Here is a 139,996-nt window from a genome sequence, read left to right as displayed (position 1 = left end):
CTGGACAGATCTCCTCCTGCCTTCATGGGCTATGGGATGTCTAGCAAGAGGTTTATGGGCAGACCCCTCCACAGCGCTTAGTCTTCCTGGGCGGTTCTGGTGGGTGTGGCAGCCGGAGGCCCTCTCAGCTCCCGGGGCCTGACTCAGGCGTGCTGAGCCCGCGTGCTCCCGGGACTGGGGGCTTCTTCTGGGGGTCCAGCTCACCCTCTTTTCCTGTTGGAATCATGGGTGGCCCTGGCTGCTCCATCGCCTCTCAGAGTCCCAGTTTCCTCCCCTGTAAAATGAGGATGAATTCATGTCATTGTATCGGAAACGACGTACTCTACCACGCGCAGTAGGTGCTTAGGAAACATCAGTTCTTTCCTGTTTCCTTCAAGGGCTCTATCAGCGGCTTGTGCTCGGGCAGCTTGGCAGCACTCAGCCACAGAAGGCACCAGTGCCCTGAATGCCACCCAGATGGGGTGGGGCTCTGCCTTGGGAGGGGGCTCCAGGCCACTCCCAGCTGGGTCAGGGTCTGCACGTGTCAAGCTGGATGTACCGCAGCCGGCTCAGCTGCTTCTGCCTCCTCCTGCCGGTCTCCCCAACTTTTTTTTTTTTTTTTTTTTTGTACTGGGGATTGGCCTAGGGGCATCCTACCTAAAACCTGCATCCTCAGGCCTTTTATTTTAAAATATTGTCTTGCTAACTTGCTGAGGGTCTTGATAAGTTGCCGAGACTGTCCTGGAACCTGCAATCCTCCAGTCTCAGCCTCCCAAGTACTGAGATTGTGGATGTGCACCACCATGCCTGGGTCCCCTGCTCTTAGTGAGGAAAGGACTTAATGAAAGGTTCAATAAGGTCGCTTCCAGGGACATCATAAACGGCAAGACAGGAGCCAAGGGCATGTGCTCCTGCCCTGCCGCCAGTAGAAAGCCTTTCCCCCACAGCTCCTGGCTCTCCCAGGCCCTTCTCCAGGGATCAGCGAGCAGAGGATGAAGAGGGATCCCTGTTGGAAGGAGAGGACACAAGTCCCACAGGCTAGGGGAGACCGAATCCCTTAGCCGGTTCTAGGGGCTGCCCTTCTCTGGAGGCTAGACCTCGTACTGGGGGGGGTTTGGAGTGAACTCAGGGTTCACCCAAGACACCCTGTGTCTGAACATAGTAGCTGCCCCCTCAGCTCCTGCGAGGTGGAGACATCACGTCCTGGCTGGCTGTAAAGTTTCGATTGGGAGGGAGGGAGGAGAGGAAGGGCCTCTCCTACTGGCTCCCCCTCCCCTTTGGACTCCCCCCTCCCTTTCCAGGCCAGGATATAAGCCCCGCAGGGAAAGCTCGGAGCGGAGGAGGCCAGAGCCCGACCTGCAGCGGTCTACCCCTCAGACTGCCTGGTCTTCCACCTCCCGCCCACCTCGCTTTGGGAGCTGTCGCTGTGAGTGACTGGGAGCCCAGGAATGGTTGGTACCAAGTTATCTCGTGGGGAGACTGAGGCCGGGATGGAGGAAGCTGGGGCGGAGTAGCAGGAGCTGGACTGGGGAGAGCACAGAGGTGGGAAGGCGAAGCCCGGGAGCCCGCTTGCCAGCATAACTCTCCTCCTCCATCCTCCTCTTTGGGCAGCAGCGGGAGTGGGGAGGCAGACAGGGCTTAAAGTCCTCGGACAGACGAGGAAACTGAGGCCAGAGAGATGGGCGCGATGCCCGAGAGCACACAGCGGGCGGGTGACAGCGCCTGGGGCGGGCAGCAGCTCCAGACAGGCCACCGGAGCGTGGGCCGCAGGGTCGAGGCTCAGGACCACCCGCGTTCCGATGCCCCCTCCCAGATGGAGACGGTGCGCAGGCCGTGGCCCGCCCTGCTGCTGACCCTGCTCGCCTGCCTGGGCGCGCTGGTCGACGCCTACCCCGCCAAGCCCGAGGCGCCGGGAGAGGACGCCTCCCCGGAGGAGCTGAGCCGCTACTACGCCTCCCTGCGCCACTACCTCAACCTGGTCACCCGGCAGCGGTGAGCGCCCGGCCCCGGGCCTCGAACCCTCCACCCGCCCGGCCCGCGCCCCGGGCCTCGAACCCTCCACCCGCCCGGCCCGCGGGGTCCTGACCGCGCCCCGTGCCCGCCCGCAGGTATGGGAAACGCCACAGCCCAGAGGCGCTCGTCCCCAAGCTGCTGGTCGCCGACGACCAGGACCATCCCGTCGGGTCTCGGTAAAGGCGCCCGCCCTCGCCGCACACACGGGTCCCTGGAGGGCGGCGGCCCAAGGGACCCCGGCCCGGGCCGGGTCTTACGACTTCCCCACCTGCCTCCCCTCCCGCAGGCCAGGAGGCGCCTACGACTGGTGAAGACCCCAAGGCCTCCTGGGAGATATGCTAACGACGCCGACTTCATTTGCATACAAGATTCGGGGTGGGGCCCTCCGCCCACTTCCCGGCGCCCCCCGCCACCAGCTGCACTGGGGGACTGAGTGTGGTCCCCCCTGGTCCCCAAATAAAGAGCAAATGTCACAGAAACGGAACGTGTGCGTTTGTATTTTCTGTCCCTTCTTCGTGGCAGCCGCATCGAATGGGAGCCGAGCGGGTGGAAGAGCTAAGAAGTCGAGGGGGGAGAGAAGACCTCAGAGAGGAAGGCCTCCAGGGCCGGGCTGGCGGGGTGGGGCCCCTGTGCCCGGAGCCGAGCTGGACAGCGCGCAGAGGAGGGGCCTCTGGAAGGAGGTCCAGGGGCCTGCGGGGTGGACGGGAGCTCCTGAAGATGGGGTGGGAAGAAGAGTCTCTGGGGATGGAGGGGCAGAGGAGCTAGGAGGGGAGCTGGGGGCAGAAGCGCCCTGCTCAGCAGAAATGAAGACGGTCGGGGGTGCGGGCTAGGCACCCACACCCCAGCGTGGTTCCCAGGGCTGGGGAGGGGCTGAGTTTCCAGTGGGATCCAGGATGGGCCATCTGGGGGTGAAGTGGGCACACTGGCTGAAGAGGCAGGTGCATTCTGACCTAGGAGTAGGGATGGGAGTGTGGCGGCCATCCTTTACCTGGGAAACCGCCCCTCCCACCTTGGTCCAATGCACACTCTGTGCGTAAATCACACGTTGTGCCCCCTGGTGACAAGGCCACAGGGACTCCCTCCAACCCTCCCCCACCTCAGACACCACCAAAGCTGACTCCCAGACACCCTTCCTTGTCTTGGAGAAGACCTGCGGGGTGGCCCTGGTCTGTGCTTTCTTCCCTCTCTGACCACCTGGCTCTCATGGCTGCTGCTCCAGTCACTAGCGGACCTATCTGTGCCTCATGTCTTGTCTCCCTTCTAGGTCCCCCCCCCAGGAAGGGCTTGTGTCTCCCCCTCCTGCCTGTGGCCTCTCTCCTGGGCCTCTACTTCAGCAGGGCCAGCCTGACTCCGAGGCGGGAGGCTGGGGGTAAAGGGGAGAATCAGTCAAGGCCAACCTGTAGGTCAGAGAGGGTAAGAAGGCAGGAGGCGGGCCAGCGCAGCTTGAGGGTGGGTAGGGGGCTGCAGGACTGTCTGGTTAGGTCACCCCGTGAGGGGGCAGGAGACTCTAGAGCTGGCTCTGCCATAGGCGCAGGGGAGGCCTTGCTCTGACAGCCTGTGCAGGGAAGCCCAGCTGGCCTCCATCGTCTCCGGGGAGGGTGGGCTGAGGAGGCCAGTCTAGGCAGGGCCTGTGTGGGTCACAGGCGGCGTGGACGCGATGCTGGGGCCTTGCGCAGCCCCTCGCCTGTCCCGCACGGCTCTTTCATGCTCTTCAGCCTGTGGAGAGTGGTCACCTCCGAAGCACTCCTGCTTTTGGGGATGGAGTTAGCCTCTCTGGCTTCTCCACGGTATCACCATTATCTCACACCCATTTCCCATTCTGTTTACTACTTGTCTTCTCTCCTCTGAACCAGGATGTGGTGGTGGGCCAGGGTGTGTCTGTCTGTGTGTCCATGATCCTGTCTGTTGGTCTGCCTGGGAGAGCCAAGTTTGAAGCTCTTCTATTAGCCAAGTTAATAGAAGAAAGACCTGGTATGAATTATATCCATGGCCATAAACAGTTTCTGCCCAGGCAGCATGTCTGGTTGACATTAGTGACATGGGTTCGCCTCTTGTTCATTTTGAGAGGTGTTAAGCAGGCGATCTCCACTGCAGAGCAGACTCAACCAGCATTGGAGCCAGAAGGAATCTTAGATGTAATTTTACAGTATAATAATAACAACAACAGCAGCATTAGCCACTTTTATTTTTGGTGTTGGGGATTGAACCCAGGGGCCTTCTACTGTGAGCTGTATCTCCAGCCCTATTTTATTTTTTAATTAGGAACAGGGTCCTGTTAAGTAGCTGAGAGTCTTGCTAAATAGCTGAGGATGGCCTCAAACGAGATTCTCCTGTCTCAGCCTCCTAAGTACTAGGTTTATAGGCATGTGCCACGTTGCTGGGCTTAATGGCCATTTGTGTGTGTGTGTGTGTGTGTGTGTGTGTGTGTGTGTGTGTGTATGTGTGTGTGTGTGTTGTACTGGGGATGGAACCCAGGGTTATTCTACCTCCGAGGTATACCTCCAGCCCTATTTTGTGTGTGTGTGTGTGTGTGTGTGTGTGTGTGTGTGTGGTACTGGGTCTCCTGGAAACCCTTCTACTTCCGGGCTACACTCTCAGACCTATTTTATATTTTTATTTGGAAACAGGGTCTTTTAAGCCAGCTGAGGCTGGCTTTGAACCAGGGCGATCCTCCTGTCTCCGCCTTCCAAGCATGGGGATTACAAGCGTGCGCCACTATGCACGGCTTCCAGCCCTATTTTTTTTTTTTTTTTTTTTTGGTGGTGGTGGTACTGGGATTACTGGAAGCCCTTCTACCTCCGGGCTACACTCCCAGACCTATTTTTACATTTTTATTTGGAAATAGGGTCTCCTAAACCAGCGCGCGGGGCTGGCTTTGAACCTGCGCGAATCTCCTGTCTCTGCCTCCCAAGCGCAGGGATTACAAGCATGCTCTACCACGCCAGGCCCCAGACCTATTTTTTAATCTTAATTTTGAAACAAGGTCTCACTGAGTTGCAAAGGGCCTGCCTCACTAAGTAGCTGAGGCTGTGGATCCTCTGGTTTCAGCCTCCCAATTGCTGCAATTACAAGCGTGAGCCACCATGCCCGGCTTAATGGCCATCTTTTAAACAAAAGCACTGGACTGGCGTGGTGGCACATGCGTGTAATCCTAGCATTCCAGAGACTGAAACTGGAGGATTCGGGTTTGCAGACAGCCTCAGCTACTTAGTGAGGCCCTTTGCAACTCAGTGAGACCCTGTTTCAAATAAAGATTAAAAAATAGGGCTGGGGGTATAGCTCGGAGAAAGAAGCCCCTGGGTTCCATCCTTCAGTACCACAAAAAGAAAAGCACTTATAGCTGGGCAGGGTGGTACACTCCTGTAGTTCCAGATACTTGTGAGGCTGAGGTAGGAGGGTCATGAGTTTGAGGCCAGCCTGAGCAACATAAAACTCCTTAAAAAAAAATCACTTAAGCCGGGTGTGGTGGTGCACACTTGTAATCCCAGCATTTGGGAGGCTGAGACTGGAGGACAGCGGTTCGCTGACAGCCTCAGCTACTTAGTGAGGCCCTCTGCAACTTAGTGAGACCCTGTTTCAAAATAAAAAGAATAAAGAAATAGGGCAGGGGGTGTAGCTCGGAGGTTGAATGCCCCTGGGTTCCATCCCCACACCCGCAAAAAAAAAAAAAAAAAAAATCACTTACATTCTAGATACTGAGCTGTTTTATACACATCTTATTACTTAGATATTGATTTGACTTTTCGTGGTACTATGAATTGAACCCAGGGATTCAATCCCCAGCCCTATTTTTATAATTTATCTGTTTATTTTGCAGTACTGTGGTTTAAAGCCAGGGACATTCTACCTCTGAGCTGTACCCCCAGCCCTATTTTTAATTCTTTATTTTAAAATAGGGTCTCACTCAGTTGTGGAGGGACTAAGTCGCCAAGGCTGGCTGCGAACCTGGGATCCTCCTGTCTCAGCCTCCCAAGCGCTTTACTTGCCAGACCTGGCTTCACTAACGATTCTGAGAGTCAGAGTGGGGAAGGGCTTGTGGAAGCAGTTCTAGCTAGGCGGCTCCTGAGTGGTTACAGTCTCAGCTCTGAAGGTGCCCCTAGGCTGAGCTCAGGATGCTCACTCACGAGCTGGCGAGCTGGCGGCTGTTAGTTGATGGGACTGTTGGCAGGGCCCGTGGAGGCCTCAGCTTGCATTTCTCGGGGGTAGCTGAGCTCCTGTGGAAGCTGGCTCTCCCCAGTGAGTATTGCGTTAGTGGGCTTCTTTTCAGCAGCCCCCACTTATCTGTGAGGGACATGTTCTGAGACTCCCACTGGATACTTGAAGCCAGAGAGAGTACTGAGCCCTATGATGTATATACTATGTTTTCCCCAGTGTATACATACCTATGATATGTTTAATTTATGAATTAGGCACGCAGCAGTTTAGAAACAAAGGGGCGGAGCCTGGGGCAGTGGCCCGAGCCTGTAATTGAGCCTGTAATCCCAGTACACGGGAGGCAGAGACAGGAGGATCACACATTCAAGGCCAACTTCAGAAATTTTTTTTTTTTTTTGCGGTATTAAGGATGGAATACAGGGGCATTCTACCTCTGAGCTACACCCCCAGCCCTAATTTTTATTCTTTGTTTTGAAACAGGGTCTCACTGAGTTGCAGAGGGCCTCACTATGTAGCTGAGACTGTCTGTGAACCGCGATCCTTCTGACTCAGCCTCCCGAATGCTGGGATTACAAGTGTGGGCCACAACCCCTGGCTTTAACTTCAGAAATTTAGTGAGACCCTCAACAACTTAGTGAGAGACACTGTTTCAGAATAAAAAGTAATTTGGACTTGGTGGCACACACGCTTGTAATCCCAGTACTTGAGAGGCTGAGACAGGAGGATCAAATGTTCGCAGCCAGCCTCAGCTACTTAGCGAGGTCCTCTGCAACTTACTAAGACCCTATTTCAAAATAAAGAATAAAAGATAGGGCTGGAGGTGCAGCTTAGAGGTAGAATACCTCTGGATTCAATTCCCAGGACCACACACAAAAAAAAGAAACAAATGGGAGGTATGGGGAAGGAAGCAGACCATATAATATATGTGCAGTATGGCTGTATCCCTATCAATCTCTCTATCATGTATGGTTACAATGTATCAATAAAAGTCTTTAAAAAGTTTAGGAACAATAACTACTACTAATAAAATAGAAGAATTATAACAAGAACTTTAATATTAATTTAATATTTAACAATATTTCATATTAATTCTGTGATCAAATTAATGTGAATGTGGGCACTCTCTTTTTTGGTCCTAGGGATTGAACACAGGGGCACTCTGTGTCTGAGCTACCTTCCGTCCTATTTTATTCTTTATTCTGAAACAGGGCCTCACCAAGCTCCAGAGGGCCTCACTAAGTAGCTGAGGCTGGCCATGAACCTGTGATCCTCTTGTCTCAGCCTCCCAAGTGCTGGGACTGCAGGTGCGTGGCCCATGCCTGGCTTGAACGTGGTCTCTCAAATAGCTTGCTGTGCTGTGTTTATCCTTCTGTGATGATGTGGGATGACTCGATGCCCCTGGGATAACATGAGTGGGTGGATGACGTGGGCATCGTGACGCACCTTTTGGGCTGCTACGGAAGGGTTACGGAACGCACGCACTGTGATGCCTCCGAGGAAAACCAAGGTGGCTACCACGTGACGGATGCATGGACAGGCACGCAGCCCTGGCCCTCCCTGACGGCTCTCATCGGGCTCCTTGCAGAAGCTCCAGACCTGTCTCTGGCTCTGGCCTCAAGAACAGGTGCACTGTAAATGACAGCTACTTGGCAGCTCCCTGACAGCAGCAGGGATCGAGGTTAGACAGCCAGGGGAGAGGTGGTGGGGACACAGTGCTGGCTGAACTCACGCCTGGCGGCCACGTACATGGGGCCCCTCCCTTGGCTCCTTCCCCTGCCTTCATTCACTCCGCCACCCCAGGTGTTTCTCAGGTGTTCTCCTACTGTAATTTTCACAGCGCTCACCATCCCCAGTGCCGCCCAGGGGTTGTCCTCCCTGTGCAGAGGGCGTGAGGGAGGGCCAAGAGAGGGGCTTAGCATCCTCATTCGGTCTGTCTGCAGAGGAGTGTAGGGTAACTTCCCTAACAGGCTCTATGCAAGCTGGGTGTGGTGGTGCATGCCCGTAATCCTAGTACTTGAGAGGAGGAGTGCGGGTTCGAGGCCAGCCTCAACAACTAGCAAGACCCTCAACAACTTAGCAAGACTGTTTCAAAAAATTAAAAACAAGCCGGGCGTGGTGGCGCACGCTGGTAATCCCAGCATCTGGGAGGCTGAGACAGGAGGATCTGGGTTCGCCGACAGCCTGATCTATTTAGTGAGGCCCTTTGCACCTCAGTGAGACCCTGTTTCAGAATAAAGAATAAAAAATAGAGCTGGAGGTATAGCATGGAGGTAGGATGCCCCTGGGTTCCATCCCCAGTACGGCAAAAACAAAACACAACAAAACAAAAAACAATGGAAAAGGGTGTGTGTGGGGGTGACACTATCACTCTGTTCTGAACATGGCCAACCCTTTGGAATGCACACTATCTCCTCCTCTTGGATTGTCCCTGAGAGGACCTTGGAGTCTTTTTGCAAAAGAAAACAATAAAATCTGGGAGCTTGGTTGACATTGTGGAGGAACTGTCACTTTTTGGGCACTGACAAAGCTGGCTTACCTCTGCCACAGGACAGAACTATAAATGGGTGGCTCACCAGCCCCAGTTGCTCTGTCTGTCTGGTGCGGCTGGGTCCTCACTGGAGAGGCATTAGGAACCGGTCCCACCCGGCTCCGGGCCTGCGGGATCCCAGATCCTTCCAGCACGGGCTGGAGGCCGGGCGCCCCCTGGTGGCGCACTGCAACTAACACGGGCCACAGCCTGGGTCTCGCCACCAGTTGCCCATCCCTGTTTTTGGCTAGAGAAGTGTCCAGGCTTGTGGACATGGGGCCACCTCCATATCTGCCTCTCAGAGTGTGAGTTGTCTGGTAGGACATTATTGTTCTTGTTTTCAGACATCAGATTGGAGAGAAACAGGCAGAACCTTCAGTTATAGGGCTTCCTGTGTCCTCCCTGTCCTGATTTGATGGGTGTGACGAGCCCCATTTTACAGAAAGAAAAATAAAGCCTCAGAGAGGGAAAGAAATTCCCCTGCCTGGGCGGGGGGGGGGGGAGGGACACTGAGCAGGGACAGACTTCTTTGAGGGGGCGGGTCAGTGGTGGTGGGATCCTAAGGCAGAATTTGAGATCTAGAAGCCGGGCGTGGTGGCCCACACTTGTAATCCCAGCATTTGGGAGGCTGAGACAGGAGGATCCGGGCTCACGGCCAGCCTCAGCTACTTAGTGAGGCCCTTTGCAACTCAGTGAGACCCTGTTTCAAAAGAAAGAATAAAAAATAGGGCTGGGGTGGAGCTTGGAGGTAGAATGCCCCTGGGTTCCATCCATAGTACTGGAAAAGAAAAAAATGAGATCTAGAGCAAGTGTCTTCATCCCTGTGCCCCCGCCCCTGTTTCTTGGCCAAAGCAGGGAATGATAATCCCGCTTATAAGAGAGTTCAGTTTTGGAGTTAGACTTCATTACGAACCTTAGATCTCCCATGGACTCGCTGTGTGCTACGCGGGGCCAGGTGCTGAATGACCCTGAGTCTGTAAAGTGGGGGTCCTAAGGACTCAGTGAGGTAGCTGGGTTGGTGGCACTTGGGAACATTTGAGGCTTTGCAGGTGATGCTGGCATTCAGCACTTCCCCTGGGTGGAGCTCTGGGATGGGGGAGGAAACGGCTCCTGAATCGCCCCTCTTTTTCCCCTGAGCCCAAGCACATTAGTTCTTCATTGTGCACCCACGCTGGGTTCCCCTCCTTCCGTGTGGCCTGAGGCCCCTTCCTCCTCTGTTTCCTCCTTGTTCTACTTGCAGGCTGGAAAGGAAGACCTGAGTTTCTATCCCTGGAATCCTGGAGCTGCAGCCCAACTTTGTACCCTGAAGGAATCCGTTTGATGACTTGGGTTGACCTTCAGGAGGCCAGAAGGCCGTTCCAAGGCCTGAGACCAGAATCTTCTGGTAGCCTTGAAGTGTCCAGAACCACGTCCTACATGAGCCAAGGCTGCTCGGCGCCCAGAGGGAAGGGGTGTGAGAGACGGGCCACAGGAGACTCCCTGTGGTCCAGTTGCATCTGCTACGCTGCTAGTTGGCGCCAGAATCCTGTCTCCAACCCTGGTACTGGCGCTGCCGGTACCAGGGAGATGGTGTGTGTGCGTGCGTGCGTGCGTGCGTGTGTGTGTGTGTGTGTGTGTGTGTGTGTGTATTGGAGAGTGAGAGAGGTGGACAGGAGGCGGGGACTCTGGGGGGCGCTGAGGACTATAAAGGGGCGCGGCCGAGTGCAGGGGCACCCATCTGGCCTGAGGCAGGCGCTCGCCAGGTCCAGCATCTACTCGCTCAGGCCCCGGGGTAAGTGGACACTGAACTGAGGGGCTCCTTGGGGCGCCGGCCTGGGATGGAGGTTGGTGCTTTGCAGGGCTGGGGGCCTTGAGAGGTGGGTGCTCATGGCCCCATGCTCTGTCCCTTGTCCCCAGGCTTGGCTTTGAGAAGCGGGTCTGCAGACGGGGCTCTGTTCTAGCTCCATCTCCCTGCCCTGGCTTTTCAGATGGCTGCCACACACCGCTGCCTCGCCCTGCTGCTCCTGACCACCTGTGTGGCTCTGCTGCTGCAGCCGCTGCTGGGAGCCTGGGGAGCCCCAGTAGAGCCCATGTACCCGGGGGACAACGCTACGCCAGAGCAGATGGCCCAGTACGCGGCCGAGCTCCGCAGATACATCAACATGCTGACCAGGCCCAGGTGAGAGAGAGGGGGGGGGAGATAGAGAGATAGAGAGAGAGGGGGAAGAGAGAGAGAGGCACCAGCCCTCAACACCCTGGGCTCACTCCCCATTCCTGGCCGTCTCCAGCCCCGCCCCTCCCACACCTGCGCTTGGGAATCCGGAGCATCTCTGCCGGTGCACCTCGGCAGGGTGGTGTGGGGGGATTGGCGGCAGGTGAGCTGGCACCTGGCACTGTGGGGCTCCAGCTGCCGTTTCCCTCCCAGGTATGGGAAAAGAGACAAGCAGGACACGCTGGACTTCTTAAAATGGGACTCCCCCCACGCAGCTGACACCAGGTGGGTCTGATTCTTGCCCGTCTGCCAAGCTCCCTGGGACTGAAATGGGGGAGTGTGAGAGAAGGGGTGTGTGGGAGGTGGGGGAGAAAGAACAGGCCCCGACAGTCTTCCTGAGGGCGTGAGGTTGCCCCCACCCCCAGGTTCTACCCTCTCTCCACAGGGAGCTGAGCCCAGTGGATCTGTAAGGCCACCTCCTGCCTCCCATGACGGCATAGGCCGCGCCGGCTCCCCCAGCCCTGCATCTTCAGCTCTGGCTGACGCATGCTCCCTGCTCCCGCATCAGCTCAATAAAGCACATCAAAGTCACTGCCTCTCTCTGTGTCTCTGTGGACCTGATGGGGTAGACCAGGCCAAATGCACAGGAGGGGAGAAGAGGCAAGGGACAGTTAGAAGGATCCAGGACGTCTGTGGAGGCAGTGAGGCGCTCAGCCCGCCTCCTCACAGGGAGAGGCTGAGGTGCAGAGGAGGCAGGGACCCCGCAAGTGTAGAGGTCAACGCAGCGCCATGTTGGACTTAAGTTTTCCGTTGCACCCTCTAGACCTTCCTGCTGCCGACCTGGCTCCCTGGTGCCCACAGCAACCTTCCCCTACAGCTGGCCAGTGGGTGGAGGGCTCTTACTAAAGTGTCCTTGGGCTGGGCATGGTGGTACACACTTGTAATCCCAGTACTTGGGGAGCCGAGGCTGGAGGATCGCAGATTTGTGGCCAGACTCAGCTGCTTAGTGAGGCCCTCTGCGACTTAGTGAGACCCTGTTTCAAAATAAATAATAAAAGCCGGGCGTGGTGGGGCACGCTTGTAATCCCAGCATTTGGGAGGCTGAGACCTGGAGGATCGCGGTTCGCGGACAGCCTCAGCTACTTAGTGAGGCCCTCTGCAACTCAATGAGACCCGGTTTCAAAATAAAGAATAAAAAATAGGACAGGGGGTGTGGCTCGGAGGTCGAATGCCCCTGGGTTTCATCCCCATACTCACACACACACACAAAAAAGAAATAAAATCAGGCTGGGGGTGTGGGTGGGAGGTAGAATGCCCCTGGGTTCCATACCAGTAACACACACACACACACACACACACACACACACACACACACACACAAATAGAATTAAAGTGTTCTTGGTGTGGGGGCAGCAGCTCAGGGCTGAGGTGGTCTCTGGCTGTGTTGGGTGGCTGTCCTGAGGGGTAGTGAACTCCTGGGCACAGGGATGTATTTGAGCTGCTGCAGGAGAAGGATAGCAGGGAGAAGGCTAGCTTTGCCAAGGGTGCCAGCCACCTCAGGAGCCCCATCTGTGGATGGGTGTCCAGCTCTAGGCTGGGTGGGTGGTGGTGAGGACTAGACTCTTGCCCCAGAAGGAACCCCAGTGGTGTGTGCGCTGCCCTTCTCAGACATCTTTAATAGATGGGGATGGGGTGGGTGGTGTGTGTGTGTGTGTGTGTGTGTGTGTGTGTGTGTGTGTTGGTGTGGTGGGAGTGAGCTCCTCTCTTCCCAGGGCCAGGAGCTCTGTGGACCAAGAACCTTTCTGGTTCCGGAACGGCGTCTCCTGCTTCCCCCATGTGCTCGCTCTGCGGGGCTGGGGGCTGCCGGACGAGGGGTCCACGTCCCCAAGTGCAGCACCTCGCACTGATCCCACAGAACTGCTGCCATAGTCGTGTCCTGTCTGGTGCGCCCACATGACCTGGCAGTGGAAGCAGGCCCTAAAGGCGTCGGTAGGCTGCAGCCGCCGGGTGCAGGCGTGGCCCACGTTGCTTCTTACAGCCAAGGAGGGTTTGGATGGGGGTTGCTTTCAGCAGGAGAAGAGTTTGAGTTTGGGTGACAGAGCGTGACAGTGATGGGCTCTGAGTGGGGAGAGGTGCAGACACTTCCTAGAGGCAGGAACCGGACCCTGCTTGAACCGTACCTGACATTCAGTGACGGCTGAGTGCTGGGAGCGCCCCTGGCCCTGCCCAGGCCTCTGATGGACACAGCCATGCATCCCCCAGAAGAGTATGCCATTCTCACACCTGGGAGGGGGGCACAGGCCCTGGCGAGGCTCCTGCTCCTCCCCTGCTCACTTTGGGGCTGTGGGTGGAGGGGGCACGCTATGCTCTGCTCCGCAGGGCCAAAGCCAACTCTTCTTATTCTTGTGCCAACATCCACATCCCAGGCTGCCTTTTGAAGCTATTGGGTTCTGTGCAGAAAGGTGCCAGTGTGGGTCTGTAGCCTCAAGGCCCAGTTTCTCTCAGGCTGCCCCCTCGTGTGTGTGTGTGTGTTTGTGTGTGTGTGTGTGTGTGTGTGTGTGTGTGTGTTACTGGGGATTGAATCCAGGACATTCTATCTTTGAGCTACAGCCCCAGCCCTATTTTTTATCCTTTATTTGAAACAGGGTCTCACTAAGTTGCAGAGGGCCTCACTAAGTAGCTGAGGCTGGCTGCAAATCTGTGATCCTTCCTGTCTCAGACTCCCAAGTACTGGGATTCCAAGCATCCGCCACCACACTAGGCTCTCAGAGTCTCCCTTGGCGCCAGAGCCCTTCACCGGAGCAGGGGTGTATGTGAGCAAGACCGGGGAGGGTAGATGGGCACCAAGGTCCTCTCCCCCCAGGAACTACAGGGCTCCTCTCCGGTTGAAAGACAGCTCCTCCCTGCCCACAGAAGTCACGGAAGCCATTGAGGGTTCTCTTTATTGTTCCCGTTGGGGAGTGGAGGCACCTCTCCTAAAGGGGTGGACAGGCAGCGAGGGGAAGGTCAAGCGCTGGCTGGAGAAGGAAGTCCCTGGGCCGTGGCCTCTCCCTCCGCAGGAGCTCCCTCCGGCTTCCGCCGAGCTCCCCGCGGTTCCCAGGCTCCTAGATCGGTGCCAGCGGGGTCCAGGCTCCCCTACCTGGAGGCCCCGCTGGAAGCCGGTGGGAGGAGTTCCACGGGGCTCAGTACTGGGGCTTTCGTGGCCACGTTCGGTAGGGAGACTCTCATGGCTGTCGGCAGGGGGTGTTTCGTGGTGGTCGATGGAAGGAATTTCGTGGTGTCCAACGGAGGGGATTTCGTGGCGTTCGCGGGCTTATTTTGGGTTTGGGATTTCTTGAAGCTAGGAAACAAATCTTTGCAGAGATCACGGAGCCGCGAAGTGCGTGCGCCGGGTGCCAATCGCCTCCCCTCCACGACCCGCCCCTCCTCTGCCTGCCTACCTGCCAAATAACTTCAGAAACCAGTTGGGGACCCTGGGCTCCTGCGGGTGCAGCTCCGCGCCCAGGGCGCCCTCGGGCGGCAGCAGCAGGGACAGCAGGCACACGAGGGCCAGTGCGCACGCGCAGCGCAGAGCCGCGGTCTGGAGCGGGCGGGGCAGAGACCTGCGGTCAGCGCGGGCGGGGCCTCGGTGTGGCAGGAGCGAGCTCTGCTGGTGGGGAAGTCGGGATCCCGGGACACCCGGACCAAGACACACGCACAGGTGCCTAAGCGCCGCAAGGGACATCCTGGCGCCCTGGGTAAATGGTGCACACCCGGACACGCACAGTGATGCGTGCGAAGTACCGAGATAAGAACGCTTGTAAGCCGGGCGTGGTGGCGCACGCTTGTAATCCCAGCATTCGGGAGGCTGAGACCGGAGGATCAGGGGAGGCTGAGACCGGAGGATCGCAGTTCGTGGACAGCCTCAGCTACTTAGTGAGGCCCTCTGCAACTCAGCGAGACCCGGTTTCAAAATAAAGAATAAAAAACAAGGCAGGGGGTGTGGCTCGGAGGTCGAATGCCCTTGGGTTCCATCCCCAGACCCGCAAAAAACAAAACAAAACAACAACAAAAAAACACAACCCCCCCCCAAAAAAAAAAACCCGCTTGTAATCCCAGCATTTGGGAGGCAGAGACAGGAGAATTGTGGCTCGCGAACAACCTCAGCTAATTAGGCTCTCTGCAATGCAGTAAGACCCTGGTTCAAAATAAATAATAAAAGAAATAGGGCTGGGGGTGTAGCTCGGAAGTCGAATGCCCCTGGGCTCGATCCCCAGTACAAAACAAAACAAAACAAAACAAAACAAAAAAAGAACAAAAAACCCCCCACTTCCAGAGACTGCCACGGCACAGAGCCATCCCATACGCCCCCAAACTCCGAGCGTCCCCCTAGTCCAGTCTCCTCGCTGTCCCTAGCTGTTTTCTGCCTAAAACTGCTCCCCTCAGACATCAGCATGGCCAGCTCAGGTCTGCTCCTCCCGACATCAGCTCGAAACTCCCCCTTTAAATGACACCCCCATTGAAAAGCGCACCCCAAACCCTAACCTTGCTCTGATCTCCCCAATGTACTTTTCTCACTATTTTCTGCCCCTGCCATAGTTGTCCGAGTCCTTGCCCAGTCACGTCTCCTCCCTCAACGTAAGTGCCACTAACGCCGGGTCCTTGCCTGTTTTCTCTTTCCTAGAACAGTGCCTGGCATTTAACAGGTGCCCAGTGATATGCGCTAAATAAATGACCGTCCCACACCGGCCGTGGTGGCGCACGCTTGTAATCCCAGCCTTTGGGAGGCTGAGACAGGAGGATCACCGTTAGTTCCTGGACAGCCTCAGCTGAGGCCCTTTGCAACTCAGTGAGACTCTGTTTCAAAATAAAGAATAAAGCTGGGCGTGGTGGGAAGCTGAGATAGGATGATTGGAAGTCAGCCTCGGCTACTTAGTGAGGTTCTCAGGAACTTATTGAGACCCTGTTTCCAAATTAAATATAAAATAGGTCTGGGAGTATATCCTACAGGTAGAAAGCCTCTAGGTTCCATCCCCAGTACCACCAAATAATAACAACATGATAACAATATAATAAAAGAAAGAAAGAAAGAATAAAAATAGGGCTGGAGCTGGGCGTGGTGGCCCACGCTTGTAATCCCCGCGCTTGGGAGGCGGAGACAGGAGGATCGCGCAGGTTCGAAGCCAGCCGTGCTGGCGTAAGAGACCCTGTTTCAAAAATATAAAATAGGTCTGGGAGTGTAGCCCGGAGGAAGAAGGGCTTCCAGGAACCCCAGTACCACAAAAAAAAAAAAATAGGGCTGGAGTTGTAGCTCAGAGGTACAATGCCCCTGGGTTCCATCCCCAGTACCGAAAAAAAAAAAAATGTCCCATGCAGAAATGCCAGCCTGGGAATCTACCCCTCTCCCCACCCATGAACAGAGAATTTTGTGCCTGTGACACATACAATAATTCACAGAATATGATGACCATAAATATGGCACACCCCCAGAGCTCCTGAGCCCCTCAACCAGTCAGGAATTTCCTCATCCCACCATCCCAGCAGGGACAGGAAGTCCTGGCAGCTGTCCTGATTATCATAATGGCAGAGAAGACTGCCCAGCTGGGTTTGGGCAGGGGCTCTTGGTGCCAGCCTCCACCCGAAGCTCCTGGAGGACACGGCTGACAGGGACCCAGGACTCGTCAGCAGACATTACCATGGTGCTGGGCAGGTGCAGAGTAACGTGGCAAAGGGTCTCTGGCCAGGACGTCGGAGGCCCTTTATAGTCCTTGGGATCCAGCCTCCTTGTCCCTCGAGGGCTCCTCCTTCGCCTTGGCCTTCTGCTCTGGTGTGATGCATGACCTGGGAGTTGGGAACAGAGCGCGGGTGGGGGTGGAGGCACATGGGCTGCTAGCTGTCCTGACCAGGGCACAGTCCCTGCCAGGGGCACAAAGGGGTGGGTGGCAGAGGCGGGAGGCACATGGGAATAAGGTAATTTTTTTGCTCCACGTTCACATATTCTAGGGAGGAGCTGTCTCTGGGGTCCTGGGGGGCTATGTTTTTCCCAGAGGCTACTCTTGGAGTTTGGAGGAGGATGCTCTTCTCATGCAGCTATATCTGAGATGCTTACTTTCCCTGCAGGGCTTGAGGGGACCCAGAATCCCCTCCCTCTGGACTCTAGGGCTGCTGGCAGGAGTGTCTGTGGTCTTCACTTTGAGATCCGCTGCTCCCGGCTCAGCCTGGGGATTCCCTCAGCCTGCCCAGCATGCCGAAGCCTCTGCCCTGGCGGAGCTTTCTGGGGTGGTGTGTGTCTTGGTTGCTTGAATGATGAACTCAGGCCTTGGGCTACCTCGTGCCACAGAGTCCCAGCTGTGGCCCGTCATGGTCCCTCTTACCTGCTCAACATGTTTTTCTGGGGCAAGGTTGTGAAATGTGGGCCGATTGTTCATACCCACCCCACTTCCAGGAGGGGCACAGTAGAAAGATGAGGGTCTTCTGGTGGAAATTCTAACTTCACTATTTCCTGGCTGTGTGACCTTGATCAAGGAATCATACTTCCCCCTAGCCGCCCAGTCCTCATCTGCGGAATGGAGCTGATTACACCTTGACTGACATGAAGATGGGGTCTGACTACGTAGTTCAGCCCCTGGACAGCTCCCAGTACAAAGGAGGTGACTAACATGTGTGAAACCTCTGGGTTCATCATAGACACACCCTTTTCTCCCACCCGCACACTTCTCCCTTTTTAAAAATGTTTTCAGTACTGGGGGTTGAAGCTAGGGTCATTCTAGCTCTTTTATCTCCGAGCTACACTCCAGCCCTATTTTATTTTGAAACAGGGTCTCACTAAGTTGCTGAGTCTGGCCTCAAAGCTGTGATCTTCTTGTCTCAGCCTCCCAAGTTCTGGGATCACAGGCATCCTGCACTGCCCAGGAGTGGGAGGCTGAGATAGGAGGATGGAAAGTGTGTAGCCAGCCGTAGCTTGTGATATTGGGGATGGAACCCAGGGCCATTCTACCTCTGAGCTAGACCCCCAGACCAATTTTTATATTTTTATTTGGAAACAGGGTCTCTTAAGCCAGCAAGGCTGGCTTCCAACCTGCCTCCTGTCTCTGCCTCCCAAGTGCAGGACTTACAAGCGTGTGCCACCATGCTTGGCTTTTACTTTTAATTTTGAAACAGGGTCTCACTTAGTTGCTAAGGCTGTCCTCAAACCTGCAATCCTTCTGTCTTAGCCTCCCAAGTACTGGAATTACAAACATGTACCACCATGCCCAGTTTATTTATTTTTATGCTGAACATCGACCCCAGGAAATTCTACCTCTGAGCTATACTCCCAGCCCTATTATTTATTTATTTATTTATTTATCTATTTATTTATTTATTTAGTACTGAGGACAGAAGCCAGGGGGCATTCCACCTCCAAGCTACACCCCCAGCCCTATTTTTTATTCTTTATTTTGAAACAGGGCCTCACTGAGTTGCAAAGGGCCTCACTAAGTAACCGAGGCTGTCTGCAAAACATGATCCTCCTGTCTCAGCTTCCCAAATGCTGGGATTACAAGCGTGCACCACCAAGCCTGACTCCTATTTCATTTTTATTTTGAAACAGGATCTCACTAGGTTGGTGAGAGTCTTAATAGTTGTTGAGGCTGTCCTTGAACCTGTGATTCACCTGTCTCAGGCTCCCAAGTCCCGGATTACAAGCATGGGCCACCAGGCTTAGCTAAACTTTTTTTTTCTTTAAAACAAGGTCTATAGTTTTTAAAAAATAGGGTCTCATTAAGTAGTAAAGAGCCTCAGTAAGTTGCTGAGGCTGGCCACAAACCTGCTGTTTTCCTGTCTTGGCTTCCTAAGAACTGGGGTTACAAGCATGTGCCACCATGCCTGGCAAGATCCAGTTTCAAATTAAAAAATTAAATAGGGCTAGGAGTGTAGCTCAGAGGGAGAATTCCCCTAGGTTTAATCCCTACTACTACTAATAGTAATAATGATAATAATAATAATAATAATAATAATAATAAATTAACTAATGAATGAAAATAAAGAGGGTTGGGTATATAGGTTGGAGATAGAATGTTTCTGTATTAAACCCCCAGTACAAAAGGAAAGTTAAGCCGGGTGTGGTGGTGCACGCTGGTAATCCCTGCGCTTGGGAGGCAGAGACAGGAGGATCGCACAGGTTCGAAGCCAGCCGTGCTGATTTAAGAGACCCTGTTTCCAAATAAAAAAGTATAAAAATAGGTTTGGGAGTGTAGGTTTGGGAAGTAGAAGGGTTTCCAGGAACCCCAGTACCACCAAAAAAAGAAATAAAAAGAAAAAAAGAAAAAAAAAAGAAAGTTAAACAGCCGGGCGTGGTGGCACACGCTTGTAATCCCAGCATTCGGGAGGCTGAGACTGGAGGATCGTGGTTCCCGGACAGCCTCAGCTGCTTAGTGAGGCCCTCCGCAACTCAGTGAGACCCTGTTTCAAAATAAAGAATAAAAAAATAAGGCAGGAGATGTAGCTCAGAGTTCAAATGCCTCTGGGTTCCATCCCCAGACACCCCCCCCAAAAAAAAAGTAAAAAAAAAATAAAATAAAATAAAAGCAATCAGCCATGGAAGAGACAGGTATGGTAGAGTCCAGGAAAGTTCCCAATGTGGATATTCCAGTTGTCTTCATCCCGTGGAGTTCTGGACAGCGTGGCTTCTCCGGGGGTGGGAGGACAGCCCATTGCTGGTCCATTGCGTTAGATCACAGACTAACACTTGGCTGAGGGACTCTCTTCCCAGCCCTCTCTTTCCTTCCAGATCGGTGCCTCAGAAAGGGACATGGGCCTCACACCTGACCCAGTAGAAGTGGGAAAGAATGTCTGATGAAAACATTTTCTTGTGTGTATTAATATTCACATTGAAAACATCCCTTTGTAAGGCTCTCGGGATGGTCTCTCTTGAGTGACTCCTGCTATGGCGTCAGCCCTGCCTTGGCTGGGCATGGTCAGGGGCCAATCATCCAGTTCTCTGAGTTTCCACAACCTTAGCACCAAACAGAAGGCCTCTTTGCAGGGCGACCTCTTGTTTTCCCTCAGATCTGAGGGGCTGGTTCACTCCCCCCTCTCCTCTCAGGCCCTCATACTGTGAGTGCTGCCCCCCGTATCTATAGTTACCTTCTCAGGAAAGGGGCTTGGGGGTCCTCTCTGACTGCAGCTGCCTGGAATCCTCACCTGGTTGCACATTTCAGCAACCTGGCGCATTAGTCAGTTTTGTACTACTATAACAAAACGCCTAAGGCAATCGGCTTCTAAAGAGAAAAGGTTTATTGTAGTTGACACTTCCAGAGGTTCCAGTCTGGGATTGTGCAGTTCCAGTACTTTGTGCCTCTGGCAAGGACAGCACATCAAGGCAGGTGCAGGGGATGGAGCAAACGGCTTACTTCCTGAGCCAGTAAGTAAAGAGGCAAGACCAGGGTCTCTCAAGGGCACGCCTCCAATGACCCAAGGACTTTCTGCTAATCCCCACTTTCCAAAGGTTTCATCATGCCGGGCGGGCGTGGTGGCACACGCTTGTAATCCCAGCTTGTAATCACTTAGTGAGGCCCTTTGCAACACAGCGAGACCCTGTTTCAAAATACAGAATAAAAAATAGGGCTGGGTGTGTAGCTCAAAGATAGAATGCCCCTGGGTCCCATTCCAGTATCTAAAGAAAAAGAAAAAAAGAGTTCCACCATTTCCCAGTAGTGCCAGCCTGGGGAATAACACACGAGCCTTTGGGGGAATACTCAATCAAACCATAGCTCCTGGAGGGGTGTGTGTGTGTGTGTGTGTGTGTGTGTGTGTGTGATTCTACCTCTGAGCTACACCCCCATCCCTATTATATTTTTATTTCTTTATTTTTGTGGCACTGAGGATTGAACTCAGAGGCATTGTACCTCTGAGCTAAATCCCCAGCCTGATATTTATTTCTTATTTGGAAACAGGGCCTTGCTAAGTTGTCGAGGCTGGCTTTGAACCTGTGATTCCCCCTGTCTCAGCCTCCCAAGTACTGGAATTATAAGCATGTGCCACCACACCCAGCTTTTTTATTCTTTATTTTGAAACAGGGTCTCACTAAGTGAGAGCCTTACTAGGTTGCTGAGGCTGGCCACAAACCCGTGATCCTCCTGTCTCAGCCTCCCAAGTACTGGGATTACAGGTGTGCGCCACTATGCCTGGCTGCACCTGGAGGCCTCTACAAACCACCTTAGCGTGGCGCTGTCCCCAGAGACCCTGCACCAAGCATTATTAATCGAGCACCTATTTGAAGGAGGGAACTGCTCTGGATGCCAGAGTGACGAGTGCTGAATAAGATTTAGCTGCTGTCCTCAAAGAACTTCGCGGCCTAGAGGGAACAGATATTTATTGAATGGAGTAATTAATATTTCAAGAAGTGTTCACCGAGAGGGCCACTCTTGGAAATCCCGGTTGGAAAGGTTTTCATTTTCTTATGAGCAGAGTGGAGAGTTGTCTCCTTAGACACGGAGACTGATGAAATTGGAAGGGAAATTAGCAAACTAGTCCTTCTCCCCAACCTTCCATCTTACAGAGGAGAAAACCAAGGCCAAACAACCATGTTTTCTGTCCGGGAGGAGGCATCTCTGAATGCCAGAAGGCGATGTCGCCTTTGGGCATCCCTACCAGCTGCTGTCAAGAACTGCTAAACTGTGTTTGAGACCAGAATCTGATGCCAAATTAATAATTTAGGGAGAATTAGTAAATTTATCTTAATTAAATATAGGTAAATTCAAGATTAATGTGATGGATATCAACTAAGCACAAGCAAGAAAGCTTACAAATTGTTTCTAGGGGCTTATTTATTGAAATGCTGATGAATTTAATCTTAAATTAAGTCAAATTCAATTGTTTTGGGTGAATTAAAGAATAATTATTGGAAAATTAATCAAATCTGTTTTTTTTTCCTTTCCTTTTTTTTTATATATGGTATTGGGGATTAAACCCAGGGGCATTCTACCTCCAGGCTACACCCCCAGCCTTTCTAATTTTTATTATTTTATTTTGAAGCAGAGTCTCCCTGGGAGACGTGCTGATGCTGGCCTGAAACCTGTGGTCTTTCTGTCTCAGCCTCTTCAGTACTGGGATTACAGATGTGTGCCACCACGCTGGGCGTGAAATCTCTTTACTAATTAAATACTTACTAAGCCCAGCCTTGCCACCTGCCCGCTGTGTGAGCCTGGGCAAGTCACTCAACCCCTCTGCCCTTCAGCTTCCTGCTGAGTACACCATTCACAGTGGAGCCCGAGGCCAGTGTCACCCAGCCCCACCCTGAGCTGTCTGATGCATGATGCTTTCAGACTTGTGACGTGACTTCTCCATGCTTAGGCCTCATGTGCTGGGGCCTGTTGCCCAGGGCCCGCACACTGCCGGTCAGCCCCAGGCGGTAGCCATTGCTTGGTACTGTCCCACACCTCCACTAGTGGCTCTGGCCTGGCCGTCTTCCAGCGGCTTCCCACACAGGGCCACGCCGCAGGGCAGGCAGCTGGCAGTGGAGAAGCCAAGAGGGTTTTAGCCTCTGTGGCAGGTCAGAGAGGAGAGGTGCCTGGGTGGGCCCCAGGTGGTTAACCCCCAAACAGGAGGGTGGCAGAAGGGCCTCAGGGGCTGGGGGTGGCTGGAGCTGAGCAGTTGGTGCCAAGCAGGTCTGGGGCAAAGAGATGCAGGCGGGAGACAGAGAATGGCTTTGGGACTGGGGCTTCCTTGGGTCCTGGGAAGGGGGATGGCTAGGACGCAGCTTGGGGAACCCAGGTTCCTCCATCATGGCTCGCAGACTCTGCAGCCTCGCAGAGCCAGAGGTGATATGACCCCACCCACTGGACAGCAGGGAGAGCCCAGGTCAGGGGCAAGTGGGCGCGAGGGGCTGGCTCACCCAGTGCTCTCCTCTGTCCCTGGCCCTCTGGAAGTGCTGCCAGGGCAGAAAGGAAAGCAGCCTGTGCTGATGGTGGTGGTGCTGTGTGTGTGCGTGCACACGCGTGTGCAACCCTTTCCAGTTCAAGCGGGGACGCTCCTCTGTCCTTTTTTTCTTCTTTTTTTCTGTCTCCTAATAGCAACTCAAGTGTCTCACACTGTCGCCAAGGTGTCTAACCTAGTCAGCTTGCTACTTTGGTCTCTGCTCCTACTGTCCACAGCTCACCGCCCCCCGTTCCTGCTCTGCCAGGATCCACAGGGGCACCCTGAGGCAGGGCTTGGCTCGGCGGGGGTCTCTAGCTGTGAACTCTGCGTTATTGGGGTGGGTAGCAGGGTTCCCCTGTAGTCCCAGGGTTTGCACTGAATTACTTTTTTGGTACTAGAAATTGAATCTGAGTTACACCCCCAGTTCCTTTTTTTTTTATATTTTTTTAATGTTTTTTGTGGTGCCAGGGATTGGACCCAGGGGCATCCTACCTCTGAGCTACACCCCCAGCCTTATTTTTTTATTCTTTATTTTGAAACAGGGTCTCACTAAGTAGCTGAGGCTATCCACAAACCCGGATTCTCCTGTCTTAGCCTCCCAAGTTCTGTGATTACAAGCTTGCTCCACCATGCCCAGCTTATTTCTTACTTTTGAAACAGGGTCTTAGTAAACTTCTGAGAGTTCTGCTAAGTTTCTTTTCTTTTCTTTTTTTTCTTTTTTTGGTGGTACTGGGGTTCCTGGAAGCACTTCTACCTCCAGGCTACCCTCCCAGACCTATTTTACATTTTTTTATTTGGAAACAGGGTCTCTTAAGCCAGCCAGGCTGGCTCTGAACCAGCGCGATCCTCCTGTCTCCGCCTCCCAAGCACGGTGATTACAAGCGTGCACCACCACGCCCTGCGAGTTCTGCTAAGTTTCTGAGGCTAGCCTCGAACCTGTGATCCTCTGTCTCAGCTTCCTAAGCACTGGGATGACAGGCGTGCGCCACCGCGCCTGGCTTGCACTGACTTTTGTAAGTTTTTCCCCACTTTGGCAGGGGCCTACCTGCTTCTGTCCCCCTTCCACATGGCATGAACATCAAAGCCCTTGGCCCCTCAGGGGACACTGGAGGGAGAAGCTAGCGGCACCGATGCGGCTAGGCAAGGTGCCTTTAATGGGTGTGTGGGCAGTGGGAAGGGGACATGCTATCCGTATAGATACCTGGGTTCCACAAGCCCTGGGGTGGACCTCTGCCTTCCCCGGAGCACTAAGGTCAGTCAGAACACATCAGATGCCAGAGACAGGGACTGAACCCCTAGTACCCAGCAGGCATCTAGCCAGAGCCCGCCTGGACCTACTCCCAGAAGGGAACTGTATTTATGGAGAACCTTCTGTATGCCTGGCACCATGGTGGCTACTCTGACTGTGTTTTTCTCCAAAGTGGAGGCTTAGCCCTATTGTGTGGATGCAGAAGCTGAGGCGTGGCCAGGTTATATAACTGGCCCAGGACATACACTGGCTGGGCCTGCATTTCAGTACAGGATTGTCTGGTTCTAGAACTTCCCATCCTGATGGGGTGGTGGGCAGAGTAAAACCAGAAGGCAGGGCAAAATGTGAGTCCTGGGCCAGGGCCAGGACCCAAGGAGGGCAAGGAGGCTGCTTCTGAAAGAGGGTGGGGGTCTCTGCCCCCCAGCTAGGCCATCTGATGTGGGTACAGGGCAGGGTGGCGCATGTGGCTGGGGCTGGCGGTGGAGGAGGCTGCAGGCTCTCACTGGTGGTGGTGAGGTCCTCCAGGGAGGCCATGGTTTGGTCTTGGGGGAGGCAAAGCCACCACCTGGATGCCACATGGACACTGATATTAGGGAGGAGGACACAGTGTTTCCTTTAGAACAGACATTTCCAAGCCTGGCATGATGGTGCACACTTGTAATTCCAGTTCTTGAGAGGCTGATACAGGAGAATCTCGGGTTCACAGCCCTCGGCAACTTGAGGAGGCCCTCTGCAACTTTGTGAGACCCTGTTTCAAAATTAAAAATAAGCCGGGTGTGGTGGCGCATGCTTGTAATCTCCGCGCTTGGGAGGCTGAGACAGGAGGATTGCACAGGTTCGAAGCCAGCCTCAGCTACTTAGTGAGGCTCTCAGCAACTTAGTGAGACCCTGTTTCCAAATAAAATATAAAATAGGTCTGGGAGTATAGCCCGGAGGTAGAAAGCCCCTGGGTTCCACCCCTAGTACCACCAAAATTAAAAAAAATAAAATAAAATAGGGCTAGGAGTGTAGCTCAGAGGTAGAATGCCTCTGGGTTCAATCCCCAATACCACAAAAAACACAACAAAACCAAACACCAGTGGTTTCCAAGGTGGGCCGGTTGATGGATGGAAAAGGTGTCCAGAGCCAGGCTCTGGTGCGCTTCAGGAGTGAGGAGGGAGGAAGCTCCCAGGGAAGGTGTAGACAGACCACTGGGAATGGTTGTTGGCGGCCCCTGCTGGCCAAAAAAACGCAGCATCAGTCATCCCAAGGTTGCATTTGGTAGAAATTTAAACCAACGCTGGGCGTGGTGGCGCACGCTTGTAATCCCCGCGCTTGGGAGGCGGAGACAGGAGGATCGCGCAGGTTCCAAGCCAGCCGCGCTGGTGTAAGAGACCCTGTTTCAAAAATATAAAATAGGTCTGGGAGCGTAGCCCGGAGGTAGAAGGGCTTCCAGGAACCCCAGTACCACCAAAAAAAAAAAAAAAAAAAAAAAAAAAAAAAGAAATTTAAACCACCACTCCGTTTTTGTTTTGTTTTGTTTTGTTGGTGGTACTGGGGGTGGAATCCAGGGGCTTTCTACCTCCGGGCTATACTCCCAGACCTATTTTATACTTTTTAAATTTGGAAACAGGGTGTCACTAAGTTGCTGAGAGCCTCACTCAGTAGCCGAGTCTGGCTTCGAACCTGCGCGATCCTCTTGTCTCCGCCTCCCAAGCGCGGGGATTACAAGCGTGCGCCACCACGCCCGCCATCACTCGTTTTTGTTTTGTTTTGCTTTAGGCCTTCTGAGTGGGGTGCACCGATCCTGGAGGTACTGGGATATCAGGCGGATGCGTGGAGTGGGCGGAGCAAGCTCCTATTCCATCTCCCAGCCCTCCAAATACACTTAATATATTGTCCTCAGATAGAGGACACATCAGATATTAATCTGAGAATAACAGATATTGAACCAGGTGTACACGCTTGTAATCCCAGTAGTTAGGAGGCTGAGACAGGAGGAGCGCGGTTTGCGGACAGCTTCAGCTACTGAGTGAGGCCTTTTGCAAATTGGTGAGACCCTGTTTCAAAATAAAGAATAAAAAAATAGAGCTGGGGGTGTAGCTTGGAGGTAGAATGTCCCTGGGTGCCATCCCCAGCACTGCAAAAATAAATAAATAAATAAAATCGGGGTGGAGGTGTAGCTTGGAGTTAGAATGCCTCTGTGTTCAATCCCCGGTACCAAAATAAACAAAAACAAAAGAAAACAAAACAAACAATAGATACTACACTTGATATTAGCCAAAAGACCAAGAACCAATACTCGGTTTTATTTGGTCCTGTGCCCTAACTCCCAAAGCTCTGTGCTGAACACCCACCAAAGGAAAATGACTCTTAATTTTAGGGGAGCCGGAGACTCTATCTGCACCCTTGAGACCTCTGGGGCTGAGACAGAGAGGAAGGCAGAGCTAACAGGGACCCTGGAGATGAAGGGCTCTTGTCTTCCTGGGGTGGGCCAACCTCTCCCTGCTGCGGGTTGCAGTGTAGGCCCCTCACTCTACTTCCCTTCCCAGGCACCTCATTCCCCACCAGCGCAGCCTCAGAGCTTTGGGCCCTGCTTAGAACACTGGGCATATGGCGCTTTTGTTATGTTGTTTACGCCACTAGACGGTGTTGCTGCACGTAGGTGACACCCCCACACACCCCAGGAGGACAGGACCTTTATCTCCAGATCACAGAAACTGGCACCTCGTCTGGAACAAACAGGAGCACCCTATTCTGCTCAAAACGTTTCTACCCACTCTGTAAAAAGTGAAGCTACTGTAAGAATCAAACAATTGGTCAATTGTGAGGTCCTGAAGACATGGGCAGGACCGGCGTTCTCTGAGGCCCCAGTTAGAGAGAGACTGGTGAGCCGATTAATGTGGGAGGAGCCTGTAAGAATAATGAGAGGCTCCCACCTTCCCAGGTGGGCTAGAATCTGGGCTCCCACCTTTCCTGGGGATCCTGAATGGAGTAAGAGGTTTGTGGTGGATTGCTATTGGGTAATAGTTGCCTGATTGAAAAATGATTAATATTTTGGAGAAGCCGGGCGTGGTGGCGCATGCTTGTAATCCCAGCATTTGGGAGGCTGAGACCTGGAGGATCGCGGTTCGCGGACAGCCTCAGCTACTTAGTGAGGCCCTCTGCAACTCAGTGAGACCCGGTTTCAAAATAAAGAATAAAAAATAGGGCAGGGGGTGTAGCCCGGAGGTCAAATGCCCCTGGGTTCCATCCCCAGACCCACAAAAATAAATAAATAAATAAATAAATAAATAAATAAATATTTTGGAGAGATCCAAGGTTCTTCCCAACCAAATGTAAATAGATAAGTAATTACCTGACCAGAGATGGACAGGTGAGAGTGGAGGATAGCCTTTATAACAGGAAGTGGGCATCTTTTCCTGAGTTCAATTAGGATTCTCTGCCTTAAGTGCAGAGAAGCAATACAAGAAACCTCTTTGGGCAGACAGAAGTCTGCAATTCCAGCCACTGCCATGTGGGGTCGCTAACTAAATTTCTTCTCTCAGTAAATGCCAAAAAGCTAAACAATGCAGCTCTCAGAGGTTTAATCTGCTGCTGTGTCTTTTACCAATCCCGGTACCCAAGCCTTTATCCTTGAGGCTGAGGGGTAATTTAAATCTCCTGGAACTCCAGGACCAGTTCCCTGCTTCCAGGATGGATTCCCAAATTAAACCCACTTCTGAGATTTCCAAGGTGCAGCCCATTACTGATCACTTAGCTTAGGAAGGAAGACGGATGACCCACTGCATATTGCGAATTGCTGTTGGAGGGAGTAGTAGAAGGAACCGAGGTCCAGAAAGTATCACAGTTGGCCCCAAAAGCTGGGAGCTCAAAACAAAGGCTGGTCTTTAGGCGGGAGGCCTCCAGTATTCTGAGGCTGTTTATTATCTTTAACTAGCAGATCTGGGTGGAGCTGGGATTTGACAGGGGTGAAGGCGGGCTAGTGGGTTTAGCCTTCTATTTTCTTCTCCTTTTTGTTGCTGGAAATTGAAGCCAGGCATACTAAGCACGCTCTACCACTGGCCTGTAGACTCAGCCCCCCCCCCCTTCATTTACTTCTTGATTTTTCTCCCTTTATTTTGTAGACAGGACATGGACAAACTCCCCCATCCAGGAATAAAATTGAGTCTCCAACCTCTTTACAAAGACATTTTCAGCCACGCGTAGGGGCGCACACTTGTAATTCCAGTGCCTGGGAGGCTGAGACAGGAGGATCAGAGGTTTGCAGCCAGTGTCCGCTACTTAGTGAGGCTCTCTGCAACTTAGTGAGATCGTGTTTCAAAATAAAAAATAAAAAATCGGGCTGAGGGTGTAGCTCAGAGGTAGAATGGCCCTGGGTTCAATCTCCAGTATTGCAAAAAAAAAAAAAAAAAAAAAAAGAGATTTTCAATTCTCTCTCTCTCCCTCCCTCCCTCCCTCCCTCTCTCTCTCCAGTGTCTCGATAGGTTGCTGAGATTCTCGCTAAATTGCTGAGGCTGGTCTCAAACCCACGACACTCCTGTCTGTCTCCCAAGTACTGGGATCACAGGCATGTGCCACCATGCCCGGCTAGGCATGTCCATTCATTCTCTCTAAAAATTTCTTTGTGGTCCAGATCCCGTTATACATCGTCTGAGTCCTTAAAAGCTACTCCCGGACCCGAAGGTCTTCTGTTTTGCAAATTGTGAAGCAGATTCACCGGGGAAAGGCGAAGCGCCCCGGGAACTGGAACCCGGCCCCTTGGGGCTGTTTTTCACCATCGCTTTTTTAAGGGGTTCCAAGGGACGGGAGTAGGTACGGGTCCTCGGACTGGGAGTTGTGGGCTGTGTGGCGGCTCTTAACCACCACCTCCCTGCACCCCCCCCCCCCGGGCTGCTGGGAGACTCTCCCCCGAGTCCTCCGAGGCATCTGCACCCCCTCCGCCTCCCTCCTTCCCCTTTTTGTCTCCGCCCCCTCGCGCCGCGGAGGACTCGCCGCTTTAAGAGCCCGGCCAGCGATTGACAGGCAATAAGCGCGGAGCTCTGGGCTGCGCCGGAGCCGCCCGGAGCAAGGGGCTCCCCGGGGCGCAGGTAGGTGACCCCGGCCCTCAGACCGGCGCCCACCCTCGGACCTCTGCCTCGTTTTCGTTCTAGCAAGGCACTTGGGGCCCTCTGTTCGGGGTCCAAACTCCCGGGCCCCTTCCCGGGCCGGCGCCCTCCCTCTCCAGCCCCTGCCCCAGGCCCTCGGGCCGGCTTGCGGGAGCGAGAGCGACCCCCGCGGCCCCTAGACGCCGCCCCTTGCCCTTGCGGGGGGGGGTCCCGAGTGACGGCCGGCGCAGAGGCGGGTCGCCGTGCGCAGCCCAGGTGTCCGCGCTGCTCGGGGGTGCGCGGGTTGGGGGGACTTCGAATCCCCGCATTACGTAAGAACCGCGCTGTTAGCGCTTCCGGCAGGGGGGAGCTAGCCTGAGCTGGCGTGGGGTCCCCTGGGCACCCCGCTCCCCCAGGAGGCCAGCACCTCAGTCTTCCCTGGGAGGGGGTCCCGGGAAGGGGGTGCACCGCTTCTCCCGCCTCCCAGGCTGTGGGGGGCGTTTAGGGATCCGGGGCCAGGGTTAAGGCCTGGGGACTTGGGGGACGATCCGTCCCAGAAGCGGGGAGCCAGGACCAGAAAGTTAGGTCTGTTAAGGGGTGGCGAGGATGGGGGCTTGGGGGGGCAGTCATTCAGTGACCTCATCCCCTGGTCCCCCGCGGGCGCGCGAGCAAAGAGCTTTCTTTGATGGCTTGAAACACGCCCCCTCCTCCCAGGTCCTAGCGCCCAGCGGGTTAGGATTGGGCTCCCGGGGCGGGGGCGATCTGATCGTCCGTGCGGGCGCGCCGGCCCCATCTCTAGACCCCACCCTCTGTCCTCAGCTCTGTCCAGCTCTCCCTGCGACCTGTCGGTCTCCAAAGCGCCTTTGTCACACCTCCGCACGTCTTTGTAAGCGCGCTGACCGAGGCTGAAGGAACCCGCCCCCTTTCACAGCCGCCCACCTCACCTGCGGACCCTCGGGGGGCTGTGGGTAGCTCGGCGCAGGGGCGCGGGCATCTGGGGCCAGGCTCTTGGAAGCCCAAGTGCGGGTTCCCAGATGCCTGGGCCCGGGCCTTGGCACCGAACCAGGCCGGCTTGCCTGGCACTGCCCTTCTCCTGCGGGCACAGCCGGCCCCGCCCTCTCAGAGGCCGGCTGGGGTGGGGGCGGGGCAGGGCCCGCCGGCACCGTGGGAACCGACTCCCCAGGGAGAAATCCCAGGCAGGCTGGGCACGGCTCAGGCGCCGCCGGGCTCCCATGCAGGCTCCTCCCTGTGCCTTCCCACCTCCAGACCCTGCCAGAGAGGACTCCTGGAGTCCCGGCTCTGACCCTGCAGGTACTCTTATCAGGCAGAGCAGCACCAATCAGAAGGCTCCCCTGCTCTCTAGGGACAGGGACAGTAGGGTGGACACAGGGCGCTGCTGGTACGGTGGACCCTGGACATTTCCCCCAGCCTGGGTGCTGGCCTGAGAGGGTGACCTCTCCCTGAGAGCTTCATTCTCCCCTGTTCTCCGGGGTGGCTTCAGGAGGGAGGGGGGCCGGCCCCTTACCTGAGCTCAGGTGATCAGCTCAGCCAGGGAGAGGACTGGGGCAGAGAGGGTTTTCTTGAAAATCAGGTGGGAGTTCCTTTGAGAAGAATCCTTGTTGGGGAGGAGGTGAAGTTGCTGTGGCCCCCCCTACCCCCGCATTCAGTCCTAAAGTGGGCACTGCCAGCTGCTCCCCCCCCACTCCCCACCCCTGCTGTGAGCCACTGCCTTCTGTTGTCATGGCAACTGGGGAATTAGGGTTTTATCCAGCAGCACGCGGCCAGGAAGGCAAAGCAAGGGGAGCCAGCCTAGCTTGGGGGCCCTGGGATGGGCACTAGGGCTGTAGGGGCCTTGCCTGCCTCTGCCCTGAACCCCAGTTCTTCTGTCCCCGGCTCTGTGCTAAGAAGGGGTACGGGGAGAGAGGAGGCCGGAGAGGCCTTGGGGACTGGGGCATCCTTTCTGTCACCTATACCACGCAAAGCCTGGCTCCTAGAAGTGAACAGAATGAATGTGGTTCTTGCTTTCATGGAGTCTACGGTACGGGACACTCACCTTTCCTTTCCTGCTTTTGACTCAGATTCTGGGCTTTTACCCTTCACCCCCCAGCATACACACACTTCAAAAGAGACAGATGGTGCTCAGAAACATGACTTTTTAAAAAATGATACTGTAGCCGGGCGTGGCTGCACACGCCTGTCATCCCCATGCTTGGGAGGCTGAGACAGGAGGATCGCACAGGTTCAAAGCTGGCCTCAGCTACTTAGTGAGGCTCTCAGCAACTTAGTGAGACCCTGTTTCCAAATAAAGTATAAAAAAGGTCTGGGAGTATAGCCCGGAGGTAGAAGCCCCTGGGTTTCACCCCTAGTACCACCAAAAAAAAAAAAAAAATTGTAGATTGAACCCAGCCAGGGGCATTCTACCTTTGAGCTACACCCCCATCTCTATTTTATTTTATTTTTTTATTTTGAAACAGGGTCTAGCTATAAGGCTGGCCTCAAACTCGCAATTCTCCTGTCTCAGCCTCTAAAGTGCCAGGATTATGGGTGTGCACAACCACATCTGGCTAGAAACATGATTAAAAAAAGCTGGGTGTGGTGGCGCTGGCTTGTAATCCCAGCATTTGGGAGGCTGAAACAGGAGGATCACGGTTCAAGGACAGCCTTAGCTACTTAGTGAGACCCTTTGCAACTCAGTGAGACCCTGTTTCCAAATAAAGAATAAAAATATAGGGCTGGGGGTGTAGCTCGGAGGGCGAATGCCCCTGGGTTCCATCTCCAGACCTGGAAAAAAAAAAAAAAGGCCTGGGTTTTCAGTGTCACTTGGGTTGTGTTTGGTGTTGTGGTTCTGAGGCCAAACCCAGGGACTTGCACATATGAGGCAGGTGCTCTGCAAGGAAGCTACGTCCCTAGGAGCTACATCCCGAGCTCAGCTTTGTGACCTTGGGCAAGTCATCAGCGGCTCCGACCCTCCCCAGTTTCCTCCTCTGGAACGGGCAGGTGATCTGCTCTTCCTGCCTCTCTGTGCGCTTGGGATCACTGTCGGTATAACCCCTCGTTCCTGAGCAGTGCCCTCCCCTACATCACGGCTGCTCCTGCCGGGGACGCCCCTCCCTCCCCCTTGGGTCCTCGAGCCTTCTCATCCTCCTCTCTCCCTTCCAGGAGACACATTTCAGAGCCTCGCTGACCTCACCATGCCGGTCGCTGCCACCAACTCTGAGTCTGGTAAGAAGCGGGGAGGTGGTCAGCTTACTTCAGCCCTGGGGGCCCGGTGAGGACTTGGGAGTGGGGCAGCAGTCAGTCCCACAGCTGCCCCCAACTGGTGCTCCACCCCAGCCCCAGCCGTCCATTCAGCCCATCCCTGCTCTGAGGTCTCTGTGCTGGGCCAGGGGAAGAGGAATGAGACCTCCACCTGGCCTGGACGGGAGGCAGCGGCCTACCTGACCCACACTTGCAGGAGTCCCTGGAGGGTTGCCTGGGGGTAGAGGGGCTATGGCAGCACAAGGGGCCCAGGCAGCAGAGAGGCCTGTGGTGCGGCCCCCCAGGTCAGCAGGTGCTGAAGGGGGGTGGGGGCATTGGGGTGTGGAAGCTGTGAATGGAGAGTCAAGGACGGGCTCAGGATGTCTGGATGGGACGCTGTAGGGAGTTTTAGGGGAAAGAAGTGGGCCACTCAAAAAAGCGGGAAAGCCCGGATCCTTATGGAGCAGGCTCCTCCTTCCTCTCCTCCTCCTCCTCCTCCTCCTCCTCTTTCTTCTTCTCCTTCTCCTTCTTCTTTTCTTCTTCCGGTACTGGAGACCCAGGGGCATTCAACCTCTGAGCTACATCCCCAGCCCTACTTTTTATTCTTTCTTTTTTTTTTTTTTGTGGCACTGGGGATGGAACCCAGGGGCCTTCTACCCCTGGTCTACACTCCCAGACCTATTTTATATTTTATTTGGAAACAGGGTCTCACTAAGTTGCTGAGAGCCTCACTAAGTAGCTGAGGCTGGCTTCAAACCCACACGATCCTCCTGTCTCAGCCTCCCAAGTACTGGGATGATAAACGTGCACCACCATGACCAGCTTATTCTTTATTTTTGAAACAGGATCTCACTGAGTTGCAGAGGGCCTCACTAAGTAGCTGAGGCTGTCCTTGTGCCCCGATCCTCCTGTCTCAGCCTCCCAAATGCTGGGATGACAAGCATGCGCCACCACGCCCAGCGCCTTTCCTCTTCTGTAAAGGGCAATGTGAGTAGGTTCCTGTGAGTGACATCCACAGTTATGCCGCCACTGCGGCTGCTGAATTGTTTGCTATGGCATTTGCCTTGTGACTGCGTCAGCCACCTGCCTTGGGGGACCTGTTTTCCCTAAGATGAGGTAGAAGACAAGATCAGTGTTCTTAGTATTTATTGGTCCCTGATCTCTGAGGATCTCATGACCACAGTTCGGCCCTCATCATAGACAAGTGCTTTATACCCCACATTTACATTCTACTCCAGGGGCTCATGGATCCCTTTGAGTGCATTCTGGGACCAACCAGGTTTGGTTTCCTGTGCTGGAGGCTTCCTATGATCTGGCAGCTGCTGCCAACTGCTTTGGTTTGACTGACTTCCCGCTGCTTGGATGCCTCCAGTGCAACTCCTTCCTTGCCCTGTGTCCTGCTGCTCCCTCTGCGAGGCTCTGGTTAGGGCTCCATCCCTACCCTCTGATATGGAAGGCAGCAAGCAAGAACCTGCTCTGTGACGCCCTGTCCCCTAGCAAAGTCCCTTCTCCACGCAGGGGAGGGACTGTGCAATGCCCCAGCTCTCGTGGCCTTGGAGGGCTCAGCTCCTCTCCAGCCTGCTGGGCCCCCAGGGCCCCACTGTAAGCGGCTTAGGGGTTAATTAAACCCATCCCTGAGCCTGTGATTAATGGCCTCTCAATCTGAGGCTGCCCAGTAAGCCCATTAATAGTGCCCAACAGGGGTGTAGAGGAAGGAGGGAGCCCGGTGATTTGCTGGGCCACTTGATAGGGGTGTATGGGGTGGGGGGCAGGGGTAGAGCCCAGGGTCATGGCGCCTGCTTTCTCAAAGGACTCCTGAGCCCTCTGCTTCCCTGGGTGTGGTGCCACGGGCTGCTTCTGGCTTCCCATATCTAAAGAAAGAAGCACGAAGTGCTATTCTTCCTGGAGCCAAGTGTGATGGTGCACACCTGTAACCCCAGTACTTGGGAGGCTGAGACAGGAGGATTACAGGTTCTAGGGCAACCTCATTAACCTAGAAAGACTCTGTTTCAAACAAAACAAAACAAAACACAACCACAACAACCAAAAAAAGGCCAGGGGTATAGGTTGGAGGTAGAAAGCCCTTGGGTTCAATCCCTGGTAACACACACACACACACACACGATTCTGTTTCTTATCATCTAGTGGCCTTTGCACTTTCCAGGAGACTGAGAGCCAGCTGGCCCCACCTCTGAGGTCAGGGTCCTCCTCCTTGGCCAGCACCTTCCCGCCTTGGGCTCTGCAGAGCGGGGCTAGCAAGGTCCTTTTCCCAGCCTTTCCCATGGGTCGAATAGTCCTTGTCATTTCATTGTGAGGGAGAGAGTGTGAGTGGATTCCTCTTGCAGAGAGACTCCGTCTCTCCTTTGAATAAGGTGAAGACCCCCTTTCTTGAAGGCTGAGGAGCATCATGGGCAATGATGCCTGCTGAGAGTTTAGAGATCTAACCCCGACCTGCCCTGCCGCCTGCCCTCCCTTCCCCTTCCCCAGCCTCCCTCCTTTCTTTGAATGAAGGCAGTAATGTAGAGCTGCTCTCAGGTGGAACTGTCCCTTTAAATTTCTCTCACCCTGGGTTACGGTCCTGTGTGTAATCCTGCCTGCTGCCATGGCAACCAGGGGTGCAAAGCAACCTGGTGCCACTCCTCAGAGAATGGCTGACTTATGGCTACAGCAGTGCCCTGGTGGTGACCTCGTGGGTACAGGGTCTCAGAGGAAGGGGGCACTGGGCTCCAGGAACTGCCAAGCCCCTCTCTCCTGCCCACCCTTACTTCTGTTTCATGAATGTACCCTCACTACGCCCTCGCCCAATTCCAAGAGGCCTGACTGGCCTCTGGGTATCACCCCTCACCCAGGGGCAGAGCTAGCAGGAGATGGGGGAGAGGGTGCTGCTGAGGCGGGCTCAGAGGGATGAGCCTTCTCTGCCACCCGGGATGGATGGATGGATGGCCCCCCAGAGGCCCGAGGACAGCACTTGGGGTTGAGGTATTTATCTCAAGCCACAGTAGTGTCATCACTACCCTAGGGTTGTTGGAGAAGAAGGTCATTTTAAAGGAAACAGGACTTGGAGAGGGAACAGAGAGCAGAAGTCAGCGGGCCTCGGGGAGGAGGGGGCGCAGGACGAGTTACAGGGGGGACTTCCAGAAAAGAAGAGTGTAGAAATAAGATGGGGCCAAGACCCCGCTGCCCTTGGGTTTCCTGGCGCTGGCTGTGAGGGGAAGGTCTCTGCGCACCACAGCAGTCCGAAGGGGCATCGCACTTACCCCACCGTCTCCCCAAACCTTCTGCTAGCTCCGCCTCCCCACGTCCACTGGTACTTAAGGATGGGGATCAGGCCACGGGTAGGATGACTCCGCCACCACCACCGCCTCCTCCCATCAGTTACCGCCCCTTCCCCACCCGCAGTGCCCCGAGCTTTAGCCAATCAGCAAGACGGTAGGGACGGCGGAGCCTTGCTATTGGCTGATTCTGCAGCGCTCCCGAGTCCCGCCTTCACCAGCGCAGCTGGGGTCTGGCTGGGAAAGAGGCAGCCGGGGAAGGTAGGGAACCTCCGCCCACGTTGGCCGACCCGGGAAGCCTGGGCCGGGGGTCGCCATGGCCGGCAGCCCAGGCAGCGGGGCCTCCTTGGAGGGGATATCCCTGGGCTCCTCTGAGGAAGCGGAGCTCCGGAGGGAAGGTAGGGAGAGATGGAGCAGGGAGGCTGGGGATGAGGGGGAAGGTGGCCGCCAACCCATCCTCCCCTGGCAGGTATTGGGGCATCAAGAGGGGTGCCCTATGAGCGGGTACCCGGGAGCCTGAAGGGTCTGGGGTTCTGGCTCCCCGGGAGAGCTGGCCTGGGCAAGAGGGCACCACCTCCCCTGGCTTAGTCGCCACCCATAACTAGCAGGCGGGGGGAGTCTGAGCTTCGTTGAGGAGAGTGGATCCCTGGCCGAGTGGGACGCTTCCCTGCCTGGCTAATTTCACAGTCCACGGAGGGCCTTACCCGGCTCTGACTCAAACCACGCTCAGGCCTGGCAGGAGGGGTCTGGAGGGCAGGTTGGGGTGTCCCAGAAGACCCTGAACCATCTCTGCCAGCTCCGGTTTCAGTGCCCCCTCCGGGCACCCCCAGCCCTTCCTGGAGGAGGGGAGCATCGAGACAGCGTTGAGAGGTGCCAGGGACAGTCTCCCCCTCTCCTCCGGGACTTGGGGGCTGTGTTGCAGATGTAGGCGTGGGTGGCAGGGTGACAGCGTAATGATACCCTGTGCCCATCTCTGCCCCCAGTTGGGCACACTCTGCTTCTGCCTCCCTTCTCCTGGCACCTGCCACAGCCTGGAGCTCCCACCTCTGCCAATGGGTGAAGGAAGCCCCCACCTCAGACCTGGGTGGCCGTTGTGTGGCCCAGCCCCAGGTGTTCTCATGATCCTGGCTATGTCCCACCCAGGCTGGAGTTAGCTCATCACTGTGATGACTGGGTCTGACCTCTGCCCTTGGGTGTCCACAGCCATCCCAGGTCCCAGGGTACCTGTTGCCCCAGCTCCTGCCGATGTTCCAGGCCTCAGCATCCACACTGACTTTTCAGTGATCGCGGGTTGTCATCTGTCAGGGAAAGACTGAGGCCGTGGGGGACGGTGATGTGGGACCTGATTAGTGGTGTGGTGTGGACTGCATGCCACGTTGGCCTGGCTTCCTGGGGGGTTGCCTGCTTGTCACTGGGCCTGCACTCAGGGACAGGCTCCAGGCACTGTCTCGCTTATCTCCGAGCCTACCAGGTGCAGGTGGCTGAGTCCTGAGGCTTCAGCCCAGAGGTTGACTGAGGCAGGCACCTGTGGGCCCTCTGGGACCTGACACCAGCTTCCCTTTCTCTGTCTCACCTGAGTCTACTTCCTGCTTCCTGGAGCCTCCCACTGCCCAGGCTGGCTTTACCTCCTGGTGGAGAGAGCTGGCCGGGGAACTGCCCCCACCCCTAGGATCTCTGCCGCAGAAGGGAAGGGAGTGCTGGCCAGGGGCTCATTCCTGAGGGACGGGGTGGAGGGGGAGGTGTATGTGTGGATCTTCTGTGCCCAGCTTTGTGCAGTGAGTTCTGTAGCCAGTGAGGTTTATCCGAGGCGTGATTACTGTGCCCAGCTGGTACTTGAGTGTCTCACTGCCTGTCCCCTCCCCCAGCCATGCAGCAAGTCCTGGACAACCTGGGATCCCTCCCCAATGCCACGGGGGCTGCGGAGCTGGACCTGATCTTCCTTCGAGGCATTATGGAAAGTCCCATAGTCAGATCTCTGGCCAAGGTATAGTGCTTCCGAGAGGCGGGCACAAGAGGCCCCCCAGGGGGTTTGTGGAGGAGCATCATGCCCTGTGCTGACCCCGAGGCTGCAGGTGGGGGCTGCCCCCACCCTTGACTGGTGCGTATGTGACGGATGCTTGCTGACTGCCTGCCTGTGAAGCCCCTGTTGGGGTTTCAAGGTGGTTCAGATTGGGGATGTTGAGAGCCACCTGGGGCTGAGATGACAGGGTTCCAGGTAAACCAGTGGAACTTGGTTTTTGGTGTCAGGGTGGGGGAGGGGAGGAGGGAATTCTCCCTGTCCTGAGGAGGAAGAGGGGAGGGGAAGACAGTGCCAGTTGCTTGGGTGGAGGCAAGGCTTGGTGTTATGGGAAATCAGACCCAAGCTTTCTGGTTTCTCATTTGAGGTGTGAGTTATACGGATCTCTATTCCTCTCCTGGGAATTCGAGATCAGGGGCTGAGCAGGGGGTCCAGAAGGAAGTTTGACTTGTCATTGAAAGAGAGAGAAAATCCAATGGACAGGGACCTGGGCTGTCCATGGCAGATGCCCTTTTCCCAAGCTGGGGGTGACTCAGGCTGGAGACAGAGAGGAAGCAGAGAGTGGTTTGAGCCCAGGGTGTGTGCAGGGAGAGGCGAGAGGGGAGCTGGCAAGAATGGGTCCCAGCAACCCTGCTGGGGCCTGGGCTGGGAGGAGGCAGGAGGCTGGGAGAGAAGGAGGCTGAAGGGAAGAGGGCTGAGGTCAGAGAGAGGGCGATGGGAGGGAAGCGCTTCTTAGAAGGGTGGTGCTGGGGATGATAAAACAGTTGGGTGTGGCTGCAGGGGGCTGGGTGTTAAAGAGGTGTAGGAATGGCAGACTTGGGGGGATGGGCGTGTCTGCCTGATGTTGGGGTCTGAGGAGATGCAGGTGTTGGGGTGGGGAGAAGGCTGCAGGCTCCAGGGTTTTCGGTGAGTGGTGGCAAGGTGGTGGGAGGTCCACAGTGACAGTGGTGGTCGGGAGGAGGCAGATGGGGTGAGGCCGGCCTGGTGTGGGGTGAGGAGGAGGACCAGGTCCTACTGGGGGGAGGGAGCAGCTGCAGGGGTCGCTGTCTCCCTGGACATGGTGTGGTTGCATTGTTGTCTGTGGAATGGTTGAAATTCTGGGAGGTTGTTAAGAGCAGGTGATGGAAAGTCTGAGAAGAGCCAGGTGTGTCCCACCTGCCTGTAATCCCAGTTCTTGAGAGGCTGAGACAGGAGGATCGCAGGTTCGAAGCCAGCCTCAGAAACTTAGTGGGGCCCTCTGTAACTTAGTGAGATTCTGTTTCCAAATAAGAAGTAAAATCAGGCTGGGGATGTAGCTCAGAGGTAGAATGGCCCTGGATTCAATCCCCAGCGTCCCAAAAAGAAAAAAAAAGTCTGAGAATGTTAGTAGAAATTTAGGGAGCCAGGCATGGTGGCGCACGCTTGTAATTCTAGTACCTGGGAGGATGAGGCAGAAGGATCACAGATTTGAGGCCAGCCTCAGCAACTTAGTGAGGCTCTCAGCAATTTAGTGAGACTTTGTTTCCAAATAAAAAAAAAATAAAATAAAATAGGGCTGAGAGTGTACCCCGCCCATACACACAGAAATTTAGGGGAAGGCCTGGGGCGTGGTGGCTTGTAACCCCGTGCTTGGGAGGCGGAGACAGGAGGATCGCGCAGGTTCGAAGCCAGCCGCTCTGGCTTAAGAGACCCTGTTTCCAAATAAAAATATAAAAAACAGGTGTCTGGGAGTGTAGCCCAGCGGTAGAAGGGTTTTCAGGAACCCCAGTACCACCAAAATAAATAAATAAATAAATAAATAAAATAAAAAAAAAGAAATTTAGGGGAAGAAATAACTGGGCCATCCAGAGGAGACAGGAGAAGCAGAAGGGCAGGTTGTTTTCACTTAGTGATCCAATATTATACGCTTTTAGCAAAAATGAAAGCAAGATGTTACGCACATTTCAGACAGGAAAGCTGTAGGCTCTGTGAGGACAGAAATGTTTGTTTGGTCCACTACCGTGTCCCCAGAGCCTAAAAGAGCACCCAGAACTAGTGGGTGCTTAGTAAACATTTATTCAATGAATAAATACAAAAGAGTTAAGAAAATAACAGCCGGGCGTGGTGGCGCACGCCTGTAATCCCAGCATTCGGGAGGCTGAGACCGGAGGATCGCGGTTCGCGGACAGCCTCAGCCACTTAGTGAGGCCCTCTGCAACTCAGTGAGACCCGGTTTCAAAATAAAGAATAAAAATAGGGCAGGGGGTGTAGCTTGGAGGTCAGATGCCCCTGGGTTCCATCTCTAGACCTGCAAACAAACAAACAACCCCCCCCCCAAACATAGCAATCCCTTGAATACCTGTATTCAAACCCAGAGTTGCTTCAGGTCTTGCTATGAGGTGGTGGTGGTGGTGGTGGTGGTGGTGGTGATGGTGGTGGTGGTGGTGGTGATGGTGGTGGTGGGGTGATGGTGGTGGTGGTGGTGATGGTGGTGGTGGTGGTGGTGGTGGTGGTGGTGGTGGTGGTGTGTGTGTGTGTGTGTGTTAAATTATTTATTTTTGGTACTGAGGATTGGACCCAGGGGCATTCCACCTCAGCTATACCCTCAGCCCTTTTTTATTTTTTAATTTTAATTATTTATTTATTTTTTGGTGGTACTGGGGTTCCTGGAAGCCCCTCTTCTACCTCCGGGCTACACGCCCAGACCTATTTTTTATATTTTTAAAATTTGAAAACAGGGTCTTGTAAGCCAGCGCGGCTGGCTTCGAACCTGCGCGATCCTCCTGTCTCTGCCTCCCAAGTGCAGGGATTACAAGTGTGCGCCACCATGCCCGGCACCCTTTTTTAAATTTTAAAACAGGATCTTGCTAAATTGCGGAGGGTCTCATTAAGTTGCTGAGGCTAGCTAGCCTCGAACCTTCAATCCTCCTGTCTCAGCCTCCCAAGAACTGGAATTATAGGCATGTGCCACCATGCTCAGCTTGCTTATTTACTTATATTTTTGTGGTACTGGGAATGGAACCCAGGGGCATTTGACCTCCAAGCTACACCCCCTGCCCTATTTTTATTCTTCATTTTGAAACAGGGTCTTACTAAGTTGTGGAGAGCTTTACTAAGTAGCTGGGAGGTAGAATGCCCCTGGGTTCCATTCCCAGTACTGAAAAAAAAGGGGAAAAAAAGTAACCAATGTTACTCCTACTGTAAGCTCCCTTCTCTAGAAATGTTTTTGGGGCTTAAGCCCATCAGAATTTCCCAGGACATTCCTGGGATGGTTCCAGGTGCATAGAGCTCAATAGAAAGATGACATCATTCAACTCTGAGACCACAGTAAAGTCTAATAGGCGATGAGAATCCAGTGCCTTTTCCCCTTTATCTGGCTGGAAAATAAACAGGAAATGAGTCTCCATAAAGGCCTGAGCTCATTAAAAAAAAAAAGACAAAGACAAAGAGAAAGCAGCTGGCGTGGTGATGCACACCTGTCATCCCAGTATTGGGAGGCCGAGACAGAGATTGCAGGTTTGAGGACAGCCTCAGTAACTTAGCGAGGCCCTCGGCAATTTAGTGAGACCCTGTTTTTTTTTTTGTTTTTTTTTTTTTTTTGGTGGTACTGGGGGTGGAACCCAGAGGCTTTCTACCTCTGGGCTATACTCCCAGACCTTTTTTTATATTTTATTTGGAAACAGGGTCTCACTAAGTTGCTGAGAGCCTCACTAAGTAGCTGAGGCTGGCTTCGAACCTGTGTGATCCTGTCTCAGCCTCCCAAGCACTTTCTTACTAAATTGAACGATAATGTCACCATAGATAAATTTCTAGTCTAATAGAAAAAAAATATATACTTTGTTAGTAAAGATGAAAGGTCTAGCTGTAAAACCTTGGTTCTTCTGAAGAAATGGCCCAGAAGCCCTCAGGCCTGGAGTCAGGCTGGAGCTGTCTCTGGGCTCAGCTCTGGTCTCAGATCTGGCAGCCAGTGTAGGAGGGGCTGGGCTGGGGAGTTCTGCGGCCAGGGAAGGGCAGGGCCTGAGAGCACACCGCAGAGTCAGAGTGTTGGGGGGAAGTCAAGTCTGGGGTATCAGCTCAAGCCCAGGGCGTGGACTGCAGACAGCAGGCAGAAGTCCTGGCTGTGGCTGGCATCCGGGAACGCAGACATGGACGAGCAGCAGGTCTTCCAATAGCAGGCCACGGTCAGGAACCCAAGGCAGGTGACATTCAGAAATCCAAGACAATTGTTATCGGCAGAAAGACGCCTCCGGGCTCGCTGGAAGGCAGTGTATGGATAAATCCACTCGAGATAACACAAAAAAGAGCTCGGGGTTTGGAGTCAGACGGCTCCTGACCGGCTGTGTGACGTTAGTCTGTCTGTCAACCTCTCTGAGCTCCGGTTATTTCTTCTGAGAAGAGGGAAAAAGGACGCCTGTCTCTGGAGTCAGGATGGAGCTGGTGGAGATGGGGATGCGGAAGTGCTTCCTACCCCACTAGCGCTGATAGACTGTGGTCTTGGCCACTCAGGTTTCTCGGAGGGCTCCTGTTCTGTGGTGAGGCTGGGGCAGGAGCGCTGGGGAAGTGAGCCAGGGTCCTAAGAGAATAAGGGTCCCAGAGGCCACTAAGATGGAGACTCCGGCGAGGGGGCGGGTGAGCTGAGGCTGCAGCATCGGGGACCCCGCGTATCAGCTGTCGGTGCATCACAAAACACCCCACTGTGTAGCGGCCTAAAAGGACCATGATGTAGTTCCCATGGTTTCGGAGGCTGGCAGGGGGGTTTTTCTGGGCTGGGCTTGCTCCCTGGGGCTGGGTGCTCCAGGATGACCTCGCCCACATGCCTGGTGACCGGAAGGGGCAATGTCTGGGCGGCAGCCCCGGCCCCTTCCCATGATGGTTTCCCCAGTCTGCTGAAGTATTGCTTTTATTTGAGTGATCTCATGTTTAAAGTTTTCTCTGGGCTATACAATTTGGATGGCTGCATTCCTGTGTGTGTGGGTAAGACACCAGGGGCGGCCACAGGAAGAGGAGCGGACCCACCTTGGGAGGGCCATTGATCGCAGCTGGACAGTGAGCTGTTCGGGAGGCCCCGGTTTCCTGCAGGAAACCTCCCCCTCCTTCCATGGAACAGAAGCTGCTAAGGCCAAAATGAGCAGCCTCTCTGATGCTGAAGTCAGGACGCCTGGTTCCTGTTAACCAAGAGCTCTGCCCGGGACTGACACGGTGAGGTCCATGGTACCCGAGTGCCGCTGTTCTTCTGAAACTCAGTTTCTGGGGCTCCAAAACTGAGGCCCCAGATTCCAGCATGGTCCTGGGCACAGCGGTGGCAAAGCCCGGAAGCCTCCATCTCTCACTCTGGGACGCAGCGGCCTGCGCTGAACTCAGCGGCTGTGGATCTGTTTCTCCTGAGCAAGAGCACTCTGGCCAGCCACAGGTTGGTGTAGGTGACTCTTGGGCCACGTGGAGCCCTGTTCCCCTGGATTATTTAGAGAAGAGAAGGCAGAAAGAGACTAACCTTTATTAAGCACCTGTTGTATACAAAGTACAGTGTCCATGTCACTGAAACCTCACAGTATTCCTATGAGGTGTTATTAAAATGTGTCTTTCAGCTGGGCGCCGTGGCGCACATTTGTTATTCCAGTACTTGGGAGGCAGAGACAGGAGGATCGCAGGTTCAAGGACAGCTTCAGGAAGTAGTCAGCGACTCTCATCAACCTAGTGAGACCCTGTTTCAAAATAAAAATAAAATAGGGCTAGGAGTATAGCTCAGAGGTAGAATGCCCCTGGGTTCCATCCCCAGTACCACATAGGCACACACACAAAATGTCTCTTTCTTAGACAGTGGTGCACACTTGTAATCCCAGTAGTTGGGAGGCTGAGACGGGAGAATCTCAGGTTCAAGACCAGCCTCAGCAACTTAATGAGGCCCTTCGCAACTCAGCAAGACCCTATTTCAGAAAAAAAAGAATAAAGTTGAGTTGGGCATGGTGGGTTGTAATCCCAGCATTCGGGAGGCTGAGACAGGAGGATCGCGGTTCGCGGACAGCCTCAGCTACTTAGTGAGGCCCTCTGCAACTCAGTGAGACCCTGTTTCAAAATAAAGAATAAAAAATAGGGCAGGGGGTGTAGCTCAAAGGTAGAATGCCCCTGGGTTCCATCCCCAGTACCGCAAAAAAAAATATTATGGAAAATTTCAAAACGGTGTCCTGAATCCCATCATCCATCGCTCCACCTCAACAGCTGACAGCTCCTCAACTGCCCTGTTTCATCCACACCTCCACCCACTTCCCTCGCTCCGGAAGGATTTTGAAGCAAATCTAGACATAATATAATCTATAAGTATTTTGGTATCTATATAAAAATAAGGGTTCTTAAACCGGGCGTGGTGGTGCAAGCCTGTAATCCCAGTACTTGGGAGGCCAAGACAGGAGGATCAAGGTCAGCCTCAGCAAGTTGGTGAGCCCTCTGCAACGTAGGGAGACCCTGTTTCAAAGTAAAATATACAGGCTGGATGTGGTGGCGCACGCTTGTAATCCCAGCATTCGGGAGGCTGAGACAGGAGGATCGCAGTTCGCGGCCAGCCTCAGCTACTTAGTGAGGCCCTCCGCAACTCAGTGAGACCCTGTTTCAAAATAAAGAAAAGCCGGGCGTGGTGGCGCACGCTTGTAATCCCTCCGCTTGGGAGGTGGAGGCAGGAGGACTGCGCTGGTTCGAAGCCAGCCTTGCTGGCTTAAGAGACCCTGTTTCCCAATAAAATATAAAATAGGTCTGGGAGTGTAGCCCAGAGGTAAAAGAGTTCCATCCCCAGTAAACCAATAAATAAATAAATAAATAAATAAATAAATAAATAAAAAATAGGGAAGGGGATGTAGCTCAGAGGTCGAATGCCCCTGGGTTCCAGACCCAGACCCGCAAAAAAACAAAAACAAAAACAAATACAAAACCAATAGGGCTGGGGGTGTAGCTCAAAGATAGAATGCCCCTAGTTTCAATCCCTAGTAACACACACACACGCACACACACACATGTGCACACACATATACACACACAGAATTCTTTGAAAAATAATCATACTATCATTATCATACTTAAAATATTAAACAACAATTTTCTTATGGATTTTTTTGTGATACTAGGGATTGAACCCAGAGGGATTCCACCTCCAAGCTACACCCCCTGCCCTATTTTTCTTATTCTTTATTTTGAAACAGGGTCTCACTAAGTTACGGAGGGCCTCACTAAGTAGCTGAAGCTGGCTGCAAACCTGTGATCCTCTTGTCTCAGCCTCCCAAGTACTGGAATTATAAGCACATGCCACGGTGCCCGGCTTCTTATAGATTTTTAACAGATGGCAATGGGACATGTACACAGTTATTTTGAAAGTACTGCAGTGGATCCATATCTCATGCCGTATATCATAATCAGTTCCAAATGGATCTGAGGTCTCAGTGTGAAAACACATGTTCTAGGAGAAAACATAGATGGCGTGCGGGTAAAGCCCCATCCTTAATACTATGCCTCGAGATGCAGGTGCATGAAGCCAGGTGTGTGGCGCACACCTGCAATCCCAGTACTTGGGAGGGAGGCTGAGACAGGAGGATCACAGGTTCATGGCCAGCCTCTGCTACTTAGTGAGGCCTTTTTTCCAAATAAAAAACTAAAATAGGGCTAGGGGCGGTGCTTGGAGGTAGAATGCCTCTGGGTTAAATCTCCGGCACCAAGGAAAAAAAATTCAGATGCGTGAAAGATTAATAAATTCAACCATATGAAAAAATATTTTTTTTGGCATGGCAGAAACACTGTAAGCAGAGTCACAAGACAGATGACAAACTGAGTAGAAATAATTTGCTGGAACTATCACCAATAAAGGGCTAATCTCATTAGAGAGAGAACATTTAAAAGTGGGGGGAATAAACCAAATAGCAAAATTGGCAAAAGATGTGAACAGACAGTTCATAGAAAAAGATATCCAGATGGTCCCCAAACATACGAAGAGGTGCCTGGCTTCACTCAGAACCAGCAAAATGCAAATTAAGCCTCATGGATCATGGATCCAGGAGACTTGGATCATGTCTGATCCATGTGATTGGCAGGCATTCAAAGGATTGATTGACATCGCTGGTGAGCTCAGGGAACTCTCCCGAACAATGCCGGTGCCAGGGAAAATCGGCCCCAGCCCCATGGAGGGAGATTTGTCAATATCTAAGAAAACTGCGCTTGTATTTACAGTGCGACCCAGCAAGGCTTACAGGAATCCCGTGAAAGATCTCTGCAGATACAGAGCACCGTGCCATGGCGATGAAACGGGATTCTCCTCTTGTCGGGTTCTTGTCCAGTGGGTTTCAAGGATTAGTAAAGAGCTTAGAAATCGGAAAGTTTATTTTAAGTCAGGGAATAAAAGAAGACAAAGAGGGAAAGTGTCCCGGGAAAAGAGTAACTTCCTAAGCTATTGGGAGGTGGGCTTTTAAACCTTCCTGAGGCTTCCCATCTACTCTTTTATGATTGGTCAGAATTGGTTTGGAGGAACCAATGACTTTTGCACAATTTTTTTGTTTTTTGGCGGTACTGGGAGTGGTACCCAGGGGCATGCTACCTCCGAGCTATACCCTCAGGCCTATTTTTTATTTTTTTTATTTTGAAACAGGGTCTCTGAGTTGTAAAGGGCCTCAGTAGCTGAGGCTGCCCTCAAACTGCAATCCTCCTGTCTCAGCCTCCTGAATGCGGGGATTACAAGTGTGCGCCACCACGCCCAGCTTGACTTTTGCACAATTTTGATCCTTAATTTGAATTGCTATCTTTTTAATTTTTTTGCGGGTCTGGGGATGGAACCCAGGGGCATTCGACCTCCGAGATACACCCCTGCCCTATTTTTTATTCTTTATTTTGAGACAGGGTCTCATTAAGTTGCGGAGGGCCTCACGAGGAGCTGAGGTTGGCCGCGAACCGCGATCCTCTAGTCTCAGTCTCCCAAATGCTGGGATTACAAGCGTGCGCCACCACGCCCAGCTTGAATTGCTATCTTGTAGGCTGGCGGGCCCTGATTTCCTGGTGCCCACCAATCTCTCACACTCCTGCTCACCTCCCCCCCTCGCAGAAGGCCATGCAGATGGCCCTCTTTAATCCCTCCTGTTGCCAGGTCTGCTGCCTGCTTCAGTTATTCACTACAGCATTATTTGTAACAGCAAAATATCAGGAGCAACAAAAATACCCGTGGAGACTGGTTGAATAAATTTTGAAACTTAAGTCATAACCAAGTGTGCACACCTATAATCCCAGTACTTGGGAGGCTGAGACAGGAGGATCGCAGGTTTGTGGCCAGCCTCAGCAACTTGTGAGGCCCTCCACAACTTAGTGAAACCCTGTTTTAAAATAGAGAATAAAGTCGGGCATGGTAGCGCACGCGTGTAATCCCCGCGCTTGGGAGGCGGAGACAGGATCGTGCAGGTTCGAAGCCAGCTGCGCTGGTTTAAGAGACCCTGTTTCCAAATAAAAAAGTATAAAAATATGTCTGGGAGTGTAGCCTGGAGGTAGAAGGGTTTCCAGGAACCCCAGTACCACCAAAAAAAAAAAAAAAAAAAAAAAAAAAAAGAGAGAGAGAGAGAGAGAGAGAGAGAGAGAGAGAGAATAAAAATTAGGGCTGAGGATGTAGCTTAGAGGTAGAATGCCCCTAGGTTCAATTCCCAGTACTGCAAAAGAAAAACCTAAAACAAAGTAAAAAGGCTGGAGTTGTAGCTTTGAAGATAGAATACCCCTGGGTTCCATCTCCAATAATAATAATAATAATAATAATAATAATAATAATAATAGACAAATATCTCCAGGGAGTGGCATAGATTTCCAACTAGTAGTTAAGTTAAAAAAAAAAAGCCAGGCATGGTGTCACATGCCTATAATCCCAGTACTTGAGAGGCCAAGACAGGAGGATCACAAGATTGAGGTTAGCCTCAGCAAATTTAAGCAAGACTCTGTTTCAAAATAATAATAATAATAATAATAATAATAATAATAATAATAATGCCTGGGATTGTGGTTTGGAGGTAGAACATCCCTGGGCCCAATCCCTACCTCCACAAATATTTAAAATTAACAAAAATTTAGGCCAGGCATGCTGATGCACGCCTATAATCCTCATAGCTGGGAGGCTGAGACAGGAGAATTACAGGTTCAAGGACAGCTGTAGCAAGTAGTGAGATGCTTAAGAACCTAGCAAGACCCTGTTTCCAAATAAGAAATAAAATCGGGCTAGGGATGTAGCTCAAAGGTAGAATGCCTCTGGCTTCAAGCCCCAGTACCGCAGAAAATAAAAAATAAAATTAAAAAAACTTACTCTTGCTTGCATGTTTGTGTCCCCTCCAGAATTCCTGTTGAAATTTAATTCTCAATGCAGTAGTGTTAAGATGTAGGTATTAAGGGAATGGTTAAGTCATGAAGATGGAGCCTTCATGAACAGGATCAGCAGGCTTCAAAAAGGGTTGCAGAGAATTGACTAGACTCTTTGTCCTTCTGCCTTTTGAGGCAGCAAGATGGCCTTCACTAGAAACCAAGTGCCAGCAGCCTGGTCTTGGGCCTCCCAGCCTTTAGAAGTATAAGGAATAACTTTCTATTATTTGCCATGTGCGGTTGTGCACAACTATTATCCCAATACTTGAGAGGCTGAGACAGGAGGATTGCAGGTTTCTAGCCAGCCTTAGCAACTTAGCAAGACTCTGTTTTGAATTAAAAAATCAAAAGGGCTAGGGGTGAAATTTGGAGGTAGAATACACCTGGTTTTGATCCCCAATACCAAAACTTTTTTTTTCTATCACTTATAAATTACTCCATCTCATGTATTTTTTTGTTACAACGGCACATATGAACTGATACACTACTTAAGCTAACGTGTAAGCAAGGTAGAAACTGTAGTGCCTCAGTTATAGCAGTCACATTTCAGATGTTCTGCTACTCTTGGATTTTGGCTACTTGTTGGACAGCAGAGATATAGAACATCTCTATTAACTTAAGTTCTTTCAGATATTGATATTCTGAGGACAAAGAGCTGGAGATAAATCTTGATTTTTTTTTTTTTTTTTTTGGTGGTACTGGGGTGGAACCCAGGGGCTTTCTATCTTCGGGCTATACTCCCAGACCTATTTTATACTTTATTTGGAAACAGGGTCTCACCAAGTTGCTGAGAGCCTCACTAAGTAGCTGAGGCTGGCTTAGAACCTGTGTGATCCTCCTGTCTCAGCCTCCCAAGTGTTGGGATTACAAGCGTGTGCCACCACGCCTGGCTAAATCTTGATTTTTGACTTAGATTTTTTTTTTTTTTTTTTGCAGAACTGGGGATGGAACCCAGGGGCATTCTACCTCCAAGCTACACCCCCAGCCCTATTGTTTATTTATTTTGAAACAGGGTCTCACTAAGTTGCCAAGAGCCTTGCTAAGTAGCTGAGGCTGTCCATGAACCTGAATCCTCCTGTTTCAGCCTCCTCAGCTTCCCAAGTACTGGGATTACAAGCATGCACGGCTGAATTTATGACTTAGCAGATTTATGACAGGCAATTCTGAAACTTAATTTTGAAGGCTGGAACAAGGAAGTAAATAGATCGACATTATTGGGAAATAAGTTCTCACTGAAGGAGAAGGGAGATGTAGATACAGAATGGAAGGAAATGAGGAATGTCCTGTGGAGTTTGGTATTAATTAGAACTATCGGTACCAACTAATGTTTGTCAAGGAAATGACACCCTAGAAGCAGCAAGTGCTGGGTTCTAAATTCAGATCCCCTCCATAAGGGATCAGGGCTCCTGGAGGAACTGTTTCCAGGTCCATGTGGGTAAAGCGTAAGGAGAGCCTGTGCCAGAAGGGAAGAAGGTGCTCAGGAACTGATGGGGACAGTCAGTAGTGCACAGCCCAGCCTGGGTGGCCTGGGTGGGACAAGTCTGGGGTAAATTGAGCCAAGGAAGATGTGATGGTAATGGACCAGAGCACCCTGAGTGAAAGATAATGGACCAGAGCACCCTGAGTGAAAGAATGTGTAGTAGCCCGGTGTGGCGGCTCAGGCCTGTAATCCCAGCACTTGAAAGGCCGAGACAGGAGGATCTCTGGCTTGACCAGCCTCAGCAATTTAGCAAGAATAAAAAATAAAATAGGGCTGGGATGTGGCTTGGAGGTCGAATGCCCCTGAGTTCAACACACACACACACACACACACACACACACACACACACACACAGAGGGTGAGATTCTTGTTTAGAGCCTAGATTAGAAAACTAAAACGAGTTTGGTGGCGCACGCTTGTAATCCCCGCGCTTGGGAGGCAGAGATAGGAGGATCGCGCAGGTTTGAAGCCAGCCTTGCTGGCTTAAGAGACCCTGTTTCCAAATAAAATATAAAAAATAGGTCTGGCAGTGTAGACCAAACCTATTTTTTATATTTTATTTGGAAACAGGTTCCATCCCCAGTACCACCAAAAAACAACAAAACAACAACAACAAACAACAACTAAAACTAAAGGATATTTCTGGGACAATGATGAAGATTTGAATATGGACTCTATATTAGATAATATATCAGTGTATCAGTGTTCAGTTTCTTGTGTATGATAATGGTATTGTGGTTTATGGAGCAGAATGTTTTGCTCCAGGTCACACATGCTGAAGTCTTTGAAGTGATTCAGAGGAGGAGAAGAGTCCCTACATGTATCCCAGAAACGAGATCGCCTTCTTCCTAATCTCACACAGTGTTGCTGGCTGGTCTCGGGGGAAGCTTCCTTTGACCTCTTCAGAGCCCCTTGGTCGTGGAGCCAGAGTCAGCAGAGTCCTAAGCAGGTGCAAGGGCCTCTCCGGGCACCGCACACTGCCTTCTTGACCTTCCCTTTATGGGAGCAGGGGCTGAAGAGATCCAAGTTCAAGTCCTGGTGACCTTGGGAATCTTACTCCAACCCAGCCATCATGCTGCATGGAAGAAGTTGTTCTTGAACTCAAAGATCTGTAGGATTTGGGGGGGCTGGGGACAATTTGATGTCTTTTTATTTGGTTTGGTTCTAGGAATTGAACCCAGTGGCCTTCTACCTCTGAGCTCTGTCTCCAGTCCCCCTCCTTTTTAAATTTGAAACAAGATCTCCTTAAGTTGCTGAAGGTTTCGTTAAATGGCTGAGGCTAGCCCTGGAACCTGCAATCCTCTTTGTCTCCGTTGTGATCCTCCTGTCTCAGCCTCAGAAGTACTGGGATTACAGGTGTATGCCACCACACTGGGCCAATTTGATGATTTTTTTTCTGTATGGGGGTGGAACCCAGAGGCTTTCTACCTCCGGGCTATACTTCTGTACATATACATACATACATACATACATACATACATACATATGTGTGTGTGTGTGTGTGTATATATATAAAATTTGGAAACAGGGTCTCACTAAATTGCTGAAAGCCTAAGTAGCTGAGGCTGGCTTCGAACCTGTGCGATCCTTCTGTCTCAGCCTCCTAAGCACTGGGATTACAAGCATTCGCCATCACGCCATCCTATTTTTATTCTTTCTTTTGAAACAAGGTTTCAGTGAGTTGCAAAGGGCCTCACTAAGTAGCTGAAGCTGGCCATCTCAGCCTCCCAAATGCTGAGATTACAAGCATGCGTCACCATGCCAGGCCCGTTTGATGATTTTTGATGCCCTTCTTTGGCTGGGCTGGAATGCAAGTTTGTTCCTTGGGTGTTCCCTTCCTTTTGGAGAAGATAGGAGAAAGCGTGGTATGCGTGTGCACTGGTGTGCTTGTGTGTGAGTGAGGGGCTAAAGCTGAAACCTGGAGCAAAGAGTGGGTGGGGTCTAAAGTCAAGGATTTGGGGCTGGGAGCCCCGGAGAGGCCTGGGAGCTGGGGAAGGGGTGCTGCTTGGTACCCCAGGGCTCAGGAGACACAGCCAGCCTCTTCCGCCTTGTCCCCACCCCCAGGCCCACGAAAGGCTGGAGGAGACCAAGCTGGAGGCGGTGCGCGACAACAACCTGGAGCTGGTGCAGGAGATCCTGCGGGACCTGGCGCAGTTGGCGGAGCAGAGCAGCACGGCGGCAGAGCTGGCCCGCATCCTCCAGGAGCCCCACTTCCAGGTGCCTGGCCGCGTGGGGATACCAAGGCCTTCAACTGGGGCCCGCCCTGATGGGAGGGGGGCAGGGAATTGGAACCCGGGTGGGAAGGGTTCCCAGGGCACTGCCCCATCTCTCTCCTCTTCCCTCCGTCTGTCTAGTCCCTCCTGGAGACGCATGACTCAGTAGCTTCCAAGACCTATGAGACGCCACCCCCCAGCCCTGGTCTGGACCCCACGTTCAGCAACCAGCCTGTGCCACCGGATGCGGTGCGCATGGTGGGCATCCGCAAGACCGCAGGGGAGCATCTGGTGAGCGCGCGCGGCGGGGCGTGAGTCTGCGGGGGGGGGGGGGCATTGAGAGTAACCAGTGGAAGAGCCTGGTGCTGCGGCGCAGCCAGGAATCCCAGTACCGAGAGGCTGAGTCAGGAGGATCGCTGCTTCGGGGCCAGCCTCAGCAATTTAGCGAGACTCTTGGCAACTCTCTGTTTCAAAATTTAAAAGGGCTAGGGATAGCTTGGAGGTAGAATGCCTCTGGGTCTCATCTCCATTGCCCCCCCCCTCAAAAAAAGAAAAAAAAACAGAAAAAAGAAAAGAAAAAAAAAGAAAAAAGAAAAAAAAAGAAAGAAAAGAAAAAAGAAAGAAAAAAGGTCTTGGGGTATAGTGCAATGGAGAGTGCCCCTGGGTCCGATCCCCAGTATAGAAAGCGAAGGAGAGAATTGGGGCAGATAGAGGAGGGGTTTGCGAGGCGGGAGGTGGGGTAGAGACAGGAATGGTGGGCCCTTTGGGAGATTCTTAGAGGAGGTGGAATCACGTCACTTGAGCCCTCGGGCCCGCAGGGCGTGACGTTCCGCGTGGAGGGCGGCGAGCTGGTGATCGCACGCATTCTGCACGGGGGCATGGTGGCCCAGCAAGGCCTGCTGCATGTGGGCGACATCATCAAGGAGGTGAACGGGCAGCCGGTGGGCAGCGACCCCCGGGCACTGCAGGAGCTCCTGCGCAGCGCCAGCGGCAGCGTCATCCTGAAGATCCTGCCCAGCTACCAGGAGCCGCATCTGCCCCGCCAGGTGGGCCCTTCTGCCTAACCCCAACCCAGCAGAGCCCAAGGGGTGGCGGAGCCTCCCAGCCGTCGGGTTGTAGGCCTCTTGGACATCTTCCTCTCCAGCGGGTTTGCTTGAGGCAAAATAGGCAGTGGGCCTAGGGGCGGCCATTCACAGCCAATCCACGAATAATGCGTTTGCCTGCCTTACACGTGGGCACGCATGTGTGCATGTGCAGGGGACCTGCGCGTACCCACGACCTGTGACGCCTGAATATACAAGAAGGTGCCTGCGTCCTGCCCAGTGGTCTTTGCACGCATGTGTAGAGTGGGGTTGTTGAGTGTCTTGGACAGCCGTCTCTTGGTTGGTGGGTGGTGGAAGCCTGGCTGCTCTGCCCACCTTTCATATTAGCTCCTTACCTCTCTCTGCCAAGGGGAAGGGGTGGGATACTGGGTTAGGTGCCAGGTTAGGCCTCTACCCTGGTGATCCTGTGTCCCATACCTACTCCCAACAGAGACTTCCCCTGCCCTTTTTCTTGACTCTCTGCCAATTCTGGGGCCCAGGTATTTGTGAAATGCCATTTTGACTATGACCCCGCCCGAGACAGCCTCATCCCCTGCAAGGAAGCAGGCCTGCGCTTCAACGCTGGGGATTTGCTTCAGATTGTAAACCAGGACGATGCCAACTGGTGGCAGGTGAGCCCCCCGCGCTCCTGCGGTATCTCCAGGTATGGTGTGGCGGGGAGGTGAGGGCGCAGGGAGGGGTCCTCTCACTCAGGCAGATTTGCGGCTCACGTCCATTTCAGGCATGCCACGTAGAAGGGGGCAGTGCTGGGCTCATCCCTAGCCAGCTGCTGGAGGAGAAGAGGAAAGCCTTTGTCAAGCGGGACCTGGAGCTGACACCCACTTCTGGTAGGAGCCCCTCCCCCCACCCATGAGCCCATTCTGGGACCTGGCATGGCCTTGCCTGCCTTACTCACCGGTCTCCCTGTGGCCAGGGACCCTATGCGGCAGCCTTTCAGGAAAGAAAAAGAAGAGAATGATGTATCTGACCACCAAGAATGCAGGTGGGTATTAGCATCCCTCCTGGGCCTCCTCTAACCCAGCATTTCCACCCCGTCCCCACCAGTGACCTGTGGCTATGCCCTTCTGGCTTCAACGCTGCCCCCTTTGTCCCGAGGGTCTGCCCAGTTCCTCGTGGTCCCCTGGTCCCGAGCCCGTCCATCCTTGCCCTCCCTGAGAGCTCTGCCCGCCCTCACAGTGCAGTCTGATGACCGGTGCCTTCTCTCTCTGTCCAGAGTTTGACCGCCACGAGCTGCTCATTTACGAGGAGGTGGCGCGCATGCCCCCTTTCCGCCGGAAAACCTTGGTGCTGATTGGGGCTCAGGGTGTGGGCCGGCGCAGCCTGAAGAACAAGCTTATCATGTGGGATCCGGATCGCTATGGCACCACGGTGCCCTGTGAGTGGGGGCTCGGGGCTGCCCGGGTACCTGCTGGCTCCACTGAAGCTTCAGGGGCCTCGGTCCCGGGTGTGAGCTGTGGGGCGTGCGCCCTCTGTGGGTGGAAATGGGGAACTGCAGCCTGGGAGGACTGAGGAAGGAGTCTTGCCAACTAGTAGCCAGATCTGCAGGACTGGACTTCCCTTCTCTCCTGTTTCACTTGTTAAAAGCTTTTTTTTTTTTTTTTTTTTTTTTAAAGTGAGTCTCCAGCCCAGTGAAATACAGGGCATCTTAGTTCAGAACCAGTTGGCGTGTTGGTGGGAGGTGTTGACAGCTTCTGGCTCCTAGAGGCAGGAACTAGGGTGCTGACCACAGGTCGGCTCGGCCCGTGTGGTGGGCTTTGGGCTGCACGTTGCCCTTGCTGAGCCTGAGCCATCCATTCTTGAGCATTGGGCTGGACCAGGTCCTCCGCGAAGGTCCCCCCAGCGTGTCCGCCTCACGCCTGTGTGAGCGTGTGCGTGTGCCAGCGCTGAGGGTAGAGCAGGTGTGTGCCACGGCGCAGGGCTGGAGTGCAGCCTGAGAACCCAGGCCACATGCAGAGCGGGCACGTGTGTGTCTGAGGTGTGTGGCCTGCCTGTCACCCTTCAACCTTTCTCCTCCCAGACACATCCCGGAGGCCGAAGGACTCGGAGCGCGAAGGCCAGGGCTACAGCTTTGTGTCCCGTGGCGAGATGGAGGCCGACATCCGTGCTGGCCGCTACCTGGAGCACGGCGAGTACGAGGGCAACCTGTACGGGACGCGAATCGACTCCATCCAGGGCGTGGTGGCCGCCGGCAAGGTGTGCGTGCTGGACGTCAACCCCCAGGTACCGCCCAGCTGCTCCCCCCCACACGGCAGGCTCCCGAGCAGCCCCAAGTACCCCTCAACTACCGCTAGGGGCCCAGCCCACCCAGAACCCCTTCCTCTGCCTCTTAGACCCCCTCCCGACCCTCCCCCAGCTTCCCAAGCCCAGGCAGCTGCCAGCTCCCCGTTTATCATCCACCCCCGGGACTCAGGGCGCAGAACCCAAACCTCCCTTTCTTACCTAATCTCGAGCGCCCACTTCCAGGCACCCCAGCTGTCCTCCCTGTTGCTGGGACGTATGTGGGGACACGCGCCCCGCCCTCCTCCCCTCCCTCTGCAGGCCGTGAAGGTGCTGAGGACAGCCGAGTTCGTGCCCTACGTGGTGTTCATTGAGGCCCCCGACTACGAGACCCTGCGGGCCATGAACAGGGCCGCACTGGAGAGCGGGGTGTCCACCAAGCAGCTCACGGTGAGGGGCTCTGCGGTGCGATGGGAGGGCGCTGAGGCTGTGGGGTGGTGGGCGTCGGGCTTGAGCTGATGGAGAGGAGGTGGCGGGTCCTGGGGAAGGCGCCCACCTCCGTTGTCAGCGAGGGAGGGCTTTCGCCGCCTGCTCTGCGATGTGGAGAGGGACACGGCCTGGGGTGGAGGAGCTTCTGACTCCAGGCCCATAGCCTGGTCTACTCTGCAGAGTGAGGGCCAAAGGAGGTCCAGCGGGCCAGGGGGGATCTGTGGGGCAGAGGTGGGCCAGGTGGGCTCGGGGTTGGCAGAGGGAGGGAGAAAGCCAGAGGCGGAAGGCCGGCTGGAGGGATGAGCTATTATCTAGAGATGCTTCGCCCTCTCTGGAGTTGCAGGACTCTGGGTCACCTCCTCCCTGTGCCCTGGTTCAGCCTGGGTTGTGGGGCACTGAGCTTAGGGGTCCCTCTGCTGGCCATATCTGCTACTGTAGCTCTCAGGCCGCCTCTGAGTCACGTAGGGGGGAGGCTGCCCGGGCGGGGCTCTCTAGGGATGGTTCCTGACTCTGGGTAACAAATTGGGTTGAGCGGAGTCTCTGGGTCGCGGCTGGCCTCCACGTATTTAAGTCAGTTGTGGAGCTCCCTTCCCTAACCTTACCTAACCAGCTTCCTTGGGGTATGGCACGGGGCCTCCTTGCACACTTGTGGAGTACCCTAGTACTACCTCTCAAGCTGCATTGGTGGGGGGGCCTGGTCAGACTGGAGGGAGCACTGGCCTGGGGGTCGGGCAGACCTTATTCAGCCACAGACTAAATAGGGACCTCACTTTCCTCTGTTGTGAACAGTAGATGATTGATTCCACCCTGCAAAGGTGTAGCAAGATCACATGGGTCCCAGAGTGGTCAGCGCTGTGCTTGGCATCAACTAAAGCTTATTTCCAGCTCATCGTGGTGGTGTATGCCTGTAATCCCAGTTTGTGGGAGGCTGAGACAGGAGCATCACAGTTTTTTTGGTTTTTGCAGCACTGGGGATTGAACCCAGGGGTATTCTACCTCTGAGATCCACTCCCAGTCCCATTTTATTATTTTTAATTTTGAAATAGGGTCTCACTGAGTTGTAGAGGACCTCACTAACTAACTAGCTGAGGCTGGCTGTGAACCTGTGATCCTCCAGTCTCAGCCTCCCAAGTACTGGGATTACAATCGTGTGCCACCACACCCGGCTCAGGATCATAGGTTTGAGGCCCGTCTCAGCAACTTAGAGAGACCTTGTTTCAAAATAAAAATAAAGCCAAGTGTGGGGGTGCACGCTTGTAATCCCAGTATTTGGAAGGCCGAGACAGGAGGATCCAGGTTTGTGGCCAGCCTCAGCTACTTAATGAAATCCTCCACAACTTAGTGAGACCCTGTTTTCAAATAAAGAATTAAAACTAGGGCTGAGGATGTACCTTGGAGGCAGAATGCCCTTAGGTTCAATCCCTAGTACCAAAAAACAGAATAAAACAAAGCCCTGCCTGCCTGCCTGCCTTCCTCACACCCGCCTGCCCATCATGGTTGCAGGCGAGCCCCTTGGGGGGAACAGGCGGGGAGGGCTCCCACCCCCTGGCCATGGAGTCCACACCAGTGAGGTCGGGCTTTGGAGGGGCGGGCGGTGGACCCCGCCGCGATGGAGGGGAGGTGCGGGCTGCGGCAGCGCTGACCAGCAGGGGCGCCCTTGTGCCGGCAGGAGGCCGACCTCAGGCGCACGGTGGAGGAGAGCAGCCGCATCCAGCGAGGCTACGGGCACTACTTCGACCTCAGCCTGGTCAACAGTAACCTGGAGAGGACCTTCCGCGAGCTCCAGGCTGCCATGGAGAAGCTGCGGACGGAGCCCCAGTGGGTGCCTGTCAGCTGGGTGTACTGAGCCTCTTCCTCTGGACCTCATTCCCTGCCGGATTGTGACCCAGAACCCGAAACTACCCTCCCACCCCCATGACCCCCAGCCTCAACCCTGAGCCCCCAGCCCTCGGGCTTTTCCTAGATAACAGCTCCCATGGCCCTTGTCTAGTGTCAGCACAGAGACTTGCACTGCCAGGGAGGTGGGCTCGTGGGGTACCTCTGTGCCCAGGTGCTGCCCGCTCCCAATGTCCATGGCGACTATCCCACTCTAAGGGCCAAGCAGTGCCCGAGTGTGTCTGAGTCACCTCCATAGTGCTCACTCTGGAGAAGAGAAAAGCTGCCATGGGGCCAGTGACCGGCACACTGCCCCATCACCTCCCTCCAGCCAGCTCTTCTCTGTACAGACCACACTTGCCCGTTCCTGGGCTCCTCCCACTTCTCACCCCTACTCTTGGGAGCGGGTCTTGGGCAGTTCCCAGGTGGCCAGGAGAGTGCATGGACCACTGGCAGCCAGGCAGGCCTGGGCAGTGGTGCCAGTCTGGGCCACCCTGGAGGCTGGAGGAGCGAAAGCGTTAGCCCCTTGCCACAGCCGGGAGTCGCGCTCGGCTCCTCGGGGCAGGGCAGGGCTCCGGGAGTGGACGTCCCCGCCTCTCTATCATCCGCAGCTTCTCACTGCCGGAGTCTCTCCACAGACTTCTCCAACGTGCCCCTGGCGGGTCAGCCCTGCGCTCCAAAGGGCAAGGCTGGCAAGGGGCCAGCGAGGTCAGCTGGGCAAGTGGGGATAGGGACTGAGCCCTGCCATGTGGGGCCTTGCTCTCGGAACCAGAGGGCTGGAGCGCATCTTGGCCTGTGATGGGAACACCTGTGCTCCCGGTCCAAGGCCTTTTCCCATTTAGATATGCTCTCTGGCTGGGCCCAGGTGGCCTATTTGCATCAGGGCTGCGTGGATTGTGGAGCTGAGGAGGGGTGCAGAGGGGACCTGTGAGCCTGGGCTTGGGAAAGAACAGGTGCTCTAGCAGCTCCTGGCTCCACCTCCAGGGGGCGCCACTCTCCCGTCAAGCAGCCCGCGGTTCCGCATGCTGCTGTGTCCGGTATGTTTCCGGGTGTGTGTGTGTGTGTGTGTGTGTGTGTGTGTGTGTGTGTGTGTGTGTGTGTGTGTTGGTTTGGAGGGAGGGAAGACAAAGGGTGGTTTTTCTCTTGGAGGTTCTTCTTTGGGATCTCCTTGTTGGGGGTCCTCCATCAGCCCTCATTTCCTTTAAGATCCTTTTCCCAGACTCTGGAGATGTTTTTCTCCGCTCTCTTATTGTCCCAGTATCTTAAATACCACCCTCCAGTCCTTGGGGAGGGCGATTTGTGAAATAGGAGACTCCCTTTTATGAAAAGAATCCTGCCCTAGACATCTCCAGCGACTCATCCTGCATTCTCTCCTTTGTCCCCTCCTGTGAGGGCCCCCCAGGGCCCCCAGTTCTTCTCAATGTCTGATCGGTCTTCGCTGCAGTGCCAGCCAATGCTGGCCCCTCAACCACTGTGTGCCCATTTCCTAGGGAAGGGGAGGGAGAATAAACAGAATATTTATTACAAATGTTAGAAATATATTTATTATATTAGAAATCTCATTTGCATAGGCTACACAAGTGAGATGCCAAGTCAGGCCCGCTCCGGCCTCATCTGCATGGCTCTGCACACACTGTGCAGAGCCCTCGCTCTTTTCCCCTTTCCTCCTATCCTTTTCATCCTCAGTTTAGCGCTCTCAGCCTAAGGGGACCCGCAGTAGGAGGGAAACAGACCATTTTCCTGCAGACTTAAGGCTGCCAGCCCCCGCCTCCCGGGGGGGGGCTGGGAGGGGCGCCGTGGGGGAGGGCGTGCTGTGGGAGCTGCTGCTCCCCCTTGCCTAGGGAGCAGGTGGAGCCCAGACTCTGCCCTCCCTCTTCCTGAGGAGAAGGGCCCTGCTACCCCCATGGTCCCCACTCAATCTCAGCCCCGTTGCCCTTCCTGCCTCCCTCCCTTCCTCAACCATCTGGTTCTTGAGTTTTCCTCCCTGGTTTTTATTTCCTTTGATTAAATGTGAAAGCAAATGCTTCTGGGCTCTGTCTTTGTTTGGGGTTGGGTTGCTGGTTTGGGCGAAGCTGAGGGCGGGGAGTGCAGCCAGATGATCCAGGAGGAAGATGAGAGAATGTGTCCAGTGTTCTACGATGTCGTCCATTCCCCATCGCGCCCCTCCCCATTCCCCTTCCAAATGCTTGTGCCTAGGAATCTGTGACCGTTCGGCCAGCCAGAGGCATGTCCACGTGGCTCTGTACAGAACTCCAAGACCTTCAGCGGCTCCCCCTACCTCTCGGGTTCTCCTCCGTAAAGACGCCATGGACTCCCAGTATAATGCTAGGATCCGTCCCGGTGTTCAGGGGCCAGTGCCGGCTTGTCACTCAGATGCCACCAGTTAGGTGTGTGTGTGTCAAATCCAGCAGGCTTCGAGGGGTCAACATCTTCTTCCACCTGGAGTTTTTCAGGGGCCCCTTGGGCGTGCAAAGTGTAGAGCCAGCCCTCTGTGGGTTTCCCAAAGTGCTACGCACAGGGACATGTAGGGGTGACTCGGGGGCCACCTTAGAGCACCCACCTCACAGCACTGGTGAAGATTTAGCATTGTTTATTGAACACCCCTATTTGGAAGTGTTCCCTGACCCCTCACAGCGCAAAGAATGTCTTCCTGGTCCACTTCCCTTTGGTCCCTGTCCCCCGCCATGTTGCCGGGCCCTCTCCCTCCTCTCATTCATGGAACAAGACACTCGGTGCGTCCCTCTCGTACCTCGTAACTCTGCGCTTGTGTTTCTGTCCTTGGCTATACCTTAGACTCTTCTGAGCGGTTAAAATACAAACAATTGCCTGGGCCCCACTCCAGAACAATCAGATCAGAAATTCAGGAATGGCTATCATTGTAACAACCGCATCTCAGCAGCTTCACACCTTTATTATTTATTTCATTGTTTCCTTTATTATTTTATTTTATTCTGGTACTAGGGATACAATATAGAGGCATTCTTTTTCTTTTTCTTTTTTGTGGGTCTCCCCAGTCCTACTTTTTTTTTTTTTTGAAACAGGGTCTCACTAAATTGCAGAGGCCCTCACCTCACTTAAGTAGCTGAGGCTGGCTGTGAACCTGTGACCCTCCTGTCTCAGCCTCCCAAGTACTGGGATTACAGATGTGTGCCATCATGCCCAGCTTATTATTTATTTTTTGCTCACATCATGTCTCGTGAAGGTTAGATGGTGCTCCTAGCAATGATTCATTCAACCTTGTCTGTCTTGCAACATTCATCTTTAACAAGTGACTCCACAGGTGTCATCGAAGAAGATGAGAATGTAGAAGACTTCATGGATTTAATGGGCCAATTGTATCTGTCCACACCCATTGGCCATCACGCGGGCCCAGGTTGCTGCAAGGGATGCTGGGAAATGTAGTCTTTTGTGCTCAGGTAAAGGACACAGCTTTCAAAAGCTCCCTAAGTGGTTCAAATGTGTGACAAGTTTGTTGGACACTGTTAGTCCATTTGTGCCATACCCTTGCAGCGAAAGAAACTAGTTTTTAGCCTCTGGTGGTGTTCTGCTCCCAGGTGTCTTTGTTTTGTAAAAAGCATTTTCCCCTCTTGGTACAGTAGCAGGTGGTCAGTATGACAGAATGGATTCTCACCATATTATGGATGGGAATCTGCAGAGAGGTGGGGTTACTTTGTTCCTTGTCACACAGAAGGTTATTTTCAGAGCTCAAAGCAGACCTGAAGCCTCTTGACTCCCAGGAGGGCTGCCCCCCCCCCATTCCGCCTCCCCAAGATGGAGGGGGAGTGATTAGCGTCAGGGAGAGGGTGCCTGGTGAAGAAGGCACTTTGGGGGCAAGAACATGGCACAAGAAGGAGAGCCATAAGGGAGGGTGTGGGGTATGCTGTGCCCAGATTTAGCTCTTCCAGAGACCCACACTCTCTGGGAGGTTGAGGGCACTTGTGGTCCACAGCACCCTGGAGTCCCAGACACGCCCCCTCCACAAGGGCTGGGTTCAATGGTGACCACAAACCCCTGGGAGAGGCAGGTGCAGGCTGTGCGGGGGGCATGACCCTGCTTATTTCAATGATCTGTATATCTGCTCTAATTGCTGTTATCATCGTTTTAATTACTTATAGATATCTATGCTTATTTATTTATTTATTTATTTATTTATTTATTTATTGGGTCTGGGGATGGAACCCAGGGGCATTCGACCTCCGAGCTACACCCCCTGCCCTATTTTTTATTCTTTATTTTGAAGCAGGGTCTCACTGAGTTGCGGAGGGCCTCACTAAGTAGCTGAGGTTGCCTGTAAACCTCAGTCCTCTGGTCTCAGCCTCCCGAACGCTGGGATGACAAGCGTGCCCACCACGCCCGGCTTAGATATCTATGCTGTATGCTACCTGATTTCAGGACATATAAAGCTATAGTGACCAAGACAGTAGAGTGTTGGAATAAAGACACCTTTCAACAAATGGGGCTTGAACAGTTGGGTATCTGTTTACAAGAGAAAAGAAAGATCCAGGCACGGTGGCAAATGTCTGTAATCCCAACACGTGGAAGCTGAGATAGGAGGATCTCAGGTTCGAGGCCAGCCTCAGAAACTTAGTAAGACCCTGTTTCAAAATAAAAAAATAAGCTGGGCATGGTGGTGCAGGCTTGTAATCTCAGTACTTGGGAGGCTGAGACAGAAGGATCACAGGTTCACGGCCAGCCTTGACAATTTAGTGAGGCTCTCAGCAATTTAATGAGCCCCTGTTTCCAAATAAAAAATGAAATAGGACTGGGGGTGTAGCTCAAAAGTAAAATTTTCCTGAGTTCCATCCCCAGCACCACAATAAAATAAAATATATATAAAAAAACCCAAGCCAGGCGTGGTGGTATACACACCTGTAATCCTGGTAGTTAGGAGGCTGAGACAGGAGGATTGATCAGTTTTGAAGCCTACTTAGTAAGGCTCTCAGCAATGTAGTGAGACCCTGTTTCCAAATAAAATATAAAATACATCTGGGAGTATAGTTAGGAGTTAGCCCCTGGGTTCCATTTCTAGTACTACAAAGACAAACAAGTCAGGGTGGTGGCACACGTTTGTAATCCCGGTACTTGGGAGGCTGAGACAGGAGGATCGTGGTTCGCAGACAGCCTCAGCTACTTAGTGAGGCCCTCTGCAACTTAGTGAGACCCTTTTTCAGAAGAAAAAGGAAAAAATAGGACGAGGAGTGTATCTCAGAGGTAGAATGATCCTGGGTCCCATCCTTAGTACTGAAAAAAAAGAAGGAATAGAGGGTATAGACTTTATATTATAGAAGCAGAAAGAATGGTGGGTGGAAATGAATAATAATCCAAACAAAACTTATTTTATTTATTCACTTTTTGTGGTACTAGGGATCGAACCCAGGGGTTTTCTACGTCTGAGACACACCCCCAGCCCTCTTTCTTTCTTTCTTTCTTTCTTTCTTTCTTTCTTTCTTTCTTTTTTTTTGTGGTACTGGGATTCCTGGTAGCCCTTCTACCTCCGGGCTACACTCCCAGACCTATTTTATATATATATATATATATATATATATATATATATATATATATATATATATTTATTTATTTGGAGACAGGGTCTCTTAAGCCAGCGGGACTGGCTCCGAACCAGCACAATCCTCCTGTCTCCTCCTCCCAAGCGCGGGGATTACAAGCGTGCGCCACCACACCCGGCTTTATTTTTTATTTTGAAAAAAAGCGTTGCTTAAGTTGCTGAGGCTGGCTGTGAACCTGTGATCCTCCTTTCTTAGCCTCCCAAGTACTGGAATTACAGATGTGTGCCACCATGCCCAGTTTAAATAAAAAGTTTTAAAAGCCAGGAATGGCCAGGTGTGGTGGCACATGCTTGTAATCCCAGATCTTGGGAGGCTGAGACAGGAGAATCACACAGGTTTGAAGCCAGTCTCTGCTACTTAGTGAGACCCTGTTTCCAAATAAAATATAAAATAGGTCTGGGAGTGTAGCCTGGAGGTAGAAAACCTCTGAGTTCCACCCCCAGTACCCCCCCCCACAAAAGCCAGGAATGAAAATGAGAAAAGGGTCACTCATTTTCAGTCCACATAGTCCTGGCCCTCGTGGTCTATTCCAGATGTGTAGAGATGTTGCCTTCACACCAGGCTTGGGGCCCAGTACCACTCCCAGGTGCCAGCGCTGACCCCTGGTCACAACCTCAAAGTGCTGCAGGCAGCAGCAACTCCCTTCCCGCTGGGGAGATGCCTTCATTTCTCATCCCATCCCATATACATCTTAGCGGCTTTCTGCCTTCTCTGTTTCTTTTCTCCCTACTAGCCTGGTTTTTAACCACTTCCTCAATGAGTTTACAAAATCTCTTCTCCTCCTCCTCCTCCTCCTCCTCCTCCTCCTCCTCCTCCTCCTCCTCCTCCTCCTCCTCCTGTGGTACTGGGGATGGAACCCAGGGGCATTCTACCTCCAAGCTACACACCCAGCTCTATTTTTCATTCTTTATTTTGAAACAGGGGTTCACTAAGTTACAGAGGGCCTCACTAAATAGCTGAGGCTGGCCAGGAAACTGCGATCATCCTGTCTTAGCCTCCTAAGTAAGGGGATTGCAAGCATGTGCCACCATGCCTAGCTACAAATTTCTTATTCTTATTTTATTCTCCTCCTCCTCCTTCTCCTCCTCTTCCTCCCCTCTACCCCTCCTCCTCCCCATCCTCCCTCCTCCTCCTCCTCCTTCTTCTTCTTTTCTTCTGTACTAGCTGGTAGAACCCAGTAGCTTTTCTACTTCCAGACTATACTCCCAGACCTATTTTATACTTTATTTGGAAACAGGGCCTCACTAAGTTGCTGAGAGCCTCACTAAGTAGCTGAGGCTGGCTTCGAACCTGTGCGAACCTCCTGTCTCAGCCTCCCAAGCGCGGGGATTACAAGCGTGCGCCACCACGCCCGGCTACAAATCTCTTCTTAATGGACCTCAGTGGATTAGAATATCCAGTTCTTTGTCAAGTGTCAGGGAGGGAGGCTTCAAATCACCCATTTTTTCTATCAATACTCAATTAGGGTGTTATCACATTTCTTTTAAAGAAACAAATAAAAGGATAACATTCTTGTTATCATTGTTATACTCGATATCCCAGTGTAGCAAAACTAAACACATTATTTTTCTGGAGTTCACTTTTCAGCAAGTCTCCAAACTGGAATCTCTGTTCTCAGATGGGCTGGCAGTGACCTGTATTCTTTTGTGTAAGCAGATTGAGTAGAAGCTTGTGGTGTACAAAAGATAGCAGCTCCCCATCTTCTGGTGTGCAGATATAAAACAGAAGAGTGTCAGGAGTTACAGGAGGTGCAGGGCGGCAGCTGGCCCAGGAGGAGTCTCCTCCCCGCCTGCCTGTGAGGCCATGCTGCTGAGGCCCTGGGCACTGGGGCAGCATCTTTGTACTTGAGGTCTGATAAATCCACGTGGAATTCCATGGAGATGTTAATCCCAGGGTGCCTGGGAGAGAGCTCTGCCTCACTAAAAATGACAATTTACTTGGTTGGGACGTGGTCAAAGGGTGGGACAGGAATGGCTAAATGGCGTCTTCCTGGTCCCCAGGAAGCTCTGGCCACAGTAGGCCACAGGTCATGTTCTTTCCAGGGCAGCCCCAGCTGGGGCGCTTTCCAGGAGGGAGGGCTGCTTCGGATGAACTTTTGAGGTCTCTTTGAGGCCACCTGACACTTGCTGTTCCCAGCCTCCCCTATATCTGGGTGCACATAGTGGCTAGATCCCAGCAGGCCTCCCTCGGGGGACATCAGTGATGCACGGCTCTCCTTTTGGGGGGCTGAGCACCTGCTAGGGTGCCCTCAGGTAGGTCTCCTGCCTCACCTCCAGGGACAGGTGCAGGGGCCGCCAGGTCTTCCAGAAACGCTGATGGAAAGGACCTAGTGGGCATGGATGGTATTGCCACTTAGAAAGCTGGTTAGCAAAGGGTATCCACACCTGTAATCCCAGCTACTCAGGAGGCTGAGACAGGGGATCGGACGTTCGAGTCCAGTCTGAGCAATTTAGCAGGAGCCTGTCTGTGGACACCGTGAGGTCAGACTATGAGGTCTGGCGAGACTGAGAACAAAGAACTTCTGGAAAGGTGGAAAAATGCCTCTAACCATCCCCCTGCCCCTGGCCCCATAAATTTACCTGCCCTAGCCTGCTGTTAAGCCCACCAATCAGAGAAATATGCGACTGCTTCAGCCCCCCTCCCTCCTAATGCCCTATAAAAAGCCCTTGGTCTTTCAGGAAGGAGCTCCTGATTCATAGACTCTCTCTCAGTCAGTCCTTCCCAGGCATCACTCCGATTAAAGAGCCTGTTACTGTATGTAGAGCTGTGTCCTTTATCCCCGTATTTCCTAACATTGTCTCAAAACAACAACAAAAATTTCTTCTGTAGTGGTGATTGAATTCAGAGGCATTCTCTCTGAGCCTCACCCAGCCCTATTTTTTTTTTTTTAATAACAGGGTCTCACTAAGCTAAAGATAGTCTCACTGCTTGCTGAGTAATGACACTATCTTTAGCTTAGTCCTCAAACCTGCGATCCTTCTGTCTCAGCCTCCCAAGTACTGATATTAGAGGCATGTGCCACCACGCCCAGCTCCAAATTTTAAAAAGGTCTGGGAAAGCCGAGTGTGACGGCGCATGCCTGTAATCCCAGAATTTAAGAGACTAAGATAGGAGGATTATAGGTTTGAGGACAGCCTTACCAAGTAGTGAGACTAGACTCTTGTTAACCTAGTGAGACCCTGTTTCAAAAATAAAAAGCTGAAGCTGGAGCTGGGCATGGGGGTGCACTCTTATAATCCCAGCATTTGGGGGGCTGAGACAGGAGATTCGTGGACAGCCTCAGCTAGTGAGGCCCTTTGTAACTCAGACCCTGTCTCAAAATAAAGAATAAAAAATAGGTCTGGGGGTGTAGTTTGAAGGTAGAATGCCACTGGGGATTCCATCCCCAGTAAGAAAACAAACAACAACAACAACAAAAAGGAGCTGGGCATGGTGGCACAGTCTTGTAACCCAAGTACTTGGGAGGCTGAGACAGGAGCATTGCAGGTTTGTGGCCAGCCTCCGCTACTTAGTGAGGCCCCCCAAAACTTAGTGAGACCATGTTTAAAATTAAAAAGAATAAAAAATAGGGCTGGGGGTGTAGCTTGCAAGTAGAATGTCCCAGGTTCCATCCCCAGTACTGCAAAAATTAAATAAATAAATAAATAAACAAACAAACAAATAATATTATAAAAAGGCTGGGCATGGTGATATACACTTGTAATCCCAGTACTTGGGAGGGGGCTGGGAATATAGTTTGGAAGTTGAATGCCCCTGGGTTCAACCCCCAGTATCATAAATAAATAAATAAATAAATAAATAAATACATACATACATACATAGGGCTGGGGGTGTTGCACAGAGGTAGAATAACCCTGGGTTCAATCCCCAGTACCATAAATAAATAAATATATATTTTTTTGTTTTTTTAATTTTTGGTTTTTTGTTTGTTTGTTTTTGTGGTGGTACTGGGGTTCCTGGAAACCCTTCTACCTCTGGGCTACACTCCCAGACCTATTTTTTATATTTTTATTTGGAAACAGGGTCTCTTAAGCCAGCGAGGCTGGCTTCGAACCTGCGCGATCCTCCTGTCTCTGCCTCCCAAGCGCAGGGATTACAAGCGTGCGCCACCACGCCCAACTAAATAAATATATTTAAAAAATATATAATCCCAGTACTTGGGAGGCTGAGACAGGAGGATCGCACAGGTTCGAAGCCAGCCTCAGCTACTTAGTGAGGCTCTCAGCAACTTAGTGAGACCCTGTTTGCAAACAAAATATAAAACAGGTCTGGTAGTGTATCCTGGAGGTAGAAGGCCCTTGGGTTCCATCTCTAGTACCAAACACAAATAAAGAAATAAATAAATAAGCAAATAAACAAATAAATAAATATAAATAAATAAGAAGGTCTGGGAATATAGCTCAGTTATAGGAATGTTTGCCTGGCATGTAGAAGGCGCTGGGTTTGATCCCCAGCACCACACACAAAAAATTTTTAAAAATGAAAAGTAAGCCAGGTGTGGTGGTGCACGCTTGTAATCCCAGCATTCGGGAGGCTGAGACTGGAGGATCGCGGTTCGCGGACAGCCTCAGCTACTTAGTGAGGCCCTCTGCAACTCATTGAGACCTGGTTTCAAAATAAAGAATAAAAAATAGGCCTGGGGCTGTAGGTCGGAGATCAAATGCCCCTGGATTCCATCCCCAGTACCACAAAAAAACAACAACAAGAAAAACATTTTATCCTTCTGACTTGGCACTTTCACACATGCACATTTTTAAAGAGACCTTCAAATGCGGATAAAGCCCTGTGCTGACACTCGCCAGGTTGTTATTTGTCATAGTCAGAAGAGAAGCAAGCCAGTGTCTAGTGGTAATCTGTTCAGGAAATTGAGGCAGACTGATAGGTTAAAATGTTATCAGCTGACACTTTATTTACAAAATGTTTCTAAAACACAGAGAAGTGCTTATGGTGTAATAATTACATGGAAAGCAGGATGCAAAGTTGTATATACAAGACAATCTAAAAAAAACAGCAAATTATGTGGAGGGGAAAAAAAAAAGACTGTCCGGGAAATGGCAAGATTGTGGGTGTCTTTTTTTCTTTTTTTCTTTTTTATATTTCTCCCCCATCTTTCTAAGTTCTGTATACTAAGATGTATACTAAGCATCCCCATCTCGTTTTTTAAAAGAATATTCACCCTGTTGTACCCTCCCCGTCCCAGTGGCTTCTCCAGCAGCAGCAGGTCTCAGGATCAATCTTCAAATTTCTGCCCTGTTCTCTCCCTCCTGCCCCCTTTTTTTAAACAATGAAACAATGAATGACGTTATTATTTTTTGTGGTACTAGGAATTGAACCCAGAGGCATCTGACCTCTGAGTACATCCCCAGACCATTTTTTTAAAATTCGGAAACAAATTCTCACTAGGTTGCTGAGAGCCTCACTAAATTGCTGAGTCTGTCCTTGAACCTGTGATCCTCCTGTCTCAGCCTTCCAAGTACTACCATTACAAGTGTATGCCACCATGCCCGGCTCCCTCCTCCCTTTTGCATGCCCACCTGCACTCTGGTTTCCTGCTCCTCTCCCCAGCCACCAGAACCCATGAAATATTAACCCATTCTAGACAAGGAAGGTGGGAAGCTTTTCTTTCTTTCCTCCTCCTCCTCCTCCTCCTCCTCCTCCTCCTCCTCCTCCTCCTCCTCCTCCTCCTCCTTCTTTTGTGGTACTGGGGGTGGAACCCAGGGGCTTTTCTACCTCTGGGCTATACTCCCAGACATACATACATACATATATATATATATTTTTTTTTTTAATATACTTTATTTGGAAACAGGGCCTCACTAAGTTGCTGAGAGCCTCACTAAGCAGCTGAGACGATCCTCCTGTCTCAGCCACCCAAGCCCTGGGATCACAAGCGTGCGCCATCACACCCGGCTTGGTGTGAAACTTTTCTTGCATCCTTCCGGGGCAGGGATGCAGGGCTGGTGGGAGGGGAAGGGAAGGTGGACTTCCCTGCCAGCCCTGGGCTGACCGATTGATTCCAGTGGATACCTGACCTGGGTCTGGACTCATGAGGACCCCAGGAAAGCCCTCGCTGGGTCATGGCGCCAGCGGCCCCTCTAGGGAGCACGTAGAAGACCTCACACACCGGATGTAGACCCTCTAAGGCTGGAAGGAAGGGCCTGGAGGTCTGGCAGGCTCGCTGGTCCTCAGACTTAAGTATACGATTCACGGAGGGACTTGTTAGAAAGGCAGCATCCTGGGCCCACCCTGGGATGGTTTTGGTGGCTCTTGACAGGGCCCAGGACTCACATTTTAGCTGGTTCTCTAAAGGGCTGGGATGCAGGTGGGTCACAGCTATGAATTGAGAAACTCAGTTTCAGGCTTAACCCCAGCACACCCGAAGGAGAAGCTGAGGAGAAGTTGGGGTGTGGGGTGCGGGGTCCAGGGGATTTCTCGGAGCAGATGCAAACTCCAACCAGACCTGCTGTGCCTGTCTGGCTCTGCTGAACACTCATAGCTGTGCGCCCTGCCCAGGGATGAGAGTGTGCTAGGCAGGCCCCAGCCTTGCCCAGGGCTGATGGACCCTTCAGGGTCATGCTGGGGCAGGAGGAAGGGGCCTGGGGAGGACGGGCGGAGCTCTGGAAGTGGGGCAGATGAACTTTGAGGCTGGGGAGAGAGCTCAAGAGAGTTAGTGCAAATCCATCCATCCATACAGCACCATGGCTGATCTGGCCAGGGCTCTGCAGTCACACAGGAATGAACTCTGAGAAGCGCAGCTCCTCCTCAGATTCTGGGAGCGAAGGCCGGGGGATCACATCCTCCTCTGGGTCCTGGGAAGGGGCTTGAGGCTCCTCTGTAGTCTGTAAGACAGCAACGGAGGAGAAAGCCAGGGCGTGGGGAGCTGGCTGGGGCATGCGGGTGGCTCTGCGTGTACCTCGGCATTTCCTACAGTGCTGGCCTCTGTCCACGTGTAGGGGAGCAGGAACCAACAGTTCCCCACAGAGCCCCCAGGCCTTGATTCACCCCCCCCCCAGCATCCTCGTGGCCTCAGGCCAGGTTCCTCCAAGTGGGGAGAACCTGCCAGCCCAGCTCCCAACAAGTCATTCAGAAATTTTCTGAACAGAAAAAAAGAGAAAAAAAGTGAGGGCACCCTTGTAATCTCAGCATTTGGGAGGCTGAGACAGGAGGATGGGGAGGTTAGAGGACAGCCTGAGAGAGAGGGAGGGAGAGAGAGACAGAGAGACAGAGACAGGGGAAGAGAAACAAGAGCCCTGGCTTCCTGGTGAAATGGCTTGGGGTGACGGCAGGCATATGGAGCTGGGGAGAGGATGCCAAGCCCCTCCCTTCCCCCACCGCAGTGGAGTCAGGCCACAGCCCCGCTGCAGAACCTGGCGCAGGCACTGGATCTCCGTGTAGGGGCCGGCAGGGGGCGGCGGGCTGGCGAGAGGCCCGGTGGGCTCTGCGAGGTTCGTCACCGCTTCCGCAGGGACACCGTCGTTCCCTAGGGGCTGCGAGAGACTGCTCTGAACGGCCCGTTTTTGGCAGGCAGCGGGTCTTAGGAAGAAGAGGGGACAAAAGTGGGAAGGGGCGACGGAGGAGGGCGGAGCTCGAGGGAGGAGGGCGGAGCTCCAGGGAGGCCCTGCCTTGTCCTGCACCTCTGGGTGACCCTGGGTCAGCTAACTCTGGGAAGCGCAGTTTCCTTAACTGTAACGTAGAGGTAAGAATTTTTTTGCCTAGCTGGGACCAGTGATGCACTCCTGTAATCCTAGCAACTCAGGAGGCGGAACAAGATAATGGAAAGTTAGATACCAGTCTGGGCATTTTTTTTTTTTTTTTTTTTTTTTGGTATCCCTAGCCCCAATTTTATTTTTAATTTGGAAAAGGGGTCTCACTAAGTTGCTGAGAGCCTTGCTAAATTTCTGAGGCTGGCTTTGAACTTGCGATCTCCCTATCGCAGCCTCCCAAGTGCTGGGATTACAAGTGTGTGCCACTACGCCCAGCTCACCTGGGCAATTTTTAGAAAAATTATTTATTTTGCAGGCTGCCTTGAAACTTGTAATCTTCCTGTCTCAGCCTCTCAAGCACTGGGATTACAGGTGTGTGCCGCTGTGCCTGGCTCACTCTGAGCAATTAACAAGACCCTATTTCAAAATTAAAAAAATAAAATAGAAAAAATAGAAAGGGCTGGGGATGTAGCTGGGTGGTAGAGTGCCCTGGGTTCAATCTCCAGTACCAAGGTCGGGGGATTTTTTCCCTCAGAATGATAATAAATACGCGGATAGCATTTTACCACCCAACAAATGAGACCTTTGGCATGACTGGCTGCGTTCATTATGCAGTTCTTATTCTTTAAACCCCAGAACAGACAGGCTCAGTGGTCTTTATAAATGGTCCAGAGGAAGCAAAGCTGGACAAAGATCCAGGTAACAAATTCCCCAGGAAACTTTCCGTCTGCTGCCTCCCTCGTCCCTGGACCAAGGCTGGGTCTTTCTCTGGAGTTTCAGGACTGAGACTAGGGACCGGCCTCCATCCGTCCCACCACTTGAACTTCAGTGCTGAGGGGTGTGAAGCCTCCTTGCAGATCCCTGGTAGCTTTCCCAGTTCTGCCTCCTTTGGGCAAATAATTACTCTTTCTAAACCTCTATGTGGAGCTGGGTGTGGTGGCACACACTTGTAACCTCAGTACTCGGGAGGATGAGACAGGAGGATCTCAGGTTCAAACCCAGCCTCAGCAAATTAGCAAGGCTCTCAGCAACCTAGTTTCCAAATAAAGAATAAAACTGGGCTAGGGGTGTGGCTTGGAGGTAGAATGCCACTGGGTTCAATCTCCAGCACCAAACAACAACAACCAAACCTCTAATTTGTAAAATGGGGGAAGTCGGCCAGGCGCCACGGCACACACCTGTAATCCCAGTATTTGGGAGGCTGAGACAGGAGGATCGCAGGTTCATGGTCAGCCTCAGCAACCTAGTGAGGCCCTCTACAACTTAATGAGTTTCAAAATAAAAAAATAAATAGGGCTGAGGGTGTAGCTCAGAGGTAAAATGCCTCTGAGTTTAATCTGCAATAACACCCACCCCAAAAAAAGGTGGGGATCAAAACACCTGCCTCCTGTTGGAATTCACAGACATATATAAAGCCCCTGACACACAGTTCAACAAAAGATTAAATGGGTGGAAAGAGGGAGGCCAATCCCTCTAGCAATGTATCTTTGTGGGGGAAGATGCTGGTGTGACCTGATACTGCCCTCTGAATTTTTACACCCCATTAGGCTCCTTGCAGGACAAGTGTTCCCTTCCCTCTTTAGCCTGAATGTGGGCAGAGACCCCCATCTCTCTTTGTTTGTGTGTGTGGTACTGGGGATGGAACCCAGGAGCATTTTTCCTCTGAGATACACCCCCAGCTCTATTTTTTTATTCTTTATTTTTGAAACAGGGTCTCACTAAGTTGCAGAGGGCCTCACTAAGTAACTGAGGTTGGCCTTGAACCTGCGATCTCCCTGTCTCAGCTCCCAAATGCTGGGATTACAAGTATGCACCACCACGCCTGGTTACCCCCCATGTCTTTAATCCCACATCCAGTCTCTGCTGAAAATTACAAAGAAGCTAAAAGGAAAATAAAGCCTGCCGCCGGTCATGTTCACAGTCCTCGTGACCCCTCAGACCCTCTTGCATCCCTCTTAGACCAGGGGCCGCCTTCACAGCCCCTCTGCCCACCAGCCCTGGGCTCTTCCCTGGCCCACATCAGCCGAGGCCAGACAGGTGCCCCAGCCAGGAAGAAGTGCCAGGCAGCCCTGCCTGGTGGGAAGGGGTGGCTCCTGGGGCACAGAGGACAGCCCCTCTTGTCCTGGCCCCTCTGGACGTGCAGGCGGGAGGTGGAGCTCTGAGGTGGCCCTGGTGGCCTCCTCTGGCTCCATGACTTTTCCCTCACTCCCCTTGGCCACCTTTGGCCTCATCAAACTTCCTGAGATAAAGGCAGCTGCTTCCTCAGCCACGGAAGAGCCCGTTCCCACCCGCCCCGCCTGGGGAGCAGGCCTGAGTCTTTTGTCCTCTTTGGCGCCAGGAAAGAAGGGGACGGTATCCCCCCCCCCCTTTCCTGCCCCTGAGTGTCAGGGACTCACAGTAGAGGCACCTCAGTAAACAGCTGGAAGGGGGCCAGGGCCGAGGGCCACGCAGGTGGGACTTCTGTTTCCTAAAGCAGATTCTGCAGCCCCCCTCCCCCAGCAGTGCTGGCTTGGGAGACATAGTCCCTTCCTGCAGAGGCCGGGGAAGGGTCCTGAGCAGGGGCCTTAGGGCAGACCCCCTCTCCAGGAAGCTGAGTGCAGGACCCTCATTTCTTCTTCCCCTGCTCCCCAGAGCATCATCCTCAGCCGGGGGCCTGGGGTAGCCCTGCCACTCTGGTCTGGAAGAAACACCAGGATGTTCCACAGAGAGGAGAGACCGGAGCTGAGACACCTGGGTCCTGCCCTCCCTCCATTAGGGCCACCGCCTGCGCCCCGCCATTGCGCTCTCAGTCTGGGGCCTCACACTCTGGTGTGTTCTCAGCGTCCCTGGGCCCCAGCCTGGCAGATCCTTCGGGATGGGGCTGGGAGAGCGCATCTCTGACCCCTACCTGCTGCCAGGTGAGGGTGGTTTGCAGCGAACTTAGAGAAAGGGCGGACCAGGTGATATCAGAGGTTCCCTCTGGACCTGGCTCTGCTATCCTCTGATTCTAAAAGGGTGTGGGAAGAGGGCGCCAGGCCTGGGAGGTGCCCACGTGTGTCCTTGAGCCCCTGCCTGGCGCCTGGTGGGAAGTCAGGGTGGCAGTGGGCACTCTGCCTGAAGGATTCCTCCATGGTGGGGAGCAAGCCCTGCCCGTGGCTCAGTCACAGAGGTCCAGAGAGAAGACAGAGGCGGGTGGCAACTGGGCCTCCTGACCGGCAGCCCCCGGGAATCCCAGCCCGGGCTCGGGCCTGCTGCAGTCCTTACCAGGGTTGGGAGGTAGACTTTCTCATTCTTCTGTGTCTCCATGGCCAGCTGCACTGAAAGAGACCCGAGAACAGGACCTTGAAGCCGTGAGTATCCAGGAATAGCCCGCAGCCACCCCCAGAGTGACTGGCCCCTCGCCCCTGGGGTAGGGGCTTTCCTGAGGAAGCCAGCAGGCGGGTGGGGACAGGACGCCCCTTCCCACTCAGCACCTGGAGAATGAGCTGGACTCTAGATATAAGTAGGTGGAGATCATCTTGTGTGGCCAGAAAATGGCTGGGGAAATTAATCTGTGTGCCAAGACTATTGCTTCTCAAAGCTTAATGAGCGTGTAGAGCTGCTGCAGCTTGGATCTCGCAAAAAATCATATGTTGGAGGACTGGTTCCCAGGCTTGACGCTATGGGACGGGATGGGCACCTTTAAGAGGTGGGGCCTAAGCCAGTGCGGTGGCGCTCACCTGTAATCTCAGCGAGTCTGGAGGTTGAGACAGGAGGATGGCGAGTTTGAGGCCAGCGTTAGCAACTTAAGTGAGATTCTGTCTCAAAATAAAAAATAATAAGGGCTGGGGGTTGTAGCTCAATGGAAGAGTGCTGGCCTAGTGTGTCCAAGGGCCAGGATTTGATCACTAATTCCTTACCAAAAGGAAAAAGAGAGAGAGAGAAAGAGGCAGAGCCGCGTGGGAGGACCGACGTCACTCAGGGTGCCCTCGAAGGGGACTATGGGACCCTGACCTTTTCCTCACTTTGACTTCCTGGCCATAAGGTGCGTGGTTTTGCTCCTGTCATGATGCCTTCCCACACCTTTAAATGAACAGGGTTGACTGATTATGAACTGCAACCTCCCAAACCTCAAGCCCAAATAACCCTTTTCTCTTCATAACTTGATTATCTCAGCAGGTGTGGTAGCTCTCAGTACTTGGGAGGCGGAGACAGGAGGATCGCAACTTAGTGAGGCTCTCAGCAACTTAGTAAGACCCGGTTTCCAAATTAAAAAGAAAATAGGGCTGGGGGCAAAGCTCAGAAGCCAAGCTTGCAGCCCCCGCCGGCCAGTCCCCACAGAGCTTGGATGAGGACTTGTTGAGTCAGCTGGGAGGGAAGTGATTGATGAGCCTGGCCAGGCATCATCCTCCCAGACTCTGAACTGCTTCTTCCTAATGCCTTGTGGTCCTGGGAAGGGAGCGGCTGGGCTCCGGATGCCCATATCTCAGCGGACACACTCCGGCCCATGGGTTCCCCAGGGCACGTCTCAGGGAAGCCCCGGCTCTGTCAGTCCCCTGCCCTCTGCCCAGCAGCCCCAGCTTACCTTTCTTTCTCCACTGGAGCATGTGACTCCCAAAGGCGATCAGGCCCGTGGCCAGCAGAAGGGCCAAGAGCACCAGAACCGGGGCCAGTTGGCGGATCATCGGGATGGACATCCTGGGGGGAGATGGGAGGAGCCTGGTGGCTGTCCTGGTGGCTGGACACCATTGGTGTCCTCAAGGCACAGGCATGGGTGAAGAAAACCAAGCCCCAGCGTGGATTCCAGGTCACTGTGGCAAAGACTGGGACAGCACTGACTGCCATTGGCGTGCGGCAGACATTGAATTAGCTCAGACCCTACAGCCGGGCTGCCTGGGTTCGAACCCTGGCTCCACCAACTTTAGACGGGTGATCTTGGACAAGTGACTCAGCCTCCCAGGCGTCAGTTTCTTCCTCTATAAAATGACTGTCATGAGAATCAAACAGGTTGTAATGTGTAAAGTGCTCAGCACAGTGCCCGACACTTCGGGCAGAATGGCAGCTGGTGAATACCACCACCTCGTGCCACTAAGTAGAAGTGGCCTGATTTCACACTGGAGAAATTTATTATTATTTATTATTATTATTATTATTATTATTATTAATTATTATTTTGGTACTAGGAATTGAGCTCAGGGGTGTTCTGCCTCTGAGCTGCACCTCAGCCCTATTTTTTATTTATTTATTTTATTTTTGGTGGTGCTGGGATTCCTGGAAGCCCTTCTGCCTCCAGGTTACACTCCCAGACCTATTTTTTAAATATTTTTTTATTTGGAAACAGGGTCTCTTAAGCCAGAGTGGCTGGCTTCGAACCTGCGCGATCCTCCTGTCTCTGCCTCCCAACTATTTTATTTTTTATTTTGAAACTGTTGCCGAGGCTGGCCTCGAACCTGCAGATCTGCCTGTCTCAGCCTCCCAAGTAGTGGGATTACAGGCGTGGGCCGCCATGGCCTGCTGATGAAGGAGTGAAGCCACTTGCCAGGTCACGCAGCGGGGTGTGGGGACTCCTTGTTGGCCTGTGTCTGGGCTGGTAGCGCTGGCATTGGGCACGCTGCGTAACATGGCGTTTTCACTCTGAGTCCAGTGTGGTCCCTTGTCACCCAAGGAGGCTGGAGGGCACCAGGGATCACGGCGCCTCGTCATCCCATTAGTGTGCCCTGTCTGGGGCAGAAAGGCACCCCAGTCCTTGCTGCCAACCCCAGAAGGTACTTTTGGCCGAGTCTGAACCTGCTAGGTCAGGAACCATGCACAGTTACAATCCCAGAACCTATCCTGGAGGCTGGGATTCCGGCTGGGTAATGAAAAGGGGGGGTGCATGTGTTCATAGCACAGGGCTCAGTGTAAATGCAGACACAAAGGCTATTAAACTGGGGTGGCTGTCCCTGAGGCTGGGGTAGGGAGAGAGGAGGTGTCTGGGGTTGGGGGGACCCTTTGTCTCAGGCAGAGCCCCATGAAGGGGTGAGAGAGGGTTGAAATCTGCTATGCTGTGAAGGAGGAAGGAGTGTTAGGGTCATGGCTTAAAGGTGCCATTAGCTTTAGTGATGGCCTGGAGAACTTGGTCACCTGGACTTACCTGGGCTTGGAGCTGCGGCTGCTGGGATCAGGACTGGTGTCCTCTGCCAAGGTGGGGTCCAGCTGTATGGCTGGCCGGGAGCTCCCTGCATGAGGAGAGGTCGTTGTGTGAGGAGAGCTCCCTGCATTCGGAGAGGTTCCTGGGTGTGGGGTGGCTCCTGCATTCGGAGAGGTTCCTGGGTGTGGGGTGGCTCCTGCATTCGGAGAGGTTCCTGGGTGTGGGGTGGCTCCTGCACTTGGAGAGGCTCCTGGGTGTGGGGTGGTTCCTGTATTCGGAGAGGCTCCTGGGTGTGGGGTGGTTCCTGCACTTGGAGAGGCTCCTGGGTGTGGGGTGGTTCCTGTGGGCAGGTACAGGGCCATCTCTGGGAATGGAGAGGCCTCGGCCCCTGTCTTCCCCTGCTTGGCTGTGATGACTGTCAGACAGAGACCTCTCAAGAGAAGCAACAAGTCCAAAAGCAACACCTCAGCACCTTCCCTGACCCTTGAGTCCCAGTCTCCCTGGACTGACCCTTGACCCCTGAATTCTAACCTTCTCAGGCAAATTTATCAGAATATCTCAGCCAAGACACTCCAGCAAGCACACACAGGCCTAGAGGAGGCCGTCAGAGCAGGCAGAACAGACAGCAGGTATGTCTGTGCAGTTATCAGATTTCTACCTGTCGGCCAGGTGTGGTGGCGCACGCTTGTAATCCCAGCATTTGGGAGGCTAAGACAGGAAGATTGAGGTTTGCGGACAGCCTCAGCTACTTAGTGAGGCCCTTTGCAACTCAGTGAGACCCTATTTCAAAATAAAGAGTTAAAAACAGGGCTGGAGGTGTAGCTCGGAGGTAGAATGCCCTTCAGCACCAGCTTAAAAGTCAGTTCCTGCATTAGGAGGACCAAATCCCTTTTGCTTTGTGCACCTGAGCACCCAGCACAGGCCCCCACGGGGTTAATACTCGATTACACTGCTATTACTTCTTTACTGAGTCTCCCTATTAGGCGGGGTGGGGGGCAGGGAGCTTATGGCAAAATGCCTAGAAACGCCATGTGGAAGACCCCCTAGAGCTACCGCCCCCATGTCCATTAGCAGCTGCCCCAGGCCTTTCTGATTATGATCAGCCTGGCTTTTGGTTACAGTATGCTTGGATTTTTCTAAGTAGATGATAAAATCTTCTGTAAATGTGGAGTATTGGTCTTTTGCTTTACATATTTATAATTCTCTATCTTGTCACATTTTATTGCCTTGGTCCTCCTAGCAAGGATAAATGAAAGAACTGCTAGTGGGTACACTTGTCTTGATCGGACCTTTTTAGGAGTTCTTCTAAGTATTCTGTCATATGCCCTGGTGTGCCGGAGTGTCTCAGGAGAGCCGCCTGTGAACTTTCCAGGAATTTGGTGACCTGGCTGTTAAACCACTGGTAGCTAAAAACTGGCTTTTGAGTATTTCCACCACAGAAGTTGGCAAACATTGCAGATCAGTGTCCACAGCCTGCTTTTAAACATCTACCGGCACAGCACTGCCCTCTGTCTCTTTGTTTTCTTTCCTTCTTTCTTTCTTTCTTTCTTTCTTTCTTTCTTTCTTTCTTTCTTTCTTTTTTTTTTTTTTTGGTGGTATTGGGGATGGAACACAGGGGCCTTCTACCTCCGAGCTACACTCCCACACCTATTTTATATTTTATTTGGAAACAGGGTCTCTTAAGCCAGCTGAGGCTGGCTTCGAACCTGCGCGATCCTCCTGTCTCAGCCTCCCGAGCACGGGGATTACAAGCGTGCGCCACCATGCCCGGCTGTCTCTTTGTTTTCAATACTCCAATCACCAGAGAGACCAACGAGGTACGGCATTGGAGGATAACATAGTAATGCATATGTTGTACGCAGATAAGAAAATAGAAATGAGAACAAACATCAAACACAGGAGAGTCTCAAAAATAGGTAAAATTGATCACAACGAGGTAAAAATGAGGTCTGAATACTGATAAGAATTAGGAAAAATCAGAGATTTTTTTTTTATGGTATTGGAATCAACTCCGGGGGCATTCTATCTCCAAACTATACCCCTAGCCCTTTAAAAAAAAATTTTTTTTTTTTTTTTTTTTTTTTTTTTTGTGTGTGTGTGTGGTACTGAGGATGGAACCCAGAGGCTTTCTACCTCCAGGCTATACTCCCAGACCTATATTTTTTAAAATACTTTATTTGGAAATAGGGTCTCACTAAGTTGCTGAGAGCCTCACTAAGTAGCTGAGGCTGGCTTCCAACCTGTGTGATCCTCCTGTCTCCGCCTCCCAAGCGCGGGGATTACAAGCGTGCGCCACCACGCCCAGCTGCCCTTTTTAAATTTTTGAAACAGGCTTTCACTAAGTTGCTGAGGGTCTTGCTAAATTTCCGAGGCTGGTCTTGAATCTGTGATTCTACTGTTTCATCCTCCTAGGTACTGGGATTACAGGCGTGCACCACCATGCCTGGCTCCAGGTACTTCTCGCACTTGCCCCTGGACTTGCAGATCTAGGGAGGAGGAGGCTGGGGCAGGGAGATGAAGCCGCAAGCTGGTTTAGGAGACACCGTGGGCTGGATCTGGGGTGCAGCAATAGTGGCCCCTCTTCAGGAGACCCCAGGAATATGGGGGTCTTCCTTATTGCCTGGACGTCTACCTTGTTCCCAGTACATGGCATTCTTCTCCAGTGTATCTGGGCAGAGAGGAGAGGCTCCAAGCACAGAGCTCGACAGATCAGGGGACCCTCCTGCTGTGCCATCTACCAGTGGTGCCACTGTGGTCAGCAAGAGCGAAAGAAGAGCCAAGACTCACTTGGCATGGTCTATGCCCCAGACACAGCTCAGCACTGGACCCACGATCTCACTGAGTCCTGCAGATGCCTGGTGAGGTTGGTTCCAGGATCACCCCCTTCTGTTATGGGGAAACTGGATCCATTCCCGAGGAGCTCCAGGCCTCCCTCTTCCCCTGTGCGTCTCCTGTCCCCGAGGCAGGAAAGGAGAGGAGGCTGTTACCTGGAAAGACGATCAGAGACACCAGGAAAGACTCATCAGGGCCCAGCTTGTTGACCCCACACCAGTACTTCCCGGTGTCCTCCAGGGCGAGGGCCCTCAGGGTCACAGTGAACGACAGCTTCTGCGGGTTGTCACGGATGGACACTCTCTCCCTGGTGGCCTCCTGGCCGGCTCCTCCCGAAAAGAGGGTGCCCGAGCAGCGGGAGACCATGATCCCCGACTCCCGGCACCAGTATTTCCTGTGATTCCTCAGTTCTTCCCCATAGGTGCACTTCAGGGTCAGAGTGTCACCTTCAAAGCCGCTGACCTCCTTCGGGCCCTTTAGGGCTTCTGAACCTGAAAGCGCAGCAGGACGAAGGTGGGGATTCCCAGCTGTGAGTATCAGGGTCAAGATCAGAAATTTCTCTTTTACTAGGAGAAAGGCAGCTTTCCTCAGTCAGCCCTTTTGGGGTAGCCAAAAGTAACATCCAGTCCTCTCCCCACTCAGGGGAATCTTGGGGTAGGGCTATTTCTCTAAACCTGGCCTATTAGGGTACTGCAGAGGGCAACGTGCACTAGATTGAGACAGCGGGGAGTCTGAATCCCAGCCCTGCCACCTAGCAGCTGTGTGGCCTTGGAGAAGATGCCGGGCCTCTCTGGGTCTCTGAGTTTGCTCATCTTTAGATAATGATTATGTTCTGTTTCATTATATTTAAGAGGCTATTGTATGTAAGATATACCACAATTTTATGTACCACTAAGAGAAAACATTTCCAAGTGAAGCCAGGTGTGGTTGCCCGTGCCTGTAATCCCAGCTACTTGGGAGGTTGAGGCAGGAGGATCACAAATTCCAGAGACTCCATCTCAAAATAATAAAAAGGGCTGGGAGCTGGGCGTGGTGGTGCACGTTTGTAATCCCAGCATTTGGGAGGCTGAGACAGAAGGGTCGCAATTTGCAAACAGCCTCAGCTACTTAGGCCCTTTGCAACTCAGTGAGACCCAGTTTCAAAATAAAGAATAAAAAATAGGGCTGAGGGTGTTGCCCAGAGGTAGAATGCCCCTGGGTTCCATCCCCACTACTGCACAATAAGGGGGCCTGGGGATATAGCTCAGTGGTAGAACCTCCTTGGGTTCAATCTCCAGAACTGAAGAAGAAGAAGAAGAAGAAGAAGAAGAAGAAGAGGAGGAGGAGGAGGAGGAGGAGGAGGAGGAGGAGGAGGAGGAGGAAGAAGACAGCCAATGGAATAACTGATACCAGTTATAAAATACATCCTGACCGGGCGTGGTGGCGCACACTGTCATCCCAGTACTTGGGAGGCTGAGACAGGAGGATCTCGGGTTCAAAGCCAGTCTCAGCAATTTAGTGAGACCCTGTTTCTAAGTAAAAAAATAAAATAGGGCTGGGGGTATAGCTCATAGGTAGAATGCCCTGGGTTCAATCCCCAGCACTAACACACACACACACACACACACACACACACACACACACACACACAGATGCATCCTGACTTTAGGTTTTTTTTTTTTTTTGGTGGTACTGGGGTTCCTGGAAGCCCTTCTACATCCGGGCTACACTCCCAGACCTATTTTTTATACTTTTTTTTTGGAAACAGGGTCTCCTAAGCCAGCGGGCACGGCTGGCTTCGAACCTGCGCGATCCTCCTGTCTCTGCCTCCCAAGCGCGGGGATTACAAGCGTGCGCCACCACGCCTGGCCTGACTTTAGGTTTTAAAGGGTAACATGGCAATCCTTTATCTTTCAGAGTTGTTTGTTGGCAGCCATGCCACATGCCAGGGTGGAGATTCCACAAATGTTTTTCTGAGTTTAACAGGGCCACCAGCCAGGGGTGTCTTGTCTGTCCCCAGGCTGTGCACCGAGTGAGAAAATGGGGTTAGAGAAGCAAAGCTCCTCTCAGGCCGCTCAGCGTGCAGGGGCTAGGACCCATAGGTCAGCTGGGCGTGGTGGCGCACACTTGTAATCCTAGTACTTGGGAATCTGAGACAGGAGGATCACGGGTTCCAGGACAGTCTCAGCAAGTAGTGCAACTCATCAACCTAGCAAGAACCTGTTTCAAAATAAAAATAAAATAGGAGCCGGGTGTGGTGGTGCACACTTGTAATCCCAGCATTCGGGAGGCTGAGTCTGCAGGATCGCAGGATCGCAGTTCGTGGACTACCTCAGCTACTTAGTGAGGCCTTTCTGCAACTTAGTGAGACCCTGTGTCAAAATAAAGAATAATAAAAGCCAGGTGTGGTGGCCCACGCTTGTAATCCCCACACTTGGGAGGTGGAGACAGGAGGATTGCACAGATTCGAAACCAGCCGCGCTGGCTTAAGAGACCCTGTTTCCAAATAAAAATATAAAAAAAATGGGTGTCTGGGAGTGTAACTCAGAGGTAGAAGGGTTTCCAGGAACCCCAGTGCCACCAAAAAAAAAAAAAAAAAAAAAAAAAAAAAATAGGGCAGGGGGTGTAGCTCTGAGGTCAAATGCTCCTGAGTTCCATTCCCAGACCCACAAAAATAAAAAATAAAAAATAAAATAGGGCTAAGGATGTAGCTCAGAGGTAGAATGCCTTGCGTTCAATTCCAAGTCTCTCTCTCTCTCTCTCTCTCTCTCTCTCTCTCTCTCACACACACACACACACATCACACATCACACATCACACATCACACATCACACACAACACATGGGGGGGCACCTGATCCTGAGTTTTATTTTTATTTTTTTATTTTTTGGTGGTACTGGGGATGGAACCCAGGGGCTTTCTACCTCCGGGCTACACTCCCAGACCTATTTTATATTTTATTTGGAAACAGGGTCTCTTAAGCCAGATGAGGCTGGCTTTGAACCTGCGTGATCCTCCTGTCTCAGCCTCCCAAGTGCGGCGATTACAAGCTTGCACCACCTTGCCCAGCTTGATCCTGAGTTTTAGAAACAGCAAGCCCAGCTCCCCTCTGAGGGCTGAGGGGGCTAAGGTGAATTTTAGAACCATAAGGTGCCCAGGGGCATGGACAAAGTTTCCCTTCTCCATGCCCCTGGCATGGTTCTGGAGGTCCTCTCTCTGCAGACCCCAAGAGCAGGAAGCGGTGCCCTCTCCTCCGGCCCTTCCACCTCACCTGGGAGCAGCAGGCAGCCCCACAGCAGGACCAGAAGGCGCATGGTGGGCGCTGGACACCGCAGGAGCGGCTGCCGGCCACTGTGAGCTCCTCGGTTCGCTGGGCTTTAGCTTCCTGCAGTAGCGCCACACCAGGGCGAGGGAAGGAGGGCGGGGCAAGCGGTAGACCTAGGCCAACCCGCGGTTCACGCCCCCAGCCTGCAAACCGGGATCCCCGCTCCTTCCAGGGGCCTTAACCTGTGGTGGGGCGCCCCGCGGGGTGTGTGGGGAGAATTTCAGGGACTAACCACAGAATCCATGCATACAAAGGGATGTGGGCAGACCCAGCTTCCTGTCATTTACTGGGTGGGAAAAAATTATATATTGAGCCAGGCGTGATGGCACACGCTTGTAATTCCTGCGCTTGGGAGGCTGAGACAGGAGGATCACACAGGTTCAAAGCCAGCCTCAGCTACTTAGTGAGGCTCTCAGCAACTTAGTGAGACCCTGTTTCCAAATAAAATATAAAAAAGGTCTGGGAGTATAGCCCGGAGGTAGAAAGAAAGCCACTGGGTTCCACCCCCAGTACCACAAAAAAAAAAAAAAAATTATATATTGAAGATCACAAGCCTCTGACATTTTAGCTTTTCCTTCTCTTAGGATTGTAGCGTTAGCAGTATCTGTAACCATAATGTATGTAAATATCAGCCAGGCATGCTGATGCATACCTGTAATCCTAGTACTTGGGAGACTGAAACAGGAGGATCTGGGATCACAGCTTTGAGGTCAGCCTCAGAAATTTAGCAATAGTTAAAACTCAAACTTAGTGGGAAGACCCCTGGAGAAACCGGACCCAGTAAGACGCTGGTATCTGGGCGGGGGTCGCGCGCAGGGCACGCCAGATGGGGCCCGGGTCGCGGGACTCTGGGCCCCGGGCAGAACTGCGCATAGCACGCCAGACCCCTGGAGAAACCGGGCCCAGTAAGACGCTGGGATCTGGGCGGGGGTCGCGCGCGGCGCACACCAGGCGGGGCCCGGGTCGCGGGACTCTGGGCCCCGGGCAGAACTGCGCGTAGCACGCCAGACCCCTGGAGAAACCGGACCCAGTAAGACGCTGGGATCTGGGCAGGGGTCGCGCGCGGGGCACGCCAGATGGGGCCCGGGTCGCGGGACTCTGGGCCCCAGGCCGAACTGCGCATAGCACGCCAGACCCCTGGAGAAACCGGGCCCAGTAAGACGCTGGGATCTAGGCGGGGGTCGCGCGCGGCGCACACCAGGCGGGGCCCGGGTCGCGGGACTCTGGGCCCCGGGCAGAACTGCACGTAGCACGCCAGACCCCTGGAGAAACCGGACCCAGAACAGAAAAAGATAAAGAAAAATATCGGAGAGGAGGTAAGAAAGCCGTTATGGATGCCAGGACACTGGAGATGCAGACAAAACTTATCTAAATGCACTGGAACTTATGGAAAAATTCACCGTGAAAGAGGACTGCTATTTCTCTATATTGTTAAGAATCTCAGACATCACCTGTAAGGAGAGAGTTTAGCGGAGACCAAGGAGAAATGCGGAGTTGAAAGAGTTCTCCGCGATGGTGGTGGAGACTTATATTCAGGAGAAGCAGAAACCGGATCTTACCAACTTTTTTTTTTTGGAGAAATTGCACCAAATGTCGAATGCTACCATCACGCATGCTTAGGAACACTGGACAACATTCAGAGTGGAAAAAGAGCCTGGGAAGGATTTGAAACGGTGGAGGCAGTGGCAATGCCAGTGGCCAATACTCAGGGGAGGCAGAGATCTGATACATTACACCTGGAACCTTTGAAATAATAACCACAGAGACAGTGATCGGAACCTGCTGAGGGGTTAGGCGGGCGCAGGGGCCAGTGGCCGACATCGGAGCTTGCTGTGAGGCAAGGCCACTACTGAGGCCTCCGTGGTCGGGATTGGAACCTGCCGAGGGGTTAGACCGGTGCTGGGGCCTCGAGGCCAGGATAAGAGCCTGCCGAGGGGTTAGGCCGGTGCTGGGGCCAGCGAGGCCGGCATCGGAGCCTGCCGTGAGGCAAGGCCGGTACTGGGGCCTCCGAGGCCAAGACAAGAGCCTGCCGAGGGGTTAGGCCGGTACTGGGGCCAGCGAGGCCGGCATCGGAGCCTGCCATGAGGCATGACCAGTGCTGGGGCCTCCGAGGCCGGGATCGGAGCCTGCTGAGGGGTTAGGCCGGTGCTGGGGCCAGTGAGGCCGGCATCGGAGCCTTCCTTGAGGCAAGGCCGGTACTGGGGCCTCTGAGGCCAAGATAAGAGCCTGCCGAGGGGTTAGGCCGGTGCTGGGGCCAGCGAGGCCGGCATCAGAGCCTGCAATGAGGCATGACCAGTGCTAGGGCCTCCGAGGCCGGGATCGGAGCCTGCCGAGGGGTTAGGCCGGTGCTGGGGCCAGCGAGGCCGGCATCGGAGCCTGCCTTGAGGCAAGGCCGGTACTGGGGCCTCCGAGGCCAAGACAAGAGCCTGCCGAGGGGTTAGGCCGGTGCTGGGGCCAGCGAGGCCGGCATTGGAGCCTGCCATGAGGCATGACCAGTGCTGGGGCCTCCGAGGCCGGGATCGGAGCCTGCCGAGGGGTTAGGCCGGTGCTGGGGCCAGCGAGGCCGGCATCGGAGCCTGCCGTGAGGCAAGGCCGGTACTGGGGCCTCCGAGGCCAAGATAAGAGCCTGCCGAGGGGTTAGGCCGGTGCTGGGGCCAGCGAGGCCGGCATCGGAGCCTGCCATGAGGCATGACCAGTGCTAGGGCCTCCGAGGCCGGGATCGGAGCCTGCCGAGGGGTTAGGCCGGTGCTGGGGCCAGCGAGACCGGCATCGGAGCCTGCCATGAGGCATGACCAGTGCTGGGGCCGCCGAGGCCAGGATTGGAGCCTGCCGAGGGTTTAGGCCGGTACTGGGGCCAGCGAGGCCAGCATCGGAGCCTGCCATGAGGCATGACCAGTGCTGGGGCCGCCGAGGCCAGGATTGGAGCCTGCCGAGGGGTTAGGCTGGTGCTGGGGCCAGTGAGGCCGGCATCGGAGCCTGCCTTGAGGCAAGGCCGGTACTGGGTCCTCGAGGCCAAGATAAGAGCCTGCCGAGGGGTTAGGCCGGTGCTGGGGCCAGTGAGGCCGGCATCGGAGCCTTCCTTGAGGCAAGGCCGGTACTGGGGCCTCTGAGGCCAAGATAAGAGCCTGCCGAGGGGTTAGGCCGGTGCTGGGGCCAGCGAGGCCGGCATCAGAGCCTGCAATGAGGCATGACCAGTGCTAGGGCCTCCGAGGCCGGGATCGGAGCCTGCCGAGGGGTTAGGCCGGTGCTGGGGCCAGCGAGGCCGGCATCGGAGCCTGCCTTGAGGCAAGGCCGGTACTGGGGCCTCCGAGGCCAAGACAAGAGCCTGCCGAGGGGTTAGGCCGGTGCTGGGGCCAGCGAGGCCGGCATTGGAGCCTGCCATGAGGCATGACCAGTGCTGGGGCCTCCGAGGCCGGGATCGGAGCCTGCCGAGGGGTTAGGCCGGTGCTGGGGCCAGCGAGGCCGGCATCGGAGCCTGCCGTGAGGCAAGGCCGGTACTGGGGCCTCCGAGGCCAAGATAAGAGCCTGCCGAGGGGTTAGGCCGGTGCTGGGGCCAGCGAGGCCGGCATCGGAGCCTGCCATGAGGCATGACCAGTGCTAGGGCCTCCGAGGCCGGGATCGGAGCCTGCCGAGGGGTTAGGCCGGTGCTGGGGCCAGCGAGACCGGCATCGGAGCCTGCCATGAGGCATGACCAGTGCTGGGGCCGCCGAGGCCAGGATTGGAGCCTGCCGAGGGTTTAGGCCGGTACTGGGGCCAGCGAGGCCAGCATCGGAGCCTGCCATGAGGCATGACCAGTGCTGGGGCCGCCGAGGCCAGGATTGGAGCCTGCCGAGGGGTTAGGCTGGTGCTGGGGCCAGTGAGGCCGGCATCGGAGCCTGCCTTGAGGCAAGGCCGGTACTGGGTCCTCGAGGCCAAGATAAGAGCCTGCCGAGGGGTTAGGCCGGTGCTGGGGCCAGTGAGGCCGGCATCGGAGCCTGCCTTGAGGCAAGGCCGGTACTGGGGCCTCGAGGCCAGGATAAGAGCCTGCCGAGGGGTTAGGCCGGTGCTGGGGCCAGCGAGGCCGGCATCGGAGCCTGCAATGAGGCATGACCAGTGCTAGGGCCTCCGAGGCCGGGATCGGAGCCTGCCGAGGGGTTAGGCCGGTGCTGGGGCCAGCGAGGCCGGCATCGGAGCCTGCCTTGAGGCAAGGCCGGTACTGGGGCCTCCGAGGCCAAGACAAGAGCCTGCCGAGGGGTTAGGCCGGTGCTGGGGCCAGCGAGGCCGGCATCGGAGCCTGCCATGAGGCATGACCAGTGATGGGGCCTCTGAGGCCAGGATCGGAGCCTGCCGAGGGGTTAGGCCGGTGCTGGGGCCAGCGAGGCCGGCATCGGAGCCTGCCATGAGGCATGACCAGTGATGGGGCCTCCGAGGCCGGGATCGGAGCCTGCCGAGGGGTTAGGCCGGTGCTGGGGCCAGTGAGGCCGGCATCGGAGCCTGCTGTGAGGCAAGGCCGGTACTGGGGCCTTCAAGGCCAAGATAAGAGCCTGCCGAGGGGTTAGGCTGGTGCTGGGGCCAGCGAGGCTGGCATCGGAGCCTGCCGTGAGGCATGACCAGTGCTGGGGCTTCCAAGGCTGGGATCGGAGCCTGCCGAGGGGTTAGGCCGGTGCTGGGGCCAGCGAGGCCGGCACCAGAGCCTGCCATGAGGCAAGGCCGGTACTGGGGCCTCCGAGGCCAGGATTGGAGCCTGCCGAGGGGTGAGGCCGATGCTGGGGCCAGCGAGGCCGGCATTAGAGCCTGCCGTGAGGCAAGGCCGGTGCTGAGGCCTCCAAGACCGGGATTGGAGCCTGCCTTGAGGCAAGGCCGGTACTGGGGCCTCCGAGGCCAGGATAAGAGCCTGCCGAGGGTTTAGGCCGGTGCTGGGGCCAGTGAGGCCGGCATCGGAGCCTGCTGTGAGGCAAGGCCGTTACTGGGGCCTCCGAGGCCAGGATAACAACCTGACGAAGGTCTAGACCGGTGCTGGGGCCAGCAAGGCCGGCATCGGACCCTGTCGTGAGGAGAGGCCAGCATCAGAGCCTGCCGTGAGACATGGCCAGTGCTGGGGCCTCCTAACCCGGGAACGGAACCTGCCTAGGGGTTAGGCCGGTGCTGGGGCCAACGAGGCTGGCATTGGAGCCTGCCGTGAGGCTAGGCTGGTGCTGGGGCCTCCAAGGACGGGATTGGAATCCTGCCAAGGGGTTAGGCCGGTGCAGGGGCCAATGGCCAGCATCGGAGCCTGGCGTGAGGCAAGTTCATTCCTGCAGCCTCCTAGGCCGGGACCAAAGGCAGCTTAGGGGTTAGACCGGTGCAGGGGCCAGCGAGACCAGAACTGGGGCCTCCCATGAGGCAAGGCCGCAGCTTGAGCCAGCGAGGTATGGATCAGTCCACTGAGTAGCCAGGCCGCTACTGGGACCATCAAGAGTGGGATCGGTACTTGCAACACAGCATGCACAGAGAAATACCGCAGAAAATATAAATCAGACGCTTCTCTTAATCAGCAATAACTAGGAGGAAAAGGGCAACAGGAAGAGGTTGAGCTATAGAAAGGGCCCCATAGTGAAGCAACTAACGTGACCAATCAGAGGGGATGCAATACTGGAGGATGGAGCCTCTTTAAAACGCAGGAGGTACATAAACAAATGTATCAAAGTATATCACCAAAGAAGCATGGGATGGAGGGAGGGGGAGGGAATGGGATGGGGGCTGGAGGAGGGCTAATCGGATGATGTGTGCTTGTATATCCTCTCAAGTCTTGTACTCCAATGTTATTGATATATGACTACAATGCACCAATTTAAAAAATAAATTAAAAAAAAATAAAAAAAAATAAAATATATGAAAAAAAAAAACTTAGTGGGAACCTGTTTCAAAATAAAATATAAAGCCGGGTGTGGTGGTACACTCCTGTAATCCAAGTACTTGGGAGGCTGATACAGGAGGATCACAGGTTTGAGGACAGCCTCAGCAATTAACGAGATTCTAATCAACCTAGCATGACCCTGTTTAAAGAAAAATAGGGCTGGGGGTATAGCTCAGAGGCAGAATGCCCCTGGGTTCTACCCCCAATACCCCGCCACACACACACACACACACACACACACACACACACAGTCCGGCATGCTGGCACACCTGTAATCCCAGGCTGACAAGAGGATTCAGTTCTCAAAACCCGCTTGTGTTAAGAAGCTGTTTCAAAATAAAAATAATAAATAAGCCGGGCGTGGTGGCGCACGCCTCTAATCCCCGCGCTTGGGAGGCAGAGACAGGAGGATCGAGAAGGTTCGAAGCCAGCCGTGTAGGAGTCCCTGTTTCCAAATAAAAATGTAAAAATAGGTCTGGGAGTGTAGCCCGGAGGTAGAAGGGCTTCCAGGAACCCCAGTACCACCAAAAATAATAAATAAATAAATAAAAATAAAAATAATAAATAAATAAAATAGGGCTGAGAATGTAGCACAGAGGTAGAGTGACCCTGAGTTCAATCCCTAGTACCAAAAGGAATAATAAAAAAAAAGCATTCTTTTTTTTTTTTGGTGTGTGTGTGTGTGTGTGTGTGTGTGTGTGTGTGTGTGTGACTGGAGATTGAACCCAGGGCATTCTACCTTTGAGCTAAACCCCAAGCCCTTTTTTATTTATTATTTGGAAACAGGGTCTCGCCGGGTGTGGTGGCGCACGCTTGTAATCCCTGCGCTTGGGAGGCGGAGACAGGAGGATCGTGCTGGTTCGGAGCCAGCCTCGCTGGTTTAAGAGACCCTGTTTCCAAATTTAAAAAATATATAAAATAGGTCTGGGAGTGTAGCCCGGAGTTAGAAGGGCTTCCAGGAACCCCAGCACCACAACACCACCAAAAAAAAAAAAAAAAAAAAAAAAAAAAAAGAAGAAGAAGAAGAAAAGAAAGAAAGAAAGAAACAGGGTCTCACTAGGTTGATGAGTCTCACTACTTGCTGAGGCTATCTTCGAACCTGTGATCTTCCTGTCTCCACCTCCCAAGTACTGGGATTACAGGTGTGTGTCACCATGTCCAGCTCACACTTATTTTAATTCTTAGAATTATAAGTTTGTTTTTTTGGTGGTACTGGGAGTGGAACCAGGGGCTTTTCTACCTCCGGGCTATACTTCCAGACCTATTTTATATTTATTTGGAAACAGGGTCTCGCTAAGTTGCTGAGGCTAACTTCGATCCTGTGGGATTCTCCTGTCTCAGCCTCCCAAGTGCTGGGATGACAAGTGTGCGCCACCACGCCCAGCTGAATTATAAGTATTTGATAACCATTTCAGTATTTTTATTTTATTTTACGCATATGCATTTTATCTTATATATGTTAGTTCTACTAGTCTGGAGGAGGTCCATAAGTTTCGCCACACTGCCAAGTGGTCAACGGTAGGGGAGTATGGGTTTCCTGCGTCCAGTGCCCCTCCTTTTCCGTCGTCCTCGGCGGTGCAGTACCGTCCGTGTCCACAGGGAGGCAGTGCAGGCAGGGCTGACCGGAGCCAGGGCCCGGAGGTGCCAGGGCTGGTCAGCTCCAGGCGGGTGGCTGGGCTGCTCTGGCACTTGTGAAAGCTTTTAGTGGTTTTCCCACCGCAAATCTCAAACTTCTTGAAAGGAACTAAACAAACACGCACACTAGAGGGAGCCCTGAAACGTTGTTTTGCAAAATTGCTCAGTTCAGGGTTTTTTGTTTTCTTTTCTGATTGTAAAGCTCTATAGGGCATAAGCAAAAATTTACCCAGTAAAAAAATCTGAGAAAAGAAAAAGAGAAACGAAACAATGGAAGCGTTTCTTGTAATTTCCCTTCTGCCTTGGAACACTGTAGAATATGTTGGGGGTTGTGTTTTGATTTTGCAGTGACTGGTGGACACTGCTGCCATTTCATGTCCTGAAAACTGGTGGCACACACTTGTTATCCCAGGACTCGGGAGGCTGCGACAGGAGCACAGGTTTGAGGATGGCCTCAGCCAGTAGAGAGATTCTCATGAACCTAGCCAGACCCTGATTCAAAATAAAAACAAAAAATAGAAAAACAGGGCTGGGGGTGGGGGTGTAGCTTGTAGGTTCAATGCCCAGTACCACAAGAATATAAAAAGAAAAAGAAAACTGTTACATGACTTCAGTCTGGAGCTTGACTCTATTTTATGTGTACAGACTATGGAAGGTAATGGAGTTTTGCAGTAGAAAACAAACAAGTAAACAAAAAAACCCACCCAAATTAAACCAGGCATGGCGGCGCACACCTATATAATCCCGATACTTGGGAGGCAGAGACAGGAGGGTTGCAGGCTCAATGTCGGCCTCAGCAACTTAGTAAGCTCCTTAGTAATTAAGCAAGGCCCTTTTTCAGAATAAAAAATAAAATTAAAAAAGGGCTGGAGATGTAGCATGGAGGTAGAATGGCCCTGGGTTCCATCCCCAGTACCCCAAAATAAAAACAAAAATACCCACAAATTAAAACAACATTTCATTGTATATCTCTGCTCTTTTATTTACTTATTTGTTTAGTCCTTATACAGAATATTTTTTCTTTCTATCTTTCTTCTTTCTTTCTTTCTTTCTTTCTTTCATTCTTTCTTTCTATCTTTCTTTATTTCCAGTACTGGGGATGGAACCCAGGGACATTCTACCTTGAGGTACATCCCCAGTCTTATTTTATTTTTATTCTTTATATTTGAAACAAGGTCTCACTATGTTGCAAAGGGCCTCACTAAGTAGCTGAGGCTGTTTACAAACTGCGATCCTGATCCTCCTGTCACAGCCTCCCAAATGCCTGGATTACAATCATGCGCCACCACGCCCGACTGTACAGAATAATTTTTAATCTGTTTATCTTAAAGCCTATCTTATTTATCATGAGCAGGGCAAGCATCTGGAACTTCATTATGTTTTCTAGTATTATGAGGCCTGAGCATGGATGTTTTGAAATATGTGTTATTGGATAATAAACCTTTTCCCATTTATTTATTTATTTATTTATTTATTTTTGTGGTAGTTGGGGTGGACCCAGGGGCTTTTTTTTTTTTTAACTTCCAGGCTATACTCCCAGACCTACTTAATACTTTATTTGGAAACAGGGTCTCACTAAGTTGCTGAGAGCCTCACTAAGTAGCTGAGGCTGGCTTCGAACCTGTGCCATCCTCCTGTCTCAGCCTCCCAAGCGCTGGGATTATAAGTGTGCGCCACCACACCCGGCTATTTGTTTTTTATTTTTGTGATATTGGGGATTGAATCTAGAGGCATTCTACTTCCGAGCTACACCCCTCAGCCCGATTTTTTATTCTTTGTTTGGAAACAGCATCTCACTAAATTGTGGAGGCCTCCCCAAGTAGCTGAGGCTGGCCGTGAACCTGTGATCTTCCTGTCTCAGCCTCCCAAATACTAGGATTACAAGCATGCACCACCATGCCCGGCTACCCCCAGCCCTTATTTCTCATTTTGAAACAGGGTCTCACTAGGTTTCTGAGGCTGGCCTCCAACCTGCGATCAAGGTCAGCTAGCCTTAGTCATTTGTTACCCAGCGACACTCTGGGCAGAGGGTCCTTGTGCTGGGGCTGCCCCATGCGCTGTAAGACCATTAGCAGCTCCTCTGGTCTCTCCCCACTAGATGCCAGGAGTCCCTCCTTCCCCAGGTGTGACTATCAAAAATGTCTTCAGATTGCTGGGCGTGGTAATCCCAGCATTTGGGAGGTTGAGACTGGAGGATCACGGTTCACAGATAGCCTCAGCTACTTAGTGAGGACCTTCTCAACTCAGTGAGACCCTGTTTCAAACATAAAAAGACTTAAAAAAGGGGCTGGGGGTGTAGCTTGGAGGTAGAATGCCCTTGGGTTCCATCCCCAGTACTGCCAAAAAAAAAAAAAAGTCTTCAGACATTATCCAAAGTCCCCATGGGAGGAGAATTTCCAATGGGTTGAGAATTACTGGCCTGGCCAATGAGCACATCTATGGGACCAATAAGTGAGCTTTTGTATATATCACATTCATACAAGCATAGTAACAAAGTGTGGGTATTGGAGAGTGGGCTTCTTAATACCGAACCCCAGAATCAGGTAGACTTTTTGCAGTCCTAGGCAGTTCAGAAAACTCCAGCCCCAGCGCCCAAGGAGAGCTTGGAGCAGATGCAGATGGCTTGCTCTGTAGGGGGCTGCTGCTGTTGAAGAGGGAAGGGGGGGTAGGTGACACCTGCCTTGATTCTCCTTCATTAATCGGACCAGCTAAGGAGTGGAGAGAGACCAAGGGCCTAACACCAATGGGGCTCTATCCTATGGAAGGAAACACCAGGAGCGTCCTCAAAAAAGATGGGTGGGCCATGAGATGAGAGGTTTGGATTTCTGAGTCACTGCTTGGAAGAAGTCTGCCCCGACAGCTAGGGGTGGCACAGTGGAAGCGGCATGAGCAAGAGCCAGTGCTTCTGTGGCTAGCCCCATCGGCTTCCCAGCTGGCGGCTGCAAGCACGCCTGGACCAGGACATCTGTGGGTTTTGGTGGCGTGCACCACACTCGAGTCTCTCTACAGCCTTCCCAGCCAGGAGCAAGGCCAGGTTTTCAATACCTGAAAGCGATGTGGTATGTTGGACTGGATCTCAGAATAGAGAAAGGGTATTGGTGGTAAAATTAGAGAAATACTAATAAACCCTGGAATGTAGTCAAAAGTAAAACCAGTGGTAACTTCTCAGTTCTGACAAAGCTATCATGGTGTGGAAGATGCTAACAGTAGGGAAAACCATCTCAGAGCCTCAGTACTGTCTTTGCAACTTGTAGATAAATCTATTATTCCAAAAGTAAAGTTTTTTTTTTTTTTGACAAAGCAGCAAAGCTAGGCGTGGTGGCATATACCTGAAATCCCAGTACTTGGGAGGCGGAGACAGGAGGATTCTCAGTCAACTTCCTGTCACGTGGGGGCCTCAGGAAACAGGGAGCTTTGAGCTTGGATTGGAAGCGGTCCTGGCCTGGCAGTGCCCTCCCGTCCTTACCCTCAGGCCCCTGGGAGAGAGCGGCGGGAGATGTTCTCAGGCCTGAGCCTCAAGTTGTCTTCAGGAACAGTTTCTTTACTTCCTCAAATGCTCTTTGGTATACAACCAAAGAAAACCAAATATATGACGAAACCAGAGGCTATAGCAAAGTGCAGAGACGGTGGGCAACGGGGACAGGCGGGCAGGGACTCCAGACACGGAAACAGCAGGAGGATGGGCTGGGAGTATCGTTCAGTGGTAGAGTGCTTGGTTAGCACGTGCAAGGCCCTGGATTCAACCCCCAGCACCACATACACAGGCAGACAGACAGACAGACAGACAGACAGACACACACACACACACACACACACACACACACTAGTAGGAAGAGCCTTAATACAGCTATTCTTACTGGGTTCAAGAAGGCAAAAGTTCAAAGTTCACCATTAAAGCCTCGACAGGGATTTGGAAAGTATAAAAAGTGACAGCAGATTTAAAAAATAAATAAAATTTTATGATAGTTAAAGAACTCAATGGATGAGTTTCAAACAGATTACACACAGCTGAAAAATAATAGCAACTTGAAAACATTTCAGGAGAAATCAGGCTGAGGTCCGCAGGAGACAACAGTGTGGACACAAATGAAACACAGCCCGGGCGCGGTGGCGCACGCTTGTGACCCCAGCACTCGGGAGGCTGAGACTGGAGGGTCGCAGGTTTGAGACCAGCCTCAGCAGCTTAGTGAGACCCTGTTTCAAAATAAAAAATAAAAGAGGCTGGAGTGTAGCTCAGAGGAAAAATGTCCCGAGTTTAATTCTTAGAAACACACACACACACACACACACACACACGCATGCACACACACACACACACACACACACACAAATGAGAATACAGGGAAAAGAGGGCAAGAAAAATGGGAGAATATACTGAGAATGTCCAACATACATTTTATTGGAGATCCAGAGTGAAAGAAGACAGGATATTCAATAATGAAATAAATAGGAGGACTTCCGGGAAGATGGCGACTGAGAAAAGCGGGGCTTAAGAGCCCCGCTAACAACTAATCTCCATTACCACAAAATCAGTGCCTTTCATAGCCAGAAAACACCATCACCAGAGAAACAAAAAAATCACCAGGCTCCAGAGAGAAAGCGGACTGAGAACAGAGCTCAGAGCCACAGAGGAGATACACCGGCCTCACGCCCGAGGCCGCGGCAGCAGCGCCATACTGCCAGCGGCAGTGGCGACTTCACCAGACGGCTACAGCAAGCCGAGGTGAGCCGCTGCAGAACAGCCAGGCGGGATTTCTCACCACAGGTAAAATCTAAAGCTCCCAGTGGCTGAGCTCAGCACACGCTGCAGGGATTCAGAGTGGAAATCAAAACCAAGAAGAAATACGCCAGCCTCACGGCCGAGGGCATAGCAGCGGCGCCATATTGCCACCGGCGGCAGCAGCAGAGAATTTACCGAATCCAGTACAGCTACATCTGCGTACTCAAGAACAGTGAGTCAAATTGCGGGCCACAGAGGAAAAATCCCAGTACTGTACTCCCTGGGACTTGACCCAGTGGGGGAGGGGTGGTGGCAGAGATATCACACCATAGGAGAACTTGCAACCTGGCGCCCCCCACAGTCTAAAGCAGCCTCTATTGACTCTCTGGGTCGGAGACTCTGTGATACAACCCAGTAAAGGAGTAGTGGGGTCTGAGATACTACTGACTCGAGATCCAGAACACCTTAAGTGAAGTCATAGTGACCCAAGGGAAGAAACCAGAGAAGGCACAAACTTCCAAAATCATGGGAAAGAGGAATAACACTGGAGCAATGAATGCCCACAACCCCACAACATCAGAACCCGATAAAACAAAAAATCAGAGATTTCTAGAAGATCAAATCAGGAAAATAACTGTAGAAATAATAGAGGTGCTTCGAAAAGAACTCAGAGAGAGCCAAAAAGAGATGGATGCAATTAATGAAGTAAAGGCCTCAATTCAAAGCACAAACAACCGATTAGACCACATGGAGAACAGAATCTCGCTCTTAGAAGATGATCATTCCAAAAATGAACGCATAGTTTCTAATCTAGGAAAAAATATCCGACAGCAGGAATCTGATATTGAAGAAATATGGGCCCATTTTAAGAGAGCTAACCTAAGAATAATTGGAATAGAGGAAGGAAAAGAAAGTGAAACCAAAGGGATCAACAATCTCTTCAAGGAAGTAATAGCAGAAAATTTTCCAAACATAGAGCAAGAGGTTGATACACAGGTCCAGGAAACTTATAGAACTCCCTTTAGACAGGATCAGAGAAGAGGATCCCCACGCCACATAATTGTCAAAATGACCAATGTGGAAGCCAAGCAGAGAATCTTAAAGGCAACAAAAACAAAGGGCCAAGTGACATTCAGAGGCAAACCAATTAGAATCACTCCAGACTTCCCAAACCAAGTCATGAGAGCCAGAAGGGCTTGGAGTAACATATTCCAAACTCTGAAAGAAAACAACTTCCAGCCAAAAATTTCCTACCCAGCAAAACTTTCTATCAAATTAGATGGAGAAATAAGAAACTTCCATGACAAACAGAAACTGAAGGAATTTATGTCTTCAAAACCAGCACTAGAGAAAATATTCAAAGAGATTAACTACAAAGAAGAAATAGGTAACACACACCAGAACCAGAGAAACAAGATTTTCCATCCAACAGACAACTAAGATTGGTTATCTGTGGAGATTCATTATTTATGTTAGTCTTTTACCTATCTCTAAATTGTATTGTTTGCCTTTATTGTTGTTAATTTTTAGGATTTCTAGTTGGAATATTAATATACCTTCAGATATAGCATTTGGAAATATTTTATCCCATTCTATTAGTAACTGTTAACTCTGTTTACATTGTCTTTGGATATACAATAATTTTTTTATTTTTTAGGGAGTTTGTATACTCTTCTGTTGCCTGTGCCATTGAAATCATATCCAAGAAATCACTGCCAATTTCAATGTTGTGAGGTTTTATGACCCAGATTTTCTCCTAAAAGTTTATAGTCTTAAGATTTATATTTAGGTCTTTTATCTATTTTGAGTTAATATTTGTATATGGGATTAGGTAAGGGTCCAACTTTATTCTTTTCCATGTAATTATTATGTTTCAACAATATTTAGTTAAAAGATTATTATTTCCACCACCAAATGTTTGTGGAAACCTTGTCAAAAATAACTTGACAATATAGGGAAGAATTTAGCTCTAGGCTTTTATTTAACTCCAATGGTTTATATATCTGCCTTTAGAATAGAACTACACTTTTTCAATTATTGTAGCTTTATATGGTTTGAAATCAGAAAATATATATCTTATAGCTTTGTTCTTTTTCAAGATCGTTTTGGGTATCTAGAGTCCATTTTCCATATTAGGATAGATTTTTTTTCTGAAAAATAAATATATAAATATATGATAGTTTCACCTAAAAAAAATAGGAAAAATATTCTCTGGTAAGAAAGTAAAAAGAAATATTGAAATGTTATCTTTAAGTCATCAGAAGGTTGGTATCAGACAAATGAAACTGTTATGTGAGATTATCATCTTTAATTTTGGATAAATTGCTATAATACTAGATGTCAACCACTAAGCCAAGCATGGGAGGGAGGGATGGGGAGGGAATCGGGTGGGGATCGGGTGGGGGCTGACTGGGCGATGCGTGCATGTATGTCTACAAAAGTTTGTATCCCACTATGATGTATGAATACAGTGCACCAATAAAAATTTTTTAAAAAAAGAAAAAAAATAATGAAATAAATAATTTTAGTGTGTGTGTGTGTGTGTGTGTGTGTGTGTGTGTGTGTGTTGGTACTGGGGGTTGGACCCAGGGGTATTCTCCCTCTGAGCTACATCCCAGCCCTATTTTATTTTTTATTTTGAAACAGGGTCTTGATAGGTTGATGAAAGTCTCACTATTTGCTGAGGCTGGCCGCAAACCTCTGATCTCTTATATCAGCCTCCCAAGTGCTGGGATTATAAACGTGCGCCATCACACCTGGCTTTTCATTTATTTTGTGTGTATAATATTTGAGGTGCTCAATCCTGTGACCCCAGGCCCAGGCCCCTCCTGTCCTGGTCTAAGGGAGGTGGTACAGCATAGATGCTTGATATGTGATAAAACAGCCCCGTTGAGGAGCTGGGGAAGGATGGTCTCTAAGTGGTACTGGGACACTTAGCTATCCACAAAACAATATGCAGCGAGATCTGTGCCCCCTCCCGTCTTACACAAAAATAAATTCTAGGTGGATTAGCGAACTGATGTAAAAGATAAAAGTGATAAAACTTTTAGAGTATAGTATAGAATATCCTCATGGCCTTAGGGTAGGGAAAGTATTCTTAAGCCAAGACACAGAAAGCCAAGACCATGAAGAGAAAGACTGATAAAGTAGATTGTTAAAACTGAAATGTTCATCAAAAAATGTCATAAGCTGGGCGTGGTGACGCACACCTGCAATCCCAGTACTTGGGAGACTGAGGCAGGAGGATTGCAGGTTCCAGGACAGACTCAGTAACTTAGCAAAGCCCAGCTCTATTTTTTTTTTTTTTTTTTTGTGGTACTGGGGTTCCTGGAAGCCTTTCTACCTCTGGGCTACATTTCTAGACCTATTTTATATTTTTGAAACAGGGTCTCATGCCAGTGCGGCTGTCTTCGAACCTGCACAATCCTCCTGTCTCTGCCTCCCAAGCGCGGGGATTACAAGCGTGTGCCACCACGCCCAGCCCCAACTCTATTTTTTAATTATTTATTTTGAAACAGGGTCTCACTAAGTTGCAAAGGGCCTCGCTAAGTGCTGAGGCTGTCCTTAAACTGCAATCCTCCTATCTCAGCCTCCCAAATGCTAGGTGGGATTACAAGCGTGTGCCACCAAGCCCGGCTCGAGACCCTGTTTTCAAATAAGAAATAAAGTCAGGCTGGGCGTATAACTTGAAAGTAGAATGCCTCTGAATTAAATCCCTAGTACCACATATGCAATAAATAAATAAATAAATAAATAAATAAATAAATAAATAGGGCTGGGGGTATAGCTCAGAGGCAGATGCCTCTGGGTTCAATCCCCAGTGTCAAAATTAATAATAATAATAATAAATAATAATAATATAAATGAACCTAGCATATGATCCAGCAATACCACTTCTAGGTATCTACCAAAAAGAATGGAAACAAAACTACCTAATGCATGTGTATCTATGTTCATAGCTTCACAATTCACCATGGCCAAACTATGGAACCAGCCAAGATGTCCATCAACAGATGAATGGATTGCAAAGCTATGGGATACGTACACCATGGAATTTTACTCAGCCATGAAGAAGAACAAAATAAATTGTCATTTGCAGGGAAATGGATGGAACTGGAGAACATTATATTGAGATTAGTCAGTTACAAAAAGTAAAAAATCGAATGCTCTCCCTAATATGCAGAAGCTAGAGAGAAAATGGGAGGAACTCTAGATGAAGAAGGAGAAACCATAGATGAAGCCGGGCGTGGTGGCGCACGCTTATAATCCCCGCATTTGGGAGGCTGAGACCGGAGGATCGCGGTTCGTGGGCAGCCTCAGCTACTTAGTGAGGCCCTCTGCAACCCAGTGAGACCCTGTTTCAAAATAAAGAATAAAAAAATGGGTCAGGGGATGTAGCTTGGAGGTAGAATGTCCTTGGGTACTACCAAAAAAAATAAAAAAAGTACCATAGATGAGCAAATCAGCCCACCTAACTGAGGGGGATGGGAGAGGGAAAGAGAAAAATGTCCTAATGTACAAGGCATACATTCACAAACATATCGAAGTCAATCACGAAGTCAAACATGAGAAGGAGGGAGGGGAGAGAGAATGGGGTGGGAATTGAGGAAGAGATGTGTGCATGTCTGCCTCCACCATCCTGTACCCCAGCAAGATGATCAAGATGTATGACTATAATGCACCAAAAAAAAAAAAAAAAGAAATAAAGAAAACCCCCCAAAACCAAACCAACCAACAAACAAAGAATAGAAAGACCCACAGACTGGGAAAAAAAAATCAGCAGCATCACAGACGGCATGGATACATGGTGAACGGAAGCTAAAAGAGAATGAAGGAAGCCAGGAATGCTGTGTGCGTTCACTGATGGGGTCTAACAAAGACCAAACTAAATGGCAGGGTGCTGTGCGGCGCAGACTGGGAGGGTGTGTCGGCTCTTTCGTCACTGAGCCCGAAATCCCTGAGGAGAACAACTTAGAGTTTTAGCTCATGTTTTGGGAGGCTCAGTCCACGGCCGGCTGGCTCCAAGGCAGGTCTATCGTGAAGCAGGGCATGGTGGGGGAAGGCCGCTCAGCGCTTAGAGCTGGAAGCTGAGACAGTGAGGGGGGCAGCCAGGGACTGACCTAGTCCTCAAGGCCTCGGCCCCGCCTCGGAGCCCTGCTGCTCTGGGGGACATGCTTTCAACACCGAGCTCTCTGGGGTGGGGGGGCTTTCCAGATCTAAACCATAACAGGACAGTGAAGCCATAAAGCACAGCCTGGATGGGGATGTGTCACTATACAAGGGTAGAGGGTGCCTTGGTGAGGAGGTGTTGGGGTCTTTTAGGGGCTCCAGCGGGATTCTGGGAGCTGGCTGGCAATGTCTATTGCTTTGCCTGGGTCTTGCTTATATTGGTGTTCAGCTTTTATTAACTGGTGGAGTTGCTTTGTTTGCTTTCCTGTGTGTGCGTTCTATTTCATGTACTAAACTTTTTTTTAAAAAAAGAGAGATGGGATAATAACACTCATGAACCATAAGAAAAGTTGCAAGAAACTAAAAAAAAAAAAAAAAATGCGCAGTGCTTCCCCACCACTTCTCATGGAGATGACGCGGGGCTGAGCCTGCTTCACCCTCGCCTGACTCACCTCTCTGCGCGGCTCTGGGACGGAGCCCAGTTTTCCTCTTGGAAAGATTCCTTGTTCCCTCTGGTGTCTGGGCTCCACGCCAAACCAACCAGGCTGCACCTGTAGCCTGAGGCAGATTCTTTCTGTCACCTCTTCAAGGACAGTTGGCATTTTATCTTTTCCAGATAAAGAGAGCTTCTTAAGCTCTCTTCTTCGGGTCTACACATCCAGGACTCACTCTTCCTCAGGGAGCCAGCTCAGCATCCTGTGACCTCTGCTGCTGCTGCTCCATTTGGAGGGAGCCCGGTGACCCAGAGACTTGGGTCCTGGGCTCCCTGCCATCTAGGCCAATTCTGTTCCTGCAACACTTGCCTGGTGTGGGACTCAGCTCTCTGGCTCAGAGAGCGCTCATTTTCTTTTTCTCTCTCTCTCTCTCTCTCTCTCTCTCTCTCTCTCTCTCTCTCTCTCTCTCTCTCTCATTCTCTCTTGCTCCCACTCCCACTCTCCTCTCTCTGCTTGTATTTTCTACCAACCTGCTTGCTCAAATATCCCCTGGACTGAAAGACATGTATACTTTAAAACTTTAACAAATATTGCCAGTTGTCACTGAAAGTTTGCACCAACTAGCTTTCCTTCCAACCGTGTAAAACGGTTTTTGTTCTCACGTCCTTCACAGCCAACAAATTTAAACATTTTTGTTTTAATAGACAAGGGACATTGCTTTCTATTTCAGTTTAGATTTTTCCCCCCTCTCCATGCTGGAGATTGACCCTGAGGCCTCAGCATGAAGGCAAGGTTTCTACCACTGAGCTGCTTCCACAGTCCTTTTGGTTTTATTTTGAGACAGTGTTGCCCTAAGGTTGGCTCTGATTTTGCCACCTTCCTGCCTCAGCCCCCCAAGAGCTGGGATTAAGGTTTGTACCACTGTGCCTGGCTTAGAATTCTTTGACCTTAAGTGAGTTTGTGCATCTTTTTTGTATGTCTATTTTGTAGCTGACTGCTTTTTTGGCTAGTTTTCTATTTTTTCATCTTTTCTTATTAATTTGCATAAATAATTTTTTGGGGGGGAATATTGAGGACTGAACCCAGGGGGCTTGTTACCTCTGAGTGAAATCCCTCAGTCTTTTGTTTTTTATTTTGAAACAGGGTCTTGCTAAGTTGCTAAGGCTGCCCTCAAACCTGTGATCCTCCTATCTCAGCCTCCCAAGTTCTGGGATTACAGGCATATGCTCGGCTGATTTTTATAAAGTCTTAAGTAAGGAACTTAACTTTATCATACTGCATACAAAATTATGTTATGTTGCTAAAATAACAGTGTTTACATTTTATAATTTGTATTTTAGCCACATATATCCTTTTTATTTACAGATTTGGGTTTGGATTCTGCTTAGAAAGGCTTCCCTCACTGCAAGTTTATAAAACTAAATCCACCAGGGAAGTGTTTTGGTGTGAGGGGTGAGGTAGGGATCTAGCTCTTTTCTTTTTCTGTTTCCAGTCTGTCATAGTGGCACAAGCCTGTAATCCCAGTATTTGGGAGGCTGAGGCAGGAGGAGTGTAGGTTCAAGGACGGCCTCAGCAAGTAGTGAAACTCTCATCAACCTACCAAAACCCTGTTTCAAAATAAAAATTATAAACCAGGCATGGTGGCGCACGCTTGTAATCCCAGCATTCGGGAGGCTGAGACCGTAGGATCGCTGACAGTCTCAGCTACTTAGTGAGGCCCTCTGCAACTCAGTGAGACCCTGTTTCAAAATAAAGAATAAAAAATAGGGCAGGAGGTGTAGCTCTGAGGTTGAATGCCCCTGGATCCCATCCCCCAACCATACACACAAAAGAAGAAAAATTTAAAAAAATAAAAGTTATAAAATAGGGCTGGAGGTGTAGCTCAGAGGTAGAATGCTCCTGGGTTCTATTTCGAGTACCGCAAAAATCAAACAAACAAAAAGTCACCAATAGTAGTTGTCTTAACACTTATTACTATTATTGTTGTTGTTATGATTATTATTATTATTCTCCAGATTTCCATTTCTTCACCTGTTGGGCTTCTGAGTCCAGGGGGCACTGACTAGACTGTGTCTGCACTGAAGGCGATGATCCCATTTCATGGACCCCGAGGCCTGGCGCACTTTGGAGAAGCCAGCTGCTCGAGGCTCTAGGGGGCTGTATATCTTGCTCCCCTCTCTCTGAGGCCGCTGCACCGCAAGGTCAGTTTCAGAGAACAGAGCAGTTTCCCTTGTCGCAGGCTCAGTGTAATATACTGTGACACCCGTGTTGTTGCCTGGTGGGGCTAATCTTTGAAGAGTTGTTTCTTTCCATTGATGAGAAAATATATCATTGTACCTATCTACCACAATTTAGTCATTCACTGGTTAATGGACATTTGAGTAGAATTAAGGCCCTTGTAGAAGAGTTTGAAGAGAACAGCCTGGTCTGCTTGGCTCCTTTGACCATGTGAGGGCACGGTGTCATCATCCCTTCCTGCCTTTCTATCTCTACTGCTATGTGAGGACACCCATACAGCACCATCTTTGCCCTCACCAGACACTGGACCTGCTGCCCCTTGACTTTGAACTTTACAGCCTCAAGAACAGTAAGCAATACATGTCTGTTATTTATAAAATACCCAGGACATGGTATTTTGTTATGGCATCAGAAACCTAGAGAGATTTCACTTTGCATTTCCCTTGATGAAAATGTAGGATGAATACTTTCTCATATGCATATAAGTTGTTTGTATATCTTCTTTTAAGAATTGTATGTTCATACCTTTTGCCCATTTTTTTTGGGGGGGTGTGTTGATTGCCTTTTTATTTTTACTATTAGCAGTTGATCCCAGAAGCATCCTACCTCCGAGCTATACCCCAGCTCTATTTTTTGTTTGAAACAGAGTCTCACTAAGTTGCTAAGGATCTTGATGAGTTGCTGAGGCTGGCCTCGAACCTGTGATTCTTCTGTCTCAGCCTCTCAAGTACCAGGATTACAGATGTGCACCACCATGCATGCCCAGCTAACTGCCTTTTTTATTACTGAGTTGCAGGAGTTCTTTATTCTGAGACAAGCCCTTTGTTAAGATATATATGACTATTTCTTCCCAGCCTGTGGTTTCTTCCTTCCTTCCTTTTAGATTGAACACACAGGCATTCTACCTCCTATCTACTTTATTTTTGTTTGGAAGCAGGGTCTAACTAAGTGGCTGAGAGCCTCACTAAGTGGCTCAGGTGGCTTTGAACCTATGATCCGTCTGTCTCTGCCTCTCAAGCATTGAGATTACAGGTGTGCCATCACACCTGGCTTTCTTTCTATCTGGTAATGGTCATTGAACCCAGGGGTACTCTATCACTGAGCTATACCTCTAGCCCTTTTTATTTGGAAACAGGGTCTTGCCAAATTGCCAAGGCTGGCCTTGAACTTGGAATCCTCCTGCCTTAGCCTCCCAAAATGCTGGGATTACAGGTGTGTGCCACCGTGTTCAGCTACCTATTTCTTGATACTTGTTTTTGGATGAACATAAATTGTGTGTGTGTGTGTGTGTGTGTGTGTGTGTGTGTGTGTGTTACTGGGGATTGAACCCAGAGCCATTCTACCCCTGAGCTAACATGCCTAGCCCTATTTTTAAATATTATTTTGAAACAGGGTCTTGCTAGGTTGCTGAGAATCTCGCTATTTGCTGAGGCTGTCCTTGAACCTGCAATCGTGCTGTCTCAGCTTCCCAAGTACGTATTTTAAAATTTGATGAAGTCTACTTCTCAGGGTTTTTAGAGCCCATGCTTTTTGTAAAAGTGTGGTGTGCAGACCAGAGGGATCTTGTCAGAAATACAAAATCTCACACCACTCTGGCCCCACAAGTCCCAGGCGACTCGTGGACACATTACATTTTGAAGGGCACTGGTGCAAGTCATTTTTGAGGAATGAGGGGTCATGTCCCCGTGACGTTGCTGCCTCTCAGCGGCTCCCCGTCCCCGCAGGGTGTGCAGGCCCGTCGTCCACTCATTTCCTACCCGACTGAGTCGCGGGGGCCACCCCTCTCCTCATGTGCGGCGCTGTTCTTGGCTTTGGGGGTTGAGTGGCGGGGATGCACCCCCAGCCCCCTCTCGAATATCCACAGCCGCCTGCTCACTCGTCCAGCGGTTCCTGCCCTCTTTCCACCCGGAGCCCCGGTCGTAGAACCACAGTAAGAACGGTGTCTATCTCGGGGACCAAACCCAACGCGAAGTGATCTCAAGAGTGCCTGCAAGTGCGACCGAGGTGGCCATTTCACAGCTCATCACCCTGGAGCAGCCCCCACCCCATTGGTCGCAGCCCCAGCCCTACACCCGGCAGCCCGCCCGCTCCCGCCCCCTCCTCCGCGCCCCCGGCGCACCGTGCACCGATAAATCTTTCTCCGCACGTCGCATTGTTACAGCGGGTTGCCCTTGCATCTGGCCGGCCCTCCCCGCCGGGCTGGGGAGTTCTCCAGACGCAGACTCTGCCTCCATCGCCTTTGAAGCCCGAGCCCCGGGCCCCGCGCCGGGCACTTGGAGGGCGCTCCATCAAGGTTTGCAAAATCCGAGTCTCCGCACAGCAGGTGTCTGCCCTCGCGGGGCGGGGGCGGGGAGCGGGGACTCACGCCAGGGCCGCCCCGCCCCCACCCAGGCCCCGCCCCCACCCCGGCCCCGCCCGGCCCCGCCCCCCGCCCGGCCTGGCAGGGAGGGGCCCGGGGGCGGAGCCAGCGGCGGCCGAGGCTCGGGGCTCCCGCGCGGCTCGCGCTCTCGGAGCGGGGATCCCGGCGAGACGAGGTAGGGAGCGGCGCGGGCGCCGTGGCGGGAGGGGCCGAGGCCCGCCCCTCGGTGCCCCACAGCCCCGCGGCCCCCCGGGTCCCCGCTGCGGCGCCGCCCCCGGCCCGCCGGCCCCGCCGCGCTCCTCCCGCGCCCCCGCGCCGCGCGCCCCGCCCCCGGCCCCCCGCCCCCCCCCGGTTGCTCCCCGCGCCGCGTGGGTCCCACAGGTTCCTCCAAAAGAGACCCGGAGTCTGCCCGCGGGCGGGGGGCGGGCGCAGCTGGAAGCCGCAGGGGGTGAGTCCGGCGGGCGGGGCGGGGGCGGGAGGGCCCGGGTACCATTCTTCTGCCGTGTAGTGTCGTGGTGCTCGGCGCTGCGGGCTGGCTCCATGTTTGCGGAATGAATGAATCATGACTCTTCCTTGTCCCCTTCCCGAGGAGGACTTTTTGAGGTCCACGTGCTGCAGAGCACACTGGGGCGGGGGGGGGTGTCCCGAGATAGGGCCCCCCTTCCAGCATAGCCGAAGCATTTCGCCACCTCTCTGCCTTCCATTCTGGAGGTTCTCTCTGGGTTGCGGCTTGAGGTGGAGGGTAAGGGGGCTCGTAGGCCCAGCCTTGGCTTCTTGAAGGGCCCTTGCGCCTGGCACTTGAGCAAGGCCCCTTAGGAGGCAGCAGCGGAGGGGGTGCTGGGGGTAGAGCACCTCCGTCAGGCAGGGCCGCTGGGCCCCTAGGGCACCCTGGAAGAACCCACCCTCTGATTACGAATCCTGAGCACAAGTTACTTACTGAACTCCTCCGAGCCTCTGTTTCCGTCATCAGTTAAATGGGAACATTGGCGTCCGTTCCTTTGTGCGGGTTCTGAAACCGCGTATGAGCTCACCCAGCAGAATGCTTGGTGTTTTGGGGACGCTCAACACGTCTTAGTTTTCTATCCTTCCTCTCTGAAAAAAGTGAGCAGTGTTTTGTTATCCCTCTCCACAGTGGTCCTAGACGTGCCCAGGTGATGTGTATGTAGTCAGTGTTGAGTGACTGTGCTCCCCTCCACCCCCAATCCACAGGGAGAGCTTGAGACCTGACGGGCACAGGCATGCCGGTGCTCTCCGAGGACTCGGGTGAGTGTCCCCTCATGGCCTGGGCTGCCACAGCCCTGGACCGGAGCCTGGCAGCCCAGGGCTGGAAAGAGACCAGGCTGCTGCTGGGCTGCTTCTGGCTGTGGTCCTGCCCACACACTCTGGGGATGTCCCCAGGGCAGGTCTGAAGGGTTGTCCCAGGGTCCACGCAGGGCCCCCAGGGGCAGGACGTTCCCCTGCGTTTACTAGACCTTGTTTTCTTACTCCTCCCTCAGGTTTGCATGAGACTCTGGCACTGCTGACCTCTCAGCTCAGGCCTGACTCCAACCACAAGGAGGAGATGGGCTTCCTGAGAGATGTTTTCAGTGAGAAGAGCCTCAGTTACCTCATGAAGGTGAAGTACCGCGCCACCTGCCCCTCGGGGGAGCGGGTCTTCCCCGCTGCCCGTGGCCCTGGGAGGTCATCCGAGCCAAGCCCCTGCCTCCTGAAGGCCTCCACTAGCCCACCAGGCAGGGCTTTCTTTCTCAGCCCTCTTGTCCTTGCCTGCAGCTGTGGGTGGACACAGATAAGGGTGGGGCGCGTGGTGTCCTGGGTAAACTAGAAATCAGGTGTCTTTACAGATTCATGAGAAGCTTCGCTATTACGAGAGGCAAAGTCCAACCCCAGTCCTGCACAGCGCTGTGGCCCTCGCGGAGGACGTAAGTCCCAGGTTTTTCCTTATGGTGGCCATGTCGTTCCCCACCCTGGAAGGCTCTTTCATCTCGTCTGGTTGCTTAGTCTGGGAGCATTTGGCATCTGGAGCCCAAGTTGAAGAGGCATCTCATCCTTTTCCTCCTCCCGGGGCCTCCTGACAGGAGGGGGAACTCACGAGCCTTGGGCCCAGAGACAGTGCACAGGAGTGCTTCTTACTGTGTGTTCTGGAGCAAGCCTGTTTGCTCCTGTGGATGGAGAGCGTTGGCTGCGTTGGCGGTCCCCAGCTGTCCCGAGGACTGGAGGGATGAGTAGGTCTAAGAAGCACCTTGTGTGTGCTTCAGAAGGTCGGCGTGGAGCCTGGAAGTCAAGGCACTTGCAGTGTGTCCCTGCTTAATGGCTCAGGCTTTTCTTTTTTCTTTTTCTTTTTTTGGTACTGGGGGTTGAACCCAGAAGAATTCTACCTCCTAGCTACGCCCCGGGCCTTTTTTTTAAATTTTGAAACAGGGTCTTGTTGCTGAGGCTGGCTTTGAACCTGCAATCCTCCTGCCTCAGCCTCCCAAGTACTGGGATTTCAGGCATTCTCTGCCGTGCCCGGCTAATGACTCAGGCCTCTTACCTTTTTTTTTTTTTTTTTTTTTGTGCTACTGGAGGTGGAACCCAGGGTCATTCTATCTCTGGGGTATACTCTCAGACCTATTTTATACTTTATCTGGAAACAGGGTCTCACTAAGTTGCTGAGAGCCTCACTAAGTAGCTGAGGGTGGCTTCGAACCTGTGCGATCCTCCTTTCTCAGCCTCCCAAGTGCGGGGATTGCAAGTGTGTGCCACCACGCCCGGCTTGGCCTCTTACTTTTTTTTTTTGCGGGTCTGGGGGTGGAACCCAAGGGGATTTGACCTCCGAGCTACACCTCCTGCCCTATTTTTTATTCTTTATTTTGAAACCGGGTCTCACTGAGTTGCAGAGGGCCTCACTAAGTAGCTGAGGTTGTCCGCGAACCGCGATCCTCCGGTCTCAGGTCTCAGCCTCCCAAATGCTGGGATCACAAGCGTGCGCCACCACGCCCGGCTGGCCTCTTACTTTTGATGGCAAAGCTTCTTGACTTTTTGCAGGCCTAGTCCTTGGGGTCACATGGGGAAGAGCTGTCCTGGCAGATGACCAAGATCAGCTTCCGAATAACTCACTTGACCCAGGAGGTAGCCTGGCGAGGTTGGGGTGCAGCCTGTGGCACAGATCCCCTGAGCCTTCTCCTCTCTGGAGCGTGATGGGGAGCGTGACAGATGACCCAGCACCCGGGCTTGGTGCCGTCTTTAACTAGCTCTGTGACCTTAAGTCACCCAGGTTTTCTGAGCCCCATTTTCTTCATCCACAGAATAGCACAGCATGAGGGTGCAGACAGCACAGACAGGCAAAGCCACGCTGCGCTCCTTGTCATGCTGCTTAGGAGCTTTGCCACCTTGGGCCAGATGTTAAATCTTTCTGGGCCTCAGTATTCTCCCCTGCTTAATGGCAATATCGCAGTGCCCACTGTGCCTCGTCTGTTGTAAGGGTTTGCTGAGAATGTGCACATAGCACACAGTAGGCCTTCATAAGGCAGCCCCTAGTAGGATTACCTTGTAGACCTGCTCGACCCCTGGCAGGATTTCCTTGGAGGCTCAGTCCTGGGCTGGTTGAGGGTCCAACGGGCCCCTGGACGCTGCAGCTGTTCCCGGGAGACTCAGGGAGGAGGGTTTTTTCCCAGGGCCTCCCCAGCCTCCACTGGCATGCCCTCTCATTCCCTCCAGGTGATGGAGGAGCTGCAGGCCGCCTCCGTGCACAGTGACGAGCGGGAGCTGCTGCAGCTGCTGTCCACCCCCCACCTCAGGGTAGTCACGCCACAGTCCCTGCCCACCCACATGCTCGTGTCTCTTGGGATGGGGGCGGGAGGGAGCCTCAGTCCTGAGACTGACAGAGAGGACTCAGTCTGCATGAGGGATCCTAGCGCTGGCATCTGGGGTGCTGGTCTCTGTGGCATGAGATCCAAGACCCCTCGGCCCTGCAAGCCCCGGGGCCAGCCCTTCTTTCCTCTTGCTTTCCCACAGGCTGTGCTCATGGTACACGACACTGTGGCCCAGAAGAATTTTGACCCTGTTCTGCCCCCTCTGCCCGATAATATTGACGAGGATTTTGAGGAGGAATCGGTGAAGATTGTGCGTCTGGTGAAGAACAAGGAACCCCTGGTACTTGGGGCCCGCCTCTTCTCCACCCTTTCCCTGCATCTCACCCCCACCCAGAAAACTGGCAAGGGACCCTCCTGAAGTCTTCAGGGGGGTGGCAGCCTCCTCTCAGGGCTGCTGCTACTGCTGCACAGCTTTGTGTGCTGGGTGCCTCTCTCCCTAGGTGGGTACAGCCCCCCTCATGTGTGGCCAAGCCCCCCTCTGCACAGTAAACACTCTGCACAGCTGAAGGGGGTGGCTGGGATCATCATGCCCTGAACCAGAAGTCGACAAACTCAGCCTAAGTTCCAAGCCAAGCCCACAGCTTATTTTTATACTTTTTTTTTTTTTGAGCACAGCCATGTCTATTCATACTGTGGCAGAGTTGAGTAGCTGCAGCTGAGACCACGTGGCCCCCAAAGCCCAAGATATTTATATTTGGCTGTGTACAGAAAAAGTTCGCTTGTCCCTGCTCTGAATACCAAGGCAGCACAGGGCACCAGCCTTTCTTCTCCCAGCTGGCAGGTTATCATCTGGCTCCTGGTTCAGCGCTGGCTCAGTGGCCCGGTGACAGGGCTGTTTATCAGACTGGGAGGGACATGGCGGTGGTGTAGGGCATCAGCTGCTTGTCCTAGGAATACCAAGCTGCCATTCTCGAGTTTCCGTTTTCACCCGCTGACCTGTGATGAGCCGCGCACGCCTGCAGAGGCGGCTCTCTCCTTTGCCTCTATCTCTGCACCTGCTCAAGGGGCAGCTGGCCGGGGGGTTGGTAACATCCCGGGAGCCCTCCTGTGCAGCCGCTGTGTTGGGGGCCAGCAGTTCAGAGATGAATGAACGATGGAGAGTTTGTAGGTCTGGGGCAAGAAGTAAGTGCTTAGTGGATGGCCTCTCTTACCAGCAGTATTTATCTTCTGTACTTTAGATAGGTGACAGGAACGGTTTACTATTAAGTGTACAAATGTGTGTTTAGGTACTGCCAGTAAGTACATGGTTAATGTTTTTTGAGCACTTACTATACACGAAGCATCTTTTTTTTTTTTTTTTGGTGGTACTGGGGTTCCTGGAAGCCCTTCTACCTCCGGGATACACTCCCAGACCTATTTTTACATTTTTATTTGGAAACAGGGTCTCCTAAGCCAGTGCGCGTGGCTGGCTTCGAACCTGCGCGATCCTCCTGTCTCTGCCTCCCAAGCGCGGGGATTACAAGCGTGCGCCACCACGCCCGGCAACACAAAGCATCTTGTATGCATTCTCTGATGGAATCCCTGCAGCAACCTGAGGACTTAAATGCTCCCCATACACGGGCTTAGAGAGGATGAGGGGCTTCCTAGCTAAGACCGTATGTTTGCTCTAGTCAGTGGCAGAACTAGGTTCACCTCCAGGGCCGTCCAACTCTAGAGCTCAGCTCTCCACCTTACCGCTACCTTCCTGTCTCCCGGGCACAGTCCAGCTCACCTGGGGCAGGAAATCCAGGGCTCATTAGCACCTTCTTACCCTTGACGTCATCTCTGCTCTGCTCCATGGGCCGGCTTGGTCCTGAAGCTCTGGCGGGGGCATAATTGGTTCCTCTCGGCAACAACAGAAGGCTGCGAACACTGCGATTGGCTCCAGGCGGGTTGAGAATGTGCCAGCACATGTTGTCCTCATTATTGAATGTCTTTGCAAGAGGCAAGGGCTGCGATGTGACAGAGAGAGGCCTGGATTCAGTGTCACAGAATGCTTTCCGTCCTTCTCTCCGGGTGACCTTGAGGATACCTAACTTCTCTGAGCCTCCATCACTCATCTAAAATATCACTGGGTTATAGTGCTAAGCAAACTGTACAGCGTGGTGCTAGGCTAATGGGAGATGTGGTTTTATTGAGTCCTGGCATTGGGAAGGTCCCCACTGATGCACCCTCCCGGGCGGCAGATGGAGGGATGGAGGAGGCAGCACTGGGCCCCAGGGTTGGGGCTGCCTCGTAGGAACCTGCCTGTTCTCGCTCCCATGCAGGGTGCCACCATCCGGCGGGATGAGCACTCGGGGGCTGTGGTGGTGGCCAGGATCATGCGAGGGGGCGCAGCAGACCGGAGCGGTGAGTGGTGGCACTGCGCCTCCAGCCTGGCTGAGATGGTGGCCACTGTCCCATGAAGAGCCTCCCCCTTCTGCTCCGGGGCCCCTTCCCCCTCCTGTCAGGTCACCTCTTTGGGATGTGCTTTGTTTTTGAGAGCGGGGATGGAATTTCAAGCCCAGTTGAAATTTTAATTGAAAACACAGCAGGCCTGGAGTCCTTGGGGGTGATCGGGAGGGGTCTGGGGCATTGGCTTGGTCCAAGGACCATGCTTGTTGAGCATATAGCTTGGGCTTGCTAGGGCATTCCTGGCTGGGGACAGGATGACACCTTTCCCTGCCACCTCCAGTCGCCTTGTCAAGCTGCTTGTACCGAGGGGGGTGTTCATGGCCCAGATTTGTTTAGGTGGAAAACAGGTTGAGAATCACTGGTGTGTGGAAGAACTGCCGAGCGAGGCGGCACACCTCCTGGCATAGTAGGATGTTGCCTTTAAACTCTGGGGGGTCTTCTCACCCCTCCCAAGTGCTGCTGCTGGCCCAGTGCCCAGGGGAGTCGCAAACGGCCTGAACATGCAGGGATGCTTGTCATTAAAGCAGAGGCTAGGAGACAGCTGAGTCTAACACCCTGCTGACATCCTGGTTGTGGCCTAGGAGTTTCCTTGTTAAGATTTTTTTTTTTTTTCAGTACTGGGGATGGAATCCAGAGGCATTCTACCTCTGGGCTACACCTCCAGTCCTATTTTTTATTCTGTATTTTGAAACAAGGTCTCACTGAGTTTCAAAGGGCCTCACTAAGTAGCTGAGGCTGCCCGTGAACTGCCGTCCTCCTATCTCTCAGCCTCCCAAATGCTGGGAGTACAAGTGTGTACCACCATGTCCAGCTCGGATTTTTTTTTTTTTTTTTTTTTTTTTTATGGCCCTGGGGATCGAGCTAGGGGGATTCCACCTTGGAACTCTAACCCAGCCCTATTTTATTCTTTATTCACAAACCTGTGATCCTCCTGCCTCAGCCTCCTGAGTACTCCTTTGTTAAGGTTTAGGAAGGTGCATGCCTGTGATCCCAGTTCTTGGAAGGCTGAGATTGTAGGATTGCCAATTCAAGGCCGGCCTCAGCAATGTAGTGAAACTCTTAGCAACCTAGCAAGATCTTGTTTTAAACTAAAAAATAAAAAGGGATGAGGGTCTCCAGTATCACAAAAAAAAGGGCTGATCTTGAAGTATGTCTGTAACCTAGGAAGAGTTAATGATATCCCTAGCGTAGAGGGTGGAGTAGAAGGGAACAGCTTTCTATCCCAAAATGACTGTCTACGTCCTGTCCATCATTTCTTAGCAGGATGGTCTTGGACAAACAGCTTCATCTCGGTGTCAGCGGCCAGCTTGTACTTGGGGGTGGGGGTGGGGGTGGGGTCTCGCCCAGGATGCTGAGGCTTCTGGCAGGCAGCAGGTTCCCTCCCCCACAACCCTATCCATCGTTAACCCTCCAACCTCCCTGCAGTGGCTCCTCACGCACAGGCTGCAGCTCCTTCCCGTGCTGACAGGTGGTGCCTGTGTCTCCTAGGCCTGGTCCACGTTGGAGATGAGCTCCGAGAAGTGAATGGAATCGCCGTCCTGCACAAGAGGCCCGACGAGATCAGTCAGATCCTGGTCCGTGCTGCATCCTGCTGGCATGGGGCGGGTGCTTCTGAGCCAGGCCCACTGTGGCCCAGACTTGCTGCTTACATGAGAAAGTGATAGGCAAGGTGGCCCTCGGGTGGCCCAGGATGTGGGGCCAGGGACAGGCGGACTGGCAGTCCCGGTCCCCTGCTTCTCTCAAGCCCTCTCTTTAGGACGGTCATCCTCCCTACCCGCAGCTCCTTTTCCTCCGGACTCTTCTAGTTCCTGAGCTTGAATCCAGGTTCCGCCAGTTTCTCACTGTGTGGTCTTGGACAAGCTATCTGGATTTCAGTTCCTTTTCTGTAGAAATAGAGATTCTCAACCTCTGAGTCGTTATCATTAGGATGTAAACATCTGGGAAAGGATAAAGCAGCTTCCAGCTCTGAGAGCGCCTGGGGTGAAATCCACTCCCACAGCCTATCCTGGGGGGATTGAGTCACAGCTGAGATCGTGAGAAGCCCCACGGTGGCTCTGCCTCGAGTGTCCTTGGGCCTCCTCTGCCATCCTGGTGCCCTTTGCTGACTTCTGCTGGTTGGAGGCAGAGGCAGGCTGAGAGCTAAGCGAGGCCACCCTGTAAGGCCCAGCGGGGGACCTGGGTGCCGGCTGGCCCTTGCCTGCCTGTGGGCACCAACCTCTGTGTCTTAGAATGACAGCCTGGGCCTCCTGGGTAGTGGCGTGGGCCGGACTGTGTCTTCCCTCTGAGCCGCTGGCTCTGGGGCCCAGGGTCTCTGTTGAGTGGAGGGAAGGGGACCTCCCAGAAATGTGGGAGCAGCCTGAGATCAGAGAGTTGTGGGGGAAGAGGGAAGCGCTACTTGGGGTACAGTCCCCCAAAAAGGCAGAACAGAGGAAATTGAAACCGAAGGTTGTTATTAAAATGGCCCAGACACAAAGCAAGAAGGGCAGCTTCTACGGCCAGAGGTCAGAAGTGCTGGAGAGCTGGGGTTCAAGGCATGTCATGTCCTTGGGTTCTCATTGAAAATCTTTGTCCTTTTGTACCAAGTCTTGATTTAGTTAATTTAACCAGGGTGCTGTCCTAGCAGGGTGGGCTGCTGGGAAGGAGCCCCGGGTCTGACTCTCACTCTGAATTCAGTTCTTAGACCTGAGACGGGAGACAGGCACTCAGGGAGGTTCAGACCTGGAGGGCGATAGGCCTCTGTTTTCTCTCCTTTAGGCCCAGTCCCAGGGATCCATCACTCTCAAAATCATCCCGGCCACCCAGGAGGAGGACCGCTTCAAGGAAAGCAAGGTACGGGGAGGCAGGCTCACTGGAGCGTGCCCTGCTGGGTCCCTGCCAGCCTTGTGCCCCTCGTGCTGATACACTGTGCCCGGCAGGGGCTTGATTCCACAGTGATTCACTCGTTTGTACCCTGCCTCTTCTTAGAAACAGGATTTGACGTAGGTTACTAATAAAAAACAAGGTTACTTCAATCGATAGAGAAAATCAGGGCCAGCCGGGTGTGGTGGCTCACGCTGTAATCCCAGGATTTGTGAGGCTGAGACAGGAGGAGGGCAGGTTAAGACAAGCTTTAGCAACCACACAAGACTCTGTTTCAAAGTAAAAAAAAAAAAAAAAAGGCTAGGGGTATAGGTTGGAAGTAGAATGCTCCTGAGTTCAATCCCTAATGCCACCAAAATAAAATAAAATCAGGGCCATCACCAGGAAGAGAAGGTCCCAAGTGTGCTGGACTCGGGCGCACAGAAGTCACTGCCGTTTGGTTGTCTGGCCGAGCCCACCTTGGGTGGTCACTTCCTTTGTGCCGGGTGCCGGAGGCAGGGCCCATTGGTAGGCTTGAGGGGTCTTAGTGCAGAAGGGGGACTGCCATGTGACAGGTGCTTCCGGAAGAGTGTACAGAGTTAGAGGCACCCAGGAAGGCATCATAGAGTGGGGGTGCTGGGGGTGGGGCTCGAGGGGTGCAGATGAGCAGGGCTGTGGAGAGAAGGTCTGCTGAGGCACCTACTCTACAGGGGCTCCAAGACATTGTGGAGGGGAGCTTGTTGGGGCTCAGTGAGAAGGGTGATGTGGCAGGGCTCTGGGGGAGGGTGGCAGGGGTTTTTGCTGGGGATGTGAATTAAACCCGTGTTCTAAGTGGCTGTGAATGGTTTATGAAGGGATTTGGTATAATCCCTGCTTAGTTTGAGGACTCTTAGAAGCTGACTTGTTAGTTGGGTACAGTGGCACACACTTGTAATCTCAGGACTTGGGAGGCTGAGACAGGAGAATCTGCAGGTTCGAGACCAACCTCAGCAACTTTGTAAGATCCTGTTTCAAAATAAAAAATAAGAAGGGCTGGGGATGTGGCTCAGAGGTAGGATATCCTTGGGCTCAGTCCTCAGTACTACACACAAAAGAAAAGCTAACCTCTGTCGGTACCAGCTACTCAGGAGGCTGAGGCAGGAGGATTGCAAGTTTGAAGCTAGCTTGGGCAATTTAGGGAAACCTTGTCTCAAAATAAAAAAATAAGGGCTGGGATGTAGCTTTGTGGTAGAGCACCCCTGGGTTCAATCTTCCTTGCTGTAAAGGCGGCAGCAGCTGGCCCTGACTCAAGGGTTTGAATGCAGATGGCTTACACCAGAGCGGAGGGGGAAGGAGGAGGGAAGGTAGCCAGGCTGAGGGTGTTACCTAGCAAGTCACCACTGTGGGCAACTGGAGTGCAACCCTGCAGGGAAATTCAGGGATCCCTGCAGAATACATGCCTCTGTTGACCAGCCCAAGAGCCCTGGGGAGCTCAGGGGTCTATCCACCAACTCCTGGCAGGCTGTACCTGGGTATTAATTTGTAACAGTTCCTGCCTGCTGGGTTAGGAAAAAGAAGGTCTCAGTAGTAAGTCCTTAGGCAAAGAGATGCCAGGGCTGGTAGTTGGATGTCAGCCCAGGGTGCACTGAAGGGGTCCAGCCCGGGGGCTGAGGGAGCACACCCACCGCCCGAGAGGTTACCTGGAGGTGGTAAGAGGTTCTTAAAGGCATTTTTGTTTGTTAAGGGAGGAAGTTATCCAACCAGCGTGTGTGTGTGTGTGTGTGTGTGTGTGTGTGTGTGTGTGTGTATTTTGCTAGAAATGGAACCCAGGAGCATTCTATGTCTGAGTTGCACCCCCGGCCCTATTTTATTTTTTATTTATTTTTTTTTGTGGTACTGGGGATGGAACCCAGTGGCACTGAACCTCTGAGCTACACTCTCAGTCCTATTTTTTAGTCTTTTTAAATTTTTTTGAAACGGTCTCACTGAGTTGCGAAGGGTCATGCTAAGTAGCTGAGACTGTCCACGAACTGTAATCCTCTGGTCTCTGCCTCCCAAATGCTGGGATTACAAGCATGCGCCACCATGCCTGGCCCTTATTTTTTATTTATTTATTTTTTGGTATGGGGACGGAACCCAGGAGCATTCTACATCTGAGTGATACCCCCAGCCCTATATTTTCTTTCTTTCTTTCTTTCTTTCTTTCTTTCTTTCTTTCTTTCTTTCCTTCCTTCCTTCCTTCCTTCCTTATTTATTTTTTTATTTTATTTTATTTTTGGTGGTACTGGAGGTGGAACCCAGAGGCTTTCTACCTCCGGGCTATACTTCCAGAACTATTTTATATTTTATTTGAAAACAGGGTCTCACTAAGTTGCTGAGAGCCTTACTAAGTAGCTGAGGCTGGCTTCGAACCGGTGCGATCCTCCTGTCTCAGCCTTCCAAGCATAGGGATTACAAGCGTGCGCCACCACGCCCAGCTTTTATTCTTTATTTTGAAACAGGGTCTCACTGAGTTGCAAAGGGCCTCACTAAGTAGCTGAGGGTGTCCTCGAACTGAGATCCTCCTTCATGCCTGGCTTAGTTTTTATTTTGAAACAGGGTCTCACTATGTTGCCAAGGGCCTCACTAGGTTGCTGAGGCTGGCCCCAAACCTGTCGTTCTCCTATCTCAGTCTCCCAAGTGTGAGATTACAAGTGTGTACTACCTTGCCCAGCTGTGAGAGTTTTTTTTTTTTTTAAATTTAAAATTTTATTCTGTTTTATGTTTGTGGTATTGGATATTGATCCCAGGGGCATTCTACTTCTGAGCTATATCCTTAGCCCATTTTAAAGTTTTTATTTTGAGCTGGGTGTGGGGGTGCATGCTTGTAATCCCAGTGTTTGGGAGGCTGAGACAGGAGGATTACAGTTCGAACACAGCCTCAGTTACTACTTAGTGAGGCCATTTGCAACTCAGTGAGACCCTGTTTCAAAATAGAATAAAAAAATAGGACTGGGGGTGTAGCTCAGAGGTAGAATGCCCCTGGGTTCCATCCCCAGTAACACACACACACACACACACACACACACACACACACACACACTAAATAAATAAATAAATAAATAAGTTTTTATTTTGAAACGGGCTCTTGCTAAGAGAGAGCTGAGGCTCTCCCTATTTTCCTGAGGCTGGCCTTGAATCCGTGATCCTCCCGTGTCAGCCTCACAAGTACTAAGATTACAGGTGTGTGCCACCATCCTGGGACATATTTGTGTTTTAGAAAGCTCTCTGGGGCATTCAGTGGAGGAACGTGGAGTGGGTAGAGACTGGAGGCAGGGAGACCTGGTAGGAGGCCATTGTAATAGCCAGGTGAGAGAATATTAAGACCTGACCTGTAGCTGGGTGTGGTGGCGCGCGCCTGTAATCCCAGCCACTGGGGAAGCTGAGGCATGATGCCACCCTGGGCAGCTATCAAAGACCTTGTCATAAAAACAAAAGCAAACCTGAGCTGAGGTGGTGGTAGAGGATAGAACTTCCTGGAAGTCAGGGCAGAAAGGAGAAGATGTGAATCACATGCTTTTTATCCATGGCCGGAAGGAAGCAGGCCGGTCCCACCTCTGCCTCTTGCTGTAGCATCTGGCACAGAGATGCTGTTGAAGAAGGGACACAGCAAGATCTGGTTCAGAGGAAACTTCAATAGCTACCCTGATGAATGAGGACCAGTAAGGGGCCCTGATGAATGAGGACCAGTAAGGGGCCCTGATGAATGAGGACCAGTAAGGGGCCCCTGATGAATGAGGACCAGTAAGGGGCCCCTGATGAATGAGGACCAGTAAGGGGCCCCTGATGAATGAGGACCAGTAAGGGGCAATATCTTCAGTGACTGTTTTTATAGCAAGTGAAGTGGAGAAATAATTTTTTTTTTTAATGTACTGGGGATTGATCCAGGAGCATTGTACCTTTAAGCTTTACCCCTACTCCTTTTTATTCTAAAATAGGGTCTCACTGAGTTGTTGAGAGTTTTTCTAAGTTGTTGAGGCTGGCCTTGTACCAGGGATCCTCTTGTCTGAGACTCCCAAGTACTGGAATTACAGAGGGATTACAGGTGTGAGCCAGTGTAATCAGCTCTAAATATTTCTTTTTGATCTAGATGTTTTTTCTGGGCAGTTATTTAAGATTATACTTTTCTGAGGGCCTAGGACCCTTGGAACATCTGTGGCTGGATGAGGGTATCTGTTCCCACAACCTCTGGTCAGGAAGTTTTTGGTTTTTTTTTTCAGGTCTAGGGATGGAAACCAGGGGCATTTGACCTCTGAGCTACACCCCCTGCCCTATTTTTTTAAATTCTTTATTTTGAAACAGGGTCTCACTAAGTTCAGAGGGCATCACTAAGTAGCTGAGGCTGTCCGCAAACCATGATCCTCCGGTCTCAGCCTCCCGAGCGCTGGGATTACAAGTTTGCGCCACCACGCCTGGCTGGTCAGGAAGTTTTTACTGTTGTCTAACTGAATCTTTTCTGACTGGCGCATAAAGCAGTACAGTTTGGATCTGTCCATGGAAGACCCTGGACCCTGGACCCCATTCTATTCTTTCTCCTTGCTGTTGAAGTCATTGGTCTGGAACTAGAAATATGTAAAATAAATTCATGCCATTGTAGTGTAAAAGAGAGCAAAGGTGTGTGAAGTGGGCCTGTGTCCTCACAGCCTGGGACTCCAGGGTAAAAGGGGTGCGGGGCATGTCTAAGTATATGACAGATGAGGCAGGATTGAGCTGTAGAAAATATGGGTGTCAGTCACCCACCAATGAGTGAGGCCGGGGCTGCAGTTCAGCAGTAGAGTGCTTGCTTAGCATGCCCGAGGCCCTGCGTTCCGCCCCAGCACGCCCCCCATGATGAATCCCAAGTACTGAGATTACAGGCATGTACCAATACATTTGTTGATATTTGTGTTCTTACCAAAACATTGAGAGTACTTATTTAACAGATGGCTCTGACTTCATTAGGAGCAGTTGGTATAGTAAAAATCACACTGGAGTTGCAACTTGTGTTCGCCTTTACTTTTGGTCCCCAGGCTTGGTTGTTGCTTTGTGTACACTGAGAAGATGTTTTGAGGACAGCAGATCAGGGAAACATAGAAATGTTTAGGTTGGAGCCGGGTGTGGTGACGCACGCTTGTAATCCCAGTGCTTGGGAGGCTGAGGCAGGAGAATCTCGAGTTCTTGGCCGGCTTCAGCTACTTAGCAAGGCCTTCCGCAGCTTAGTGAGACCCTGTTACAAAATAAAGATGAAGTAGGGTTGGTGCCTTATCTCAGAGGTGAAATGCCCCTGGGTTTAGTCTCCAGTACCACCAAAAGGAAAAGAAAGAAATGTTGAGGAAAGAGAAATTCAGTTGTAGTTCATTCACTAGTTTCCTTTACATGTGTGTGGCAATCCTTGCATCTCGTACACTCCTGTAATACCAATCCTGGATGGATTTCCTGAGTAGAATGTCCCACATGGTTGATGAACAGTAAGAAAACCTGGGCAGTGTTTTGCTAACTAGTTCTCTATCCTCAAGGCCGTTCACAAAGTTACCATCCGCCTTCCACGGGGCACTGACCCACCTGTGCGGAGCACAGAGCTGCCACCTCACCCTTGCTGTCCCCTGCAGGTGTTCATGCGGGCCCTCTTCCACTACGACCCTCGGGAGGACCGCGCCATCCCCTGCCAGGAGGCAGGCCTGCCCTTCCAGCGCAGGCAGGTCCTGGAGGTGGTGAGCCAGGACGACCCCACGTGGTGGCAAGCCAAGCGAGTGGGGGACACCAACCTCCGCGCCGGCCTCATCCCCTCCAAGCAGTTCCAGGAGAGGTGGGTCTGGGTGCTACCATGAGGTGGGGGTCCCCAAGCTGCCAGTGACCCAGGTACACAACAAACCCCTAAGTCTCTGCCAACCATAGACAGAGGGGCCCACTGAGTCGTGTTTCTTGAGTGGCGCGTATGTCTGTTCTTGTCCCCTAACTCACGGTGTTGGCTGTTTGAGATTTAAATAACGTACTGACGTGTATACAGTTGTCCTTCAGTGTCCACAGGGATTGGTTTCAGGACTTCCTGTGGACACAGAGATTAGCAGATGCTCAAGGCCCTTACATAAAATGGTATAATACTCAACCTGTGTATGTCCTCCTGTGTATTTCAGGTCATCGCTAAATGACATATAATACCTTATATCATGTAAATAGTTGTTATACTGGCCAGGAATACTCCTGTTATCCCATTATGTAGGAGGCTGAAACAGGAGGATGGCAGATCTGAGGGCAACACGTGGTAACTTAGCAAGACCTTGTTTCAGAACTAAAAATAAAATAAGGTGGGGGTGTGTCACTGGGTTTAATCTTCAGTACTCCCCCCCACACAAATAAATAAACAAACAAATAAATAAATGAAAGTTGTTATACCATATCATTTAGGGAATATTTGTTTCAAATATGTTTACCTGTGATTGGTTGAGTCTGTAGACATAGGACCCTTAGATGCAGAGGCTCAACCATATTTTATAGTACATGCTTAGGGAAAGCTTAAAAGTAGACTATGAAAATAGAAGAGGAAGAAAATCACCCAGAGTCTCACCACAATCTAAACAGCACTGCTCATTTCCTTCCTGTGGTTTCTGTGTGAGTGTAGCACACAGGACTTGGGGGGGGGTCTTGCTTTTATTTACTTATTTATTTTTAAACTTAACATTTTGACATTTGCATTTAGTATCTTACCGCGTATTTGTAGTTTGATTTACATTCAGGGGATTTCCTCAGGAGGTGTGCGGGTATTCTTATGAGTTGGGCTGGCCTTGGCCGGGCCCTGTGGTGGCTGTGGACGCACGAGCTTGTATGTAGTGGCAAAGTCAGGTGTCTTCAGGCACACACGTGCATATGAGCGGGGCAGTGGAGGGAGGTGGACACGGTTCTCTGCAAGCTCAGCCAGGAGGCTGCCCCTCGCCTGGGCTCGTAGGGGAGGCTTCTCCAGGAAGGGTCGGGCCTCGTGATTCCACGGCTGACACTTCAGGGCATCTCCAATTTTTCTGTCTCAAAGCTGCAGTAATTATCTTGCGTTAATAAGAGAATGTTTCTCATATTTAATGTATTTTTTTCTTTAGAATTGATTGCCAAGAAGGTAAATCCTAGGTCAGAGGGTGGGTGGACAGGACTGTCACCTCCCCTGTGAGCTGTAGCCCACTACATATTTTTTTGGGGTACTGAGGATTGAATTCAGGGGCATTCTACCTCCAAGCTGTGCCCACAGCCCTATTTTTAGTTCTGTTTTTGAGACAGGGTCTTAGTAGGTTGACGAGAGTCTTACTACTTACTGAAGCTGTCCTGGAACCCGTGATCCTGCTGTCTCAGCCTCCCAAGTACTGGAATTACAAGTGTGCACTGCCACACCTGGCGCTCCCAGCCCTATTTTATTTATCTGTTTTGAATTAGGGTCTCACTAAGTTGCCGAGGCTGGCAGCGAACTTGCAATCCTCCTGTCTCAGCCTCCCAAGTACTGAGATTACAAGTGTGCACCACCACTTCCAGCTCCTCTGCACATCTTTTGGGGTATAGAATACAGATGACAGAATCCTGGGTTTTCCCATATCAGTGGTTTTCTTGGTGTGGTCTCCTGGCCAGAGATACCCGTATCACCTGGGAACTTGTTAAAAATGCAGGTCCTTGGGCCCCACCCTAGACCTACTAATGCAGACCCTGAAATCTGTGTTTCAGCAAATATCCCAGGTGATTCTGAGGTGCTAAGGTCTGAGAACCCCTGCTGTGTTTCCTCGGGGGAGCCCGGGCCCCTCTGTAGTTTGGTTTCACAGGTCTTGGCAACCCTTACTGGAGGCTGTTAGGGAGGCTCTTTGGCTGCATTGAATGTGGGCACCTGGACACCTCCAAGAGCCCCGGGTGTTTCCTCAACCCATGTGCGACTCGTCTCAGAGGCCGCCTTTCCAGTGGGGCTGAGCTCCCCGTGTGAGGCGAAGGCCCTCACCTGGGGGTCATGCCGGCCCTCGGCCTCTCCTGGAAGTCTGCGAGCTGCTCTGCTATTTTCCAGCCTCCTCAGAGTCGAGGAGGCTGGAGTACCCGGCTTGTGCCCCACTGTGGGACTGGGCCTTGGTTTCTCTGAGTTTCCGAGGGCTGCCTTCAACTGCTCCTGTGTCCCAGGTCATGGACCCCCATCCCCTTGTCTCCCCACAGACGACTAAGCTACCGCAGAGCCACGGGCACCCTGCCAAGCCCCCAGAGCCTCAAGAAGCCCCCCTGTGAGTAGACTGGCAGGGATGGCACTTGAGGGAGGGGCTGGGGTTGGGACTTGGGGACTTTGTGCAGGGAGGAAGCTGCATAAAGGGAAGGGGCCTGGGGGTCCTGTCTGAGCTTGTGGAAAGAGGCAGGAAAGGCATGGGGGGAGGGCTCGGGGCAACTGTTCCCCAGAGAGGAGCTCTGATCCTTGGGATCCATAGGTGACACTGGGGGTTATGTTAATGCCTCTCCCCCAAGTGGTATTGAAACCTCTGTGTGTACGGAGGGGTACTGAGGGGGTCTGTAGTTTTCCTTAGATTCCCAAGAAACTCTGACTCTAAAGATTCAAGAACCACTGATTTAGAAGGTGCTGGAGAAGGGACTGAGTGACCTCTCTGATAAGGTTTGACAAATGCAAATAGAGCATGCTCAGTTACATTTAAATTTTATTTATTTATTTTTTTTATTTTTGGGGGCCTGGGGGTGGAACCCAGAGGCATTTGACCTCCGAGCTATACCCCCTGCCCAATTTTTTATTCTTAATTTTGAAACAGGGTCTCACTGAGTTGCGGAGGGCCTCACTAAGTAGCTGAGGCTGTCCACGAATTGCGATCCTCCTGTCTCAGCCTCCCAAATGCTGGGATTACAAGTGTGTGCCACTACACCTGGCTACATTTAAATTTTTAAATAGTGAATTTTTTAGTAAAAGTATGTCCCATGCAGTATTTGGGACATATTAAGAAATTATCCAGCCAGGCATGGTGGTGTATGCCTGTAATCCCAGAACTTGAGGGGTCGAGATAGCAGGATTGCAAATACAAGACCAGCGCCCGGTGACTTAGCAAGATCCTGTTTCAAAATAAAAGAATAAAATATGGCTGGGTATGTAGCTCAGAGGTAAAATGTTCTTAGATCCAATCTCCACCGCCCTTAGCTTCGATCACCACAAAGAGAAAGGAAAGAAAGAGGGGAAGAAAGAAAGAAGAAAATAAATGATTTGTTGTTTATTTGGAAGTCAAGTTTACTTGGGTGCTCTGCGTTTTATCTGTGTAACACTTTACCTTTTAGAAAACATATCCACCTGCGTTCTTGCCTTCTCTTGGTTTGTATTTGTTGAGGGGTGCTGGGGTGGAGTCCAGCTCCCCCAGCTCTAGTCTTGTAATCATCCCAGAGCCCTAGGAAGCGGTGGAGTGAGGCACCCCCTTTCTCCAAGAGGGAAAAGGCAGGCTCACAAGTTTACATGCATGGAGTGGGGGTGCAGGGAGGCCTGTAGTCAGAGGCCCCAGGTTAGGGCCCGTGTGGAAAGGAGGCTTTTCCCGAGCCTGGCCTTTGCTGCAGGGGCTGGCAGCTCTGCTTCTCCTGTCCCTTGGCTCCATCCTCTGTCGCCTGCATTTCCTCAGGCAAGTCCAGAAAAGAAAGAGCGGGTGTGATTTCCACCACGGCACCCCAAAGATAGTCATTCTGTGGGCCACTGCCAGTGGCCACCTGTCCAGCCTTGCTGTCCTGTGGGAAATCTGCTGGGGAAATTGCCCTGGGGGCCACTTTTGCCAGCCGTGAGCTGCTTCCCCTGGGCTGCTAGTGAGACACACACAAGAAGACTAATTAGGGCAGGTCTTAGGTGTAGTGACGTGCCGCGGCTCAGATCACAGGTTTGTTGGAGGAAAGAAACAGGACAGAGGAGGGCTCCTTGGGCTCCCGAGGCCGCCTCTCAGCCGCAAGGCTTCCCGGTCCCCTCTGCTAACGCTGTCTCATCTGTCTTTTGTGCAAACCGCAGATGATCAGCCTTGTGATACAGGTAGGCCCGGCATTTGTCCCCATGTACATGAGTGAGGCCCCTTCTCCGTGGAACGTTTGGGGCTGGAGGGGCTGGTTTTCCTTCCTCATCTCGATGGCTGTGCCCAGATGTGTAGGTTGGGAAGGGGCTCAAGGCCTTAGGGTCCCTCCCCATGGGCCCAGCACAAGGGGCCAGCCTTCCAGGGACTGGGCTGTGCTGACAGCTCAGTAGGGGCCAGGACACAGGAGGGCGGCGAGAGCGTCCTCCTGCCCTATTCCCACTGGTCGCAACTCAAGGACTGGAAGGAGTTCTCCTGGCCCGGGACCCCCTCCGGGGCTTGGAAAGGTTGTTGGGACCTAACATGGAGAACCGACTGCAACGGAAGGACTTTTCCTGGGGCAGCCAGGACATGGTATTTCTCTTGAGCTCCTTGGTATCCCAGCCTGGAGGCTGGCCTGACCGTCAGGGCTGGGGTTCCTCTGGGCCTGAGGATGCGTCCGCTGCGACTCACTGTCCTTCCCTCTTTTTGGTTCCCAGAGACCTGTGACTGTGAGGGGTACTTCAAAGGTCACTATGTGGGTGAGTAGCCGGGTTCTCCCCGGGGCCTCCTGCTGGCCCGCATATGTCCCACCCCACCTGGGGCTCCCCAGTCGGGGAAAGACACAGGCTGAACAGTACGAGCCCCAGACCTGGTCATGAGCCCCTGAGCCTGGAGGATCCCCCATCTCTGTCAGCCTGAGGAGGGGCTGTGCCTGTCCAGATCTGAGGACCCCACCCCAGGTTTCACCCTGCCACGGGTCACAGAGCCATGGAGGAGGGGCACCAGAGCACTACGTTAACACTGATTTTATCATCGTATCTTGATTGAAGTCTGTTCAGGGTGACTGCCCCCACATACAATGCCAGGGTACTTAATGGTCTTCAGGAGTACCTTTACATCTTTTATTTTCTTCAGTTTTTTTTAAGGCCTTAGAGACAGGCCAAAGATTTTTTTAAAACCTTTGTTTTGAAGTAATTTCAAACTTACCGAAAAGGTGTAGGAATGGCAGGGAGGATGCCCGTGGCTCCTGCCAGGCCGCAGTCCCAGACTGCCCACGGTGCTGCCGTTCCTTTACTATTCATGGGGGCCGGCTCCCAAGTCACAGGTGAGTCTGGTGTAGACGTGCCCTTTGGCCCTCGGCACCTCAGCATGTATGTGCTGTGGATGGAGCCAGAGCCGCCCTCTTACGTAACCTCAGGACAGTGGCCAAAGGCTGGAACTTTTTTTTTTTTTTTTTTTTTTGGTGGCACTGGGGATGTAACCTGGGGGCCTTCTACCTCTGAGCTACACTCCCAGCCCTATTTGTTATTCTTTATTTTGAAATAGGGTCTCACTAGCCGGGCGTGGTGGCGCACGCTTGTAATCCCCGCGCTTGGGAGGCAGAGACAGGAGGATCGCGCAGGTTCGAAGCCAGCCGCCCGCGCTGGCTTAGGAGACCCTGTTTCCAGATAAAAATGTAAAAATAGGTCTGGGAGTGTAGCCCGGATGTAGAAGGGCTTCCAGGAACCCCAGTACCACCAAATAAATAAATAAATAAATGAAATAGGGTCTCACTAAGTTGCAGAGGGCCTCACTAAGTAGCCGAGGCTGGCCGTGAACCTGTGGTCCTCCTGTCTTGGCCTCCCAGGTACTAGGATTACAGGTGCGCACCACCATCCCCGGCTCACGTGTTGAACTTTAACACGTGTCTGATTGTACTGTCTTACCTGCTGTGGTTAAATGTCACCAGTGGTCCCGGGTCCAGGGTCCGTGGAGGACTACCCATTGCACGACTGCATCCCCATTTCACAGATAGGGAGAATGAGAGAGATCAAGAGACTTGCCACGTCAGTCACATGCCAGGCCAAACAGGGACCTCAAACCCTAGTCCTTGGGTGCTTGGAGGTCCCCCTTCATCATGCCACTGTGCCTCCTGAGCAGCAGGGTGGGGAGGTCAGGGGATCAGTCCTACCTCCAGGTCCTGCCCTGCGGGGAAGGTCTTTACTGGGAGATCCTGGGACACATGCCACCATGCCCCTCTGTCCCTCCCTAAGCTGGTCTTCGGAGGAGCTTCCGGCTGGGCTGCAGGGAGAGGCTTGGTGGCTCGCAGGAAGGGAAGATGTCTGTGGGAGCCGAGTGCCCGGAGCTGCTGACCTACGAGGAGGTGGCCAGGTACCAACAACAGCCGGGCGAGCGGCCCCGCCTGGTGATTCTGATCGGTAGGTGCCGGCCTGGGTTTCCAGGGGTGGCTGGTCCTTCCCCCGCGCTGGGGAGAGAGCCCAGCAGGGACCTCGTCCGTCTTCCCTCTGTCTCCCAGGGTCTCTGGGAGCGCGGCTGCAGGAGCTGAAGCAGAAGGTGGTGGCTGAGAACCCACAGCACTTTGGTGTTGCTGTTCCACGTAAGAGGGCCCATGTGGGTGTGCGTGCATGTGTGTGTTGGTGTGCGCGTGAGTATATCATGGGGGGCTTGATTTCTTCGTATTCACCTCGATCCCTTCAACACTTTGGGTCTGAGGGACCACCCGGCACTGCCCGCTCATTGTGGGACACCGGCACGGCAGGAAGAGGCTCCCATTGGTCCTCTAAACCCTTCTCTGGCAGAAGCTGGAGGAGGAAGATGAGTCGGGAACACACTGCAGGCAAAGTGCAGCCTCAACCCAGTCTGAGGGGCCCCACAGCGGGAGCGGCCAGCCCCTTCTTCCCAGTAACTCTTACCCTATGGCCTCTGTCTTGTGGGTATAAAAGGGGTCAGAGAGGGTGAAGCCCCTGGGAGAGGTGCTGCCCAGCCCGGCCTTGCCTCGGGGCAGTCCTGAGAGGGGCGGCACCCCTACTGAATCCCGCTGAGGCTGTCTGCTGCTGGAGGCAGCATGGTGCCAAGATCCAGTGGGCGGGATCCTGGTTCTGCTTGTGATGATGATGAGGAGGAGGAGGGGGAAGACGAGAGAAGGCCAGAAACTGCAAAGAGCTTTCATGTGGAGACGCTTGGTCAGGCCTTCCCTAAGAGGGATTGGTATCATCCCACTCTGCAGAGGAAGACAGTGAGCCCCAGCGAGGTAAAGGAACTTGCCCAGTGTCACACCGTCAGCAAGAGGCAGAAACACGGATCAGGCCCCAGGCACCCGCCCCAGCCACGAGCTCACAGAGCAGAGCGGCAGGTGGTTTCTCACCTGCTGCTTCATCCTGCTCTTGGCCCCTCAGTCCCTCACTCTCAGTCCCTCGGGCCTCAGAGGGGCGCAGTGTGGGTGCCTGCTGGCTATCGAGCGGGTATGCTGTGGCAGCAGTAATAGGCCTTTTCCAGGGTGTTCTAGGGCAGGGCAACTTTCCCCTGGGCCACCCCACCGATGGCACGGCCACTCCTCAGAATTGTTTTCTGAGGCCGGGCATGGTGGCTCACGCTTGTAATCCCTGCGCTTGGGAAGTTGAGGCAGGAGGATTGCACAGGTTCGAAGCCAGCCTCAGCTACTTAGTGAGGCTCTCAGCAACTTAGTGAGACCCTGTTTCCAAATAAAGTATAAAACAGGTCTGGGAGCATAGCCCGGAGGTAGAAAAGCCCCTGGGTTCCACTCCCAGTACCACCAAAAAAAAATTGTTTTCTGCTCTGAGGGGGTGGGGCATGGGGGCCACTCTTGGCCTGGAGCACTTTGGGGAGCCACTGCTCTTTAGGTTTCAGGTGGATGCTCGGAGGTGGTCGCACACAGGGAGCCCTCGGGTCCATCCGTCCCTTGGCGTGGGATCCCTGACTGGGTTCGAGCTACTTCCAAGGATGTCACAGATTCCTCCCTCGATCTTAGGAACTGGAGGAAAGGCTTCCCAGAGGCAGTGACTTCTGTGCTGAGGGTTGAAGAGTAAGGAGGGGTTTTCCAGGCAGAGAAGAGAGGAGGAGTTGGCTGTACAGAGGGAACATTGCATGGAAAGGGATGGGGTGTGACCCAGGGCAGCCATGCCAGGGCCTGGAGACGCTAGTGCGGACGACGTGGCAGGAGATGATGCGGTCAGAGGTTGGGTGGATGGTGAGGGTCGTTAAGGTGTTTAGGATCCAATCTGTGAATGATGAAGTGTTTTTGGTTTTTTTTTTTTTTTTTTTTTGTGGTACTGGGGTTCCTGGAAGCCCTTCTACCTCCAGGCTACACTCCCAGACCTATTTTTACATTTTTATTTGGAAACAGGGTCTCCTAAGCCAGCGCTCAAGGCTGGCTTCGAACCTGCGTGATCCTCCTGTCTCAGCCTCCCAGGCGCAGGGATTACAAGCATGCGCCGCCACGCCCGGCTGAATGATGAAGGTTTCAAAGCAAGGCAGTGACCTGGAAGGGTGACCATAGCAGCGCTTCCAGGGATCCAACCAGGATGCCACGTGGGGATCACAGAGCATCCCAGCGCTGGCCCCAGGGGCCAGAAAACCCTGTCCTTCAGGTCCCTGAGCTTTCTTTTGGAAAAGCTGGTGTCGTCTCACCTGTGCTCTTGTTCTCTGAGAACCTGACTATCCCCAGAAATGTGCCTTTCTCTTCCACTATGCAAACCAACAGGGAACACGGTTTTAAAGCTGTTTCTTGCTGGGCGTGGTGATGCACACCTGTAATCCTAGCATTTGGGAGGCTGAGACAGGAGAATCGCAGATTTGCAGGCAGCCTCAGCTACTTAGTGAGGCCCTCTATAACTTAGACCCTGTTTCAAAATAAAGAATTAAAAAAAATAGGACTGAAGGTGTAGCTCAAAGGAGAATGTTCTTGAGTAGTTTAACCCCTAGTACAAAACAAACAAACAAAAAGACTCCACTAGGACTAGGAGTCCTTTCAGTGATTCTTAAAAACCCCAGCATCAGCGGGACATTGTGGTTGATACCCGTAATCCCAGTATTTGGGAGGCTGGGACAAAAGGATCACAGGTTGGTGGCCAGCCTTAGCAACTTAATGAGGCCCTCAGCAACTTAGACCATATTTCAAAATAAAAATAAATAGGGGTGGGGGTGTAGCTCAGAGGTAGATTGCTCCCCAATACCAGAAAACAATGAAAAGCTGGCATCAGGGAGATGGTTTGGCAGAGTGGAGAAGGGCATGTGCCTGGCATGGGACAAAGGATGGCCCTGGCTCTGCTGGCTGTGGGTCACTGGGCACTGTGCTTAACTCTCTGTACCTCAGTTTCCCCAGATACAAAGTGGGGGCCTGACACCAGGACACTCGGGCAGAGATGGCTGCTAATACACAGACCCGCGACGAGCTCCTTCCTGGGTGGACGGCCCAGGCTCGCCGCTGTTCTCAGTCACTGTGCCCTGACATCTCTTTGCTCAGCTCTGTCTCTTCTTTCTTTAAAAGATACCACAAGGCCCCGAAAGAGCCAGGAGAAGGAAGGGGTGGAGTATCACTTTGTGTCTAAGCAAGCATTTGAGGCCGACCTCCATCACAGCAAGTACGTTGCCCAGTGGCCGGCTCTCGGCAGCTGCGGGTCTTTGTACCTGTTTACTGTTGCACTGCACGAGAAGTCGTGTTGGGAAGTCCAGTTTTTTTGTTTTTTGTTTTTTGTTTTTTGAGAAAACTCCAGGACTAATGTTCTTTTCTCCTTTGGTGGTATTTTAGGTTCTTGGAGCATGGCGAATATAAGGAAAATCTCTATGGAACCAGCCTGGAGGCCATTCGGGCTGTTATGGCCAAAAACAAAGTTTGTTTGGTGGACGTGGAACCGGAAGTGAGTTTCTAGCCCAGTGCTCATGTCTAATTAACGGACTGCAACTTTACAGGCCCGTTGGCCTCAGTCGAGGGAATTTCCAGGCCAGAATAATGGATGGGAACTGTCCTTGCATTTCTTTTTGAGAGTTGAATGAAGGCTCTGAACCCCACACACATGCACCTGTATCCACAAATACTGTGTTAATTGGAGAAAGCTCATGTTAAGGACCTTTCCCTTGGCCCATAGACTCAGGACAGTGTCCCCTGCGTGAAAAAAATCATGTTAAAGATGGTGGCCTGGCCTGGCCAGTTGTAGTGTGAGAGACGGAGATGTAAACACCCAGGTGAAGCTGGGGCTGAGTCCTCCCCAGACAGCCCTCCCCTAACCAGGACAAGTGAAATGCCCTGAGGGAGGCCAGGAGAGCAGCTTGAAAGGGAAGGAGGAGGGAGCCGGGACCAGCATGAGGAGCTTCAAAGCCATTTCTAGTTCTGCGTGACCGGCAAGCCATGGGGCTCCACGGGGGCCTGGCCGTCTTTTTAACCTTGTCTTTCAGAAAAACTTCCAAGCTTTGAACTCAGTTATGTGTATTTTTTTTCCTATATAGAGATAGATCTTTTGATTTCACGATATAAACTATAAGCTTTATTTTACAGAAGTTAGCTTCAAACATATTTCAAAAAGCCCATTTTTGCCTATAAGGGAAAACCCTTGCTCGTTAGGACTTCCTGGGAGTTGGTAGTCAAAATTCAAAGTTTAAACTTCAAAAGCATTTTTGAAAGGTGATTTTATTGATTTTTTTGATGTCCAGATAGTGCGTGTAACAGTTTAATGCCAGCATTTCCAAACAGAGGCTCATATATTCCAGAGAAAACCCACTCATAACAGTGTGATTTGCATATGGAAAACCTGAAGTCTGCAAGTTTGTTCCAAGTAATCCCTTAGGTTATGGTTCTATGTGCTTTGCAAACCTTTTCTTTGACTATCAGAAGACCTGTGTGTTATCACAGATTTTGAGTATAGACAGATTGATTTTGTTACATGTGTGTGGCATTGGGATTGAATCTAGGGACAGTCTACCTTTTATCTCTATCCCTAACACTGTGTGTGTGCGCGCGTGTGCGCACTGCAAATAAGACCCAGGGGTGGTATTTTGCTGAGCTACGCCCTTTTATTTTTTATTTTGAAATAGGGTAGAGGCCCTCCTCACTAAGTTTCTGAGACTGGCCCAAACCCTGCAATCTTTCTGTCTTATGTCTTAGCCTCCCAAATACTAGGATTACAAGTGTGCGTCAGCGTGCCCAGCTCCCGGCCCTTTCTTTTCTTTTTCTTGTCTGTGAAACAAGTTCTCGTTAGGTTGCTGAGAGTTTTACTCCGTTGCTGAGGCTGTCCTCAAACCTGCAAGCCACCTGTCTCAGTCCTCCAAGCATTGGGATTACAGGTGTGTGCACCGTGCCCGGTTCACATTGATGATGTTTGACTAAATAGATGCACACTGAATCCTGCTGCCTCGGCCGGCAGGAATGTGCAGGTGGGGAAGAGCTAGAGGGGTCAGATCTAAAAGAACTGGCGACTCTGAACGGAGGCTCTGGAGCCTTCCTTCCTCTGCATGTGGCCTTCAGGGCCTAGCTGAGTTCATTGTCACAGTGAAGGATGAGAAGATGTACAGTTTGCCTGCCTGCTTGAAACCCCGACCTCTGCTGTCCAGTGTATGAGCTCGAAGCACATGAGGATTGAGCTTTTGAAAAGAATGTTTCACAGTAAAGTATTTCAGAAGTGTGTGATTTTTCTGAACTTTCTTTCTCAGGCACTGAAACAGCTGAGGACCTCAGAGTTCAAACCCTATATTATATTTGTAAAGCCTGCAATCCAGGAAAAAAGAAAGACACCCCCCATGTCCCCGGCTTGTGAGGACACAGCAGCTCCACTTGTAAGTTCAAGCTGACCATTTCTTTTCTGAAGGCTTAAGAGGGGCGATTGCAGTGAACACCTCTAGCTGCTTGAGGTTACTTGCAGTGGAGGAAGGACATAGGACATGACTTCTGCACAAGACCAGCTTTCCATTTTGCCTGTTGGCAACACTAAGAAAAGATGGCCAAGCCGGGTGTGGTGCACACGCCTGTTAACCCAGTACTTGGGAGGCTGAGACAGAAGGATCACAGGTTTATAGCCAGCCTCAACAACATAGAAAGGCCCTCTGCATTTTACTGAGACCCTGTTTCAAAATAAAATAGGACTGGGGGTATAGCTTAGAGGTAGAATGCCTTTGGGTTCAATCCCTAGTACCACAAATTAAAAAAAAAAAAAAGGAAGAAAAGGGAGAGAGAGAGAGAGAGAGGGAGAGAATGGCCAGAGAGAGAGAGAGAGAGAGAGAGAGAGAGAGAGAGAGAGAGAGAGAGAGAGAGAGAGAATGGCCAGAGGCTTGAGGTGGGACAGTCAGAAGTACTTCCCAATCCAGGCAGGCATGGCGTTGCCAGGCTCACACCCCTCTACTCTCCTGTAAACGCCATCCCCCACATACGGGCTGACGTCTGTCGGAGACCTGATTCAAGTGTGACGCAGCACGTGCTGAGCTCCTAGCCCAAACCCAAGTGTTATTTTAATTGAAACATCAACTCACAAGGTCGTTATCACTGCTCTCAAACCAGTTTGAAACCATCAGCGAGTTCCTCTATTTCTGAAACTAGTAGATAAGATAATCCAGTGGGTTCCTAGGTACACTTCTGTTTCCTGCTGGAGATCTTATTCCGCTCAATCTGGGCCAGGAACCCCCTCCTGACACCAAAGTATTTGGTCGCGTTCTCCCAGGACGCATGGACGTGGTCTCTCATCTCTTCTGGTGCTCTGCAGGGCCGGGTGGGGAGTGGGGAAGATGTTTGATGTGGGGTGAGAAGCAACCCAGTTTCAGAACAGACGTTGCTTGCTGCCCAATGTGGCTGGTTCTGCCTGAGCGAGGCCCTCTCAGATCCTTCCCCCCAGGTTGAGAAGCTCCCTCCAAGATTTTGATATAATCCTGGTTCCTACTGATTTTCTGTTATAACTGTCTGCATTGACATGGCATATTTAGCGTGATATGACTAGAAGAACATTCGAAATCGTCCTCTTTGTAAACCCTGTGGGGAGCATCAGTGGGTATAGGACTGTTTAGAGGCCTGCAGCACATTCACCACAGCAACAACAAAAGACCAGAAATTACTTAAATGTCTACTAGTGCGGCTCAGTTCAATATCTTACTATATTATACAACATTCACAGGACGGAATGGAATATACAGCCAATTAAAAGCTATGTGTTTTCTGGGCACAGTGGCATACAACTATAATTCCAGTTCTTGGGAGGCTGAGACAGGAGGATTACAGGTTCAGGGCTGGTCTCATCAACTTAGCAGGACCCTCAGCAACTTAGTGAGACCCCATTTCAAAATAAGTAAAAATTAAAAAGGGCTGAAAGTGTAGCCCAAAGGTAGAGCACCCATGGATTCAATCTTCAATACCAAAAATAAAAACACTTAGTTTTATTAGTTACATTTGAGACTATCATCCATTTAATTTCTATGTATGGTATGAGGTAGGCTATGTCCACATTCTTTGCATGTGGATATTCCAGTTTTCCCAGTGCCATTTGTTGAAACGCCATTTTTTTCATATAATTATCTTGGTGCCCTTATTAAAAATCAGTTGACCAAAAAAGTAAGGCTTTATTTCTGGACTCTCAATTCGATTCCACTGATCTATTATTATACTGGTACCACAGTGTGCTGAATATTGTAGCTTTGTAGTAAGTCTGTTTGTTTGTTTGTTTTTGTACTGGGGTTTGAACCCAGAAGCATTCTACCTCTGAGCTACACCCCAAGACTGATTTTATTTTTTATTTGGAAATAGGGTCTTACTACATTGATGATTATAGTAACTTTTGAAGTCAGGAAATGTGTCTTCCAACTTTTTCTTCTTTTTTTTTTTAAGATTTAAAGAAGTTTATTAAAAAGATAGAAATACAGAAAATAGAAATACAGAAGATAGTTACAGCCTCATTCCAGAATGGCATGGGGGAGGGTGGTCCGGGCCAATTCACCACCCCCCAACTCTTTCTTTTTTTTTAAGATCACTGTAGTTCTTCTGGGTTCCTTGTATTTCTATAGGAATTTTAGGATCAGCTCGTCAATTTTTTTTACTGTTTTGTAAAAAAACAAATATTTTAGGACTGATAGAATTTAATAACCAAGGGAAAAGAGCACATTTATATATATATATATATATATATATATATATATATATATATAGTCAAGAAGACATTAAGTGAGGCAGATGCAGTGGCGCACACCTGTTATCCCAATGCTTGGGTGTCTGAGACAGGAGGATCACAGGTTCGAGGCCAGCTTCAGAAACCTAGCAAAGCCAGGTGTGGTTGCACCTGCTTATAATCCCTGTACTTGGAAGGCTGATACAGGAGAATCACAGGTTCAAGGCCAGCCTCAGCTACTTAGGCCCTCTGCAACTCAGTGAGACTCTGTTTCAAAATAAAGAATAAAAAATAGGGCTAGGGATGTAGCTCAGAGGTAGAATGCCCCTGGGTTTATCCCCAGTACCGCAAAAAACAAAACAAAACAAAAACAAAAAAAACACCTGTTTCCAAATAAAAAATAAAATAGGGCTGGAGTTGTAGCTCAGAGGTAGAATGCCCCTGGGTTTATCCCCAGTACCACACAAAAAGAAAAAAAAAAACCCTGTTTCCAAATAAAAAATAAAATAGGGCTGGAGTTGTAGCTCAGAATTATAATGCCTCCTGAGTTCAATCCCCAGTACCACAAGACAAACAAACAAACAAACACAAAATACATAAGAGAATAGACACAGCTTCTTGGGACACAGAGAGGTCCGCTAGGTCCTGGGAAACGCCAGCTTCCTGGGCGTCAGCGCCCTCCCTGGCCTGCAGCTGCCATTGCAGGCGGAGCTGCTGCAGGCCGGCTTGGTGTCGCTCCCGGCTCTGCTGTCTGGTTTGCCTCCAGCACTCACAGCGCGCTGTGTCCCAGGCAGGCGGCCCGATGGTGACGCACATCTGCATGGTAATTTGTTCTCTGTGGTCAATTCGCCCACCAGTTGTGAAATCCCACCTTCCTCCTCTCCAGATGTCATGGTCTCAGAGCCATAGTTGTTCTCAACATGAGTAGGCACCAAGGTCCCTGCGAGGCTGTTCAAATACAGACGGCCCAGTGCATCCCTCTAGATTCTGCTAAGAGGTTTGTTCTATCTCTGAGCTACAACCCCAGCCCTTTTATTTATTTCTTTTTTTGTTTCAAAACAGGGTCTTGCCGAGTTGCTAAATTGCTGAGGCTGACCTTGAACTTGCAGCCTTCATGCTCATCCTACCCAGTCAGAGATTCTAGGTGTGCAGCACATCCTCCTGTCCCAGCTTCCCAGGTACTGGGATTACAAGCTTGTGCCACCATGCCCAGCTATTTTTTTTTTTTTTTTTGAAACAGGCTCTTGCTAAGTTGCTGAGGCTGGTCTCGAACCTGTGATCCTCCTGTCTCAGCCTCTCAAGTCTGGGTTACAGGTATGTGCCACCATGCTTGGCTCAGCATCTCCGTTTTTAGCACACATGCTTTTATGCGAGTTTGATGTATGTAAGCAGAACCCAGACCGTATTTGCAGAAATTCTTCGTAAAGGCCTGAGTTTTGTGTGATACTAAGTATTTGTCCACGGTCTGTTCCCTGTGTTCCAGGTAGCAGGATCTGTTATATAAAACACCCCATGGGCACATCCTCTGTCTGTTTCTTTGCTGCCCACATGTTGATGGTACTTCTGCCTTTGATCCATTAAGCTGATCTGACAAGGGGACAAGGGGTGGCTGGGGGGGATCTTTTCAATGTGACTTTTAGGACGGTGATTCTTAGTGAAGTCACAGTGTGAGTTTCACCTTTACCAGACAGGAAAAACACCCAGAGGGTTTATGGCTGCAAAGGAGATATCCCACGTTTTACTCTATTAGATGTTATTTGAGGTTTTTTTTTCCCTCAGATGCAGGTACTTATTAGGAAGACTGTGAGACTTAGTGGCAAAAAGTTTTCTTGTAGAATTTCTAAAATTATAGAAGCTCTAAAGGCTTCCTGGATGAAACGTGAGTGCCTGCAGGGGAGAAAAGTGGAGCAGCAGACAGGTCTGTAGGCTGTGTGTGTATGGGGGTCAGGGTGTGTTTAAGGGGGCTGAGGGGTGTGTGTGTGTGTAAGGAGGGGTTGAAGGTCCAGGGGCCACTGCAGAGGGCTCCCGAGTATGAGAGCAGTCTGGGAAGAATAAAGAATTGGGAAGAGGCACCCAGTGGACCCTATTTTTTCTATTTCAGCCTCTCTTAGGTTTTACTGTCCTTATGGTAGCGTGCAAAAGCTGTGTTTTGCCTCTCTTGAAATTGCAGAAGCTCTCATAAAAGTAAAAGTCGGTGACAGAGAGGAGAGGAGGGACTATCTTGGAAGTGGGTCTCTATGGGGAGAGGATAGAACTCTCTTCCCGTGTGGTCGAATGAAAATACCGAGTCTCTGGAAGCCACAGAGGCAACCGAGGACTGGAAAGGAGAGTGGGCCTCGGCCTCTGCAGTTTAGCAAGACTCTGTTTCAAAATCAAGAATAAATCGGGCTGGAGGTGTATCTCAGAAGTAAAATGGCCCTGGGTTCCATCCCTAGCACCAAAAAACAAAAACAAAAAATCAGCAGCAAATACTACCCAGGTCGGGTAAGAGAGGGTTTCTGTCTGTACATTAATGTTAGGTCTTAAGAAAGCAATGCGATCAAAGAAATCAGGCATCCTAAAGTGGGGATTTGATTAGAATTGTCCTAATATGCCTGACTTATGGATTTCTTTTTTTTTTCTTTTTTTCTTTTTTTTTTCATGGTACTGGGGTTGGAACCCAGGGCATTCTACATTCTACCTCTGAGCTTTTTTTTTTTTTTTTTTTTTGAAATATGGTCTCATTGAAGTCTGGGCGTGGTGGCGCATGCTTGTAATCCCCACTCTTGGGAGGTGGAGACAGGAGGAGTGTGCAGGTTCGAAGCCAGCCATGCTGGTTTAAGAGACCCTATTTAAAAAAGAAAAAAAAAAGTATAAAATAGGTCTGGGAGTATAGCCTGGAGGTAGAAGGGTTTCCAGGAACCCTAGTACAACAGAAAGGAAGGAAGGAAGGAAGGAAGGAAGTCAGTCGGTCGGTCTCATTGAGTTGCAGAGGGCCTCACTAAGTAGCTGAGGCTGTCCGCGAACCGTGATCCTCCTGTCTCAGCCTCCCGAATGCTGGGACTACAAGTGTGCGCCACCGCGCCCGCTGCTTATGGATTTCTTTTAGGGGAACAACTTGCGTTACTCCTGGCTGTCTCTCTCCTTGCAGGATGAGGAGCAGCAAGAGATGGCCACCTCTGCGGCCTTCATTGACCAGCACTATGGGCACCTGGTGGACACTGTGCTGGTGAGGGAGGATCTGCAGGGTGCTTACGACCAGCTCAAAGCGGTCTTAGAGAAGCTGAACAAGGACACTTACTGGGTACCTGTTAGTTGGGTCAGGTAACTTTATCCCAGATCATCCAGGCTGGAGAGGACCTTGAAGACCCTGCAGTCCATCCTCCCTCGCTTTACCATCAAGGAATCTCAAGTGCAGAGACAGGCAGAGTTTCCCACAACGCCATCATCAAGAAGAGGAGACACGGGAGGCCCCGGTCGTTGTTGGGTTTTGTCTGTCGCTTTTCGCTGCGCCCCTTTAGATTCCGAGTCGCAAGGGGTGCATCACAGCGTAACACGTGCCACTCATTAAAGTATCACAGACAAGTTGACTTTGATTCTTCGTACCAAAGTTAAGTAGCCACTATTTTTTTGGTGGTGGTGGTGGTGAATTTATACAGTACTGATGTGCAGCGAAGTTTAAGCTTTATAACCAGTGAGACTTCACTTGTCCCGCTGCGCCGGGAGCTCAGTGGTTATACCTAAGGATTTCCCATGCAGTTCAAGTCCCCCTGTCTTCCAGTACTAAAATGTTGATTTGTTTAAACCATTATTTTTAGTGCTTGCCTGGTAGTAGAAAAATCGGTCCCCTGCCTTTTCAAAGAGCGAGCGTACCTGAACTTTTTTTGTGTGACAGAGGCACGCTTACCTGTCCCGTGAATCACTGTACTGTTCTGTAACGTAGCAGTGCCTTTAGGGACTCCTGGGGATGGAACGCTGTGTCTGTCCCCTTTCTGAATACCCTCATGCTCCTGAAGTCGCGTCCTCGCTTTGACTTGTTCTATTCCGTCGGTTCTCTCTCGTGTGTTACTGGCAGTCCCCACCTTCACGCCTCCTGGCGTGCCCGAGCATGGGAACCGCACGACCCCCCATCCACCCCCGTTACAACTGTGTCTAAGCCTCAATAGGTCAGTTCTGCCAAAATCAAAGTATGCAGATGCAGAGTGTGGGCCTGATGGGTTGTCCTGTAGAAAAAGTGGTTAACATCACACAAGGATTGTGATACGTCTTAGCAGCTCAGAGAATTTTACTTATGAACAGCCCATGTATGTACGTTTTATAAGTCTTTACTCTGCGTTGGGTGCAATGCAGGATGCTCACTGGGTACCTGTTACTTGGGTCAGGTAACTAACAGAAATGGGAGAGAGAGGGGGGAAAAGAAAATAAAGAGAAGCTTAGAAAATTTAAAGAAAGTGGCCAAGCTTAAAAAAAGAAAAAGACACCACTGTGGTATTTGAGCCTCAATCTCCCTAATACTGGAAATGGCCCTTAACCACTATATGTTAATGCCTTCGTTCTTTTGTGATCCCATAATTGAGGGTACCTATTAAATAACTGATCTGTAAGTGAGGCATGTGTTCATAGCTGGAATTAACAATTGCATACAGCGTGCCTATAACCTAGAGGACTAAAAGGAGGCTGCTTATGTGTATGTTTTCAACCTCTTCCTCATGAAAAGAGAGGCCAGGTGACAGGGAAAGCCCTGGGGAGAGGGTTTGCTGCCCATTTGCAAACTTCCAGTTTACCTTTTTGTACAAGGACTCTGGCAGCTCGCTAGCTCGCTACCCGGCTAGGTCCACCGACCAGGATCATATTCTTCAGAACTTACAGGCAAAAGGATGGGGACTTGTTTACACTTAGAGTATTGTTCTCATCAAGACAAATTGGTCTTGAGCTATTCCACAAAGAACCAGGCCAGGAAGGACAGTCACCCCGTGAAGGGTGAATGGCAGGTACTAAGTTCTTATGCAGGAGAGCTGGAATCTAAATTCTTTTCCTAGGCTAAAACACACACACACACACACACACACACACACACACACACACACACACACACACAAGTAAAAATTTCTCTTGCAAATCCCATAGGGAGGGCTTCGTGAAGGAGACCCTACCTGGTCCTAGCAAGCATCCCTGGGAGACTCGTCCTCCAGTGTCGGAACGCAGTAGTTGAGCACCAGGTGTTTTCCTGCATTTCATACCACAGCATTTTCTGCTGCTTACTCCATGTTAAACAATTCTCAGAAGAAATGGTCCTAATTTTCTTAACATATATTATGAAGCAAGGTGTTAAAATGTGCTTGCTTTATTTGCTGTCAAAGAAGCCTCCCTTACCCCCAAGGCAAGCTGTGCCCGCAGCTGCCAGGTCTGTGGAGTAGAAGGGACAAGGCCCGGGGGACAGAGGTCATTTGGAAGGCACATTTTGTTGTTCATAAGGAGAAAAGTTAAAAATGCACCTGTTTATGATATATTTTGGTGGGATGTCTGTGAATGCAGTTCCAAGTTTCATTCCAGCTAACAGTACGTATGTTCTGAGCCTCTGGAGAAAATGTTTGCAGAAGTTTATTACTCTGGGTCTCTACACCAATAAATCTCATTTAAACATCTCAAGATGTACCTTTTGTTTTCTTGAGCCTTGAAGCACAGTTACGCCCTCTGCCTATACCTGTGATCAGAGAGGATGTGAGCTCTAATTTTCTAGGTCAGGGATGTTAAGTGGGTGCCATAGGCGTTACCACTGCCTACCCCTGCACGCATAGCAGACATGACTCATCGATCACAGCACACTCCTGTTGAATCTAGGCACGGCCTTGGATCTCTT

General features: G+C 51.9%; 5 protein-coding genes across 9 annotated transcripts; 4 read left to right on the top strand and 1 right to left on the bottom strand.

The window, feature by feature from the left end:
- Positions 1-1,792: 1,792 nt before the first annotated feature.
- Positions 1,793-2,172, top strand: PYY (peptide YY; the record flags this gene model as incomplete). Its single annotated transcript, XM_080712722.1, has 2 exons — positions 1,793-1,971; positions 2,088-2,172. The coding sequence occupies 2 exons, from the start codon at positions 1,793-1,795 to the stop codon at positions 2,170-2,172; spliced, it is 264 nt and encodes an 87-aa protein (XP_080568848.1).
- An 8,469-nt stretch (positions 2,173-10,641) lies between these two features.
- Positions 10,642-11,335, top strand: PPY (pancreatic polypeptide; the record flags this gene model as incomplete). The annotated part of the gene is made up of 3 exons (XM_080714087.1): positions 10,642-10,832; positions 11,079-11,150; positions 11,311-11,335. The coding sequence occupies 3 exons, from the start codon at positions 10,642-10,644 to the stop codon at positions 11,333-11,335; spliced, it is 288 nt and encodes a 95-aa protein (XP_080570213.1).
- A 20,913-nt stretch (positions 11,336-32,248) lies between these two features.
- MPP2 (MAGUK p55 scaffold protein 2) lies at positions 32,249-57,245 on the top strand (the record flags this gene model as incomplete). 2 transcript variants are annotated; one of them, XM_080713546.1, is made up of 12 exons in its annotated part: positions 32,249-32,279; positions 37,432-37,550; positions 51,442-51,594; positions 51,732-51,881; positions 52,409-52,636; positions 53,173-53,304; positions 53,415-53,520; positions 53,607-53,675; positions 53,907-54,068; positions 54,711-54,913; positions 55,232-55,360; positions 57,069-57,245. In XM_080713546.1, 12 exons carry the CDS (start codon positions 32,249-32,251, stop codon positions 57,243-57,245), a joined length of 1,659 nt encoding a protein of 552 aa, XP_080569672.1. The 2 variants fall into 2 exon arrangements, with proteins under 2 accessions (XP_080569672.1, XP_080569671.1); XM_080713545.1 differs by lacking the exon at positions 32,249-32,279 and adding an exon at positions 35,883-35,964.
- A 12,321-nt stretch (positions 57,246-69,566) lies between these two features.
- Positions 69,567-82,757, bottom strand: CD300LG (CD300 molecule like family member g; the record flags this gene model as incomplete). Its single annotated transcript, XM_080714086.1, has 8 exons — positions 69,567-69,680; positions 70,209-70,374; positions 72,941-72,963; positions 73,788-73,840; positions 75,088-75,200; positions 76,636-77,047; positions 79,620-79,955; positions 82,715-82,757. The coding sequence occupies 8 exons, from the start codon at positions 82,755-82,757 to the stop codon at positions 69,567-69,569; spliced, it is 1,260 nt and encodes a 419-aa protein (XP_080570212.1).
- Positions 82,758-106,412: 23,655 nt separating this feature from the next.
- MPP3 (MAGUK p55 scaffold protein 3) lies at positions 106,413-137,464 on the top strand (the record flags this gene model as incomplete). Of its 4 annotated transcripts, none has more annotated exons than XM_080713729.1 (18): positions 106,413-106,461; positions 106,695-106,813; positions 107,040-107,117; positions 108,895-108,975; positions 109,192-109,329; positions 111,296-111,377; positions 112,911-112,996; positions 114,177-114,251; positions 119,867-120,063; positions 122,427-122,491; positions 124,243-124,263; positions 124,780-124,821; positions 126,316-126,480; positions 126,579-126,659; positions 129,570-129,663; positions 129,831-129,939; positions 131,726-131,848; positions 137,288-137,464. In XM_080713729.1, the coding sequence occupies 18 exons, from the start codon at positions 106,437-106,439 to the stop codon at positions 137,462-137,464; spliced, it is 1,758 nt and encodes a 585-aa protein (XP_080569855.1). The 4 variants fall into 4 exon arrangements, with proteins under 4 accessions (XP_080569855.1, XP_080569853.1, XP_080569852.1 ...); XM_080713727.1 differs by having other exon boundaries at positions 106,437-106,461; positions 122,436-122,491; XM_080713726.1 differs by having other exon boundaries at positions 106,437-106,461; positions 107,040-107,121; positions 108,863-108,975.
- Between the last annotated feature and the right edge of the window lie 2,532 nt (positions 137,465-139,996).

The sequence above is a fragment of the Muscardinus avellanarius genome (assembly GCF_963383645.1).
Source record: "Muscardinus avellanarius genome assembly, chromosome: 16".
In the NCBI taxonomy this organism is placed as follows: Eukaryota; Metazoa; Chordata; class Mammalia; order Rodentia; family Gliridae; genus Muscardinus; species Muscardinus avellanarius.
Note: the sequence above shows the minus strand (reverse complement) of the source record. Positions and strands in the feature narration are given on the sequence as shown.